The sequence below is a fragment of the Diadema setosum genome, chromosome 16 (genome assembly GCF_964275005.1).
Source record: "Diadema setosum chromosome 16, eeDiaSeto1, whole genome shotgun sequence".
Classification (NCBI taxonomy): Eukaryota; Metazoa; Echinodermata; class Echinoidea; order Diadematoida; family Diadematidae; genus Diadema; species Diadema setosum.
The window spans coordinates 1581125-1725303 of record NC_092700.1 but is presented as its reverse complement, the minus strand read 5'-3'; the positions used below and the strand labels follow the sequence as shown (position 1 = coordinate 1725303).

The window sequence follows — 144179 nt, the reverse complement described above, 5'->3', positions numbered from 1 at the left end:
AAATTGTGTGCAAAATTTTATTGACTTTTACTTCTGTGAAATCAGGAAATAAAAAATAATGGAAAATAATCCATGGTGGCCATTTTGAAAAATGGCTGCAATGGCCATTGAGGGCGCTATTTACAATAATGTAATACATAGGCGCAAGATCTATTTCAAACGAAATTTTTAAATTGAGTGCAAGATCTTACTGACTTTTTCTTCTGGAATTAACAAATTCAGAGAAAAAGGTGATATTTATGGCAGCCAATTTTAAACATGGCCGCCATTTCCGTTGAGGGCGCAATTTGCGATGGCCCAACATCTAAATTTATTTTGAATTTTATTTCTCACTCGTTTGCAAAAATCTTATTAATTTTCCCTTTCAATATTTTTAATTTTTTGCGAAAAATGGCATCTATGGCGACCATTTTGAAAAAATGGCTGCCATGACCGTTAGGGGGCGCAATTTGCGATGGCCCAATATCTAAATTTATTTCTAATGTTATATTTCACTCGTTTGCAAAGTCTTATTGATTTTCCCTTCTGAAATTTGTAAATTTTTACGAAAAATGACATTTTATGGCGGCCATTCTGAAAAAAAAATTGCTGCTATGGCCGTTGAGGGCACTATTTACTATGGCTCAATATCTGAATTTATTTTGAATGTCATTTCCCACTCCGTTTGCAAAATCTTACTGATTTTCCCTTCTGAAATTTTTAATTTTTTGTGAAAAATGCCATTTATGGCGGCCATTTTGAAAAATGGCTGCCATGGCCGTTGAGGGCGCAATTTGCAATGGCCCAATATCTCAATTTATTTTGAATGTTATTTCCCAATAGTTTGCACAATCTTATTAATTTTCCCTTCTGAAATTTGTAAATTTTTACGAAAAATGGCATTTATGGCGGCCATTTTGAAAAATGGCTGCCTTGGCCGTTGAGGGCGCTATTTACGATGGCCCAATATCTGAAATTTTTCCAAATGTAATTGTCAACATGTGTGCGAAATTTGGTGCTTTTATCATAAAATGCACAATTCCTCTCATTTTTCGAGCTATGCCGCTCCACTAAATAGGGTTATTCACGAGGACATCTTGAGCAGTTGGCCCGCGTACAACCGCGGTGGATTTTCTTGGACTCCAGCAGCAACTTCGTTAGAGATGGCAAACATCTTCTTGTAGCCATTGTGTTTCCTTCGAGTGTCCTTCGGGAAAACGTCTTGATAAAGATTCACATCTTCTTGTAGCCTTCGTGCGTGGTTCGGATGCCATCGCGCCATCTTCTCGTGTTTGCTTTGGGGGTTGATTGACTTTTGATCATGTTCGGGGTAAACTTCGCACAAAATTCAATTTTCATATTCGTATTTCCATCTTGTGTCACTGTCGCCACCCTAAGACAGCAAGTTAAACTTCTAAGCCAAGTGTGAGATGGGGTTTTCTATTTCTTTTGTCTTTTAGGGATTTTGTTTTTCAATGAGTGAGAAAATCACGAGTGAAGTTAAAAAAAAAATAAAAAATCTGATTCTCCGTGGCACATAAGAAAAAGGTTATTCCTAAAACGTGGTAGCTATAACAATTCTCGAACGGTGTTTGGTATGAAAGTCCATTATGTCGTCAATTTTGTTTGCGAAATATTAAGGTTTTTTTTTTTTTTTTTTTTTTTTTTGCAAGTGATTACGAATGCCTAAATCTATACAGTGCTTTTATTTTAATTCATAGGAACAGAAGTAGATAATACCCTTGCGGAAGTTTTGATGGCGTGTCTTGGTTCGGTCCGAGCACCACATACATGTTTCGGGCACGGGGCTTCATCTGAGGAGAGAAGAATAAACCTGATTAATTATCAAGTTGTTTCCCACAAGGCAAACACGTTGTAGACATTGAAGACGTCGTTAACCCCCCCCCCCCCCCCCCCGATAAGTTCATGTTAAAACTATTTACACTCAGGAGAGTATTTCCACCACAGATAGACTTCTTTATTCGAACTTTGCATTTAATTTGATGCATTATGTGTAGGTCTCTTTTTTCACAAAACATCTCACATGTAAACTTTTTGCAATAAACCCTAAAACATAAGGAGATATCAGTATTTTTTTTTATATAATTCAGAACTGTAGACGGTTTAGTCTGGAAACATTTTTGATTATAACTACTGTTCACATTTTGTGTATTTAACAATACTTAAAAAATATTATACGGATTCAAATTTTTAAAGTGATTATTTCTATCCTTAACTCGCTAATCAAGTGCTCGAAGCTTTCATTATGCTAGAAAAGTTAATGTTGAAATTTCAATATGATTTCTTTATGTGGAAATAGTAGCCTTCTCATCCAGCGATGACAGCACCATCATGACCATGAAGTTTCAGAATTCATAACTTTTAGCAGATCGTCCGATTTTCCTCAAACTTTTACTGATAATATGTTCTACTAAATCACTGCTGCATTTCTTCCCTTCAGATACATATTTGGTTGTCATTCCCCTTTTTATTCAATACAAGTTTATTTCCATCATCAGCAAAAACATAAGGCATAAGAGTATGCATTTGTCGGTTAATGTGATTGAGTACTTTGAAAGAAAAAGAAATACAGATCAAGGGATACAATGCAACATATATAAGGAAAGCAATGTACACTTTGCAATAGAAACCAAGAAAATTTTGAAGGAATAAAAAAGAGCGATCTACTGAAAAGTGAAGCTCATACATGGTAGATCACTCGAGAGAAAAAAAAAATAATAAAACCGTTCAGATCTCATTAGAGCTTTAGTATTAAGAAAAAGTTAGCGCGGATACAACTTAATGCCAAACTAAGAGAAAAACTACAATGTCGGTATAGCGAATGGTATGATTCCACTGAGCTATTAGTAGCGCATTATTGTTCTATAGTAGATTTATTACAGAACATCTTTCCGATATAATTTCTATGATCGGCAAGTAATCACTATTCGGTAATTCACCAATATTTTTCATGAGAAAACTCTCGGCCATTTCGAAATGTCATGGACAACAGTCGTGAAATATTAGCACTTTTTCCCTAGAGAATTATAGGGCAGTAATGTATGTACAAACAAGTGAGCACTGAGCATCACTTTTGCTTATTTTAAAGTATGCGGGCATTACGAAATTGAGTGCTCAGTTGTGGAAATCCCTTGCTTAACCCGTTCCATATTGAATTCTGAAATCCCCTTAGACTTAATACACAGGCCACCAGGTTCCGGTAGGAAACGGGTTAAAAACGAAATCAAAAGTGCTTGTAGGTGCTGATCGAGCCCTCACTAATTTGAATGCTCAAACTTGGAAATTCATGCCCACACACAAAATCGAATGCTCACATCCAAATTTGAACTTGTGACCACTGATTTGGGTTCCTAAAAGCGAATTTGAAAGCATTGGACATGAAATCGTTTGACCAAAATCACTGCACCTCTTCAAACATGCGAATTTGAATGCACATAAAATGAAAAGTACGTGACATTTACAATATTTATTTATAGTATTTTTTCTATTAACGTTGATTGGTCACAATGATTAGGTTTATACAAGTAGAGAAACTAAGACGAAGAATAAGAATAAGAAGTAGAAGTAGAAGAAGACCTGAGACTGATACTGAAACAGATCCGGTGTCACTGGTTATATATTCAGCAACAGCTCGTGAAGAATTGAAATACTCACCATTATAATAGATAAAACCAAGTACAAAGACTGTCCAAAGTGCACATAGGCCTACCCCGATAGTTACGGGCTGTAATCCGTGACGAGGAGTCATCGTAAATATTACCAGTTCCTCCCGACGTGGTCAACTTGAAAGATATGCCGTATGCTGTGCTGCCCTGTGGTAGAAATCATTTGATATAGACAGATGCATCTAGCAAATGTGACGCAACATTCCATTTATTTTCGAAAATGAAAAAAATAAAAGACATGTACTATATCGTTTTCAGATTAACGAAACTTCAGAATAACAAACCTTATTCAATTTTTCGGGTTAAACAGATTGTACATTCCAGTGGCGGATCCAGAGGGGGGGGGGGGCGCAACCGGTGCACACCCCCCCCCCCTTTTATTTTTCATTAAAAACAAAAGGAATAAAAAAAAATGAAACCCGGAAGTGGCACCAGAAATATTAGTTGCGCCCCCCCCCCCCCCTTTACAGAATTCCTGGATCCGCCCCTGCATACAGAGATATAAAACACGATTAATATTTCACGAAATTGCAAATTCAGTAGGGATGGTACAGTATTGGTGGAGAGGAGAATTGGGCTTTTAACTTTTTGCGAGATACCAAGAAAGCACTTATGATTTAGTACAGAACATACCATTTTAAGAGGAATTCAAAGTTTATTTGATGAAAATCGGGTCTGGAATGACTGAGACATCCAAAAACAAAGTAAAACAAAGCGATCGTAATAAAGTGTGGGTCCCACACTTTATTAGAATCGCTGTTTTTCGGATATCTCATCCATTTCAAAACCAATTTTCATCAAATAAATGTTGAATTCCTCATAGAATTACATGCTCTTTTACATTTTACAAGAGTTTTCTCATTATCTCAGCAAAAAATGTTAGAAACCTGAAATTAGGTCTCAACCAAAACTATACTATCCCTTTTAGCCAGTATCAGTTATTACAATACCCAACCTCACGCAAAAGATTTGTGCAACATTTAGCCAGAAGAATACTTTCTCCTTTCTATTTCAAAAACCTATACCGAAGCTCACTTATTTTAGCATAAATGCAGCATATAATTTGTGGCAAGTTGTAATTTTCTTTCAATTTCCTGCCCAATTTAAAAGACATACGTACCTTCATGATGAAAACTGTATTTACGAAAACACTTCTTTTAAAGAACATACCACTATACAAAACTCAGGAACTACTAACTTTTTTAATCTGAATATAGTTACAAGAAGGTCTATGCCATTTTCAACAATATATGTGATCCTTTGAATCTGCAACAGTCTGCTAAATTATACATGGTACTCAGTAGCGCCCTTCTTCACGTATCTCTGCTGTAAATAAATGTAAATAAGAAATAAATGCCATGTTGATTCGACACTGATTCTGGTAATAAGAAGTTTGGTGCTACCTGAGGCCTCGATTTGATTTCCACACCCTAAAGCTAACAAGGTTGGGCTGGACGCGTGACTATTAAAAAAGCAAGGGTCACGATGACCGAGACTTTTCTTCACAATACAAAGGTGTTTGTGTGTGTGTGTGGGGGGGGGGTGTTTGACTGTGTGTTTGATTTGCTTGTCTGGGAATGTATAACTTTGGAGCTACAACACCTACCATTGTATCTCTGTGTGCATGTGAATGTAGACTGTGTTGTCGTCTTCATAACCCCTCTCGCCATGCTTTAGAGCTGTTTTCCTCCATCAGACTTTTGTTGATGACAATCACATTAATAGACCAGTTCGTAATTCCACTTTGCGCATGAGCAGAAAAAAGGTCATTTGTACCAACAGGCATTTTGGTTTGTAATTTCACTGAGATAAGCATCTGTGATGCGATGATTATTCATGTGATCCTTCTCTAAATGGTGCTTGCCAAGACATCCACCTGACAGCAAAAATGGTATTTCGCAATATAAAAGGAAACAGGCTCTTATTGCATTCAATACAAAACAATAAAATGGATGCCTGCTGCTAAATTGTCAACTGATGGAGTATTCTGATCACCTGATCTAAACGCAAGTTCATTGTTTGAAGATGAATTCCATAAATTGTTACGTCAGGCAAGCTTATGCACTATGCCGCTTTGAAAACGAGAGAAGTGCCTAACCAACTGAGAAAAAAAGAAAGGTCATTAGTACCAATGTGTACATGAGCTAATTACGAGCTGGCTTATTCTTTTAACGTCAGAGTCGGTTTACGTGAGGTTTCGTAGATAGCATACAGCATCTCAACATGTTTTTTTTTTCTGTAATGACACGCTTGTACTTACTTTCTACTGGAACTCTTTTTCTTTTTTTTTAATGGAACATTTTGTAGATTTGAGTGACCCGTTTCATGAAAGGACGTAAGTCCTGATCTTGACTCGTGATTTTTCGCAGCACGGCCATTCTGTATTTCTCAATGAGGTCATCACAGTCACACGACTAAGGTGGTATATTACAACGCCCAGGGGATGCTGTAGATGATCAGCTGAAGCTCTGCCTGTCAAAATATGTTTTGATTTTAATTTAACGTTTCTTTTAGCCATCCCTTGATTTGTCACATTTATGTTGCTTCTTTGTTGTGTGTGTGGGGGGGGGGGGGGTTGTCAGCTGCGGACACTCGCCAAGTCATTATTGTTTCTTTTTAATTCATCACCTATTACTGATAGCTCCTGCCTTAATTTGAGGACAAGAAGTTATCAGTTGTTTTTGTTGTTTCGATAACAATTTTGAAATGTCCGTTCCGAAGACGTTCCATTAATCGTCGCACATATGTAATCTCTTTCAGATACAAGAGTGAGCTCTTTGTAAACAATAAACGTTAATTTCATGTATATTTATATGACTTTCATACTTTGAAATTATCAGTGCATGTTAAATTCTCTAAAACGTGGGAATAACTGGTGTCTTTATTTTTCGCAGGGTTAACATAAAACAGGGAGTTTGGAGGGGAATTGCGTCTGTCACAAACTGCCCTCTAAACTTAGAATGAAGAACTCGACCAGTATTAATGACGTTACAATAATATTAATGTACAGGCCTATCGCAGTCTCCGTGTTACACGAAATAATACTTGCAAGTTCGTGAACATGACTTCTTCACATTCAGATATCACTCACATAACTATAGATCTACCTAGATACTGGTGAAATTCTAAGATAATATAACTGAAATATATAGAACTGATATCATATTGTAAAGTACGATATAGACCTACCTTCTCTCTATATGATATACTCCGAGTAAATTGCGCAAGGAACGGCCAGATTGTTCCGGACACCACCTAAGTTCTTCATAGGGCGTGTATTGGGGGTAGCTACGGCTCAGTGCACAAAACCTACAACGTAATACTAGTACCACACAGACCGCTATTTTTTCATAACATGTAGATCAGGAAACATTATCATGTGACGTCACGAAAGGAACATGCCGTGTTGTGTGGGCGTCTCTATGCGTATACAGTTGACCATGTAGTGTCATCTTATGTACATACACATTTGTCATGCCTCGTTATTTTGTTGGCGATGCATTACGTCAGTCTTTTCAGCTTGTACGATAATGATAGTGCTTAAGAACCATGCAGAAAATGTCGGTAATTCGTTGTGAAGGATTGGTACAAAGGCCAGTAAACCTGAGCTGAAATAGAATACACAAACGTCATCGGCAATAAGAATGAATTGCAATAATATGGATGAATTGGAACTGAGATATTATGTTCAGCTATAAATAGTAGAATACTGAAGGAACAAGTATCGACTCTTCTTGGATACGCATTCTGTTACTATGACTCTGGGATTGCTGGATCTGTGACATACGTTTCCATTAAACAAGTCTATTTTGTTGAGCCACAGTAATGCTGTCACATTACCTGCTGGTAATTTACCTTTTCTTGAAGACCCGAAGGAGCGGGAAGAGAAGGTGAGCCAGAATTAATTGATATTCATTCGCTGCTCACCAGGAAACATTCAAAAACCACGACTTATGCATGCACGCTGGAATCAGTGAGAATAGAATTGCCGTCAGCGAATTTCTGCACAGAAGCGTAGACTCATCGGCAAACGTTTCTTCGGCTGCGTGTGTGTTGCGTATAATCAGGGAGGTGCCGCACGTCCATGGCTATTAACGCAGGTGTCACACTCTCCCAGAATTGAGCAAAGATGGACACAGGACAAAGGCAATGTTTGAATTCGGCTCTGATTGTATAAACATCGCGTCATTCGTATGACCACCCATGGCGTTTCTCAGGCTTCAGCAGCAACTTCGTCACCTTGTTCATGAGTGGCGCCAAAATCTCCATGTATGTTGGGCATTATAATGGACGTATATTTAACAAAGAAGTGTGCATTTGTACAATCAAGGATAGTAATGTTCTACATAAATACGTGCATGTTGTAATGTGACTGATGAACGTAATAGCCGCGTGCTTTGTATTGTATGTTATTATTGTAAAATTATGGAAATGAAATCATGTGAATTGATTTGAATTGTCTTCTTTGGGATCAGTAGTCACATGTGTATTACATGCGGGGCATGTGATTAGGCCTAGATAATAACCAATTTATGATGTTTCAAATTTATGATTTGCTAGTGATTATGGCCGATCTGTTTTGCATCTTATGTGGATGAAAATTGATTTGATTTGACCTTATTTCTAGTTTGTGTTCACAAGAACAAACAAACATAAGTGAATTACAATTACACAATAATATTTTGCCTTTTTGACGTACAAAAAGTAATTGAAAAACATTATTCTAATAAAATAAATTTGAACTCGAACTTGGTTTGATAACATGTAAGTTTGCAACTAATGATACATAAGTGGTACAGTGTGTGTGAACAAACTAGTACTATTACACCGCATATATATGTATATATATATATATATATATAGAGAGAGAGAGAGAGAGCAAGAAACATCCCTTTGAAAATTTAGTTAAATACGGATGAATGGCCATTATACTCAGTGATGATATGTCATCGCAAAACTATAGAAAAAACAGACAAGTCCATTTCACAGGTGCATGTAACTTCCTTATAAGTCGCAAGACATACATTAAAGCAATGTGAAACATACATACATTACTGGAACAAACATGAGAGGGTAGAAGTCATTGAATATATTATTGTCATATCACGCAAACTGGACAGAAGAATTTAACATTGTAGTCATAAGAGAAATAAATAGTTGTAACATGTTGTATTTCAATAAAACGCGACAAGTTTTGGACTAGACTAAGCTGAAATGTAAAAGAACGGCTATAAAATTATTATGAATAAAATGGCTTAATTATTTAGTATAATATTTCAGATGCAAATTCTACAATTAAGATGATCGACAACAGAAAACTCATTCAATTCATCAACTCGTAATGGTAAGTGGGGAAGAACTGGCTAACATCAGAGAAGGAACGGACGAGAAATCTGATATAATTTCTTAAGTGTGCGTATGTGTTAGTGTCTGTTCGTGTCTAGCTGTCTGTCTTTTTTTGTCCCCATAACAAATTCAAACCATAAAATTTACAGAATGTTTCATATCTGCTGCAAAACATGTTTAGTTAATCTCGCTTTTCTTTTCCCTAAACTAAATGAAGATGATTAAAATGGTACAACCACAGATACGACCATGTGACGAACAGGAATTAGAATGTTAGAGGTTGATTTTCATTAGGTTGTTGTGCCAGCAGAGTTACATAGAAAAGTATTTCACAATTCACGAGATTGGTATTCCATTATAGAATTCCCTCCGTATCTTATGATCTTGTTAATCTTAACGAAATAAATATTCAATTACTGACAGTGTTGACTTGGGTCTCTCTTAAATTCTAATTGAGGGAAAAATATCAGAGGAGGAATGGGCGAGAAATCCGATGTATTATGTGTGTGTGTGTGTGTGTGTGTTGTGTGTCTGTCTTTCTATCCCCATTACAAATCCAAGCTGTTAGATTCACAGAATATTTCATATCGGCTGCAAAACATCTTCATCTAATCTTGCTTTTACTTTTCCCCAAGCTAAAAAAAAAAAAAAATCCCAAAACTAAAAATAATACTAATAAAAACAGCTACAACCACACTACGAACAGGAATCAGAATGTTAGAAGTTCATTTTCAGTTAGCTGTTGTGCTACCAGAGTAAGAATAAACATAAAAAAGATGAATAGCATTTTACAATTCACACGATTTTTATTTCGTTGTATAGTGTTCTCTCCGTATCTTATTCTTGTTAATCTTTGTGACAGAGCAAGTGGATCAATCCTGTGTCACACATTCACTACAAATTGATAATATTGAATATCGGCCATTTGAAAGGATGACATTATTGTACAGCATATAGTTACAGGGGCGGATCTAGCTTTTTATAAAGGAGGGGGTTGGGGCGGTATGCGAGGGAGCGTAGCGACCGAGCCCGAGCGAGCGGAGCGAGCGATGGGGGGAGGGTGTGGGAGGGGGTGTCGCCCCTCCCACAGTAGGGAGAATTTTTGAAAATCTGTGTGTGAAAATGGCGTTTTCTTGCATCTAAAACACCACTATTTTTGGTATAAAGGTCATTGCCATAAATAGAAAAAAGAAATAAAATTCCAAGTTTAAAAAAAAAAAGATAAGATTAAAAAAAAAATTGTCCCCGGATTTTTTTTTTTTTTTTTTGGGGGGGGGGGGTTGCAACCCCCCCAACCCCCCCCCTCTAGATCCGCTTCTGAGTTAGTGCATCAATACTGCAGCCGTCATATCGGCTCTATGGTATAAAAGGTGATCATTCCGCAGAAAAACTGTCTTCTCCTTTCCAAACCATAATATGAAGAGATACAAAGGAAAAGTTGAGTTCGCAAACCATAATATAGAGAAATACAAAGAAAATGTTGAGTCTTTGGAAATTTGTGGAAAGATTCGGCTGTTTCCTCAGTACAAACTGTTACAAATAAATATATAAGAAATGTCGAGTTTAGGGACCTTTGGAAAGTTTTGGGAAGGATGCTAGTCCCAGGGAGGAGGGAGAAGCACCACACATACTCATATATAAGATTTTCCATCACGACCAGCCAGGTGGTTGACAGTCGTTACGACAAAGTGGAGTATAGTCTAGTGGTCAGCCTGGTGGTCACTTTTGAACATGCATGATCATGCCCTAAATCCATGTAACCAAAAACTGATTGGATGATGGTTTGCATAAATTATTAAGAGGTGGAGTATGCAAATGCTATAATGCTATCATATTCATCATGTTGTTGCTAGGTGGTGTTAGACAAAATTTTCCATAGCACCATGTGCTACACCCTCAGAATCATTATAAATAGAATGATTTTGTTCTTTAAAGTTAGTTGATTCGAGCATTCACGTATTCATCGGTCACTCATTGAGTGGGAGATACCCACTCTCTTATACCGCACCGGAAGACTTGTAAACTTCATCTATTGACAAGACAATAAATGACCATCTTTGTACATATTGCACATACATCACTGTCTGCTGTTGAGTTCTTCAGAAGTATCATCGTGTGGTAGTTGAGCGTGAAAGGTACAACGCCAGTGTGCTGAGAATGCGGCATTGTTGAAAACCATCCAGTTATAATCTTGGAAAAAAAAGAAAATTATATTACTTATCAGATGTCTCTAAAATTCTGATGATAGAGGAGAAATTGAATTGTCTTGAGGTAAACTGATTTGATATGATAATTTTTACTTTGTAAATTGTGAGAAGACCAAAATATCATTTGAAGATTCACATTAGCTGCATTATGAACATCATATCTTATAAGTATTTTTCTCCATTTTGGATATTTAAGCTGATTTGACATCTAGTGAAATCGCTTTATTTTGCTAGAATATATTTAAATGTCGACAATGCAGCAAAATACGAGAGTATTTGAACGTCGTTACCGCAGTTACGTGTTATCTGATGTGATCTCCCATTCAGCTAAATTTTCATTGAAACGTCATTTCATGCAAGATCAGTTAAAAAAAATGAAATCACATTTCTTTATTTTGTCGTAAATTAATAAAATCTAAACGAAATGTTTCAAACATTTACGCTTCTAAAAGAGTCAGCGTTTCCTCATTGTCAAAAGTGTAACTTAGGCTGGATGAGGAATAGTTATTAATTCATCACATTTATTTTAGAACCTTTTTTTATTCTGGAACGGCAAAAGAAAAAGTCACAGATTTTCATTTAACAAAAAAAAAAGTGAGTCAATCTTTCCTCTTGCATAAGGTGATGGCCACAATTTTCATACTGATTGCTATCACACTTATTAAAACAAAACCTTAGAATAGCTGTTAAATAAGTTTTCCCATATTCAATTCAATTTGGCATAAACTTTATTAACTTGTTTTCAATTGAAAGTACAAAGAAATATGTAAAATTGACATGCATTTTATCGAAAGATATCAAAACATAGCGCATAGAGAATTCATTTCCATCTGTCATTGATTCTGTAGAAGATCATTTCCATTATCTATTTTAATAAATGGTTTGTAGCTACTACATCACCTTTTTTCCCTCGATTTTTTACACAATAATGTATTCTTATTTAACATATTTAGATTATTCCAAATTATTTCATTTTCAAATTTAGATACTTGGAATTTAATAAGATATTGTAAGTCATCTCTTTAAAGCAGCTCCAAACAAAATGTATTTATCATATGTACTAGTATTTTGCGTGGTACCAGCCTATTAACTTGTATACAATGATACTGTAAAGTCAATGATATATCTTCTCATTTACCATTAAAAAAGAAAAAAATTACACTCGCATGGGTTGTTTATCACTGTTCTTCATGTATAGTAACCGAGACCCCCCGGAATAACGACATAAATTTTCTTGACATTTTATGTTTATGACTGAAAGGAAATAAATGAAACATTTTAATAAATTCTTTATTGTACCTTTTTGGGTTTTTTTGCCATGCTCTAGTATTTACCCAGATATAAACCTGTGATAGAAGTAACGTTTGAATAATAACTATTTCCCGGAACATGTCAAATTTCTCATCTCTTATAGAGCTATGATAAGTTTTGATATTCCTGTGTTAACAGGCGAGGAAAGCTTATTATAATCATCATGGGCGATGTTCGTTTTTCCAAACGTTCTTTAATCCGAAAATGAAGGTTCGTTATTTCGATAAGTAGGCCTATAGCTCATTACAATCATAGATGACTTTCGTTATTCCGAATTTTTGTAATTCTGAAAATGAAATAATTATGATACTGTATTTTAATCCGAACGTGCGTTAATCCGAAAATGAAATAAGATCCGTTTATCCGAAATTAAAGAAAAAAGAAGTCTGCTTTTCCGAATATTCTTTAATCCCCAAATGAAAAGAGGGTGCGTACTAACGTACCTTCGGAATCACGAATCTTATTTCTCATTAAGGACATTCGGAATAAAGATCCTTCGGGATAACGAGCCTTCGGAATAACGAACCTTCGGTATAGCGAACCATATTTCATTTTCAGATTAGCGAACCTTGGTATTAGTAAACTTTATTTCATTTTCAAGATAAGAAAGATTCTGAATAATGAACTGCAACCGTCTGTTCACCGGCACCATTATAGACTAGTCTTGAATTCGCCGGATTCTTAGCCGTATTTCATTCTTTGGCTGCAAGTCAATAGATGGCGCGATTCCAAATGTCTGCAAGTCGGTGTGGTAGCTAGCTAACAATAATATGGGCAGGGTGCGGAAGTGAGGGTGCAGACCCTGTTTAGCTGGCATGTTGGCGTTGAATCGGTCTATTCTCAACACCGTATAATGCTGTGAGATGAAATTAGATTAAATCGAATAAAACTAAAGGAGATCTGTCTTTATTTGATAGGTTAGATCTCAAGCATGATCCCTTCGTATGCTCTCAGGCATATTGTAGCCAAAATACGCCATGTCGGTGGAAAGCCTCTCTCTAACTTTTTCAAACTGCTCATCAGAAAGCGTGTCATAATATTTTTTCATAATGGCATCATCGCTGCTATTCGAAGCGTGAAGTTTCTTGTATGGATGGAATCTAGAATCTACGCCCATGAGTTTCAATGCCTCTATGACATCTTCATTATACGTCTCAGTTTTTCCAATGAAATCGTAACCGAGACAAGGATTACAAATCTTGTACACGTCCTGCCAGTGAATATCGTAATTCTCGTCCAAGAAATAGTCGATAAACTCTTTAAACGTCACATTGTACATTTCACTTGTTACCGACTCATTGGGCATTTCGTCTTTAGAGTGATTTCCGTATTCCATGTAGATTTTCTTGTTGTGAGCACGGCGCTGATTAAGATTTATATTGGGAAAAGTCTCCAGCCGCTCCCTAAACGCAGCCAAAAGGCGAGTGAAAGGATTACGCACGAATATAACCTTCTTAAAGTTGGAAGCGTAGAATTTCTTTTTGCTTGTTTTTTTTTATCTCTGACAAAAACTGAAAATGTTTTTTTAGTAATTTGACACATTCCATCGCGCTCATATTGGCGTCGATTGGTTTATAGCCGTTAACGCTGAGGAGAAGTCTAGCCCAGACCACGCCGCCACACTTGGGGACGAAGAGAAGTAGTGTTTGCTGATTCGGGAGGACCTTGAAGAGGTCGCATGTCTGTGCAAGGTGCGGGGAGGTGCTGATGTTTCTCCGCAGACATTCAATCCGCAAGATCTCTTGACGAGCTTCCTGTGTGTCTTCCACTTTCACTGCTGGTGAGGTTTCCTTTAAGATATAATTTTGCAGAACAGAAGTGGAAATTCATTTAACGATTGTGGAGAATAGGAAGTATGAACCAATACAACACCACCAGTAATCCCTTCTCATGAAACTACAGTTCAAGTATATACAACAGGAATGAAATGACGTAACCTCAATGTGATAGTGACTATTGCTGACTTTACATGGACCCCGTTTACAGTGCGAGGCTAGGCCGCGGCCGAGCCCAGCCCCGCTTCAGTGTAAACGCGCAAAAGGCCAAATGCGAGGTCAAAATTGGCCTCGCATTTGGCCTCACATAGACCCCGTTTACAGTGCGGGGCCGGGCTCGGCCGCTGCTCGGCCGCAGCCGAGCCCGACCTCAATGGCCCCGTTTACAGTGCGGGGCTGGGCCGAGCCGCGACCGAGCCCAGCCTCAATTGCGAGGCCGGGCCCCGCAATTTTGTCCGTTTACACTGCCGGGCTCGGCCGCGCTTTTGATTCAAACCTTTCAACATTTTGTCGTAGTGGCGCTCTGCTTGTAAACAAACGCAATTTGGTATTGTCTGGTTTTCAGACCCTTTGCCAATGAATTCCGTGGCGACGAAGTCGCCGTTCGGGTAAAGGCCTTTGCCGAAAGAAAAAAATCCTTTGCAGGACAAAACCACCTTAAACTATACTAGTTTTCGACGTTGAGGGGGTTAATATCCTGAATAGCGAAAGATACAGGCAGAGTGTTTGGAAGCCAGACTAAAATTGGCCGCGCAATTGGCCGCGCATTTGGCCCAGTTTGCGTTTACACCAAGAAGAGGCCGGGCTCGGCCGCGGCTCGGCCGCGGCCGAGACCACCTCCAGAGCGAGGCCAAATGCGAGGCCAATTTTGGCCTCGCATTTGGCCTTTTGCGCGTTTACACTGAAGCGGGGCTGGGCTCGGCCGCGGCTCGGCCGCGGCCGAGCCTCGCACTGTAAACGGGGTCTCTGGAGGAGGTCTCGGCCGCGGCCGAGCCCGGCATCTTCTTGGTGTAAACGCAAACTGGGCCAATTGCGCGGCCAATTTTAGTCTGGCTTCCAGACCCTCTGCCCGTACTATTTCGCTATTCACGATATTAACCCCCTCAACGTGGAAAACTATAGTATAGTTTTGGGTGGTTTTGTCCTGCAAAGGATTTTTCCTTCGGCAAAGGCCTTTGCCCGAATGGCGACTTCGTCGTCACGGAATCCACTTGGCAAAGGGTCTGAAAACCAGGCTATACCAAATTGCGTTTGTCTACAAGCAGAGCGCCACTACGACAAAATATTGAAAGGTTTGAATTAAAAGCCCGGCCCCGCACTGTAAACGGGGTCTTGGTTATAGCTAATAGGCAACACAATATCCCCTGACAGTGGCATATTTGAACTTGAAAATGTTAGATTTCTTTCATGAAAACGCCAGAAGTCCTAGGGGGTACTGCTCTCATAAGTTCGAATGTCAGAATTGTGTCACTATACTTTTATAATGATTTTAAAAAGAGGGATCAGAAAAACACTTGAAGACATTAGTCATTATCCTATAAATGGGGCGAACGAGAAGGTTCTAAGAAACGGAAAGAGATGTACAATGCGACATGAAAATAAATTTCATTTTAACAACCAAAATACAAAAGGCAGAGAAAATGCGTCAAATCTGTGGCATGTATTAATTTTGCACTTGAGTGCCAACAGACTCCCTTGTAGGCAAGTGATTTTCAATATTGAGTGTGAACGTAGCAGGAAACTAGGTTTAATGTAGTTCAAGAGTAACAAAATGTCGATATAGGAGCTTGAATAGGATCTCGAGGTTACTGTAATGGAATATGGCAACACCTAGTATTGTAGCAAGTATTCTGCCATCCTCATCAGAACCAGGTGAGTTGAACCTATCTCCACGACAGCTGATAAATAACACTGTAGTCAATTTGATTCAGTCGGTACACTATCCCAAAGATGGACAGACGGACGATAAAGGAGAACCTAAAGAACTGCAACAGCCTTCCAGAGGAAGTAGCGGTTGCTCCAACCCTTGACACATTTATGCTTTATGTTCTCGTTTGTGCTTGATATGTTCAGACAAATCTATCCACCTGCTTTTTCTACTACAAAGTTATGCCACATGAGAGCTTGTGCATATCTCTTTACTCCGCGTCTTCTTGTGTTTGTGACACAGATTACTCATGACGCTTCTTTGACCCCGTTTACAGTGCGGGGCCGGGCTCGGCCGCGGCTCGGCCGCGGCCGAGCCCGGCCTCAATTGTGCGGCCGAGCCTCGCAATTTTGTCCGTTTACACTGCCGGGCTCGGCCGCGCTTTTGATTCAAACCTTTCAATATTTTGTCGTAGTGGCGCTCTGCTTGTAAACAAACGCAATTTGGTATTGTCTGGTTTTCAGACCCTTTGCCAAATGAATTCCGTGGCGACGAAGTCGCCGTTCGGGCAAAGGCCTTTGCCGAAGGAAAGAATCCTTTGCAGGACAAAACCACCCTAAACTATACTAGTTTTCGACGTTGAGGGGGTTAATATCCTGAATAGCGAAAGATACAGGCAGAGGGTTTGGAAGCCAGACTAAAATTGGCCGCGCAATTGGCCGCGCATTTGGCCCAGTTTGCGTTTACACCAAGAAAAGGCCGGGCTCGGCCGCGGCTCGGCCGCGGCCGAGACCACCTCCAGAGCGAGGCCAAATGCGAGGCCAATTTTGGCCTCGCATTTGGCCTTTTGCGCGTTTACACTGAAGCGGGGCTGGGCACGGCCGCGGCCGAGCCGCGGCCGAGCCTCGCACTGTAAACGGGGTCCTACTCACCTGTGCGTCACACGGAATTTTCCTTTATTTTCCGTTTGTCCGTCGACATTTTGTATTTGTCCATCCCTGGAGAACACGGTCTCATTATTCACTGTGCATTCCAGTTATTACCAACTGCAAGGTCATTACCTCATGTGAACGCTGTGTGTTATGCATACGCTTACCAACTGAATGTTGTTTATGTAACTCGTTTCCAAGAGACATACGGTAATCTAAGTCATGAACATGTATTTCCGGTAAACAACTCATTATTCAACTCGTGTTTGTGCACCACTGATTATGGATGAGTTCATAAACGCTATTTCTTCTTCTGTCATAGATAGCGATGCAAACGATTATCAGCCAGCTGCACTCAATTTCTTCTTACATTCTTATGACAGAGAAGAAGGTGAAGATTCCGATTTTGTTACTTCTTTAAACACATAAACCCAAGATCTGAAGCTTGATTTTGACACTAATGATGCGTCTGCTCGAAATGAAGGCCAACTTTCTCACTACCACTTGGAAAAAGAAATGATTACACTTTCTCATTCACACTCTAATGAGCTTTTTGTCTCACATTTCAATATAAGAAGCCTTAATAAGAATTTTGATCAATTACTCGTATTTCTCAACGAATTACAATTTAAACACAGCATTATCGGTCTCAGTGAAACTTGGCTTCAGGAAACGTCACCTTCTTCTCTATTTACTATTGACGGTTTTAAATTAATTACCAACAACAGGATTATCGAAAGAGGTGGTGTTGTTGGTTTCTACGTCACGCAAAATTTAAACCACAAACTGTTAAATGAATATTGTATTATGTCCCTTCTTGGCCCACTTTTATTCATCCTGTACATCAACGATCTCCAAAATTCGTCACAGATTCTTTCTTTTATTTGTTTCGCTGATGATACAAATTTATTTCTGTCTCACCGCAATCCCACTTCCCTTGTAAGCATAATGAATAATGAATTGAAATCTGTTCAGTGCTGGATTTACGCTAACAATTTACCATTAAATGTTGATAAAACACATTATATGTTATTTAGCAATTCCCTGCAAGTTATTCCTGATGATGTTAAGATTAATGATGTTAATCTAACCCGAGTAGATAGTACTAAGTTTTTAGGACTTCACATCGATAGCGACCGCTCCTGGAAAACTCATTTTAATTTTTTAAGCAAAATTTTGTCACGAAACACAGGAATCCTAAACAAACTGAAACATTTTTTGCCCAACCATATTTTGCAGATTGTATATTCAACCATGATTTCCCCATATCTTAACTATGGAATTCTTGCGTGGGGTAACGCATCCAAATACTTGCTGGATTCGCTTTTTCTTCTTCAAAAGCGAGCGATCAGAACTATTAACCATGCTGGGTATTTATCTCACACAAACGCCTTATTTCTGAAAAATAAGATTTGAAAATTGATAGACTTGTTTGATTATAACTTAGGTATTTTTATGTATAAATTTTCCTCAAAAGATCTTCCTGATTTTTATTTTATTTTTTTTTTTTTTACTGATGTTCATAAGAAACAATTCCGTCCACCACTTTCCAACTCGCCAGAGTTACGCTTATCACCTTCCACGCACTCGAACAATTTTCGCTAAAAACACAATTATGTATACAGGTCCAAAATATTGGAATGACCTCCCAACAGAAGTTAAAAGCTGTTTGTCATTATCATCCTTTAAGCGTAAACTCAGACAGCATGTATTGAATAGCTACAACACACAAGTGCACTAACTGTCCCTTTTATTATGTTCATGGCTGTTCTGTTATACTACTCGGTTGTTGCCATGTGAACAGACTTATGCATATATACATTTAGTTAAATGCTCTCTCAAATTCCTGCCCATCGGTGTTTTTCCTTCCACTTCTAGTAAGACCTTCGGTCGTGTCCCATAGCCAATGATAGCGTCATAGTTTCCCCTTCTTTCTTTCTTTCCTTTTTTTTTTTTTTCATGCGGCAATGCAGCTGGCTGGTATATCACATATAGGAATTGCAATTCATTCATGTTTTCCATTTTTCGAATCTTTCCTCGTGTCTATGACCCCGTTTACAGTGCGAGGCTCGGCCGCGGCTCGGCCGCGGCCGTGCCCAGCCCCGCTTCAGTGTAAACGCGCAAAAGGCCAAATGCGAGGCCAAAATTGGCCTCGCATTTGGCCTCGCTCTGGAGGTGGTCTCGGCCGCGGCCGAGCCGCGGCCGAGCCCGGCCTTTTCTTGGTGTAAACGCAAACTGGGCCAAATGCGCGGCCAATTGCGCGGCCAATTTTAGTCTGGCTTCCAAACCCTCTGCCTGTATCTTTCGCTATTCAGGATATTAACCCCCTCAACGTCGAAAACTAGTATAGTTTAGGGTGGTTTTGTCCTGCAAAGGATTCTTTCCTTCGGCAAAGGCCTTTGCCCGAACGGCGACTTCGTCGCCACGGAATTCATTTGGCAAAGGGTCTGAAAACCAGACAATACCAAATTGCGTTTGTTTACAAGCAGAGCGCCACTACGACAAAATATTGAAAGGTTTGAATCAAAAGCGCGGCCGAGCCCGGCAGTGTAAACGGACAAAATTGCGAGGCTCGGCCGCACAATTGAGGCCGGGCTCGGCCGCGGCCGAGCCGCGGCCGAGCCCGGCCCCGCACTGTAAACGGGGTCTATGGAAGCCGGAATGTTTAAACCAGGGAGGTGTTACAGAGATGGAGTGGCAACTCTTCGTAATTCATGCAAACACATGTTTGGGTACAAGGCGGTAGAATGGGATGTATAGCATTCCACTACGCTTTGAAGGCATGCTCGGCACCGCTCTAGTTGCAAGACGAAGTTCGGAGACGAAGAACGCATTTCACCTTTCGTTGAATTACAAGCTTTATTTCACCGCAAAGTTTTAAATGAAATACTCGAATTGATTAAGAATAGTTTAGGAAAGAATTCGATATTATAAACATGTATTTCTAGTTTCTTCGTAATTCGCAAATCGAAATGAAATGTGAATTAGGCCCTCTTAAAAACCTAATATTTTTCTATAATGCGCACATTTCCGCATGTTAATTTTCTATCTTTTAATAAGGGATATTTTGATCTTTCAAATGAAGTACTCCGCTAAAGCGTGTTCCAGCGTGTTTTTAAACTATCTGCTGTTAAAATTGTGAGTTTAACACTGCATTTTGATTCGCTGCTCCAATTGAAGGTACACAAATTCATTGTTGCCATCACTTTGAAAGAGAGAGCGAATTGCAGTAGGAGCAAGTATTTCTAGATGTGAGAGCGCTAGTCCCGATCATTGATGCTCTCTTTTGTCAAAGCACATGGTTAACATCTGTAGTTGAGCGCATCTCGGCGGTGCCACGCATGACTTCAAAGGAGAGCTTCAAAGGAGAGCAGTAGTTGTCTCTCCTTCTCTAGCACCTCCCTGTTTAAACCCTAAAATTATGTCGTATTCACACTATCACTCCCATGTCAAAATTGCTATTAGAGCAACTGCTATAGTGTGCAGCATGTGGTTACTTGTTCTCATTTTATCACACACATACATAAATTATGAAGAGTTTGTTTGCAAAAACCGATAAGTCCATATTTGTCAAATGGAGATATTTGCGATTAAAGGTCAAGAAAAATAAAGAGAATAATAAGAAAATTTTTGCTTCTTTTGACCATAATTTCAAAAATGTACCTTGATGTGTAGTGACCAATATATCATTTAAAAAGTATTATTTTGTATTTTATGACAGATACTGTACTTCAAAATCTTCAAAAATGGACTTATCGGTTTTTGCAAACAAACTCTTCATATAATTATGTGAGAAGAATCCTCTGTACCCCCGAGTATTATTAGTATTTCTCTTTTGTTTATCCTTACTTTTGGTCTTTAATTGTACCCGTGCTCCTCATCCTGTTCCCCACACTAGGTTTTTGTTGGGACCTACACTCAACAAGCTTTGCTTTTTAGTAGGTTCCATCGTATTTCTCTTTGCATCATTTACTTTGATTGAAAATGACACATCGACCGCTGTGTATTATGTTTGTATTCATATTTCTTTATGTAAGTATCCAAGCTGGACATTCTGTATTATCATATTTTGTTATATATCATGTATTTTCCATCGAGAAATACGAAAATGAAATTGAAATTGAAAATTGAAATTTATGTCAAGGGTCAGCCAGTGACAAACCATAACTGGGCACTTTCTCTATAAAAAAAAAAGAAAAGCAGAATTTGTAAAGTGTAAATATAATAGTAGTTAACAGAAATTCAACGAAGGGCAGGCTTGGTCTACATCCCTAATGCCACGAGTATCAACCTATTGATTGTGGGAATCTTCGGCAATTACAAGACAAGAAAAGACAAGGAAATGTTCATCGGGTCATTCATGAGGGTATCTTTAGTAGCGAGCATCGTATAACTGCCGATAGACATTATCTTGGGGCTCCAGCAGCATCTTCGTGAGCCATGGCAAAGTCTTCGTGTAGCCATTGTGTTTCCATTGTGTATCCTTTGGGAAAACTTCTAGATTAAAGATTCACATCTTCGTGTGACTTTCGCGTGTAGTTCGGGTGCCATCGTGTGATCTTCTGTGCTTGGTCGGGTGTTGATATACTTTTGGCCGTGTTCGGGACAAAATTTGGTCCAAAATTTGAAATTTCGTATTCGTTTCACCATCCTTTGTCAATTTCACCACAGTGTTACGCTACCCGTAAAGTATAGCATGCAGAAGGCTTTACTAAGACAGCATCGCGTGGCACAAGTTCGACTTCTAGGCCAGGTGTGAGATAGGGTTTTTTTTTATTTTGCCTCGTCTTCTAGAATTTTTTTTTCTTATTCAATGTAAAGGAACATCACGAAGGAAGAGATTTTTTCTGTTTTCTGGTTGTCGGTAGCACACTTGAAAGGAAAAACAAAGCAAAGGGGGGGGGGTTCAAAGAGATGCTGGTTATGACAGCATTTAACAAATAACTTATAGTATGAGAGTCCATGATATCGTCTATTGTTCAAGAAATATAAAGGTTTTTTTCTGTTGACAAGAGATTACAAATGCCTAGATCTACTGTTCTTTTATTCCAGTTCATCGAAACGGAAGTGAATAATGATTACCCTTGCCATGCTTGCGGGAGTCTGGATGATATGTTTCGGTTCGGTCTGAGCACCACATATATGTCTAGGGCATGACGCCCCATCTGAGGAGAGAAGAATAACCCTGATTGATAATCAAGTTGTTTCCCAAAAGGCAAACACGTTGTAGACATTGAAGACGTGATTTATTTCCCCCAAAAAAAAATTCATGCTGATATCATATACACTCAGGAAAGTATTTCCATCACAAATAGGTCTCCTTGTTCTAACTTGTTTGATACTTCCAGCAAGTGTTTCTAATTCAGTTGAACTCAGTTATATTCACATTTCTCTTATCAAAAAGTGCATGAAATATTACAAAATGGAATGATATCTGATATCAAGCTTGGGTGTATAATATAACTGATATAGAACATTGTGTCTTTATAAAGTTTGGACAATGCTCGAGATATACGAGTGGGCCTACTTAAAAGCGAGCTTTATGTATAGGGGGAATGAAACCCAACAAAATGCATTTGGATCAAGTCATGAGTTTGTTTGCAAAAACCGATAAGTCCATTTTTGAAGATTTTGAAGTACGATCTCTGTCATAAAGTACAAAATAGTATCTTTTAAATGATATATTGGTCACTATTGTCTAAAGGTACATTCTTGAAGTTATGGTCAAAAGAAGCAACAATTTTCTTATTATTCTCTTTATTTTTCTTGACCTTTAATCGCAAATATCTCCATTTAGCAAATATGGACTTATCGGTTTTTGCGAACAAACTCTAAATGCCGCAATATGAAAGTAGAATACATCTGATCAGTGAAAATGAAAGGAAAATGAAAGGAAAATCGGATCTGATGAAAAGTTATCAATGTTTAAAGTTTCACAGCAGTCATCGCTAGACGAAGACTACTATAGTTCGTGACGTCACGCATAAAAAAAAAAACTATATTATTATCATAATGTGGATTGAGTATTCCGTAGAATGCCGCAATATTCCGTAAAATGCCGCATTATAAGTAAAACATATCAGTGAAAATTAAAAGAAAATCGGACAATCTGTTGAAAAGTTTTGAATGTTAAAAGTTTCTCAGCACCCATCGCCGGATGCGAAGACTACTACAGTTCTAGACGTCACGCAGAGAAAACGATATCGTAAAAAAATAGAAAGAGAATTCCTCAAAATGCATTTCTTCCGGAGAATAAATGCTTCCTCAAATTGGTATTGACTTATCTTTAAGGGTGATATCATCCCCCTCTCCTGCTATATGAAAGAGGCAAATCAAGTGCTCTTTAATCATGGTTGAAAATGAAAATATATTTATAATTTTCTGTACGATTTCTGTATTTCGATTAGTAATACTTTGCATTGAACAGTATCATAATCTTCTCATCCAGCGATGTCAGCACTAAAACCTTTAAAAATTTCGGATATACATTGGGTTTCATTCTCCTTTGAGCGTATAGATCCCATTAGAGATTGAGTGTTAAGAAAAAGTTTTGGATCACAGAATATGATACAACATACAGATTGCGTGTTGAAAAAAAAAAAGTTGATACCGGGAACCGATATAACTTGAAACTAAACTTATAAAGCACTGTTAAACGAAAAACTAGAAATGTTCCTATGGCGACTGGTATGCCTCCGCTATATATAGTGAATTATTCTTCCAATAAATTTACCTGTTTACAGAACATCTTGCCAATGAGAGACAAAGACTTGCCAAATAATCACTGTCTGGTAATTCACCAATTTTTCATGAGGAAACTTTGAGCCAATTCCAGTATATGGACAAATTTAGGGGAAATTTGTATTTTCTCTTTATCTTTGAACCCACGACCAAAGTCCTTCCCTACAGCTTCATAGGGCAGTAATATATGCACCAAGTTTAATTGCGCGCATACATTGATTCATTTACGAGGTACGTACATTAGGAAGTGAAGAGAAAATTTCACCAGTAAGTAGTGTTATGGTAGCATTTTAACCTGACCTGTGACCTCATGACGTAAAACTTCCCAAAACAAGCATTGCCAAGTAATATGTACGGAGGCAAAAAATAAAAAATAAAAAAATAAATAGTAATAATAAAAGCAATTCTTAGGGTAAAGCGAATACTTCTAAAATACAATAAGAGAGCGAAATAAACCAGTGCAAACATGGCTAACAAATTTACGATCGTTACGATATCAATATCGTATGTAGCTACGCATTGTGATTGAGATACTGATGATAGAGGAAATTCATCGGACGTTATCGCAATGTCCGTTAATCCGAAAATGAAATGGTTTCGTTATTCCGAAGGTTCGTTAACTCAAAATAAAATGAGGTTCATATTCCCATTGTTCGTTATATCGAAAATGAAATGACATTCGTTATTTCGGAGGTTCGTCTTTTCCGAAGGTTTGTTAATATCAAAATGAAAAATTGCGTGTACTTTGGAACTGACAGAATGCATACACCTGAACATTTTTTATAAAGTACTCCTCTAAATACTCTTATTCATATTTTGATGTTAACGTTAATTTATTGAAATGATTTAAAGGGGACCTCCGAATGATTTCAGACTTTTACATTTGAACAACTATAAATTAGTTAAACTGAGTACAGGGTTTCAAGTTTATAGTGATTGGGATGAGGAATGAGAAAGTTTTCAAAATTTATAACAAATTGCAATGAACAAGGATGATGACATGGCAGTCTCACCATAAGAATGCACGAGTTGGGGCTCAAGGAAGCAGAACAAAAGCAGACGGCATGCATAGATTCCTCACAGGTGAACTTGTTATGTAAGCGGTATTGTAATGAAATTACACTTCTGCATTTCTGCAATAGATGTGAGGCTTTGACGTAATCAACACTGTTCAGTGTAATTTGTTTAAGATATTCAGTTTGTTGGTTTCTCTGCTCAAGGACAACAATAAATCCACGATTGTATACACGGAGCTGTCGATTTATGTACTACGTGATTTGAAATTATGAAAATCGTCTGGAATTCCCCCTTAATTTGTACAAGTTATGCAAGTATAAGAGAAACTGAAAAAAAAAATGACTGAAACTGAGACAGATCCGGCGTCATTGGTTGTAAATCAGAAACAGCTCGTGAAGAATTGAAATACTCACCAGTATTATAGAGAAAACCAAGCACAAAGATTGTCCAAAGTGCACATAGGCCGACCCCAATAGTTACGGGCTGTAATCCGTGACGAGGAGTCATCCTCGTAAATATTACCTGTTCTTGCCGACGTGATAAGCACAACGTGAAAGAGATGTCGTATAGGTGTGCTGCCCCGTGGTAGAAATGATTTGACAGACAGATGATTGATAAAACACGTGTGATGCAACATACTATTTATTTTCGAATATGAAAAGGGGGTATGTGCTACTAAATCTTTTAAAGTCGTTTTTGGCTTTAAAAAAACACACAAATTTTCGGAATATATAAGTAATTTCTTATAAAGCGCTATGTCCAGTTACAAACTACTCAAAGCGCTTTCTAAAAGGTACAAATAAATAGTACATTACAATACAGTGCAATACCATACAAAACAATACAATACAATGACAACGCCTAACAGAAGAAGAAAAAACACATACACACACACACAAAAAAGAACCCTAATCATATGATTGAGCAAAAAGATATGCCTTGACATGTCGTTGAAAAGTATCTAGGCTGTGTATGTTACGAACATTATCCGGAAGTTTATTCCAAAGTGAAGGAGCCAAATGGAGGAAGGCGCGATCCCCGTAGGTTGTCCGAGTTTTGGGAACATGTAGCACCGTCGAAGACGAAGAACGTAGGCTGTAAGCTGACTGCTTTACTGTGACCAAGTCCTGAAGATACTTCGGAGCCATGCAATGTAATGCCTTGAAAACAAGGGTAAGAATCTTGTACTCAATCCTCTTCTTGACTGGAAGCCAGTGGTATTGTCTTAGTATTGGGGTGATGTGAACATTCTTCCTCACACGAGCTAGAACACGGGCGGCACTGTTCTGTACTCTTTGGAGGCGACAGATAGAAGAGTTAGGCAGACCAGCTAATAATGCATTACAATAGTTAATGCGTGACGATACTAGGGCGTGAATAACCTTGACTGCATCAGATTCAGACAAGAATCTGCGAATTCTTGCAATGTTCCTCAGATGGTAGTTGGCACTCTTATAGGCACTTGTGATGTGGTCATTCATATTCAATCTGTTGTTTAGGATCACTCCAAGGTCACGAACTGATTCCAAGAGCGACAGATTCTGGCCATTCAGGGAAATGTGGTCCATCTCAAACACAGAGTGTTGGTGTCGGGAACCAATCAGGATCACATCAGTTTTGTCATTATTAAGTTTCAGGAAATTGCCACTCATCCAGTCCTGCATTGCCGCCAAGCAATCCTGAATTTGCCGACAACAGACCTGATCGGTTATTCCTGGCTTGAAGGCAACATAGAGCTGCGTGTCATCAGCATAGAGATGATAGCTCAGGCCAAAACGTCTTGCTATGTCACCAAGAGGAGAAGTATACATGGTAAAGAGGATAGGTCCCAGCACGGAGCCCTGCGGGACACCACATTCGATGTAGCACTGCTTTGATGAAGAATCCAACAAAGTAACTACTTGGGATCTCAAAGTCAGGTAGGAGTGGAACCATTTGAGAACGTTTCCAGAGATTCCAAAACGATGCGACATTCTCATCAGCAGCAAATCGTGGTCCACAGTATCGAACGCTGCGGATAGATCTAAGAGGACAAGGAGTACCATCTGTTTCTTGTCGAGGGCTAGGAGGATATCATTTGTCACTTTGACAAGAGCAGTTTCCAAACTGTGCCCTGGTTGATATGCGGACTGCAGGTTCTCGAACAGATCATTTCCCTTGAGGTACTTGCACAAGAAATTTCCAACAACTTTCTCAAGAACTTCGGAGACAAACTGTAGTTGCGAAATCGGTCTATAGTTGTCGAGAGAGTCAGGATCAAGAGTAGCACTGCTTTGATGAATAACAAACCTAATTCCATTTTTCGGATTAACGAACCTTCGGAATAACGAAAAGTAGCTGTCTAAACAAAGAAACATTCAATGTTTACAGATTAATATAGCCTAAAAGCTTGAACGTTCAAAAATTCGTCAGCCTGCAGGTATACATGTATACTAATAGTATGTGACCGTGCATCACAAAACGAACAAAAAGTCGCACACACTGATTTTGTGTGAGGACTGAGAATAGGTGAAATGGGTGAAAGAGCAAGTCTTCTTCTAATGCTAAACTTTGGGATCTTAAAACGGGTAGGAAAGTGTGTTTTTTAGCGGTTTATCTCGAACAGTCTTTTGGTAGAATAGTGTGATTAGGTGTGTCTTTAGAGTCCCATTTTCGTTTCTTCAAAACCTTGTACGCACTCTTCACTTTCAACTCTAATAACTTTTGAAAGGATGTTACTGCTTGGAAAGTTGGCATTAATTGTGGACAGAATGTGTTGATAAGGCAAGCTTAATTTCACTTTAATCTGATAATTCCTTCATTGTTGTTACTCTGGTGGTTTACTTCCTGTTTTTTTTTGTGTGTGTGTGTGTTGTTTTTTTTTGTCCCATTCATCGCACAGCCAGCACGGCTTGGTAAAGATTTAGCGCTTGAATAGACACTGTACTTCAGAGCCTCTTTTCTCACTTAGCACTTTTCCCGACTGTGTGCATTCTTAGGTTAGGAGAGTCCATTTGATTTGAGTTATATATCATTTCAAAGCTTAAAGTCTGCTCTTTCAGAATATGCTCTTAACTAAAATTTCATATCTGGCGACTTTGTGTTCGTTTTCTGATGAAGGGTTACATATAATAGTGAAGTAATGTGAGAGTCTGGTAATTAAGACTAATTGGGTGATCTTGACCCTGACCCGCATCTATCCCATAATGTACTGCTACATGTGGCTATGCAGCACGTCTTAGAACTATAGGGTCACAGCGATGATGCAGTCTTGTCATCAGTTCCTCATCATGCTCTCAGATTGAGGCGGATTCCACCCTCGTAAGAAAGAGATTCGAATCACTTTATATGAGTAAGTGTTCAGGAATATAATAAACTCTAGCTTTTGATGTGTTTCATGATGTTATGAAAGACAATAAAGAAGTTTGGTAGTATTTTTGCGAGCCTCTTTAAACTTATGCACACATGAAAGTTTAACTGTGCCTGCCTTAGAAACTCTTTGCTCTACACACACCTAAGCTTGTGTACATAATGATAGGAGTGTGTGTGTGTGTGTGTGTGTGCCAGGCCTGCACTAATTTTGGATGCACAATCACACCCTGCGTTCAGACGATCCCCCGCTTCGAGGGGAATCTCCCGTTTGCCAGGACAATCCCATCGTGTGGACGCTCGGTGGGACATTCCCCTGTCCCACGCACGGAAAGCTTGTCGAGCCCAGCAACAAATTCTGGTGGGGGACAGAGCGCGCGCAGCTCCTGCAGCTGTTTTCCTCGTAAGTGCGCATGCTCAAAATGCCATTTTGTACGCGCATACGGTGACCTATTCTTGCGATCGGCTACACGTCACTTCCGGTTGACTGGAGTGAAAATAAACAGCTATTGCAAGCGCTAAGCCTGCATAATAGATACTGCATGCTGTGCATGTACGACGCGTACAATTTATGTGCAACTCTACGCAGACAGTACATGGTGACTGTTTTTCATTATTCATTTTGTCATTGTGCCATCATCCATGAGATACATGCATCATATCTTGCCAGCAATATTCTAAAAATCTGGATCCTGTCGATCGATCGGTCCCGGCATTTTGCCAAGGTGAAGGCAGCCGGACTGGACCTGTGCCCGTATGAAATCGCGGCAGGACTCTGGATCAACGACCCGACAAAATGGCCAGATGTGCAGTAGAACCTCTTTGAGTAGGCCCTAACACGATATCTACGCTTATTCAGGTAGGTCTATAGGCCTAACGGTAGTAGGCTTAGGGTAGGGCCTAATTTAGGGTAGGCCTAGGGCCTAATCCTGCCGCCCTCACAGCTACTGTACAGTAGTACGGCTTGCGCTAGCGCTATGCTCGCAGGGCGCCCCGGCACAAAACACGTACAGCGTTTACACTCCAGGCTCGTGTATGGTTTGTTTTCACTCCACCGCTATCCATGACCCCGTGACACGCAAAATACCCGGATGTCCGACCATGAGAATACGACACAACTGAATTTGAAACCACTAGCCGTGATTTGTCCCCCGTTCAGCGGGAGATATCAAGACACGTGTGGACGGTCGATCGTAAAAAAGATACAATCTCTCCCTCTCTCCCCGCGAAGAGGGGGATCGTCTGAACGCCGGGACAGTTGTGTTTTAGAGCACATACCATGTGTAAGACAATGAGAATAATTACTGCAAAGGCAAAGAGTGCAAATTAGGCATGGATTGTGCATCAGGTCAGATTGTTATAATGGTAGATCTATCCTGACTGCTTGGATGTATACTATGTTCTTTTGCTGTAACTAAGTTGGGTAAAAGGTGATGCAATGAAAAATTGATGCTAGTAATAATCAAACACAAAGATGAATGATTCAAAAAGCAGTGGTGTGCTATTTCAGGCATAATTCACTAGAGTTTAGAGTTGTCACTCAGGCAAGAAGATACAGCCTGTGTCAGAAGATGCAGTGTAGACTAGAGCAGAGTCAAGTTAATGTTCTAGGTTGTTATGGTTTGACGTAACTATATTTCTGGCTTTGTCTAGAGTAGATAAATGTATATGTGTTCTATATTGGCATAGAAAGGAAAAGGCTAAAGTTGAACAATATGCACTGACATGTGTGTATACATACACCTCAAGCACTCATTGCATTTGTTATGTTTATTGTCACAGCATAATCAGTGCTAGCTGGGTTAAGAACCTGGAGGTTGTCTCCTACCTGTAAGTACTCTAGCTGGATTGAGTATTTGGATCGGTGAGTTCAAACACAGATAGCAACTAGTGTATATTGTATTCTTCGTGTGCACATTTACACTTTTGTATGCTCAGTTGGCTGTTAATCAGTCAGTAAGAAGTGGAACAGTTTGATAGTTCATATACTGTTTGTGCAAAGTGCAAGGTAAGTGACTACTAAGTTCACATAGCTATCGCTCAGGATCAAACTCTATTAAAGTAGGAGATTTGTATGATATCTAAAATGCTGACATGTTTTGTTCTAGTTACTGAGAACAATGTTACTACTTGGAAATGACTATATGCAGTGACAGGCATTTTTAGCAGTAATTAGCTGCCTATTTGTTATCTACTGCATTCAATAGAAATACAGATGTAGACTGAGTCTATCGATAACATAGAGAAGGTTATTCAGTTACAGGGGAGGATTGAGTGATCTATTCCATTGACTGTTTTGGCATGTTTGTATGTCACTATTTCAAGATCTTTGCAGTTCTTCTTTGATATGATATGTACAGGCACTGCTAAATGTTAGAAGAATTAAGACGATGGAAACCCAGTTGCATTATACACTCCTAAGAGTATATGTTTCACATTAATGCATGATATTTTAGTCATCTACATACACTATGCATATCAGAAACATGTATGTAATTTCATATTCCTATTGTGAAAGACTAAGGCTGTGATATCAGTCTAGCTCTGAGATAGATATTTGACAGGGAAATTCTGTGAGCATTGATATGATACAGTTGTTTGTTAGTTTGCCATCCTGGACAAATTGTCAAAAGAAAAATGTTGGATTGTTGCTATCCATGATGCTAACCGTGTTTTGATGTGTCTGCTCTGTTATACAGGGGCTGTTTTAGCTGTTTGATTGTTTGCTCTGTTTTTGACTTGCTTTGATCGGCTGAGGTACGCCGTGGCAATAAACGTCAAGTCACCTTACAGCACCAGAGTCCACTCGTCATTTGTGTGTGCAGTAGAATCCCTACCCCTCTTCAATAGTAATATACATCGTATATAATTATAATATAGTGTGAGTCGTGTGTCTTCAGCTACTGAACCCCTGGGCCGTCGCATCTTTTAGGAGTGTGTATAACGAGAGTAAGGAGGCGGTAGACGTTGCTTTGAATCCTCACAAGTGATTTTACTTCAAGCTTTTGGGCTTTCTGCCCTTTGTCAAGACTGAGGACAAATCGGACAAAATACAAAACATGGATATCATATACAAAAAATAATGATGATCAAAACAATAGTGAAAATAATAACGACTGTGATAGAGGCAGAGACGGCAGAGAGTAAATACACGGATGGGAGTGTATATCCTACAAGATTGTCCTATGCATCAATCTTACATCACACTTGCATATACAATCACAAACAAGCATACATAATATTATTATAAGCATTAATACGTATGACTAAACATCTGCGCGCACACATGTACATTTAGATACTTACAACTGAACATAGTAACAACACTGAATATTCGGAACATTAAGAGTTGTTCTAAATAAATGGTGAATATGAAAAAAGAGGTGCTGATTGTTACTTACTGTAGTGGTGGTTGGAGTTAGGCCACTGTTGTCAGTTGTCCATTAGCCCACCCCCGTTTTTATTTTTTCTCCAATACCACCAGAATATTTCGGTTCCCCACAACCGGCTGCCAATTGACTGACGGTATGTAACCGGGCCTAATGTGAAGTGTGCATCTCACACCGTACGTATATAGATTCTGTTCTTTCCTTCCTGTAACCTTAAATGCTGTGAAACACATTATTTTACACTTATTTCCGGTTAAGAACGCTACTTATGACTGTGCTCAGTTCTTCCTTTTTTGTGTGTGCCTATGTTCCGTTTATGTATATACACTCTTTAATTTAATTACTATTATGATTTTATTAATTGCCGTTATTGTTTATCATGGTTGCCTGCTTTGACATACGCGAGGAGATCCACACGTGTGTTCGTGCGTACCCATATCCGTTTCTATATGTACATGTGTGTGTGCAGATGTTTAGTCATACGTATACTATTTTGTAAATGCTTATAATATTATGTGTGCTTGTTTGTGATTGTATGTATGCAAGTTATATTATGTAAGATTGATGCATAATCATATACACTCCCATCCATGTATTTACTCTCTGCCATCTCTGCCTCTATCACAGTCGTTATCATTTTCACTATTGTTTTGATCATCATTATTTTTGTATATGATATCCATGTTTTGTATTTTGTCCGATTTGTCCTCAGTCTTGACAAATGGCAGAAAGCCCGAAAGCTTGAAGTAAAATCACTTGTGAGGATTCAAAGCAACGTCTACCGCCTCCTTACTCTCGTTATAGATATTCACATAATTGAATAAATCCGCGATTTGAGTGGATAATTCACAGTTTCTGATAAAAACGAGTTTATTTTCGAAAAGAGGAGACATAATACTTGTCTCTGTGCCAAACACAATATTCCAAGACCGATGAAGATTATTTTCTATAATGAATCTGCATTCATAAAGACGAGGAAATGGCCTTGACTTATTCAAATTTCTGTTTTGTGGCATATGTAAAATGTGCCAAATGTTTTCCATTTCATAACAAGGGAGTGATTAACATTAAAGAGAGTTTCTATGATGCTGCCAATTTTTTTTTGCTCAGTGTAGCACAATTTCAAAGACAAAAAATACCTTCCCGATGAAAATTGTATTTACCGAAACTAAACGCTACTTTTAACCAAAACAATATACGACGAGAAAAAAATCAGGAACTATCCACAATTCTAAATACACCTCTATTACAAGTCTTTAATTTTCAACGATGTGATGCCCTTAGAATCTGCAACAGCTGCGTTACACATGGTGCTCCGCAGCGCCCCTCTTTGTGCCTCTTTGCTGCCTGTAAATACGTGTGAATAAGAAATAAAAGGCCATTTTGATTCGACGTTTATTCTGGTAATTCAAAATTCGGTGCTACCTCGCCAGATGTCGAAAGATGAGGCTGGGCGCGAGATTAAACAAGCCAAGGGTCACGATGACAATATATCTTTATGATACAAACGTGTTTTTTGTGTATGTGTATGTTTGATTTGCTGGTATGGGAATGTATGTTTGTAGCCATGGCTCTACAACACATACCACTATATCTGTGTGTGCATGTGAGTGTAAACTATGTCCATGGTCATAATCATATCCCCTGCTCCCATGCATTATACTTTTTCGTTAGTCTTTTGTCAATGACAGTTTACATTAACTCTTTTAACGTCACCGTCAATATACGTGGACATTCGTTGATGGGATACAGTATATCAACATGTGGTTATTGTTTATTTTTTTAGTATTAAATGTAACTCAACACTTTATTGACTTGAGTGACATGTTTCACGAAAGGACGCAAGACGTGAAGTTTGTGACTCGTGATATTTTTTGCTGCAAGCACGGACATTCTGTAATGAGGTCATCACAATTACACAAACAAGATTGTATCTTACAACGCCAAAGGAATGCTATAGGTAAACTGCCAATGCTCTACCTGTCAAAAATCGTTTTGATTTCCATCTAACGTTCCTTTCAAACATCACTTGATTTGTGAGTTTTTCACGTTGTTCTTTTGCGTTTTTGTCAGCTGCAGATATTCGCCCAGTCATTATTGCTGTTTTTTTAAGTCATCATCTATTAATGATGATGATCTTACCTTGTTTTGAGGACAAAAAGTTATCAAATGTATTCTTTGTTTCGCTAACAATCTTGACATGTCACTTCCGTAGGCGTTTTAAAAATATAATCGATTTTAAGTGCAAGAGTTAAGGGCCGGCGGAACCGGGGGACCGGGGGCATACAAAGGAATACATAAGGTGTCACCACTTTGGGCCCCCATTTTTTTTTTTTTACCCCGGAAGTGCGTAAGTGGCACTAGAAAGAACTAGATAGATTACATATTGTTCTCTTTGGTGATTTATCGGAATGTTTTGGTTAAAACAATTATGTATTATAATTTTTCGTCTTTTTTTTTACGCGATGAGAAAATATCCCAAAATCAAGTGCAGTTTATGGAAAGTGGAACAAGTTACCATCTTGCCATCTTATAACATGTATGACGTCGTCCGTTTGATTAGTTCCCTTATAGTGTACAAAAGCAATAATTGATGACTGAACTCTGACTGGCGACCAAAGGTCGAATTGCACAGATGTACATCTCATTATACAAAAATATACATTGACATAGAAGGAATAATTTCATAACCATAGATATAACAATCATCACATTCAAACATGCATGCAAATAATAGTAATATAACTCTAAAAATTACTTGAATATGGGGTACAGCAATCCAACCAAAGGCAATATCTACAGTAATTTCAACGCTACATTGTATTGTCGTCTTCAGACATGACTCGAATAAACACATTGTTTTGTTCGTGACCACGACTTCTTCAAACTTAGACATCAATCACATTAACTCTATACTGCTAATAGAATTCTAAAATGATATGGCTGTTTATAGAGTTAATATCATTTTGCAAAGTACGATTTAGACCTACCTTCTCTCGTTATTCTCCAGGTAAATGGCGCAAAGGACAGAAGGACATGAGGAACGGGCAGACTGTGCCGGACACCACCCCCAACCCCGTACAATACGTAACCACTTCAGGGCGTATTGCGGGATTACACGTAGCGATAACGGCTCAGTGCACCAGCAAGCATAATACACAACAATATACAGGCAGTCTTGGTGGGTTTTTCACAATACACATTTCAGAAAACATCATTTTTGATGTAGCCAAGTGAATATGGTGTGATGTGTAGGCGTTTTCTTGTTTCCTACAGTTGACCATCTAATGAATACTATCATGTTGCGTATATCTGCGCCCTTTATATCTAGTTTATTGGCAAGAAACGCATTACATAAGGTCTTCGTCAGATTGTATGATGATATAGGGCATCATAATTTCGGTAATTCGTTGTCAAGGATTTATATGAGAGCTTGTAACCTGAGCTGAAATAAAATATACCAACGCTATCAGCAAAAAGATTGATTTATGATAGGCAACAATGGATGAATTGGACATGACGTCTATGTTCACCTAGAATAGTGAAGGGAGCAAATACTGAAATTTTCTGTATGCTCCATTTTATATACAATGATATTGGGATGGATATATTCGTGACGTACGGTTCTATTAAACAAGTAATTTTGTTGAGCCACAGTAATGTCATCATCTTACCTGCTTGAAAGTCACCTTTTCTTGAAGACCCGATTGCGTAGGGAGAGAACGTTAGCCAGAATGAATCAAACTTGATTCGCTGCTCACCAGGATACATTCGAAAACCACGATTTGTGCAGGCATTCTAGAATAGAATTGCCCGTCAGCGAATTTTTGCCCAAACGCGTACACTCATCGGCTCCCTGTTACGGCCAGCAGAATATTACAAAAGATCCTCCCTTTGACCTTTATACTCATATTTTGAATGACGGTCATCAAGTCGATGATCCACAGGAAATGGCCGATGTATTTAAAAGGGCATTTTACCGTTTGTTTTTTTTTTTATATGTTGTTCTTTTAATTCTAAAAGACCCAGCGGTGCAAACAGAATCAAAATTCCATAACGATTAAGTCCGTAATTTAATGTTAAAAATGGAACTTTTTAGGTGAGAATTATGCTAATGAGCTGACGAGCCCGGATGTTATGATGTCACAGGTGCTCTCACTATTACTGATTACAAGTGCTCGCATACGCGTGCGTCAATTCGTATCGAGTAGCAGACGACGCTTAGGTCTAATATAGCTAGCAGGCGGCGCTTGTGTACTGTTCTATCCATGTAGATATCTCAAATTTCACTAAACCAAATCGCACCAAAATTACAGGATATACTTCATAGCATATTTCAAAGTATTCTCTTATATTTGAACGAAATCAGTAATCGAGAAGTATCAATATTGACGTCAGTGGCGTATCTAGGGGGGGGGGGCAAGGGGGCACGTGCCCCGGGCGCCACTCCTTGGGGGCGCAAAAAAAACGAAAAAAAAAAAACGAAGAAGAAGAAGAAAAAAAAAGAAAAAAAACGAAGAAGAAGAAAAAAAAAGAAAAAAAAAAACGAAGAAGAAGAAGAAAAAAAGAAAAGAAGAAGAAAAAGAAGAAGAAGAAGAAGACGAAGAAAAAAAAAAACTCGCCCGGAAGGGGGAGGGAGAATGGTGGGGGGGGGGGGCAAAAAACCAAATCAAACAAGATAAAAACAAAACATGATGATGACGCGGACAAAATGACAATGTTTGTGTTCACACAAAAATTCCGTGTTCTGTGAGCTGAAATACAAAAACTTTCGGCTCGCTCGCTGCGCTCGCTCGCCAAAATTTATACAAAAAAGAAGGTAATAGTAGAGCAGATAAGCCGAAAAATTGTGCAAAATTTGACTAAAGCATGAAACTTTCACCAGTGTTAGTACATGTTATAAGATTCATTTTAAGATCTGGAGGTAAGTCTGAATTGACCTCTGATGACCTCCAAGGTCAATGACCTTAAAATTTGATAAAAAAATAGTTATTTTGCGTCATTGATGAATGTTAAAATGGTAATGATGTACTAAAAACTCATTTTTGTTACAGTGGAATTGTCTTCATGTTCCATAGAACCCTGACATGTTTCTACCTTTGACCTCTGATGACCTCCAGAGGTCAATGACCTCAAAATTTCAGAATATTGATATTTTGTCAATGATTAATGATAAACACGGCAATGATGTACTAATACAATGTGTTTTTTTTTTGTATTTTTTTTCAGTAGAATTGCCTTAATGTTCCACCGATCCTTGACAGGTTTCTACCTTTGACCTCTGATGACCTCAGATTATCAGAATTTTGATATTTGGTGCAACTGGTTGATGATAAACATGATAACGATGTCTTAAAAGTTTATTTGTGTTACAACTGAATCGCTTTCCTATTCCTCAGATCAGGGGAAATTATTTACATGTCTTTGCCTTTGACCTCTGTGGACTGTGACAGGTCAATGACCTCAAAATATCAGAATATTGATATTTGACGTATATTCCATGGTTAACTGTATACCTGGTGTGCAATCATGCATTATGCTATTAGCATTTATGCTACAATAGAAGTGTCTTCTCATTCCACAGAACATTAGTCATTACCCTGTGTATATCCAACTTTGACATCTAAGGACAATGTGAGGTCAGACTTTTAGAATATCAAAATTTGTGTAGGATTGCAAATACTGATGTCTGGCTTCATTGGTTTAATCCTAAAAGTTTAATCATTTACAAATCACGCCTTGACGTTATAATCAAAGCATGTATGCATATTCCACAGAGCATTGGTTCATAGTAAAAGGTTTCAGGAATGTGAGCGGTCAATTACTTCAGAAATGAAGGGTTAGGGTTAGTGATGGCAGTGACCTCAAATACCGTAGAGACTATGTCCACCCCCCCCCCCCAAAAAAAAAATACAACGGGACCCTCCGCAATGATAGCTTTAAAAATATCGAATCACGTCAATCTAAATACAAATTCAGGGTATGAAACTGTAACTCATTGCCCACATTTTACAGGAAACCCCATTCGATTTGCCTCAGTGGTCAAAGAGAAATGAGGAATTTTGTAGAGGATGTCAGGAATCTCTTCCCTCGAAGTTCTATTGTATTCACACACAAGATGTATTTGTATTAATGTTTGAGTTTGTTTATACAACACTTGTATACTTGTTTTGGTGTAGTGGTTGATTTGTAGTATAAGTTATTTCATTGTTTGTACTTTGTTTTGATGTTCATGACATTTTTATCTGTACATAATATGAGCAGGGCCCCTTGGTAGAACAGTGAACCAACTGAAAGGGCTACCCTGCTAAAGGAATACTGAAATAAATAAATAAATAAAATCAAGATCACTGAAGTGCTAAACTTGGAAGAATCAGACTCATGACATGCTTTACAACAATCCACATTTCTCTGTGACCGCTTAACCAAATCGAATGGGGTTTACTGCAAAATAGAGCTAAGACTTTATATTTTAAGACCCTGAAGTAGCATTTAGACAATTTAATCATATTGGGTGTTATCAATGCGAAAATCTGATTGTATTTATTTTTTTTTTTTTTGGGGGGGGGACATACTGTATAATATTTATGTTTGGGTTAGTTATGCAGCCTAGCTTGCATGAAATTATGTGCAACATTATCCAATTTGCACTGGACAAAATTTGTACGCTTAAACATGGAAGGTGGGGAGAGGAGTACCATATTTTGGGTTGATGCTTATATAGTATGTGAACAGGCATATGGCAAAGTCCCTTGAACTGGATGAAAGGGTGAAAGATGCTAACCAGAAAACAACAGGCCCACCTCATCAGGTGTACGTCACAAGTCAAACAACTCAAGAGTCGTACAGCCCATGAGTTACGCAGCCCACGAGTCATACATCCTGTGACCTAAACACTAGATGAACAAGGTCCATGAGCTCGACATCAAATATAATAGGCCCACAAGCAGTGCGGTCCGCGAGCTCGACACTTTGCCCACGGTATGCGATTCATATATATATTTCAGAGAGCTTAATCTATTCAGTGTATAGGTATTGTGGACCCCCCCCCCCCCCCCCATGTGTCGGACTCTTATGGGCCTGGTTTGCCTAAGCCTAGTGTCAAGCTCATGAGCAATGCTACCTAGTTTCGAGCTCGTGGGCTGTATGGTTCCGATGAATGACTCATGGTCTTGGAGCATACAGTGACGTCATGGACCATCTGGAAACCGACATACTGTGAGGCCTAACATGCATTCCACATGAAGTAATCCTGTGTCTTGCCATTGTCATCCAGTTACTAGGTCATTAAGTCACGCAACTTGGGGCATTTTTTTTTATGCCTCCGCCAACGAAGTGGCCGGAGGCATTATGTTTTCGGGTCGTCCGTCCGTCCGTACGTCCGTCCGTCCGTCCGTACGTACGTCCGTCCCGTTTTGTTTTTGTCGATATCTCAAGAACCGTGTGGTGGTTTTACATCAAACTTGGTATGAGGGTATATCCTGGGGGGATAATACTTTGTTTGGATTTTAGGGTCACGGGGTCAAAGGTCAAAGGTCACAGGTTATTTTGTGAAAAAAAGGTTGAAAATTCATGTTTTTCTCCATATCTCGCAAATGGTTCAAGGTATCTTCATGGAACTTAGTATATATGCTTGTTCCAATGGGCAGTGATTATCTAGGGAAGTTGGAAGTCATGGTTCAAAGGTCAGGGGGTCAAAGGTCAAGGTCAACTCCTCAAAATATTACTACTTTCCTTATATTTATGCAATGCCTGAAGGTTGTTTTTTTTTTTAACTTGATGTATACATGTATTACCCAATATAATTTCCCACAGAATATATTATATTCTGTGGGAAGTTTCTTGCAAAAAGGTCAAAAGTCAAAAGGTCAAAGGTCAAGTGAAAGTGCTGAATTGTACTTTTTCCTCCATATCTCAAAAGTAACTCAAGGTATCATCATGAAACTTACATATTTATGCATGTTCAACCTAACAGTGATTCTCTTTGGAACTGTGAGGTCAAAGGTCAAAGGCCAGGTTTAGATAATGCTATTTTCCCATTTGTTACTGAAATTATACTTGTTCTCAATACCTTGAAAATCATTCAATTCATAAACTTATAAAAGGGTCAAAAGTCAAGTAAAAATCATCAGTTCCCCAAATACCTGCACTCTGACATTTTAATCATTCATCCAATTGAACCTAGTTCTAGGAAAGTGAACATTCAGCACATTTGTGTCAAACCTGTCATTTTGATATTTTGCCAATTGTGTGAAACTGTCATCACACATTGTCAAGACATTGTACTATAGACCTATTAGGAGAACCATGCATTATGGCGGAGGCATATCAGTCGCCGTAGCGATATATCTAGTTTTTTGATGATATCTTAAAGGTAGGGAATCCCATTTGCATGCCTTAAATGAAGAGTTGTATAAATACAGAGGTATGTTGAAGAGAGTATCATTTTAGAAACTCCCATAAAGTATTGAAAGTGGAAGGTAACATTTAGTACATTTTTATTGACCGTTAGATTTTGAATTGAATTTTTTTCGGGGCTCACCGTAAATTCCAGTACATTACTAGGCTACCTTTGCAGACCCATGCACTGCATGTGTGTCCATCATGTATATTTTGTGAAGAAAGTTCATCAAAACTTACAAACATTTCTATATACATTCTTGCCACACACTCTATATGTTATTACATCAGCTCTTATACTTTTAGATTTGTGTTTATAGATAAAAGAATACAGAAGACTGCAACAAAAAGGCTTAAGTGTGGCTGACACACAGAACTACTGAGTAGTTGAGTTTTGTGCATTATTCAAATTGTAGATAACTGTTGACTTCCAAATTTCTCAGCAGTGGCCTAAACAAGTCCCCTGAGGTTCATATCTAATGTTTTGCTGCATTTTGAGAGGTCTGTAAAAGGTATCCCCTACCTTTAAGGTACCTCACTTCCAAATAGGAGTGGAACTACTATTTGCTCTGATTATCTTCTTTATACTCGATACTCCTTAACAATTGGGCCTGGCCAAGAGTTGTGCCCCCATGCCCAAATATTGCTTGTTTCCAATATGGCCGCCATCCGGTTTGCATCCAATGTGTGAATCAGGGTAATATGGCAGCGGGTACATCATCCGGTTAAAACTCTCTGCCAGCAAGTGATGATTCAGTGTAACCTCGTGCTGAAATTGGTCTAGATGTATACCCTCGATCTCTGTCAAGACAGGGCAGCATCTGCGTTATCTTCAGAGAAGCACGCGATTGAGCTTACATTGCACGGATCGACACACAGATCTCCACCACGACTAAACTGGACATCCTGAGGTCAGACCAGCGTTCTTCTAGGTGCCCAGCCACTGTATGCGATCATCAGAGTCTTCCATTGGCAATATCTAAACAGTTTGGGTGAAGGCAAGCTTGTCTCTATGATGGGTGCATTACACATAGAGTTCAGGATGCACCAGATGATAAGAAAGTTTCTTATTGACTCGCGGGATAGGCTACAATCCTTTCTCTGGCAAAGTTCTGAATTATCGGATCGTGCTCAGTCTGCACACAGTGAGCTGAACACCATATCAAGTATACGTGTGCAATGATTGTGTGTAATGATATGGGAAAATGCATGGAGAAATCAAAATGCATATGTACATGTTTATGTATTTTACGTGGAATCAGTTCCCGTCTGTTGTCTTCATCAATCTTGCAATGTTGCTGTTTATTATTTTCTGTATTGCTGTATTGCAGGTGGCCTATTGCAGGTGGCCTTCAATTTGTTTTTCACATTATATTGACATGTTTAACAGACTGTAACTCACCAAGATGCCTCTTGAAATGTTTTGAAAGACTTCTGCTTGATTTCACACGAGCGGATGATTATCAGTTGTCTTTCTGCTATTATCGTGTGTGAAACAAAGTATTGTTTCTCTTCAAAAGATAGCGTGCCAATTAATCTGCAATTACTGTTGGTGCTCTATATATGACATTCCAACCCACCTCCAGCCTATTTAGACATCCGTAGGCGTTGTGGTGTAGAGCGGGGTTTTAACATCTCTCACGAAGCGAGACTTCTCTTTTCTTTTCCCCACTAACAATGTGAAACTAAGTGTTGTTTCTCTTCGAAAGATAGAGTGCCAATTGATCTGTACTTACGTTGGTGCTCTAAACAAGACATTCCAACCTACCTCCAGCTTAGATATCTGTAGGCGTTGTGGTGTAGACATGGCAGAGCGAGACTTCTCTTTTCTTTTCTCTTCCCCACTAACAAGTTTAGCAGGAAACATAGAAGCATTCGCACAGACTGTTTACATTTCCCATCACATGCTTTGAACAGCGGAATTTTCATGTACACATTTTCCCTGGAATTTTGCCAAGAACTTTTCAACACAATACATGTTCAAAAGAAACCATTTGGTTCATATAATTTGATTAAAGGGGCCTACTTATCGGTTCGGTGTAATAATGTCAGAGGTAAAAATGTTAGAGGTAAAAATGTCAGAAGTAAAAATGTCAGAAGTAAAAATGTCAGAGGTAAAAATGTCAGAGGTAAAAATGTCAGAAGTAAAAATGTTAGAGGTAAAAATGTCAGAGGTAATAATGCCAGAGGTAAAAATGTCAGAGGTAAAAATGTCAGAGGTAAAAAAAAAAAAAAATGCTGTAAAACCATGTTTATCATTAACTAATAACATCACAGATCAATATTAAGGTATTTTGAGGTCATTGACCTCTAAAGGTCATCAGAGGTCAAAGGTAGAAACCTGTCAATGCCCTGTGGAAACGGAAGATTTGTAGTACAAATGCATATTTAGTGCAGCGTAACCAAGATCTAGGCCTATCATTCACAAATGCCTCCAAACATCAATATTCTGATATTAAAGTTCATTGACCTCTGGAGGTCATCATAGGTCAAATCAGACTTAATTACCTCCCGATCTTAAGATGAATCTTATGGTATGTACTAATACTGGTGAAAGTTTCATGCTTTAGTCAAATTTTGCACAATTCTCATGATTTTGAGGGCTTAACTGCTCTACTATAAGAACAAAACGTGATGATGACAAAATGACAGTGTCTATTGTGTTCACATATGTCATTTAATATTTAGCAGGCAAAATGTTTCACGGAGCAGCGGCTGCAGTTTCATTCGTTCTGAAGCGATCGCCAATTGGATCAAAAGAGGGCGTCAACGGTTTCGAACATGGGGGGGGGGCGCAAAAAAACAACAACAAATCAAACAAGATGAGAACAAAACGTAATCATGACGCGGAAATATACAAATTTCGGCTCACTCGCTCGTACTAATTTAGAGTATTTTTTCAAGTCCTCAGTTTGTTGGTATAAATCGTTATCTACAAGGCCGTCACTATATCTTGATTAGAATTGTAAGATTTAATAAGCAAAAAATGACAAGAGTTTCATGATTTGTAAGCTGAAATACAAAAATTTTCGGCTCGCTCGCTGCGCTCGCTCGCCAAAATTTGTATAAAAAAAGAGAAGAAGATAAAAACAAAACGTGACGATGACGCGGACAAAATGATAATGTCTATTGTGTTCACTCATGTCATTTTATGTTAACAGGAAACTACGGGGGAGGGGGCGCAAAAAAAAAATCAAAAAAGATAAGAAAAAACCGTAATGATGACGCAGAAAATATACAAATTTCGGCTCACTCGCTAGTACTAATTTAGAGTATTTTTTCAAGTCCTCAGTTTGTTGGTATAAATCGTTATCTATAAGGTCGTCACTATAATTGTGAGATTTAATAAGCAAAAAATGACAAGAATTCCATGTTTTGTAAGCTGAAATAAAAAAATTTTCGACTCGCTCGCTGCGCTCGCTCGCCAAAATTTATATAAAAAAAAAGATAAGAACAATACGTGATAATGACGAGGACATTTACAAATTTCGGCTCAGTCGCGCGCACTAATTTAGAGTATTTTTTAAAGTCCTCAGTTTTTTTGGTATAAATCGATATCTATAAGGCTGTCACTATATCTTGATTAGAATTGTAAGATTTGGTAAGCAAAAAATGACAAGAATTCCATGTTTTGTAAGCTGAAATACAAAAATGTTCGGCTCGCTCGCTGCGCTCGCTCGCCAAAATCTATCAAAATTCATTACATTTAAATCACCCTCAAAAGATCCCTTTTAAGTGCTTGAAAAAGCATCATGTGGACTTTGTTTAAAGTCCCTATATCGGGATGGGGTTGGGGTTGAACACTTTTTCAGAAATTAGGGGCGCAATTTTCGTGCTTGCCCCGGGCGCCGTTTTCCCTAGATACGCCACTGATTGACGTCGACTTTCAAGTCGTCACTCAAAAAAATCTCACTCTTCGCGAGAGATCTTGGCGAACGCAAGATGCACAATCTAGAACTGAAGTTAGCCGACTAGTACTGTGCGAACGGGGGATTTACGCGAGAACTAAACTCAGAAGTGTAATGATTTTTGCGACTTGTGTGATATAGGAACTACATTTTTCATTCAACTTACCACAAATAATTTGTAAATTTATTTATTGCCCCCGATTACTTGAAAGATTTGCCTCATGATATTAAATGGCTAACTTCAGTCTGTGCGTGCGCAGCAGGTAGGTAGGGCCTGGCCGCAATCACTCGTGTTAGTCGTAGAGCAGATTATTTTTAGCGACGCCGACAGGAAAGTCGACATCTACACTTACGCTTCCCGACAAGTGATTTGTTTCCAATTAACGTGAGCTGTTGGATATGAATCATAAAGTATTTCCTGTGAGTTTGGTGCCATTTGGCAAGGTGAATTTTGAGATATCTACATGGATACGGAAGTACGCTAGCACTATACCTACACCAGCGCTGGGATCGCGAAGCGGCGACACTGTGTTAAAATCTACGTGGTCACGCCACTCTTCTGAGATATGGGTCCTAGTACGTAGGCCTACTGAAACAAACTGTGAGATCTAACATTAGTCCTTGGTGTAAATAACATCACTATGAGATTTATCTCGACTACAAAACATCGGAAATCCATAAAGCAGATACCTGACCTGAAAAATCCAGCACAGGAACAACAGTGCCTGCAGGACAAGGGTCCAGATCTAGATCTGGAGTCTGGACTTTCGTCTGGACTTTCTTCAAGTTCTGGCAGCAGGGGTATGTAACGTTACGCTGTGCCTTATTAGCGCTGTGCACATAGGGCCTACACTACAGCTGCAATGTCGACGGTGAGTGAGTGTAGGGCCTACTCATCAAAACTTGGACTGCCACGTAGAACCTACTCCTTGACTGCTCAGTAGTTCTAGTCCTAGTTCCAGTATTTCAGAGTCTATGTGTACTGGGTACCGTTTTCATCTCACTAAGTGTAAATCGTGCGTGCCGTTGAAGAGAGTCTATCTACATTTGGATTTAGATTCACTCAGCCCTCATCTATGCTACGTTAGATAGTTTGAACTGGCGAACCATCGCTCGATCATGATCATCAATGCGTAACGTTACTTACACACAGTCTTCTGTGGGCAGCACGTTCGGATAACGATGCCAATTTCATTTTGCATATCTGGAATTTCCCCACAAGTTTTATTTAAATGAAAAGCTGTTGAAGAAATTGCTTTTAAAGATTAATAGATATTGTTTAACATGTTTATTATAGCTCCATATTGCAATTATACTAAAGAACAGCTTTTGCAGTACTTCGTGTGAGATTTCATCAGTAAATTGGCATTATGTAGTTCGTCTTGCTGATGTCGGAGTTGTGCACCAAGAGCACCTGTGACGTAGGCCAAATTGTGTGGATCGTTCCATGGCTTGCTCGTTTTCATTTTTTTCAAAAAATCATTACAGGCTTATCCTGGGTTTTACAATCCTCTCTTTCCAGTAGAAGGCATCAAAAAATGTAGATTAGAATTATCAGACAATTAGAAAATGTCAGTACAGTTTTCTTTTAAGGATTACTTTGTTAACTTAGGACCTGACCTTGCCAGCGAAATACCAAATACCCAGACAACTTTTCATTCTTTTCTAAAAGACAGGAATGCACAAACCATGTTTTTCATTCCTATTGTTGAAGAAGAAATCAAAGGAATTGTTGATAACCTAGATATTAAGAAAAGTGTAGGTAATGATGGTATTTCAGCTTTTCTTTTGAAGAACATGATAAATGAAATAATTTCTCCACTCACTTATTTTTTCAGTCAATCTTTATCTAGTGACAAAGTCCCAGATAAAATGAAAATCGCTCGAGTTGTTCTCATATACAAAAAGGGTCCAAAAGAATTTGTGAATAATTACCGCCCGATATCTCTTTTAACCTCAGTTTCGAAAATTCTGGAAAGGCTTGTTTATAAACGAACTCTTAGATTTCTTGTTAATTGCAATATTCTTTCCATTTTCCCGCAATCTGGATTCAGAAAACAACATAGCACAACTCACGCATTATTAGCCTTCATTGATAAAGTAGCTCATGCTTTAGATGATGCTTCCCACACCATCGGTGTTTTTCTCGATTTTTCGAAGGCTTTTGATACCATTGACCATTATATTTTGCTTTGTAAGTTAAGCCATTACGGTATCCGTGGGAGGGCTTTAGAGTGGTTTAACCCTATTCCCACCGGGGGGGGGGAATTTTGCCCGCCCCCCCCCCCTCGACATTTCGCGTGATTATTCCGCAACGCGTGATGCTCTCGCCGCGACATTTTGTGACTTTTTTCTTTTAAGTATCGCGCAACTTTTGAAACCAAATTTGTTGCTCCCGGGCATACCGTTTTGAAGCCAGGCCCCTTTGAAAAAAAATTTGTCGACCCCAAAATTGCTCAAAAACGTGATTTTGTGTACAAATCCAATGTAAATTGTGTTTTTGCAATTAATTCATGTAAAAACAAATATTTTTACTTTCAACGGCTGATAATGATTTGTTTTAGCCTGATTATGCTTTTAAAAAGTTCTGCGACAAATATTGACGAAGAAACAACAAAAACAAAATTAAAAAAACAAAGAGATACATAAGAAATCCAATAAACAATAAAATACATAAGAAATAATTATGAAGCCGAATTTTTGCTTCAATATTATTGTTGAGGGTGTTGAAAAGAATATTATTATGTTCATCAAAAATTAGAAGTCTTGGAGCTTTATTTTTTGATTTATAGGCAAAAATTTATAGGCATAAATTAGCATAAATTAATTAATATAAAATACATAAATTAAAATTTGAAAAATCTAACTATACAGTCTTGTAGATTACCTTAACCTCTATCTCAGTGCAAATTTTCGCGAGGATCGCGCGATCCACGACCGAGATCTGAAGGGGGGCCAAAAAGTCCCCCCCCCCGTGGTTTCAAGTCCCTCAAAAAAACCCGGTGGGATTTAGGATTAAAGACTATCTCACAAACAGAAAACAATTTGTTTACATAAATGGTTATGAGTCAAGTATGAGTCAAGTATAATGAATAATGAATTGAAATCTGTTCAGTCCTGGATTTACGCTAACAAGTTATCATTCTTGGTTGTCTCTCGAAGTCCGAGGAAGACTAGGTGTTGTGCCCTCGTTGATGTGTTCGCATGTGACTGCGTAGTCCAAAACTGGAGGCACACACGCGGTTACAGGTGGGACATGGAATGCCAGACGGTGGGACACAGGTAGATGCAGCTTGATGCCGTCTCTCCCGAGCAGCTGCAAGGCGTTGGCGGCGGTTAACTTCAAAGGCAGTTACAGCCTTCTTTGTTAAGGCTCGCCATCGATGTCTGTCTACAGCAGCTGTCTCAAGTTCACGGGGTTGTGAATGCGCCCATTTGAGGTTGGCTTTAAGATTGTCTTTATAACGCTTCTTGGGACGGCCTTGATTGCGATTGCCCTGTGACAGCTCGCTATAGAGGAGCTGACGAGGGATTCTTGACTCTTCAATGCGGATGACATGACCGGACCATCGGAGTTGAGCTTGGAGGATTTTGAATTCAATGTTTGATGTCCTGGCTCTGTCCAAGACCTCTTGGTTTGTGATGCGATCTTGCCATCGAATATGCATAATGGACCGCAGAGAGCGCATGTGGAACTGTTCCAGCTTTTTGGTATGCCTGCGGTACAGGGTCCATGTTTCGCGTAGTCTTCCAAGTGCCAAGCTGGCCATCTGTTTTCTTGCTGCTATTTCATTGTCAAGAGTACCGTCACTGGAGAGCGTACTGCCCAGGTATTTGAAGCTTTTGACATTCTTAAGCTGTATGCCATTAACAGTGATGCTTGGCTGGCAGGGTGCACTGTTCGGTGCTGGCTGGAGGAGGACTTCTGTCTTTCTGAGACTGATTGTAAGGCCAAACATCTTCGACGCTTCAGAGAACTTGTTGATGATCAACTGTAGGTGGTTCTCTCCATGTGCCATCAGAGCACAATCATCTGCGAACAGAGCTTCAAGAATGATCCTTTCCAGCACCTTTGTCTTTGCTGCAAGGCGTCGCAGATCAAACAGCGACCCATCTAATCTGTACCCGATGTAGATGCCGAGGTCAAGGTCTCTGACAGCGTGGAACAGGACTTGTGCGAAGTAGAGGTTGAACAACACGGGGGCGAGCACACAACCTTGCTTTACACCATTGGAGATGGCAAATTTTTCGGAAGGTTCACCATTTGACAGAACCTGACCAGTCATATTTTCATGGAACAGTCTAATGAGTGTAGTGAACTTTGCTGGACAGCCAAGTTTTCTAAGAACTGTCCAGAGCGCTTCCCTGTTGACATTGTCGAATGCCTTTGTTAAATCTATGAAGACAGCATAGAGGTTCATGTTCTGCTCGATGCACTTTTCCTGGACCTGTCTCATAACAAAGACCATGTCGACTATACTACGATTGCGTCGAAAACCACACTGAGTCTCAGGGAGGTTTTTCTCTGCAACTGTGGAGATCAGCCTATTCAGAATGACACGGGCAAGAATTTTTTCCAGCAAGAAATATGCAAGGGATATGCCTCTGTAGTTTCCACAGTCTGCTCTTGAGCCTTTGTTTTTGAATAAGGCAACTATAGTGGCATCACGGAAGTCAGCTGGCATTTTTTCTTCATTCCAGATACTGGTAAGAACATCGTAGAATGCCTCAAAGGCCTGGTCACTGAGTGCCTTGTACACCTCTGCAGGAATACCATCCTGGCCAGATGCCTTTCCTGGGTTCATCTGTTTGATGGCTTTCTTGACTTCGGCTATGGATGGGGGAACATCAAGTTCCTCTTTCACTGTTTGCTGTGGGACCTGATCAAGTGCGGCTTGTTCAACTGCAGACGAGTGATTCAGGAGTTGACTGAAGTGTTGCTTCCATCTCTCATTTATGCCAGCCCTGTCCATGATCAAGGTGGTTACATCTGCTAACAGCATGGTTACATCTGCTGACAGCAATGGACAGGAGCCTGATTTTACAGGGCCAAAGACTGCTTTGATGGAGCTGAAGAACTCTTTAGATTGGTTCGAGTCAGCAAAACTCTGGATCTCTTCAGCTTTTTTCTCCCACCATTGATCTTGCATTTTGCGCAGTTTTTGTTGGGCTTTTTTTCTGTAACGACTTGAATCTGTTCTTCTTAGAGATGGAGTCAATGTTGTTCTGCCATTCCATGAAAGCCTTGTTCTTTACTGCAAGCAGCTCATCGATGGCAGCATTGTTCTCATCAAACCATTCCTTGTGGTGTCGCTTCTTGAGACCAAGCTCTAGCTTGGCAACGTCGGTCAGCACTTCTTTCAACTGGTTCCACTTTTGCATTGGGTCTCCAGTCAATGGTCCAGTGGAAGACAGCTTTTCATTCAGCCTAGATTGGAAATTCTGCAGGACGAAAGGATGCTTGAGTCTGGCTGTGTTGAAGGCAGTACGAACAAGCTTTGGTTGTCTATGGTGATGGGGAGCGATGTGCAAGTTCATGGTGGTGCGGACAAGCCTGTGATCTGTCCAGCATTCAGTTCCTCGCATGACCCTGGTAACACAGACGTCCCGGAGATCTCTCTGTCGAACAATGATATAGTCCATAAGGTGCCATTGTTTTGATCTGGGATGCATCCAGGTAGTCTTGTACTTGTTTGCCAATCTGAACACTGTGTTTGTAATGACGAGGTCAAACTCAGCACACTTACTCAACAGCAGGAGGCCGTTGTTGTTCATCTTGCCAACACCATGTCTACCAAGAACCCTGTCCCATCGACCATGGTCGCTGCCAACTCGAGCGTTGAAGTCTCCTAGAAGAATGATTTTGTCAGTGGCCGGGATCGTATTGAGTATGGAGCTGAGGTCGGCATAAAACTCTTCGATTGCTTCCTCTGAACTTGTTAGGGTTGGAGCATATGCACTTATTATTGTTGCATGTCGCTTATGACTGAGGGGTAGGCGTAATGCCATAAGCCGTTCACTGATACCAGTGGGTAGGTCTGAAATTTGTCTCATCAGACTGGTCTTTATAGCCAGGCCAACTCCATGGATCCTGTCTTCCTTTTGGGCTTTGCCTTTCCAGAAAAAGGTGTAGCCAGTGGTAGGTTCTGTGAGTGAGCCTTCCTCTGCAATCCGAGTTTCACTGAGGGCAGCAATATCAATGTTGTAGCGTGACAACTCTTTGGCAACTAGGGCTGTTCTCCATTGCGGCCTTGCTCCCTCATCTCTGTCCATGAGGGTACGGACATTCCATGCTCCCAAAAGCAGTTTTGTTTTACTTTCTGTTTGTTTCCTTATATGATTTCGACCGCTGAGTTGGATGATCCTGTCAGCCGCGGTAAACTGACCAGATGCAGTAGGGCAGGCAATGTTTAGGCCACCTTTTCTAGGCCCCTCACTAGGATGAGCAGTGCTATCCTAAAGAGGGCTGCTCAGTCGCCCTGGATGCTGCCGAACTTCTCTGCTGCCCTGGGTACATAGAAGAGCGACCACTTGTCCAGAACCGCCTACGTGTGGGATTGCGACTACAACTGCCAGTGGTCACCTCCACCTGTTGCTTCACCGCTCCTCCATCGCCGCAGGACTTTTACAGAAGTTGGGTTACGTGGGAGGTAGAGAGCACAACGTAACCTGTGCGTGAATGGGTTTTAAGTGGGAGAACTGTTGCACTGGAGCAAACCCACTCTCTCGGCCTCAGAAGTCAGGTTCCAGTGGCACGAATATACCGTTACGTCTGGGGGCTTCGTTGGCTGCAGTGGATAGCCAGGTCTTCTTTCGTGCTCTGACATGCCCTTCGCACTCCACAGTGCTTTTGCTGAGTCGCCTTCACAGCCGTTGAAACAGAAGATTTCTTCCGCCTGGTCCACCGAAACAGGCTTGATTAGTTGGTTCAGGTGAGCAAAGTCCCTAGGTGAATGGCCTGCCAAGGCTAACGAGTTCCACCTGCCCGGGTTTTGAAGTCAGAGGTTTCCTTCTCCTGAGGTAGATTTTCAACCAAGGTGTTCAGGGTTGAGTGTTCCACCAGCCCATAGTGGCATGTTTTTTATCGGGGTTGTCTCCCCTAGATCCGCCATGTTCAGCCGTGGTAGGGGCGCCTCGTACAGGCACATGGTCGGTCTTCACCATGAGGGAAGCTGGTGTTTTTTGGGGACTAGGTCCCATGTGTTGCGCTACTCATGGTGCTGGATATGGGGAGACCAGTCTAGGACGCCCAGGGGGCAGAGGGGGCCACCTAGTAAAGGTACTACTCCTCCAGTGATCCTAACCCCCTAACAAGTTATCATTAAATGTTGATAAAACACATGTATATATATTTATATGTTATTTAGCAATTCCCTGCAAGTTATTCCTGATTATGTTAAGATTAATGATGTCAATCTAACCCGAGTAGATAGTACCAAGTTTTTAGGATTTTACATCGATAGCGACCTCTCCTGGAAAACTCATTTTAATTTTTTAAGCAAAATTTTGCCACGAAACACGGGAATCCTAAACAAACTGAAACATTTTTTGCCCAACCATATTTTGCAGATTGTATATTCAACCATGATTTCCCCATATCTTAACTATGGAATTCTTGCGTGGGGTAACGCACCCAAATACTTGCTGGATTCGCTTTTTCTTCTTCAAAAGCGAGCGATCAGAACTATTAACCATGCTGGGTATTTATCTCACACAAACGCCTTACTTCTGAACAATAAGATTTTACGATTGATATACTTGTTTGATTATAACTTAGGTATTTTTATGTATAAATTTTCCTCAAAAGATCTTCCTGATTTTTTTTTTTTTTACAGATGTTCATAAGAAACAATTCTGTCCACCACTATCCAACTCGCTAGAGTGACGCTTATCACCTTCCACGCACTCGAACAATTTTCGCTAAAAACACAGGTCCAAAATATTGGACTGATCTCCCAACAGAAGTTAAAAGCTGTTTGTCATAATCATCCTTTAAGCGTAAACTCAGACAGCATGTATTGATTAGCTACAACACACAAGTGCACTAAAATTCCTTTTTATTATGCCTATGGCTGTTCTGTTATACTACTCGGTTGTTACCATGTGAACAGACTTTTGCATATATACATTTAGTTACATGCTCTCTCAAATTCCTGCCTATCGGTGTTTTTCCTTCCACTTCTAGTCAGACCTTCGGTCGTGTCGCGTAGCGTCATAGTTTCCCTTCTTTCTTTCTGTCTTTTTTTTTTCATGCAGCATTGCAGCTGGCTGGTATATCACATATAGGAATATGCAATTGATTCATGTTTTCCATTTTTCGAGTCTTTCCCCATGTCTATGGAAGCCGGAATGTTTAAACCCTAAAATTATGTCGTATTCACACTATCACACATACATATATGTGAGAAGAATCCTCTGTACCCCCGGAGTATTAATAGTCATTCTCTTTTGTTTATCCTTACTTTTGGTCTTTAATTGTACCCGTGCTCCTCATCCTGTTCCCCACACTAGGCTTTTGTTGGGACCTACACTCAACAAGCTTTGCTTTTTAGTAGGTTCCATCGTATTTCTCTTTGCATCCTTTACTTTGAATGGAAATGACACATCGATCGCTATGTATTATGTTTGTTTTCCTATTTCTTTATGTATGAATCGTATCCAAGCTGGACATTCTGTATTATTATATTTTGTTATATATCATGTATTTTCCATCGAGAAATAGGAAAATAAAATTGAAATTGAAATTGAATTATACTTACTTCACAGATTGTTACACATGCACTGGGTTGCTTTGTCTGCCGACTGGCAGTTGTTCGGAAACGAATTTTTTTAATGAATATTTTTTGGGGGGTCTATTTTATTGCACAAATAATCTTAACCTTAGTTAAACATGTTGCAATAGGATAAGATGGTCTAAACCCCGATTGACAATTGGCAAGGATTTTGTCAATATCTAAATATGAACAATTCAGCACCTTCTGCTCTCTCCAATATTTCGGACAACGTAGGTAGCACATCACAAATTGATCTAAATTATTACTATCAGAAGATCCCCTTCATGTATCGGGTGATTCTTAAAGGGACAGTACAGTTTTGGTTTAGATGGGGCTGCAGGTTTCCAACTTTGTGTGTGTGTGTGAGAGAGAGAGAGAGACAGAGATAATGAGATATCTGTCATGAAATATGAAATAACATGTAATTTTTAGAGGAATTCACAGTTTATTTGATGAGAATTGGTCTTTAAATGGCCGAGCTATAAAGAGCCATCCTAATGAAATGCGACAGGCCACGACTTTTATTAGTATCTCTGTGTTTTTTGTTACCTTGTGTCACAGTACACACTAGTAGTTATATATATGTATGATGTACTATATGCATGGTTGTTTTAATATGTGTATGTATACAGGTTGACCAGATTAGTGGGGAACTTTATATTTTGTATAGCTACAGTACATGCATGTGACAGGAAATACGTTATAGCTCACTCAATCTAGAATGATCTCTCACCCAATCTAGAATGTTCTAGGAAGTGCTTACATATTTGGCCGAGTGATGAAAAACATACACTGTACCTGTAGGCCAATGTGATTGGTAGTTATAGACAGGAAATCAGAGTTCCGGAAAGCTCTTAAAGGCACAGCTGGTGTGTGCAAGTAGGTAGAAGTATGTAGTCCCAGGTTGGAGCAAATTACAGAACATTCAAGAAGGTGTGAATGGACCTGTATAGGCCACAGAAATTCTGCAGTAGGCAGATTACACAACACCTTTGCTCAGCTGAGAGTTACGTCACTTCTGGCTCTGAAACGACTTGTTATAGTCAGTCCTGTGTTACCTGCTGACCTGCTATTTATATATTTGTGGAGATAAGGCTTGGGAGACATTTTGCTTGCAGATAATTAATTTGCCTACATTGGAGACTGACTCCATTTTTATGTCGATGGACATTGCTACGTGAAAGCTGTGACGGGCTGGATTCCTAGCTGGATATTATTTGCGGGATTATCATTCAACGCATATCGACTGGACGCGGTCGTCATAACGTCTGGATTCTACACGTATCGCTGTGGATATATACTGTGGATTTTATCTTTGATTAACACAACCTGTGTCAATCGATTTACGTCCGAGGAATCACTCATCGGTGCATCAAGAATCATTCATCTGTGCATCGAACATCGCGTTTTGACAGTGTTGGACATTTCCTGGGGATTACATGGACCTTATGATTTCAGATTTGACTGTAATGCATGTAAGTGATTCTAAACTCCTCAAAAAAGTTTGGAAATCTGACTTCGGCTGTAAGTTTCTGCAGTTTGTAAGCACTATATGAAAAGATTATCAAATTATCTTTAAAATGATATCCTACTCATTATGATTATGCTATCAAGTAAAGGGTTGCACTCAAACGTGTCTGATAAGGTTTGCATTGAAAAGTTGCAAAATGAACAAGAACTGTCCTTATGAATGAGAACTGTCGTGAAGAGTAAATAGAGAACATGTTCTTTTGTGTTATGTCTCTTGTTCTTAACTGGTCAGCCATAAAGGCAAATTTCAATAGACATCTTAATTTCACAGTCAAGTTTTCAGTGGTGCCATGCCAGGCAATTTCGATAGCTCATCAAGTTTTATGGTTGTACATCATGCCACGTGTAAGCAATGTTCAAAAAAAACCCGCGTCATATTATATGGCAAATTGCAAGACCACATAGAGTGAGACTTGTGCGCAGCTTCTCGAGAGGGCATCACAAGAACAAAAGGGCCTACATGCAGCACCGACCTCAACCCCATAGAAGATCTTTTGGATAAACTTGGCCAAGCTGTGGGGAAGATGGTCACAAATGCAACGACATTGGCAGGACTCCGTCTGATACTGCAGGTTGACGAGTGGAACGCCATTCCTCAGCAGCTAATCACGAAGCTAAGCAACAGCATGAGGATACGGTGCCAGGAGGTGGTGCAAGCACTTGGGTCGTCCACCAGATACTGAGCCCCGATCATGTTCATTGACAATATAAAGACAAAGTAAACATAAATTGAAGACAAAACAACGAAAAAATGAAGACAAAATAAAGATGAAACTCCAATAAAGTCAAAGACCATGCCATTTCACTTCTTTATGTCTTTGTTGTGGTTAATGTGGCGAAGTTCGGTGAGATAAAATGGTTTGAGCCATGATCGTTAGTGTTTGTGTGTGTGTGTGTGTGTGTGTGTGTGTATGTGTGTGTGTGTTTGTTTGTTTATCTGTTTGTATGCTGATGTTACAGTAAATGAACACCAAAGAAACAACGGGGAACTCACTCATAACGAGGAAACTCCATTTGGGATGTCAACAATTGGGCCATTTTGCAGCTTTTAAATTTTGACTTTACACCTCATATTTGTAAGCACTGCACCTCCGTGTAAACGACAATCATAACAAGTATGGTATTATTTTAAAGAGAATTAATCAATCTTTGTGTGGTACTATAAGCACAAATAAATTATTTCTAAGGAAAATGAGAAACGATTGATCATACTCAGATTTCCAAACTTTTTTAAGGTGTTTATTACAGATATATGATTGTTTTTATTGATCACTATTGTATTGTAATCATTACGAGTCTGTACCGGCAATATCACTGTTAATAAACTGCCAGAACATTAGTTGATTGGTTCTTTTTTGCGATCATTCTCAGTGTGACTTTGGTCGTAACATTTGTTTTCGGATATGTCATAATAATGATAATAATAATGGAGTCTTGTAATGCGCCATGTTTGTCACACAGTGGCACTCCTGGCGCAGAAAGGTAAGACCTCCTCCCACATTGCTTCATTCAGGAAAAGATCCCAATTGAAAGAAAGCACAGTTACTGAAATAAAATGGTCTTGAGTTCCCTCTTGAACAGAGGGAAAGAGGTCTCCATTCTCAGTTTCAAAGGCAATGAGTTCCAGAGAGAAGAGCCAGACTGGGTGAAAGGGGTGCTGTTCGTTATTCCGAAGGTTCGCTATTCCGAAGGGTCATTATTCCGAAGGGTCGTTAATCCGAAACACGCAATTTCCTATACCTAGAGGTTCGTTAATCCGAAAATGAAAAAGGGTTCGTTAATCCGAAAATTTGTGGCGTTATTCCGAAGGTTCGTTATTCCGAAGATTGGTTAATCCGAAAATGAAATTCGGAACAATGAACCTTCGGAATAACGAATCTTAGGAATAAAGAGCCTTCGGAATAACGAAACTTCGGAATAACGAGCTGTAACCGGTGAAAGCTCTGTTGCCCCATGAATGATGAATGCGGGGAACTCGAAGGGTGTGAGCAGTGGATGAACGAAGAAATCTAGTTGGTGTGTACTTATGGAATAGTTCCTGAAGGTAACTGGGTGCTGTGCCATGTAAAGAGCGGTTAAAACCAGGATCAAGATCTTGTAGACAATTCGCTTGTCAACTGGATACCAGTGTAATTTATGGAGGACGTAAGAGATGTGTGAAGTTTTCTTCGTTGGAGTTACTAGTCTAGCAGCAGAGTTCTGGAGCAGCTGGAGGCGATGTATTTTGTAGCCTGGTAGGTTTATCAGGATCCCATTTGCAAAGTCAAGACGAGAGTTTATAAGAGAGTGAACCAAGCATTCAGTTGTCTTAGGAGAGAGATACGAATGCGCGATAAATTTCGCAACTGAAATCTCACTCCTCTGCAAACAGTGGAAATGTGGTCGTTGAAAGTCATACGTGAATCAATGACAACACCCAGGTTTCGGCATTTTTTCTTGGGTTGGATATAGAAGTCTCCTATTCGGATGGTAAGCAAAGAAGACACCTTCTTCAGGTTAGATTTGGAACCAAGAAGAATGAATTCTGATTTACTGTCATTCAATTTCAGATTATTCTGGGACATCCATTCCTTGACATCTGTTACACATTTTTCCAAGCAATGGATTGAAGAGGAGAGGTTTTCATCAGTTGGGTTAAATGATATATACAACTGAAAGTCATCGGCGTATGAGTGAAAATTGATGCCATGAGAACGGATGATATAGCCAAGAGGCTGTGTGTAAACAACAAACAGAAATGGTCCACCTACAGACCCCTGTGGAACTCCATGTGAAAGAAGAGTTTGAGGAGAACAGACGCCATTAACAGAGACACGCTGATGTCTACCATGAAGGTACGAGCCGAACCACTGAAGTGCCTGTGATGTGACTCCAAGGGATTCTAGCCTCTTGATCAAGATTGAATGATGAACAGTCTCAAAGGCACCTGACACATCGAGTAGAACAAGTGCAGTAACTTTGCCCTTGTCCAGTTATCGCAGAATGTTGTCACAAAGACTCACCAAGACAGTTTCAACACCATGGTTACTCCTGTATGCTGACTGGTGGCTATCAAACAAGTGGTTATCGTCAATATGTGCAGTGAAATAATCAAAAGCAACACATTCCAAAATTTTTGAGATGAAAGGTAAATGTGATATAGGTCTGTAGTTTTGAAGAGCATTGTGGTCCAATCCAGGTCTCTTGAGTGCTGGTCGTACATCTGCAACTGTCAGGGCAGCAGGGACAACACCACTCTCAAAACTTGAATTTATGATATCGGTGATGGTAGGTACAACAAATGACAGAAACTTCTTCAGGAGATCAGTAGGCATTGGGTAAAGATTACACGTTTTTGTTGAAGATTTCTTTATAATAGATTTCACATCATCTGAGGTAACAGGTTTTAACTGATCTAGTGTAGAACAAGGAGCTGAAGAATGTATTGATGCTGAACGGGCTTTGCTTGTGTCTGGCATCAGACTGTCGCAAATTGCTGATATCTTATCCTTAAAACTGTCACTGAACTTGCAGGCCAGCTCATTTAGATCATTGTGGTCAGGGAGCACATATGTTTTCTTTCGATTAAGAAGATCATTAGCAAGGCGATACAATTTTCTTGAGTCCTTTGCACAATCAGCAACCAAGTCCTTGTAGTATGCCTGTTTTGCAGATCGAATCAAAGACTGCACTTTCCCACGGTATGCCAAATACATCTGACGATGAACTTCAAGTCCAGAGGACCTCCACTGCCTTTCCAAGTTTCTCCGGACTCGCTTTTCCCGAGTGATATCCTTGTTGTACCACTGAGTGTCAGTCCTAATGCGAACAACCTTTGATTTTACAGGAGCATGCTTGTTAACAGTTTCAATAACTATGGAGTTGAAATGACCAACTAGCCTATCTGGGCTGTCACAGTTACTTTGGTTGACAATCTCCAACTTACAAAGATCATTAGCAAATTTCAGAAAGTCAACTGAAGTGAAATTGCTGTAAGTAATCGTCCTGGCTCCTGTCTTTGGTTTTTCAAAAGGAAGGTTGCACACAATGGCAGAGTGGTCAGATATTCCGCTAATTACAGAAAGATTGGAAACTGTTGTAGCATCAAAATCTCTCGATATCAGAAGGTCTAGAGTATGTCCATGTGTGTGAGTGGACCCAACTCAAATGCTCCTTCAGGCTGTGAGACTGTCACTGAACGATAATGACTGAGCACAGACTTCATCAACATGAATATTAAAATCACCACAAATGATGAGAGAGCCTGGTAATACGTTGTACTGGTCCAAGAGATTAAAAAAAAAATCTTTGAGGAAAAGGCTGAATGGAGAATCAGAAGAGGGAGGACGATAAATCACAAGCGAATGAGTAGGGCCAAGGTCAGTTTTGATATACGCCTGGAGCAATTCAAAAGACTTAAATTCCGATGAAGCTTTCAACTGAAGACCTAGTTCACTTCTATAAAGGAGACCGACACCTCCCCCACGCCTCGCTAATCTTGGCACATGAGAAAAAGTATACCAATCAGGTATAAGTTCTCTTAAAACTGCAGAGTCTCCTTCAGTAAGCCATGTTTCACATATCCCAAGAATGTCAATCTGATTGTCTTTTACAAATTCTCTAACCTCACATGCTTTGTTTCTTACTGAACGCGCATTCAGACAACCAAAAGACACATTCCCTTCAGCCGTCATACTTTTACTTGCGGTAGAAAGATATTCTTCATTGTCGTTAGAGAGAGAAAGTTTCACCATACCTGCACGAGTCCCTCTCTTGGTAGCAGGTGTCCTATTAATTCCTAGAGATCTGATGTGTTTCATAAGAACAGATGATATCCTTTTGCTCTGCGGAATCTCCTTTCCAAAGGAGAGGAGCAGGAGTTCTTGAACTGAGTAGCAGCACATACTTCCTTGCTTGGTTGAAATCAAAGGAATTTACCTTCAGGTTATGGCCACTCGACTCACACCCTTCATTCACTTTGAATGATGAAGGCAGCATAACAACGGCAACAAAAACAACAACAGATAAGTGCAGATGCCAGTAGACTCCAGTAGAGATGAACACCTTGGGTAATGGTCCATGTGCCATAGCATTGTAGACAGAGGAAAAACCACAGATATGAAATCACCAAAATTACACAGGAATCACTCCATCAAATGTAGTGGCAAAGGTCTAGTAGAAGCCTGAAGTAGTAACAAATCATTCAGGAGAAAAATCTTAAGAAATACAGGGTTGTAAAACAATCAAATGAAGCAAGTAAGAGGAGGTCTAAACACAAGCTGCCACAGGGCGCTAGGCAAGATGGTATATCAGTCATTTCAAAACCGATTTTCATCAAATAAATTTTTTCAATTCCCCTTATATCGTCAATATTTCATGGAGTAGTTTCTTAATATCTTGCAAATCGTTAAAAGCTGAATCCTCACCTCAACCAATACTATAACATCCTTTTAAAGTCTTTTGGGATAATACATGTTTGTCAAGTCGCATTGCATAAATGTCCCTCGATGATAATAGTCAATGCTAGTCCATTCGGCAGTATAAACAGCTTATTTCTTTGTTTGTTCAATAAGTAATGCTCAACTATACATTGTGTTTTAAACGACAAATTATAATGACATGAATGATAGAAAGTAGGCTTTAAGTCGTCACATTGAAAATTTTACTGTTTGCCACAGAGTAAGGGTGGGATTTCACGGAGCACGCGAACGATTTGCGAAGGACGCGAATGGCAAAATCCAGCATTCGTATTTTAGTCTGCAAAAGATCGCCAAACGAACGTGAGGGTTCGGAAGCGTCGTCAATTGTTCGCGAATGTCGTTTTAACTTCGGCGAGAATTTCAAAAAAGTTTGAAATTTTTTGCGAACCTTTTCCGCACACTTGGTCGTGATTTGCTCGTGAATTGTTCTCGAAAGTGTCTTTAAAGCCTCGTCATATGCGCAAGACCTTCGCAAGACACGCGCGATGTTCGCAAAATGTTCGTGAAACCCCAAACAGACTCCGAAACTTTGGAGAATGTCTCGCGTATGTTACGCGAAATCTGCGAGGTTTTTCCGATCATTTTACGACGTAATCGCAAACTGTTCGCGTACCTTTTGAGACATTCTCGCGAACGTTTAGCTCACGTTTGGGGGATGTATGACCTATACGTTTTCTACAAATAAAAATCGTATCATACATCTAAACATCAAACAATTATTAACAACTATAGTAACAAAAGAAATTAAAGACTAGCAAAGAGAAATAAATGTTTGATATACAAAAAAAAAATCGCAGAATACACTTAAAAATAATCTAAAGTATGTAAAATTTCATTTGAACTATAGAGGTTATATGTTGGAGGAATTGCAAAAAAAGAAAAAAAAGATCAAATGCTTTACTAGTGGAGATATGTCCTAGCAAAAAAAAAAATGTAGGCAAGCACACGATAGAGAAATGAGAGAAAAAGAAAGGAGAAATAGAGGAAAGAAAAAAATTCAACTCAAGACAGCTTCCACCTCTCCTTGGGTACATTTTCTCCCATGATTATTGAAAATTTTTCGTTGTTCGCATTTCCGTCGCGTGTTCTTCGTGTACGTAACATGCTGTACTTTAGCAATGATACACACGACATTCGCACATACGTCGTGGAAACTTCGCACAAATTGCGCAAGAATAGTTTTCGGCTTCATTGTCGGAACACATTCGGAGAAAAACTTTTCCGAATGTTGGATTTTGTCATTCGCGTCCTTCGCAAATCGTTCGCCTGCTCCGTGAAATCCCACCCTTAGAGAACATTAATAAAGTAAATATCTTTCAGATTAGAGGCATATGTTGATCTGTGAAAATGCGATCTTCTTTAATTTGTGTATAAATCCTAATCTAAGTACACATATATTACATTCACAAAAACAAGCCAGACGCCAAGCGATGTCTCGCCTGCATGCATTATTGAGAGTGCACCTCAATACTGTAAGTATAATGCTTATCAAGGCAAGTCCATCGACCTCTAGACTTTGTTGGACTTCAACCACTGGCGTAGCCAGGGGGGGGGGGGGCGATGGGGGCGGTCGCCCCCCCCCCCCCTAAGATTTGGACCGAGGAGTTGGGAGGCGGAAAAAAAATGCGTGTATACTGTATGCATGCACATGAACCGGGTCTCCTTTGCAACCTTTCATCAAATAAGATATTTTTTTTGAATATTTCACTCAAAGTGTGCACCAGATCGTTGAATTTCAATTCAAAATATGCAAAATCTCTCGTGCTTGGGAGAGGGTATCCCCCTCCCAAACCCTCCCCCTCTATGCCTCTTTCCCTAGCTAAGTACACTTTTTAGATTTACAAAAAATTCTGAATAATTCTGAGTGCACAAGACTTTTCACTAATATTCCGAAAACTGAAGGTTCCCTCATGTATAAGGGGAATCTCACCTTTTAATCGACCCTTTCCTCCCTCAGCCCCCCCCCCCCATCAGTTTTTTTTTTTTTTTTTTTTGATTACCCAAATGTTGATTCCATCAAATATGCGTATTATGCGTATACGAGATATCTCAATTTCAACCTTAAAAAGATAAAAGCTCCATCGGAAGGGAAGAGTGGAGATAACACTCGCCAACGCCTTCTTCCTGCTCCCCCCCCCCCCCCCCCGCCATGCAAAGAAGTAGACTGTGGCTATACCAAGATCGCTTTATTTCAATTCTAAAAACGCAAAAGCTCCGCGAGCGGGAGGGGAATCCCCCTTCCCCTAAGTTCTACCTCACTAGACTTTATACATGCAACGCACAGATGGTGCACATTCGGAATAAGAGCTAAATTCCGTGATTTTAACACTTCGATGAAAAAGTGTTGCACCAAAAATTTGCACCAGATCGCTGAATTTCAGGTCTGAAAACGCAAAATCACCTTCGTGTGGGAGGGGATATGCCCCTATCTACACCCTCGTGTGCATGCTTTTTCTGTTTGATTGCTGAACAGACAGCGTTCATGATATTCAGTGTAAGAATTAATACAAGAAGACTAGTGTGTTTGAATTATACTGTTTTATAGGCAAATTGTTCAATAATAATCTACACTAAAATATACGGCAACCTTAAACAAGTGGGACTGTTTCAACTCGTTAAAACACGCAAAAACATGCATCAAATTGCACCATTTGCAAAATCAAAATGCAAAAAGTTCTCACCGTAGGAGGGGGGACACCCCCCTCCCACACCCTCCCCTACCCCCTCGCTCGCTCCGCTCGCTCGGGTTCAGTCGAGTTCGTGATATACAGTGAAAAGAATTAATACAAGAAGTGTATCTAAATTATATCATTTTATAGGCAAATTGTTCAATAATAATCTACACTAAAATATACTGCTACCTTAAACAAGTGGGACTGTTTCACGTCGATAAAACGCGCAAAACATGCATGAAATTGCACCATTTGCAAAATCAAAATGCAAAAAGTTCTTACCGTGGGAGGGGGGACACCCCCCTCCCACACCCTCCCCTCCCCCTTCATTCGCTCCGCTCGCTCGGGTTCAGTCGCTTTCATGATATTCAGTGAAAAGAATTAATACAAAAAGTGTATCTAAATTATACCATTTTATAGGCAAATTGTTCAACAATAATCTACACTAAAATATACTGCTACCATAAACAAGTGGGAATGTTTCACGTCGATAAAACGCGCAAAAATATGCATCAAATTGCACCATTTGCAAAATCAAAATGCAAAAAGTTCTTACCGTGGGACACCCCCTCCCACACACTCCCCTCCCCCCTCGCTCGCTCCGCTCGCTCGGGTACAGTCGCGTTCATGATATTCAGTGAAAAGAATTAATACAAGAAGTGTATTGGAATTATACCATTTTATAGGCAAATTGTTCAATAATAATCTACACTAGAATATACTGCAATCTTAAACAAGTGGGACTGTTTCACGTCGTTAAAACACGCAAAAACATGCGTCAAATTGCACCATTTGCAAAATCAAAATGTAAAAACTTCTCACCGTGGGAGGGGGGGAAACCCCCCTCCCACACCCTCCCCTACCCCCTCGCTCGCTCCGCTCGCTCGGGTTCAGTCGCGTTCATTATATTCAGTGAAAAGAATAATAATACAAGAAGTGTATTGGAATTATACCATTTTATATGCAAATTGTTCAATAATAATCTACACTAAAATATACTGCAATCTTAAACAAGTGGGACTGTTTCACGTCGTTAAAACGCGCAAATACATGCATCAAATTGCACCATTTGCAAAATCAAAATGTAAAAACTTCTCACCGTGGGAGGGGGGAAACCCCCCTCCCACACCCTCCCCTACCCCCTCGCTCGCTCCGCTCGCTCCGCTCGCTCCGCTCGCTCGGGTTCAGTCGCGTTCATGATATTCAGTGAAAAGAATATTTGAATTATACCATTTTATAGGCAAATTGTTCAATAATAATCTACACTAAAATATACTGCTACCTTAAACAAGTTGGACTGTTTCACGTCGATAAAACGCGCAAAAACATGCATCAAATTGCACCATTTGCAATATCAAAATGCAAAAAGTTCTTATCGTGGGAGGGGGGGACACCCCTCTCCCACACCCTCCCCTCCCCCCCCCCCCCCCCGCCCCTCGCTCGCTCCGCTCGCTCGGGTTCAGTCGCGTTCATGATATTCAGTGAAAAGAATTAATACAAGAAGTGTATCTAAATTATACCATTTTATAGGCAAATTGTTCAACTATAATCTACACTAAAATATACTGCTACCATAAACAAGTGGGAATGTTTCACGTCGATAAAACGCGCAAAAACATGCATCAAATTGCACTATTTGCAACATCAAAATGCAAAAAGTTCTTACCGTGGGACACCCCCTCCCACACACTCCCCTCCCCCCTCGCTCGCTCCGCTCGCTCGGGTTCAGTCGCGTTCATGATATTCAGTGAACAGAATTATTAATGCAAGAAGTGTATCTAAATTATACCATGTTATAGGCAAATTGTTAAATAATAATCTACACTAAAATATACTGCTACCTTAAACAAGTGGGACTGTTTCACGTCGATAAAACGCGCAAAAACATGCATCATATTGCACCATTTGCAACATCAAAATGCAAAAAGTTCTTACTGTGGGAGGGGGACACCCCCTCCCACACCCTCCCCTATCCCCTCGCTCGCTCCGCTAGCCCGGGTCCAGTCGCGTTCATGATATTCAGTGAAAAGAATTAATACAAGAAGTGTATCTAAATTATACCCTTTTATAGGCAAATTGTTCAATAATAATCTACATCAAAATAAACTGCTACCATAAACAAGTGGGACTGTTTCACGTCGATAAAACGCGCAAAAACATGCATCAAATTGCACCATTTACAACATCCAAATGCAAAAAAGTTCTTACCGAGGGAGGGGGGACACCCCCCTCCCACACCCTCCCCCCCTCGCTCGCTCCGCTCGCTCGGGCTCGCTCGCTTCGCTCCCTCGCAGACTAACCGCCCCCCCTAAGATGAAATCCTGGCTACGCCGTTGACTTCAACCATTATTCAAACTTGTCAAGCATCCGTCAGGTGCAGCTACAGGGGTGCGAGTTTCGTTGTCATAGCTCAAAGCGGTGGAAAGTTTATTATTGAGAGTACAACACAATATTGTGAGTGCAAAGTGCTTATCAAAAAAAGTTCATAAAATTTTAGACCTTTGACCTTGCCAGACTTTACCCATGTTCGAACTTGACCTCATGTTTAGGTCATTTTCCTGCAGTGTGAATTTGGTATTCATAGCTCAAAGCTGCGGAATGTCACAGAGAGTATACACACCAAATTGTTGACGTCGCCGCCGCACCCTGACGACACGGAAAAGTGACGCCCGTGTCTTGCTCCCTCTACGCAGGCGAGACAATCAAGAATCGAAGTTGACCCCCTCTCCCCCCCCCCACATCCTCCCACCCTTAAACAGTAAATAAGAACAAAACGAAACGAAACAACAAAACAAAACGTTCCGCTGCCTTGGGGATGATGGATAATCCAAATGAATTTTTACCTTGCAATAGCCTATGACAGTCATGTGACTTTGTGTTAATATGCAAGTGAATTTGCATTATGAGTGCAAGCCAGGGTTATCTGTTATTTACACATGTATACATACATACATACATACATACATACATACATACATACATATATTATTGCACAATGTGACTGGAGTTTGTAAGAAAATACATTTCTGTGTCATAGCAATAAGGGGGAGACTTTCCATGGCGCGTATTCGTAACGCGGCGTTTTGCAACACCACGCCGGAGCACCGTAAACTGGTAAGGGGATATCTGGTTGAGTGGCAAATGATTGCGAACGCAGCGAATTTAGCGAAGTTTAGGTTTCGTCAGGGTTCGTAAACACATTAACAGTTGCAATTAACATGATTAAATTCGTAAAGTAAATTCGTAAAATTTTACTTAGTGAAACAATTGCCATGAAGTTCGTCGATAGTTGCAATCAGTTTTTGTTGTCGGAAACACTTTTTTTTTAATATGCATGTTTCTTCGCAACAATTTGCAAAAAGAAACTTTGACTGCAACTGTGTACGAACCCTGACGAAGCCTAAAATTCGTTGTACTTTCACAAACATTGACTGCTCAATGGAATACCCCTTTACGCATATGTTCTTTTTTTTCAAAATGTTAATTGACAAATAATCATTGAGCGCAAGACTCGACGAAAAAAAAAAATAACAAAATGTCAGTGAAAGAAGAAAAAGTGACGGTTGAATAATCCCTAAAAATTGTAAGCGTAACACATTAATATACATATGTATACATACTATGTTTTATATAACAGAACTCCCAAAATTGCCATGAATCATGCTGTTAATGCTAAAAGTTTATTTGAAGAAGACAAATAAACTGTTGATATTGACAGCATAAGTTCATGCTCATTTCTGGAGTTCTGTTCCTATTGTTGATAATAGGCCTGTTTGACCAACGTGTGGACCACGAATTAACCACACACACACACACGCGCGCGCGCGCGCAAGATTATATATTATATGACACTTTCATCCCCTTTTTACTTATCAAGAAAAAAAAATCATATCCCACTTTGGGTATAACATTGAAAGGCCTAATGCTTGAAAGTTGGTTAAATACAAATTAACCCAATTGATCATGTTTATCACCAAATTAAAGGGACAGTCCAGACGATTTTCATAATTTCACATCATGTAGTACATAAATCGACAACTCCCTGTATAGGTTTGTGGAATTTATTGTGGTTCTTGAGCAGAGAAACAATACTTTGAAAAACGTTAAACAAATTACACTGAACAAGGATGATGACATAGAAGGCTCACATATTTCAGAAATGATAGCAGTGACCCTTTTAGTGTAATTCCAATAACAATACCGCTTGCTTGCAAGTTCACCTGTCTGTAATCTATGCATGCCTTTTTCTTTTGTTCTGCTTCCTTGAGCCCCAACTCAGTGCATTTTTATGGTGACTCTGCCATGTCATCATCCTTGTTCATTGCAATTTGTTCTATTTTTTGAAAATATTCTTATTCTTCATCCCAATTATCACAAATTCTGAAACTCTGTCCTCAGTATAACTAATTTATAGTTGTACAAATGTAAAAATCTGAGAATCACCCGGAGGTCTCCTTTAATTACTATGTGTGCAAACGCATACCGAAATAATCATTATATCCGTGAAGTCGACTATTAGCCATTCTCTGGGTTATTGTTTGGGAAAAGATTGCTCCTTTTTCCAGTTTTATATAGCAAGTCCATCTGCAGGAAAAACAAAATACTTTCATGGCCCTATTTCATAAATGATGTTACGATAGCAACCTTGCTGGAATGGCAACTACCCGTAGCAACGGCCAATGAGGAAGTGGATTCTTGTCGTCATGACGACACTCATCATTCCAGCAAGAGTTATACTATCATAACAACTTCTTCTTTTTTATGAAATGGGGCCCTGGGTTAATATTGTACTTGAAAATAACACTAATTCTTACAAAATAAGATATTGTACGACCACAAAGTGAGGAACTACCCACAATCTTATCCTACACTAATTATCTTACATGTATTTCCAGCAATATGAGACTCTGAAAAACATTTAGCATCTCCAAGAGATATAAATTACATGGCACTCCGTAGCGCCCCTCTTGTACCCCCTTCCACCTCTGCTGTAGATAAGTACAAATAAGACCCCGTTTACAGTGCGAGGCCGGGCTCGGCCGCGGCTCGGCCGCGGCCGAGTCCGGCCTCAATTGCGCGGCCGAGCCTCGCAATTTTGTCCGTTTACACTGCTGGGCTCGGCCGCGCTTTTGATTCAAACCTTTCAATATTTTGTCGTAGTGGCGCTCTGCTTGTAAACAAATGCAATTTGGTATTGTCTGGTTTTCAGACCCTTTGCCAAATGAATTCCGTGGCGACGAAGTCGCCGTTCGGGCAAAGGCCTTTGCCGAAGGAAAAAAAAAAATCCTTTGCAGGACAAAACCACCTTAAACTATACTAGTTTTCGACGTTGAGGGGGTTAATATCCTGAATAGCGAAAGATTCAGGCAGAGGGTTTGGAAGCCAGACTAAAATTGGCCGCGCAATTGGCCGCGCATTTGGCCCAGTTTGCGTTTACACCAAGAAGAGGCAGGGCTCGGCCGCGGCTCGGCCGCGGCCGAGACCACCTCCAGAGCGAGGCCAAATGCGAGGCCAATTTTGGCCTCGCATTTGGCCTTTTGCGCGTTTACACTGAAGCGGGGCTGGGCTCGGCCGCGGCTCGGCCGCGGCTCGGCCGCGGCCGAGCCTCGCACTGTAAACGGGGTCCAAGAAATAAAAGGCCATATTGATTCGACGCTAATTCTGGTCATTGGAGTGTGGTGCAACATCAGATCTTGATTTGAGTTCCACTCGCTGAACCAACAAGAAAAGGTTGAAAGCGTGAATAAACCGAGGGGCACGATGACCACGACCTTTCTTCATATTTTTGTGCATGCACTCCTGTGTTTCTCGGGTGTATAAGCTTGAAAATGTGTTCCGAGTGTCTATGCGTTCATTTAGCTGTGTCTTACATGTAAAGATAAGTGAACATAGTGTCGTCCCTACCGCCCCCCCCCCCCCACCCTAATGTGGTTTTCCTTGCGATAGTGAATATCGCACAATTAGACCTGACTTTATGATATATTTTATTGTACATTCTGTATTCCCTTTCATAACTGATATCAAAAATAGCGGCAGCACTCTCGGTAATTGTTTTATTCCCCCCCCCCCCCCACACACACACACACACAACTCGGTCATCATGCAGATAAATACTGAGCTACTCTCCTTTTAACCAAGACAAGTTCTCGGGACCGGCGGTCTTCTTTCTTTATCGAAATTTCGTTTAATAGCCGAACTATTGAGCACCTGAAGTTTGAATTCGTTGTAACGAGACTTCCGTTATAATCGTGTCCGTTTCAACGGAGTGCACTGTGTCGTACATTAGGAATACAGTCCGTCTAAGGCAACCTGAGTAAAACAATGATTTGCTGGGGTTTTCGACACCGTTTTGTCTCACCAGCCAAGCTTCTTATCTGCACAAGTTAATCCCTTGTACAAACATTGACCTGTAACAGAAGAAGGTACTCCTTTGAATCCATACACGAGTGGCAAAATCAATCTAATTGGCAAAGGGTCTGGAATTCAGACTACCCTTGTCCAGAAAACGGTGTCCAAATAATCCCCAAACCCGAGTTGGGAAAGATTTTAGACGTGCAACTCTTCTTCTAACTCCGGTTTGAGGATTATTTCAGCATCAGTTTGTAGATGTGTAGTCTACATCAAAGACACTTATACATTTGCGGCAGTGGAAATGCATTGCTGATGACCAAATTACTTCTTGTTGCATAATTGTGATGTGGGCATCGTAAGATCGTGTTTAATTTTCAAACACAGGATTTTTTTTTTATTACGTATTCAAGAAAGTGCAATCTTTATTTGTGCAGAAAGAAATATTTCTCTGCAAGAGTACTTCACAGCTCTTTACCACTCTAGTCTAGGGATTGATTGAACACTGTTTTAGGGGATTGCAAGGTCTAAACCTGAATTGTATAAAGATATCATATTCTGGGAGGTGGGAAGTCTCTTCCCACCACCCTGGCATGTAGAAATGGCAGAGAGAATACTCATGACAACATAGCAACAGCAATGTGCGGCAAAGCACACTGATGTGTGCGTGCACCCATGCATACAGTCATATTACACTTGTCAGACTGAGATAAAAACAAAGGAGGGGGGGGGGGGGTCTCTGTCATGAGAGAGCTAATCCCTTTACCGGCGTTGGTAATGCCTCTTGGGTAGTCAAATCCTAATAGGATTAAGATAGCAGCTTCTCTTGTAGGTCCATGGTTCAATAGACGAGGTGTTCTCGGCATGGTATGCCCCCCCCCCCCCCCAAAAAAAAAAAAAAAAAAAAAAAATATATATATATATATATATATATATATATAATAACGTTACCCTCCGCAACTAAAGCTTTAAAAAAATTGTAGTTAATCAATCCAAATACAATTTCAGGGTATAAAACTATTATATAACTCATTGCCCACATCTTACAGAAAACCCCATTCGATTTGCTTCGGTGGTCAAAGAGAAATGAGGAATTTTGTCTAGCATGTCAGAAATCTCTTCCCACCACCACCCCCCCCCCCCCCAAGTTCTGTCTAATCGTGTTCACATATTAATTTGCATTTCCAAGAGCAACCAAGTGCTAAACTTCGAAGAATCAGACTCATGACATGCTTTACAACAATCCATATTTCTCTGTGACCGCTTAACCAAATTGAATGGGGGTTTCTGCAAATAGAGCTATAAGATGTCATATTTTAAGACTCTGAAGTAGCATTTAGACGGTTTAATCATATCGGGTGTTATCAATGCGGGACATACTGTACGTGCAACATGGTGAAGGCTTGGGACACATTTTGTCACTACTACCAGTTGTCGCAGCTTTCTAGCAACAACTTCTGTATGAAATTGACAGTTTGTCGCTGCGACAAGTGCTTTACGAAACACCCTCCACGATCAATTGAATAAGGTATGGATATGTTTTGGTTGTTGTTGTTGTTGTTTTGTTTTGTTTTTTTGTTATAATCTGAATCAGAAAGCAAATATCAGGCAATAGCGTGATTAATCAATCTACGTATGTTGTAAGAGTGTGTTAAAGATGGGGGAAGGTCTTTCTGAAAATGACATACATGTATAGGCCTATATCTATTTTTTTTCCTGCACAACCAAGACCATAACGTGCAGACTTACAAACAACACCAACTTTCACTCCCCAACATACTTCAAACATCTGAGCTGCACCTGCTTCCATTTAGTCCAGCTGATTCAGTGATTCACACAATAACACTCGTGTACATCATTAGAATAACATCTTGACTGATACTGATATATATTTATTTTAATATATACATGTATTGCAATCAGCAAAAGAAAAAAGTGTCCGGATGCTTCTAACCAAACCTGATGTATGCTTATTAAATTGAACGAATTACATTATAACACCAGGCATGACCCTTGGATGAAACAAAGTCATGACACTGGCATCAAAACAGGTTGCTACGGCTCTATCGAGTGATGTTATTTATTCCAAAGTTTGTTCATCTGAAAGTGAAATATGGTTCTTTATTAGGATGGTTCGTTAGTCCAAAAATAAAATAAGGTTCATTCTACTGAAAGTTCGTTACTCTCAAAATGAAAACAAGACGCGTACTCACGAACCTGCAGAATTACGAACCTTATATCGTTTTCAGATGTCTGAATCTTTGGAATATTGAACCTGTTTTCATTTTTGGATAAATGAACATTTGAAATAATGAACCTCCAGAATAACGAATAATGAACTGGTGAGGCATACGTGTCACAAGGATCTTACATGGTGTTCACAAGACACAGTTCCATCATCTGTGACTACAATTTGCCTGTCAAGATATGTGGACATTCTGAACATTGCAGGTGGCAGTGGAGTAAATGGTCATAATCATCTAGATACATTGTATACATGTATTATTTTGTAGAGTAGTGTAACACATTGCTTCTGGCAGGTACATTTCACGCCAGTAGATTTCAATTCATATGAAAAACACCATTCACGCAGGTGCACTGATACGGCTATTGTACATTCAACCGCCTCTGTAAACACAGATAATATATCATCTATCCAATATTAACTGAAGTACAAATTATCCACCTGTAGCTGCCCACAACCTCTGGCATGATTTTACCTTCACTGGGGCGTTATCTCAATTCAATATTGCAATGTTACATCGAAACAGGCTCTATAACAGTTCGCCATTGGTATTGACACAGTTTTGTTCAGAGGGGAAATGTTTAGTTCAGAGATAAATCACCGAGGAAGAAGTACAAGAAAACTAGAAATGTCACTTTGGCGACTGGTATGCCTCCGCCATAATGCATGATTTTCCCAATAGGTCTAGATAGTACATGTGGACAATGTGTGATTACATTTTCACAAAATTGGCAAAATATTGAAATGACAAGTTTGTCACAAATGTGTTGAATGTTCACCTTCCTTGACCTAGGTTTAATTGGATGAATAGGAGAGCATGTATCTAGGGATTTAAAGACTTTAACTCGACTTTGACCCATTCATACATTTAGGCATTGAGTAATTTTCAAGGTACAGGTGTGGAGAAAAAGTGCAATTTCTGAATTGAATAGTAAATTGTTACCATTTTCATCTGGCCCTTGACCCTAAAATTCATAAGATAATCACTTTCAGGTAGAACATGCATAATATGTACTAAGTTTCAAGATAACTTGAGCCACTTCCGAGATATGGAGGAAAAAGTTAGTTCAGCACTTTCACTTGATCTTTGACCTTTTGACCTTTGAGGCAAAAAAAGAAGAAAAAAAAAACTTTCCAGAGAATTTCTATTAGGTTACACATGTATGCATACACCAAGTGTAAAAAAAAATAACCCTGCCAGCATTGCATGATAGGAGGGAAATAGTAAAATTTTGAAGTGTTGCACTTGACCTTTGACCCCTGACCTTTGACCCCTGACCTTTGACCCCATGAACCCTACATTCTCTAGATAATCACTTCAAGTCAGTATATGTATATACTATGTTCCATGAAGATACCTTGAACAATTTTCCAAGGTATGGAGAAAAAAATAAAGTTTTGATATTTTTACTTGACCTTTTGACCTTTGACCTCATGACCCAAACTTTCACCAGAGAATCTTAATTGAGTAATACATGTATACACTAAGTTTCAAGAAAATATCTTCAGGCATTCAATAGATATGGTGGAAATAGTGAAATTTTATGTATTTGACCCTGACCTTTTGACCTTTGACCTTTGACCTCATGACCGAAACTTTCATCAGAGAACCTTAATTGGGTAATACATGTATACACTAAGCTTCAAGAAAATATCTTCAGGCATTCAATAGATATGGTGGAAATAATGAAATTTTATGTATTTGACCTTGACCTTTTGACCTTTGACCTTGAGCATGTGCACCCAAAAGTTGATAGGCACAACTTCACCCCCTAATACACATACATGCCAAGTTTCATTAGGATACCTCAACGGGTTTTGATAGTTACCTTGTCCACAAAATTCATTATGGACGGACGGACGGACGGACGGACGGACGGACAACCCGAAAACATAATGCCTCCGGCACCACTTCGTGGCGGAGGCATAAAAACTAGAAATATCGCTAAGTGACTGTTATGACGTCGCTAAATGCATGGTTCTCTCAGTAGGTCTATAGTATGTCTTGACAATGTGTGGCTACAGTTTCACAATAAATATGCAAAATTATAATGACATGTTTGTCACAAATATGCCGAGTGTTCACTTTTCTTTTTTGAGCTAGGTTTAATTGGATGAATGGCTATATTGTTTAATAGAGCATGTATTAGGGGATTTCAGGAATTTTAAATGACCTTTGACCATTTAATAAGTTTAAATACAGCGAGTAATCCTCAAGGTACAGTGAAGAAGTGTAATTTCAGCATTAAATAATAAATTCTTTCGCATTTTAGTCTGGCCTTTGACCCTTGACCTTTGATCCTATGACCTCAAAATTCTCAAGAGAATCAATGTCAGGCAGTACATGTAATTATGTACGTGTACAGTAATAGTTCCATGAGGATACCTCGAACCATTTCCAAGATAAGGAGAAAAAATTCGAAATTTTAGCATTTTCACTTTACCTCTAACCTCATGACTTAAAACTTTCTCTGCAGAATTTGTATTGGATATCAAATGTATACACTAACGTAGATATGGGGGAATATATTGAACATTTGACCATGACCTTCTGACCTTTGACCCTGAGCATGTATGCCCAAAAGTTGATAGGCACAACTTCAGCCACTCATACATACAGTGTATATATGCCAAGTTTCATTAGGATACCTAAAATTATTTTTTAGTTACGCTGTCCACAAAATTGATTACGGACGGACGGAGGGACGGAAAGAGAGATGGACAGACGGACAACCCGAAAACATAATGCCTCCGGTAACACTTTGTGTGCGGAGGCATAAAAAACAAACGCTGAAACCAATGCAATGTGGTCAGACATCATATGACTGGGGGGGGGGGGGGACTTTACAAAACTTTGATTTAGTTTATCATATCAATCACCCAATCAGCATGGAGTAATAACTTAGATTAATTCATATTACATTCCTAGTTTTGGAAAAGATTACATGACCATGTGATTAAGTGACCATGTGATTAAGTGACCATGTGACGGCTGGTTGAGTCAATCAAGCATGTAATACACTGGAAAACACAGAGTGCTTGTAATATCAAGCAGCCCATATCAAGCAAGTATTACCAGATCATAATCTGTACGTCTGCTCTCCATTCATACACCAACGTCAGGGAGAGTTCAAGAACCAATCAGAGAAGTTCTTGTGTGTTAAATGCTTCTCAGCAGGCAAAACTGATTCCAAAAATAGCTGACTGATTGAATGATTAACTGATTGAATCATAATGTCCACAATAATTTACTGATATAAATTCAACACAATAAAATCACACAAGCAAAACGTTATGAATGCAAGTTAAACTGGATATTAACTGAGGAAAAATAGGCCCCATTCTGTTTCTTTCTTATTTTGTGCAGAGCTGATCCAATTTTATGTCCAAGTAGTGACTTTTACTTCTAAACCTAGGCTTGTACACTTACATGTATATTTACACCAATTCTGCAAACTTTTGTATTCTACGGCTCTAACATCTCTATTAAATGGTATTTGTATGCACATTGCATAAGTCTCCTTAAAGGCATGCTACTGGCATTCATACATTCAGTCATTGAAACACTGTGAGCCTTACACTTTACTTTGTTATCAAACTTGTGATTGCTCAAGTTCATGAAATTCTTCCGTCGAGGTGTTTTTGTTACAAATGATTGACAAATTGCCCTACATCGACGTAAATAAGCACTGAATTGATCAGTGTTTTAGTAGTAGCCATGATAAACTAGATATATCGCTACATCGACTGATATGCCTCCGCCATAATGCATGGTTCTCCTAATAGGTCTATAGTACAATGTCTTGACAATGTGTGATGACAGTTTCACACAATTGGCAAAATATTAAAATGACAGGTTTGCCACAAATGTGCTGAATGTTCACTTTCCTAGAACTAGGTTCAATTGGATGAATTATTCAAATGTCAGAGTGCAGGTATTTGGGGAACTGATGATTTTTACTTGACTTTTGACCCTTTTATAAGTTTATGCATTGAGTAATTTTCAAGGTATTGAGAAAAAGTATAATTTCAGTATCAAATGGGAAAATAGCATTATCTAAACCTGGTCTTTGACCTTTGACCTTACAGTTCCACAGAGAATCACTGTTAGGTAGAACATGCATAAATATGTAAGTTTCATGATGATATCTTGAGTTACTTTCGAGATATGGAGGAAAAAGTGCAATTTAGCACTTTCACTTGACCTTTTACCTTTTGACCTTTGACCTTTTGGCAAGAAACTTCCCCAAAAATATAAATTGGGTAATACATGCCATACATCAAGTTTCAAAAAAAAAACCTTCAGGCATATTGCATTTTAAGGAAAGTAGTGATATTTTGAGGAGTTGACCTTGACCTTTGAACCCTGACCTCTGACCATGACCCCCAAATTCCCTAGATAATCGGTACAAGCATACTAAGTTCCATGAAGATACCTTGAACCATTTGTGAGATATGGAGAAAAATATGAAATTTCAATTTTTTTTCACAAAATAACCTGTGACCTTTGACCTTTGACCCTGTGACCCTAAAACCCACACAAAGTATTATCCCCCAAGGATATACCCTCATACCAAGTTTGATGTAAAACCACCAAACGGTTCTTGAGATATCGACAAAAACAAAACGGGACGGACGGACGGACGGACGGATGACCCGAAAACATAATGCCTCCGGCCACTTCGTTGCGGAGGTATAAAAATCATGGGCGTACGTACTCGAGCAGGATTCGAACCTACATGTACGACCTCTGATCTCCGGACAGACGTATAGGGCAATTTGTCAATCATTTGCAACTTGTGATTGCCTTTATATATTTGTTTTCCTTACATCATACAGCATCAAACATGACCTTGTTACTATTAATAACTCAGCTTCAGGTATTTTCAATACAATCAAATATTTGCATAAATAAAATCCATTTTTTTTTTTGTGATGTCTAGGCAGTACAATGAACAAAATAAAATCACAACATTTTGACAAAGCTTTTGATAGTACATGTACATCAATTGAACAATTCTCTAATCTAACAAAATAGCTAAGGCAATAAGGTCCCCTTACACATAGTATATGACATTTACACTCCAAGTACTAATTTTACCAGTAATTCATTTATTGTCTTGTGACTTGAGTTAGTACAATCAGCAGAATTAAAAAAAAAAGTAATTAAGTCAGTACTACAAGCAAAATAAAAACAGATGATTATTGGTAGTGATTTAAAGAGAGAGAGAGAGTGAGAGGGAGAGAAATCATTGTAGTCTCAACAATCAAATCCACAGTCCAATGACAATATGATGGACAATATGATGTAAAACATAAAAACTATATGAATCAATGACATTTTGTTCTTTTGGGCATGAGTGCAATGTTAACATCCACAATCAGTCAGGAGCCTTAATGATAATATTGGCCCCTTTTTTCAAAGAACCAATAAACATTAGCTGAAAGATAACCTGTTTCTTTCGAAAAAGTAAAAAGGAATGTAATTTCCTGAATAATATTGCGACAAGTGCACTGGAATTTTATATTTTTTCAGTCATTTGATATTCTATATTTACTAAAAAGAGGATGACACACAATGACAATGCGAATGCTGTAATCGAGATTCAGCATATTACTGTACGAGCTGAAATTTTCACGGTGGTTTTATTTTCTCAAATTTTGCAAATCACCTTTGAACCGCGTAAAAATAGCAACGCTTAAACAAGTAAGTACAGTTAGACCCTCGCAACCGTGAAATTAACAACACGTGAAAATGTCCTCCAAGTCGCAATTATATCTGTACGCGAAAATTTCAGCTCGTACAGTATGACGAAAATGCAATTTTTGACATATATCACAGATTTTTAAAAAGATGATATCTTGGCTCTGTCCCATCCAAGATTCAAATATTGCATAGCAACATAACACTAAAAAATTATTTGCATGATAACATAAACAATTTCACACAAATTGCATCATCAAATGAGACTTATCTGATACGACACCTTTGCTTTCTTTATAAAAAGTTATATCATACAGCATTTATGGGGAGAAGAATAGAACATATAACTGTATTACTGAAACTGTCACAAGGTTATGTAATACTGCCTTGAAGAAACAGATAAGGTGTGAATTGTTTGGCAATGATTGACACATGATAAGGAGACTGCTTTGACTGCAGGACGGCTTCAAAATGCATGTTTTATATTAATGGTTCCATTCAAACTATTGAATCAGATACTCAAAGGATATAACGATTACCTTGGGAAAGATTATGGTCATTAGATTTCAAGGATTGGAAAAAGAAATCCCTGTAAGCAGAAGCCCACTTCCTAGGAGAGCTAATTAAAGGGATGGTACAGTATTGGTGGAGATGAGAATTGGGCTTTTAGCTTTTTGCGAGATACTAAGAAAACACTTATGATATAGTACAGAGCATACCATTTTAAGAGGAATTCACAGTTTATTTGATAAAAATCGGGTTTGGAATGACTGAGACATCCAAAAACAAAGTAAAACAAAGCGATCGTAATAAAGTGTGGGTCCCACACTTTATCACTATAGTATCGCTCTTTTTTGGATATCTCAGCCATTTCTAAACCAATTTTCATCAAATAAATGTTGAATTCATCATAGAATTACATGCTCTTTCATATCTCATAAGAGGTTTCTCATTATCTCACCAAAAAATGTTAGAAACCTGAAAGTAGGTCTCAACCAAAACTGTACGATCCCTTTAAAGTGCAGTAAATTTACAGACATGTTGCCTTATGGCCCGTTTCACGGTTAGGCGCCACTTTTCATTTTTTTCAGTTTTCAGTCTACTACACAGAATAAGAGCAGATTCATGAAATGTTTTGCTATGCATATGTTAGACCCCCATGGGGTCTACCTCCCATAGCATAACGAAAATGTAACTCCAAAGCATTTGCTCACAGTGAAGCAAGATGTGCCCAAATCTGACCTACTGGGTGTCAACCTGGCCAACATCCCTTTTTTGCAAACTTTGCCATTCTTTAACATATCTGGCTTTGAGTTAACTAAACATATTTATGTGTAGTGAATGAGTGGCCACAATGAATCATATCAGAGTCAAAAAGTTTCAACTCCTTTTTGATTATTTTTTTCCACCCCAAAATTCTCTTGGTGGATGTGACATTGTCCGTTCACATTTAAGCATCTGCTTATATGGGTTGTGTAAGTAAGAAAACAAAGGCAAGTCTCAGGAAAATAATGTAAAAGTGAAGTATAGCTTTGTATGAGTAACTGTAGAAAGTTTGTTTGTGCTTCAGTTCCATCTGATGAAATGACAGTAATATGAAAACAAAATTTAAATGTCCGTTCACATTTTTGTCACATCCACCAAAATTTTATATAACTATAACTTGTTAATGGTTTAGCTTATTTCTAAAATTTTTACATAAATCAATGATACACAGTTGGGTGTCCATCCCTCCAAAACAATCCAGCATTTGAAATTCAAATGCTTTTTTTATGTCAAATAACATGGTGTCCGTTCACACATGTCACATCCACCAGCCTTTCTTGTCAGAAACACATTTTGGTGTGCATCTCATTAAATACTGGCCTGATTGACTGTGAATCTTCAGACATTTTAGACTCTGTACTAAGCTTACAAATGCCATTGATATGGACATTGCTATGAAACTAACAAGTTTAAAAACTTTGAGAATGCTTGAAATGCCCTGGTGGATGTGACATTTCCGGATGTGAACGGACATTTCAATGAATATTAAGTAAAATCTAGGGACAACTTATTTTTTGGGGACAAAGTATGTTTAGATCTTTAAAAGTATGTCATTACCAAGATATCTAGATATTAGACACCCACTTTAACATCATATTCACCTTAATTTTACATTGAAATACTTATTCACAGTGAGGATGTAGCATGATCTTGTCACTGTACCTGTGAAAGCTGATGTTCTACATATTTTAATCAATTTTCCAGATGATTAATCTCATAAAGGCAAAAGAATGTAAATGTTATTTAATTACATTAATTGAACCTTTGCTGCACCATGTATTTGATATGTTTAATAATGATTAAATATATGGTGGATGTGACATTTTGGGGTGTGAACGGACACAGAGTGTATCTCCCAAATGGATAGCATTTTTCAGCATTAGTTCCCTAATGCGCTACCTTGCAACAAGACTTGAACACAGTGTGAAATGATCCACAACCATTGGCATGGTTAACTAAGATTGAGGGGTGAAAAAAATAAATTGGTTTGTAAATTATTTTACTGCAACTGATCGAACAATTAGCCTCCAACATATCATAAACACTGGTTATGCAGTGTTTTAGTAGTCGCCATGACAAAATCATGGGCATTCAACTTGGGTTAGATTCCAACCAACTATCTCCTAATTTACTGGTCTTGGTTACTAGACAGGCTAAGTCCATAGGGGCTAAGTATCCACCAGACTACCAAGCTTCTGCCCGACAGTACAGGTTCTTATCCTATATAGCAACAGGTAGGGAAAAGTGGGTTAAAACTGATCTCCTAACCTTGGCTAATCCCATCTCTGCAATAAGTATACAAGTATGTCCCAAGATTTTTCTGTAGTAACACAGGATAGGATCTGGTTGAAGCTAAAGAGGCCCCCAGTGGTTTTCTTCAGAATCCCTTACTTTTCCTGAAAAATGTTAATGATTTTTTTTTTTTTTTTTTTTGGGGGGGGAGGTCCATTTCTTTTGCTAGTCAGGTAAAACGAATGCAGGTGCATGGGCAAACTGGACCACTGTGGCATATCAATAACCCTTATTGCAGATCAGATTAATTTTGTGTTCAACGTCCATACTGTCGGTTTTTAATAATGAAACAATCAGATTTTGGTAACAGAAGTGATAATTTAGTTAAATGCCTTTGAATATATATATATATATATATATATATATATATATTTTTTTTTTTTTTTTTTTTTTTTTTTTTTTGGGGGGGGGGGGGGGGAGATATAATTGGTATTTGCACACACAACCCTATAAAGACATGACCAAGAAGGAAACAACCTTTGGTAAATACTGCATGCCCAGTGCCCCCTGCTGAAACAGCCTCATAAAGCCAAAAAAGTGAAATAAGACTTGTTATTAAAAACATGAAAAAAAATGAACAGTCATTAGCAAACAATGGCTCATATTGGTGATGACATACAAGTAGAAGAGGTGGAAGGGTGGCATACTACAAAGGAGGAGATAATGTGTTTTGTTTTTTTCAGAACACAATTGTATTTCAGTTTGTCAATAAGTATGAAAGTTTATCCTGTGAGTTCACATGTTCACAAACTAAGGCAAATTAGAAATGTGATTTTTACCTGACATGACAAAGTTTCTTGGGGGAATCCTGGTAGGTGACGTATCGGAGCGTTAGTGTAGCTTTTGCCTGTACTATAGATTTCCAATGCATGTACTGAAAACAGGGCCATGACCGCATAATCTGCATTTTATCTATTATAATTAGGATTATAGATAGGATTGGTCCTTATACTACATGTAGGTTTTCACTTCTAGGTTCATCACAGGCAGAAACTAACTTAAAGTACGGTAAGACTAAGACTCACAGTACTTGTATGCCTACCTTTTCCTTTTAATTCTATGGGAAACACTTACAGCAAGATTTTGCATATATTTGGGATTCTGATCACAACAAAATGTCACATCCACCACATCGGATATCATTAACTGTGAAAAAAAAAAAAAAAAAAAAACTTGAATGCATAGTTGCTCTAATGAAAACACTATGATTTGGCTGGTTAATGAATAAGGATGCCACAATTGCACATCAATTGCAGGTAAAAAAAAAATGTCTGTTTACATCTGATTTTGTCACATCCACAAGGAGCTTCTTGCATTCATACATTGTAACTTGAAAATATGTGGACCCTTGTGTGCAGTGATTTGTGTTAAAAAAATATGACTGTTCTACACTGTACGTGGTTCTTGCAAACAGAGTAGGCCCTACTGCTTAGCAATTACCAGTTGATGATAAAGATGAATATTTGGAATTCTGTTCTAAATTTCAGCATCACGTCCACCATGTTGGATCCAATTTACTCTGAAAAACATTCAGAGTCCAATGAACATAGTGTTCATGTTGTCAGCTAAAAAAAAAAAAACCTTATACATGTACTTTGATCGTACAGTGTATGTAAGCTGATAAAAATTTCAATATTGGTTTGAACTATAACTATCAAGTATAAATTTGAGAAGATTGAAAATGGCCGTTCACATCTTCAATCCGTCACATCCGCCACATGGGATTTCAGGCATCCATAACTTTTACAGCACATGAGGCCTTATCAGCAGTGAGTTGTGAATTTATAGAATATAGTATTCTCAGTGGTTTTGCATGCAAAATCATTTGTTTTATGCAAGGTGTGTACAAAACAAAATACCAAGGAAATTGGTGTTCCGTTCACATGTCACATCCACCACTATTGGCTATTACTGATGTCATTTATTCTGGAAACAAAACTTTCTTGTGAAACATAATTTGTTTCTTAGTGTGAACTGACTTGTGCTGACTATTCTTTGGGTAATCATTTGCCTTATTTCTGTTGTTTATTGGTCAAGGTGTAAAATGTCCGTTCACATCTGTTTCTTGTCACATCCACCATATCTTCCAGCTGAAATTTTAAATGTAAAAAGATGGACACTCACAATGTTAGTATTAAGTGTGTGTATGTGCCCCAACATAAGTATTATCTCCATGAAATATTACACATCCTGAATGAGGAAGTGTAAAACAAGAGAAACTTTTTGAAGTCATATACTCTATTTTACACTATATTTTTCCTTCAAAGTGGTACAATTTTCCAATAAATCCAAATAAGAACACAAAATTTAGCACCAAGTTTGCTTAAATATCACTTAATCATGTTACAGTTTCAAATTACCTGTTGGACACATAGTGCTTCAGCTCTGTCCATGACATTGTAGCACTATCTTTCAGCAAAATTACCTTCATCTCCAATAGAATCATTCATGGTATCAAATATTGCAATAATAATTAAGCTCAGGCATTACATTTTCCATTAAATTCACATTCTTAGGAATAAGAAATCATGACATTCCATCTCTGAAAGACAACTTGAAATTTTGACACCTAGGTTGACAAAAAGTGGCGCCTAACTGTGAAACGGGCCTTATATCAACCCTTTGAAGACTAGTCCTGAGTATACTTGGCAAGTTGTCTTGAATGGTAGATGTGTGTTTATAGCTAAACCAGTTTGTCCTCAATGAGTTAACACCACACTAGGATGTGTTTGCTGCGAGAGAATGGGGGTCTTAAATATAGTGTTCTCCAAAAATAACAAAACCCTCATTACAACAAAGTAAAAATTCAAGTCCCAGAGTATCATCTACAAATGTGACCTGCTACAACAAAAGGATCCTAAAGTCGCTGACAGGTGAGCCGAGAAAATCGAGTTTGAAGTCAGATCACCAAAATCTGTCAAAACGTTCGGATTTCTGTTTTTACATAATTTTGTAGTCTAATGTATCTTCTATCATCTGCTAAAATTTCGAAGCTAAATGATCAAAGGTAAGGCCTGAAAATAGCATTTTTCTGGGCCATGGTTGGCTCGCCTGTCTGCGACTTTAGGATCCTTTTGTTGTAGCAGGTCACATATGTTTACATATCTATTGTAGTACATGATAGGTTCCATTCCCACTGGTTCCTTTTTTCACCACACTCGTTATAATTCAGATCAGCAGTTGTGATCTTACAAATACATTTGTGCAGAGGTGACAATTCATAAAAAGATCTGTCATAGCATAATTATGTTTATACACTTTCTTTTTGCAGCTATAACAAAATTTAAACATAACAAAAGAAATCTGTTTGTCAAGAGGACTTTGTTAACATGGGAGCCACCTGTACACGTTACACACAAAAAACAAACAAACACAACAAACAAAGAGAAAGTCAAGTAACGTCTAACCCTGCTAATAGCTTTGGTTTGATTTTACATATCTACTCAACTAAAATCAACTTCTCATTATTCACAGGTAAGAAAAAGAAGTTGAAATATTGTCGCTGGGATGACAAGACCTAGTATCTGCAATTTTGGTAAAAATGACTTTTTTGGATTAATGGTCAAATAATGGGTTAAGTGATGTCCTGTCCAAATCCCAACTGTCTTACTCCAAAAATGAAGCCACCACAGCATGTCAAAGGAAAGGTTATCCCATTCACCACAGTGATTTGGCCGCCATGTTTTTTTGGCTCTCCTGAACATTCAACATTTTGTAGATACGAGGTCTTGTCGCCATAGCGACGATATACTACTCTGAAAATAGTTTTGGGAAACAAACTGGAAACTGCTGAAATCTACAGCCAATTAAAGCCTTACTAATAAAGACTTCCTACACAGCCATGTCAGATTTAGATAGTCTTTCATGCCTCATCAATCCTACTTCTATACCACATCCTTTGTGGCTCTGTCTAATCATGTGTGGCATCAAAGTAATATCTGATAATCCTCCTAGTCTACCAATAGGCCTTGACTTGTTAACCATAATGCAAAACACTTCTTTTTACATTGTACTTGTGCATTTTTCTTCATCACAAGTCAAAATATTTCATTTAACCTGTTCCACACTCAATTTTGAAATCCCCATAGACTTAATACACAGACCACCAAGTTCCCATACGGAATGGGTTAATTGATGCATTTACACAAATCAAGACAGTCCACATGACGGCTAGGGGCACTTAGATACATCATGACAGAGAAGCCACTCTGGAGCACATGGCATTGACTTTTCTTACATGTGAAAACCACGAACTCCTTAGCTGACATTCGACATACTTTTACAAGAAAATAAAATGGTGCAGTGCATGGGTAAAACATGTAATATGAAAGGGAAATTACATGTGGTCTGCAGAATGGAACCTTGCAACAAAAGAACTCACAAGACATTGAGCCTGACTAAACTGTTCAGCCATGCAGATTTAATCCCTGGTATATAATAAACATGTCAATCTGACAGAACAGCTACTTTAATACTCAACCAAATTTGCATGGATACATCCAATGACCTTTGAACTTTGACCCACACCATTTGACATCAGATTGAGCCAGCTAGGAGAGTTCACCAATGGGTGCATTGGCCAGCCACAGGTCATGGAGGAAGTGATACAAGGCATTGCTGACTGACACCTGTCCAATGGTGTGACAGGAAAGAAAACAATTCATGTGTCACAAAAATGATAGAAAACTTCATCTTTTCTTCAATTATAGTATTCTGTACAATGCTTTTTTTACCCTCACAAGATTCATCCGGACCAAAACTCTAGTAACACTTAAAATATGTCTGGAAATTAATGTGAAAACTACTGGTTTGCTGGACAATCCAATACAAGTTTTGGAATACTTATGTTACGAACAGAATCATAAATCAGAGATGATCAGAGAGTCATGAATGATTATGGTGGCGGTGTTAAGTCTGGTATCAAAGTTCCATGCAGAAAATTTGATGATTCTAATTGTTAACTTGTATAAAACAAAAAGGGTATCGTCCATTACGGATAAATTTTGTTCGCAATACTGCACTGAACTGAAATGAAATCAACAAGATGTCCTGATGTACATCACATGGTGTTATGCCTTGGTTAAGAGCTAAAAGTATGTGTCTGGCTCAATCCAGTGTGCTTTGCTTGCTGATCAGGACTGCTAATCTGAAAGAAGCTGTTAATGTATAAAGGATAAATTAATCTTCCTTAATCCCTGTGGAATCATGGTAGGCTTAAGGTATGTCTATGACTGTCTGCTAAATCACAGTGGGTTTTCCTTATTATCATGATGGCCAGGTCTGGATATTACTAAATTAGCCACATGCAAAACAAGAACCGGAAGTGTGGAAAATCGAGGCTGAGAGAAGGGAGGATTTTATTTACAACAAAAACTGAATTTTCAACAGACAGTGAGGGTCATGAAATCACCCTCAAATTTCCACTTTTCACAAATAAATATCACAATGTTGTATCACTATTTTGCACAGGTTGAATGAGCTAACATGATTAACTGAAACTTTTGTCAAATTTCCTGTCAGGCATTTCAAGCCATAATGAATACTCACCTTGTATGGAGTTGGATTCAGCGCCCTCTTGTGGTCATGACGCAGAGATTCTAGTGAGTCTTGCACTCTCTTCTTGGCCTCCTCCAAGGTAGGCAATGTTTGGCAGATCTGAGTTGAGTTGGTGGAGAGGATTGATTCATGTCGAAATAATGTATTCATCATACCATGTTAGCATTGGACATAGACAGTCCAGTTCTAATGATAACAGAAATCATTTTTTCTGGTACTTAACTTTGGAGTAAACAAACTTTTTATCTGCAAACTTCCCTTGGCTTGTCTGAGTACAAACTCAAAGTAGTCACTTTTCTTTACCTGTTTGAAATTGCCACAAATACATGTAATGCAAATTAATGAATATTTCATTTCCAACATATACAGGACAGTAAAAGTATAGAGTTGTTCCAAGGAAGAAGAAAAATATTTCTTGTAATTTCAAATGACTTTTCACATATATTACATGTCACTTGCTTTTCATTTCCAATACAACCATACACAATCATAAACACAATAATATGATTATATGAATAGCAAGAGATGTAAAGATTCTTTACCTCTCCATTCTTCATGAAAAGTTTGTGAAGTAGTTCCACTCGTCCTGCTTTCACATAGGCTCTCTTTGATTCCTGGGGTGATTGTTGATTTTCATTCAAAGAACATAACAGAACAAAACAAAGAACACATTGGACTTTGATGAACAATGCAAAAACAACAACAACAACAAAACAAGAAAAGAAAGCACATAAGAATCCCTTAGAGCACTGAGTGTTTCAAAATGGCATATGACTGGTAAGAAGATCTTGGGAAAGTTTTAGGCCTTGTAATTCAGTCATCACTTAAAATCACTTTAAATGCCTAGTCTACTTTTGCACACATCTTGTTATCATGGCAACACATCAAATGTAAGTGGCGCTGGAAAAGAAGATATCAGGCCCAGATCCATCAGTGTAGCAAAAGTTGGAGCTTGTCAAGAGGTTTGTGTGCAGCAAAGTATAAGTGTGACATACAAACTGAGGCAGGATTTGAACTCACAACATGTGAATTGCCATAAAGGCATCATATCCACTCAGAGTTCCCAGCATTTCAAGAAAGCAAAATTCCCTGATATTTCCCTGATTTTCTCTGATGAAGTATCAAATTTCCATGATAACTATTTCCAGTTTCACATCCAATTTTCATCCAGTTTGATCCAGTGGATGTTGTTTTGATATGCAATAAAATATATTATAAAATGGGTTCAAGAATGTAGCCAATAGGAAGCGCTGAAATGAGTCACATGTGCTTCCTTTATTCTAGTCCCATTGCACTGCGTGTTAAATCCTATTGCCGATCGTCTGTGCGCGCGGCGGCTCCTTTGATGTCAATCCTGTAAACAACTTCTAGTTCGGCCGGCCTTTCTTCCCTTGTGCATGACATGTGTGGCGCACGCGCAGCGTACGTATACTCTACACTTTGTACAGTACAGTAGACCAAGCGTTGTGGGACCGGACGCGTACATGGAGTCACTTTGAAGGGCAAATCCAACGATTTAGCAGGTTAATTCTCACGCCGTTTTCAGAGTATGTTGTCTAGTAGGCCTATATGAGGAGTCTATATTAAGTCTTTAAGGTAAAGGGTGCATATTCTATGTAAAATAAGTAAGTTTTCATGCGGGAACCCAACCCCCCATTATACTTAGACGTCTATACTGTATGTGCGGGATTTCCGAGTGCGACGTGCGTAAATGTTTGGGACGAACATCTTCGGACGTCTTGACCCACAAAGGTACGTGAAAAACGCTGAAAAATGCTGTTAGTTTTCGAATTTTCGACCCATTTTATAAAACAAATGATGCACAGGATTATTTCGTGGCGTTAGTGGAGGCATAGCTCACTCTCGGGTATTTACAATATAGTGCAACATGCACTCGGCTTCGCCTCGTGCATGTTTCACAATTGACTATACGCCTACACTAACGCACTCTATCCTGTGCATCATTTGTATAACAGAGTCCCACTGACTACTTCAGGTTTTCGGGCAAATCAACATTCCCTGACTTTTCCCTGATTTGAGGCATTTTTATCAAATTCCCTGAGTTTTCCCTGACTGAAAAAAAGTAAAATAATTTTCCCTGATGTTCCTGATAGGCTGGGAACCCTGCCACTAGGGAACCCGCTGCTATAAGGGATCAGAACCATAGCTGGCTGTCAGGCAAAATTCTTATCATATGTTATACAGTGCTGTGGTGAAAAGGTCCACTGTATAAATAGCTGTTGCTCTTGTTAACCAAGAAGAATTCAAAGAACTGAAATTGAGGGTCAGTCTGAGGTCAAAGGTAAATGGTCTCACCTCAAAGGGGTGTCTGCAGAGAACTCTCTCCAAGGGCTTCGGGGGCTCCTCCTCTGACTGCTGCATGAGGTCAATGAGGGCGTGGCCTGTGGGGGTCAAAGAGCTCTTGTTACTGATTGGTCAAAAACCATGGTCATGTGACTTATATTTTCAGAAACACATGTGATATTGAAAATAGCACAAGGTCTGTATCATACATTTTAGCACACTTTTACTTTCAGTGATTCACAATGCCCACAGAGTAACATTATACAAAAGGTCACTGACCCCATGAGAAGATAAAATTTCTGAATTTACCAATAGACAGAGTGACATAACATGGTCCTTTGAGATTAAGAAAGTAACATGAAATTCTTTGTACTTTACATTATTAAAGTACTTCATATCACCTTTAACAACTCTTACTTACCTCAGTGGGAAAACAAAATGTGTCAAATTTATCACTGGCTTGACAAGAAATAGGAAAATATTTTCATTTATCTATTAAACATGTCAAGTACTGGTGGCATAAATAAGAAATACACTCTTTTGTTGCTGACAACAGCTGATAAGATTGCATATTTCCAACAGTATCTAATGACTGAAACAATATTTGTCTATATTGACAGGGACAAAGGGATTAATAAATTGTCATCAATTCACTACAATAGATTGTTGAATCCAAAACCATGAATTATATGTTTTTCCCCACCATAACTGGTGACAATGGAACCAACCACCCATTCTTACACTGTACATTGTCATTCTTGGAATCCAGTTTGCATGCATGAATAAGTCAAGTTTGGTCAACCTTCAGGAACAACATTCATTATATGAAAATGGAAAAAAGCAGTTCCAAAATTTGCTTTATTCAAACTTTCCAGTGATGATGTGCTAGCAGTCACAGAAAGTCGTAAGTCATATTGAAATGAAGCCAGGAAAGTGCATGCAAGAAAGACGGCTTTAGGTGCACTTACCATCACTGTTGAACAAGCGATAAACGACCTTGCGACCTGGAATGGTAACCTTTGACACATCTTGGCTCAGCTTGATTCTGGAAACACCGTTGATCTGTACAAGCTGAGAGAATCAGAATCCAGGGGTTTAAGTGTTTTGTTTTGGGTTTGTATGGATATTTGTTATTATTTGGTGTTGTTTGCTTGTTGTAGTGTTTTCTTTGTTTCAAGGGGGGTGGGGGTTATACTCACATGCAAACACTACTTGTGAACATGTTTATCCAATACTGTATGTGATCCATAGTTACCTATCTTCCTTCCAAACTGATATCCAACTGGAGAAAATAACAATGATCAGGGGTTTGGACTACTATATTTTCATATTCAGATGTTTGCTTGATTCATACAATGTAGAAATAGGAAATATGGATCATATTCTACAAGTGTGATTTATGGAAATTTTGGATTTTGAATATAATACCTGACAGTACTTCATATATAAATGTGATCGAGATTTGCAATGCAATATTTTAAGAATGTTTTTCAAAGGATGATTTCTAATACTTCCCTGCGATCAAATGATCTTCAAAAAGTTACAGGAGTGATAATTTGAAGAATGTGGTTTAGCATATCAAGCTAAAGCTTTAATGCACAAATGTAGTCATTCCCACTCAGAAACCTTTATTGACTGCCCCCTTCCAATCTTAATATGATTTACACATCATTGAATCTCTTTTGGCTCCTTCTCAAGAAACAAAAATAATGTAACACTTAATATCTTGGAGATATTGATGCACAGCTCTCGACCAATGAAACTGCAGAATTTTCTCGACTCGGTTTTATACTATAAGCTACCTTACAGACACCTCCAAGATTGGGTTGTCGCTGACAGGTGACAAGATGTGTTCCTATGCCATATGCATCGATACCATGACCCTGTTGAGGATTGGATGAGAAATATTGACTGGTAAGACAGAACATACACTTTGTTTGATTTATGTATGCAACCATGCAATAAAGAGCTGTGACTGGATTGAAGATCACGTGTACAGCACAAACGTCAATTTGTAGAGCTATTCATTTCACTGTACTTATTACGTTTTTAGAACCTTTGTATCAGACAGGTTTCGGATTTGATTAGCATTCATGCTATTTCTGGTACCTTTTATCCTGTATTCATGCATGTGTCTTTTGTTATGTATTATGCCATGTAAACATGTGAATATACAGCTTTAGATAGGAAATAAACATTCTATGTGGAATCTACAAATACATGATTACATACACATGTATACTGGGAAAAGGGCCTTAGCTCAAGACATACCAAAATACTTCATAAGTGAATGTAGCACTGATCTTGGACTCAAGTGAACCAGCTAATTAATCAATATTGTACATTCTTCTTTCTACAGATTTGTTTGTCATTTTGTAATCATTTCTTTCTTTCTTTTTTTCATTCCTCTGGTGACCTCCATCAATAACTGTAACAAAAGTCATCTCAAGTGGACTGTAACAGTCTGGTAAACAAGTCTAGCATGCTTTTTTGAGCAGAAAATTTGGTTGCTCTCACAAAACAGTGATGTAGATACAGCTGAGTGAACATTACATATCACTAGTTAAAGATGTGCATGAAGGTTCTTTGTGATTTACACTGTAGCATGAGACAGATATTTGGTGTCAACATGTTATAAAGTGGAACCTCACTATAAAGATATCAGATATGAGAATATCCTCTTTTAACAAGGCGATTTTGCAGGTCCTAACTCTTAATATTTCTTTGTTTTTGCAGCCTGATATAATGAGAAACCTTGTGTAACATGGTAATTATCATGATTTGTATATTCTTGTTATAATAAGGTTCTCCTATGAACCATTTTCACAGTTTCTTGATACCAGAAATAGGCCAGTTTACTCAATGCAATCAAATGATGCCTTCCCTGTATGGGATATGAATATTGATGGTATTGAACTATTCTATCTATCTGTACTCACTCAATAAATTCAAATACTTAAAATCTGGCTTATATGCATTAGTTGTTGCAATGTCAGGCAAGCTTTGGTCAAGGTCTCTAGTTGTCAAGAGCAAATTTTGTTATAATGGTATCCCTCTAAATTGAATATGATGGCAAACCAGTCTACTGAACAGATGATCAGAAAGGGATGAGGTTTGATGAATACATGCGATGTACCACAGAATTAGGAGACGTCAATCTGATGATTGTTGTGCATACTCTGACATTATGTCAACAGATTACACAAATGTCAACCTTAGTCTTCTACCACCACAACTAATACTAAAACCAGGGGCAGATCCAGGAATTCTGTAAAGGGGGGGGGGGCGCAACTAATATTTCTGGTGCAACTTCTGGGTTTCATTTCATTTTGTTTTTCTTTTTATTTCTTTTGTTTTTAATGAAAAATAAAGGGGGTGTGCACTGGTTGCACCTCCCTCTGGATCCACCACTGCTAAAATTACTGCCTCAACAACAACTAATATTTCTATCAAGAATTATTACCACTTCTGCTAACACTACTGGTGTTTCCCTACTACCACTCCTACTTTAACCAAGTACTACTACTACAGTCTTCTACTACTACTACTACTACTACTACTACTACTACTAATACTAATACTAATACTAAATACTAATACTAATACTAATACTAATACTAAATACTAATACTAATACTAATACTAATACTAATACTAATACTAATACTTATACTTATACTAATACTAATACTAAATACTAATACTAAATACTAATACTAATACTAATACTTATACTAATACTAATACTAATACTAATACTAATACTAATACTAATACTAATACTAATACTAATACTAATACTAAAACTAATACTAATACTAATACTAGTAAACCTCTATAAAGTACTACTTTTACATCTACTAACCAGGTACCTCTACTACCTCTACTACATTGTATTATTCATCCTATTACTATTACTACTACTACAGTATTCATCGCCTAATCGGGCATCTGATAATCGGGAACCTCGCTTAAATGACATACGCTTCCCAGAAACATTTCCAATGCACGTTATTTTCACTGGATAATCGGGCGGGGACCTCTGATAAACGGGACAATTTTTCTTCAAGCGATCTTTGATTTTGTTGATATTTTACACAAAAAATCTACCAAAATACCACAACAATATTTCAAAGATTCCCTATCAGTTGTCGTTTACATCAAACTTACAAAGCAAGCTTCGGACTGGTGTGTTTTGACCTCCGTCCATCCAGTAAACGTACATTTCACCTCGCTGCCCGCCTTCGCTTTTCTGTACATGTGTATATATGGCGAGCTAGATCGCTAGAACACATGTACAGTGCAGTGATCGCGGCAAGTAAAAAATCAAGCCGTGATGATTGAATGATTGAAGGACTTTTCATTGACGTTCCCACATCAGTTCTGGGTAATCATTTCCCATGGTTGTGGATATGTATTTATACAGAACGCCCTACGTGTCCAAGAATTCTACGAATGTTTAAGAAAGTGCTAGCTTTTAATCCACATATTTTGCGTTCGAAGAGAGGTGACAAAAGAAGAATCCGGTTGCGATTACACTACATCATTGCGAGAATGCAGGGACAGCTAGAGGGTCGCGCCGAGGGGTAGCGTGGTTGTGTTTTCATGTACATGTACAGTACGTCAGTATGCATGTGTGTGTGTGTGTGTGTGTGTGCACTACATAATGTACATGTCGCATGCCGTTAGTGTATGGTGAGTGCTCATCGCGAAATCGGGCACCCCGCTTAAAGGGGCCGTGTTTGCTACTCCCAACCTCTCCCGATTATGCGATGAATACTGTACTACTACTACTGCTATTATTACTGCTACTGCTACTACTACTACTATCTACTACTACTGCTATTACTACTAGTACTACTACCAATATTGCCCTTCTAATTTCTTGTTATCCTTCCCCCTCTCATAAGCTAAAAGTACCAACTTACATTATTTTCACTGTTGATGATTTATCTAACACTTTGACAGGAAGATAGCTAACATTCAGGAACAGGTATGATGAGAGCGAACATTGCTAGATCCCTTTACTATTTCTCACTTGGTAAGTTTACCATGGAACCATGTTTTTCCCCATACACTGCTATTTTGTATATGCAGACATGCTTAATTTTTAGTTTATAATGTTCGTTTTCACTCACTTTTGAAGGGACTTCAAAAATATGATTTTTTTTTCAGCTTATATGTATGTTCAACAAAAAGCTGATTTCCTTATTTTATTGTCAAAATAAGCATATCACAAATTGGGTACCATACATGTATTTATGGAACTAAACGTACATGTATGTAATGCACTGATGATGATAGCATTTAAAAAATTAGAAATAAAAGTAAGAAATCAAAGAAGATACACAATATTTGAGACAAGTTTACCCAGTCATTTCAACTACTGTAACAATATGATATGACAACACACACAGTTTACAATGATACTATTCTAATGGATTGCAATGGGAATTCAAAGAATAATGCAGTAATAAAATGATTCAAATAAAAGAATTATACATTGGAAGGACTAGGAAAAATAGGTGTAGACTCAGACACAAGATCACAGACACACACAGTATGAAAGTGTGATTGGTATTCATATCCAATTAGATTGATATGAATATGCAAAGAGTTGGTATGAAAATGCAATGAGATTGATATGAATATGGGATGAGATTGGTATGATGTATAGAAATAATCTCCCATTTACCACATGTTTGAATTAATGGCTGCCCAAAATACAAATCCCTTACATATGACATGAAGTGCATGGCATGCTATGGTTAGAAAATGCTAGAAAAACAATCTCCTCATATATCACACGTTTGATTCGACAGCTGCTTAAAATACAATTTGTCTACACTCCCTGATAGATAACATGAAAACCCTGGCATGCTATTGTAGCTATGATAGATGGCAACATGACATTTGCTTCTGCAACAGTTGCTCCAGTCTTATTTTCTCCAAGGACTTAGGGTTAGGGTTAGGGTTGTGCGGAAAAGGATTAGGGTTAGGGTAAAGTTTAAAGGTAGAATTTATGTTTGGCTTTAAAAAGTGTGCAAATATTCCAAGGAAGCAATAATTGTTGCAGGAGCAAATGTCATGGAATCATGATAGGTGGGGCATTCTTACTGTCATGCTCTTAACTATCTTGTTATATGTTCTTATCATCAATGACAACATTTTAGTTATGAAATCAGACCTTTGCACATTTCTTAAAGTTTAAAAGGTTATAAAAAATTATATATCCTGTGAAGGGTTGGATCAGTATTGAGAGTGTGCACGGATTGAGAGTGTGCACGGATTAATCAAAACGTGATATAGCTGATGAGTAGTGTGGGAAGAAACATAGACAAATAATTCATCTGAACTTCTGAAAAAAGTCTAAAATGCTATTCATAGGCCCATTCCCGTCTCAAAATAGCATTTAATAGCCTGAGATTAAAACATTCTGAGTGATCCAAGTACCAAAATACATTGTCTGTTTGTAGGACATGGGTTAGTTGAAAGGTACTTTGCATTTAATGTATGCCTTTAACTTGAAAATTTTCACGAGAGCCACTTTTGCAGCATCGCCACTGAGCCCAAAGCTAGCTAGCGATGCTAACCTACAAATAGTGTGTATGCAGCTTCAGTGTGTGTGTGTGCCACATATGTGTAGTGTATTAATACATTATATCACCATCATGCCTCTTTCCCCATTTGTCATTTGCTGACATGAGTTATGTTCCCCCATGAAAAAACATTCCTAAGAATGCTTTATGCATAAGGGGGAACATAATGAATGGTCTGCTATCATGTGATCATGTTTACCTCGTTACTGAGTGGTAATGAATAACCCATAATTCATTGTGAAATGGATAAATGTGAAAAAAACAAACAAAATATTCAGCCACAAATGAAATGGATTACAACTTAAGTATTCAATGTTTACAATGATGCTTACACTTATAAATCATGATGAACTATGTAGAGCAATCATATATTGAATGTGAATTAATTTGTTGAAGAAATCTGACATGTCCAGTGCTAGTCTTTGCCTGATTCTATTAGTGGCTATTAGGCTAGAGTTAGTTCTCTTATTTGAGATTCTGATGTCAGAACTCACTTCTGTCAGGTGCTAGTAAATCTATTGTCTAGAAAATCAAACAGAATGAATTTAGTAACTAGTCATTATTTGTTAGCTTTTACTGTTTTGCTTTTATTGACAACGATGAGATGTTACTGGGTAGTTTCAGAACAGCTATAGAATGGAAAAGTTCTGAAGAAAACATTCCATGTCACAATTTTAGAATAATGAAAAGAAAGGAAAAGGAGGATTTTGAACAAAAACATCTCATGGACAAAGACAATATTAAGTAATCTGGAGAGCTAATACTTAGGTAATCTTTTTGGGGAAAGCAATTTTCAAAGGTTTAAAGTCAGAATCTAATTTCCATATCTATCAAAACAACTATTTCATCTTTAGTTGAAAGAAAGAAAGAAACAAACAAACCAAAATAAACTCAAAACTAGAAAACATTGACTTTGACATGAACCCTAAAATGTGAAGTGAAATCTTATGCTTTCCTCCCTCCTGGTACCAGTATGCAAGCTAATTTGAAAAACATGCCTTCCCCCAAGTTTTGATGAATTTTTGGATAGAAACTTTTGCGATGTCATTTGGAGTGTTCTTGTCCTGACTGTCACAACTTGATTTTGCTTGTTTGTTTGTTCGTTTGTTTTTTTGAGGGGGTTAAAGGACAAGTCCACCTTCATATACATGTGGATTGAGTGAAGGCAACAATATTTAAATAGTAGAACACATCAGTGAAAGTTTGGGGAAAATCAGACAATCCGTTCAAAAGTTATGAATTTTTTAAGCATCTGCGCAGTCACTGAGAAGACTACTACAGTGTATGATGTCACATGCGTACAACAACATAAGGAAAATAAAAAGAGAATTTCACAAAACTTTACTTTTTGAATAAAGTGCACATTTCTTCACCTTGTTACTGACGTATGTAAAGGGTAATATTATTCCCCCTGCTTTCTGAAAGAGAAAAGTTGAGTATTCTTTTGCTATGCGAGAAAAGTGAAAATTTGTTGAATTTTCTTTATTCTTTCTTTATATTGTTGTACACATGTGACATCACAAGCTATAGTAGTCTTCTCATCCAGCCGTGACTGAGCAGAAACTTCAAAAATTCATAACTTTTGAACGGATTGTCCGATTTTCCTCAAACTCTCACTGATGTGTTCTACTAATATTGCTGCATTCACAAAACCCACATGGCTATGAAGGTGAACTTGTCCTTTAAGTTACTATCCAAATGTTTGCTATGAAACTTCACAATTATCAGATATTATAAGAACATTTAAAAAAAAACTGCAATGTTCTGAATCAGATGGATTCAAAATCTAAATATTAATTTTAGAAAATGTTGTGTGTGATTTGTATCAATTGCTGGTGGACATGATCTGGGGGGCATTTCATGAAGGAACTTGTCGGGTAAAATATCTGACAAGTCAATTATATCCGACAAGTTCAGAGAAATCAGCCAATCAGACTAAAGAATTTCTCAAAACTTGTCGGATATAATTGACTTGTCGGACATTTTATCCGACAAGTTCTTTCATGAAATGCCCCCCTGATAGCACATCCTTTGCTGTAGCTTCAATGATTTGACTTCTTTTGATGATGTTGCTTGCATGTGACTCTGCCAATACAAGAACACTCTCTTCATCGGAATGAATGGACAAAGAAAATATATTTGCCCCACATTAGAAAGCACCTATAACAAGACAATAACAAAGTCAGCCCTGTTAAAGATTTCAACTTCATGTTTAGAATGAAAATACTAATAATCTTATAGTCTAGGTCTGAAAGCAAAAAAAAATAATAATAATAATAATGACAATGATAAATAAGAGAATATATAAGAGATGGATGTAGAGTGCAATTCATAGAAATTTTAAGCTGGAGAATGTCAGAGTGCGCTCAAGAGAAACAAAAGTTTTTAGACTTGGTTGAGATCTCCTTGCAACAGGTATTACCAATGGAGTGTAGGAGTGGAGTGTCTGACAAGTGGAATATAGAGAGAAAATGTCTTGAGGTAAGACTAACTCACCTTAGGGCCATGGTCAAAGAGTGTTTGTGTGATCATCTGGGGAGGATTGTAGGTGATATTGGTGTGCTTACTATCATGTGAGTGGGTTAGTATCAATTCACATACTACACAGCCTATGACAGTCACACATGAGAACACACAACATCATAATGAAGCTGTGGGACTACAATTAAACCTTGCCAATGCGGCTAAATCAAAATCAGTCCTATTCTGCAGTGGATGTTGTCAATGAATAAAATGACAAAGTGAAACTTGAAGAGACCTTGTTGTGGTGGATCATTTCATCACACACTAAACACAAATGCACAACGAATGTTCTTGCATTAATAACAATTTTCTACAGAGTTGAAACATAAGGGCAGACGGCACTTCAATGTCTGAACAAGTGCAAGAAAGAAAATAAACAGGTGCAAACGCACAAAAACTTGCCATGTGATATCAAATGAGCATTCTTTGTCTTACATTAATACAAACATCAAACACATAATGCAATGTCGACATTGTTTAAAAGTGAATATGAATTAGCATGCGAATTTTGATTTTAAATATGCCATTTCTTTTGTTTTCTTTAATTCTGTGATGCTTAAAAATGTTTGTTTGCAATTGTTGATGCTGAAAATAAAAATGATTACTTAGTTTGATTCCACCATACTTGTGTAATACAAGATTTTAGGTGCATGTTAAACAAGTATAATTGTAGCATTTTATAACCTTCAATGTTTAATTTGCAAGCAGCTCTTAGGCAAGATTTTACCAAAAACAAAAGTTGTGTCACATTTTGGTGGTGAAACAAGTGCACAAAGTACAAAAAATAAGATTGAGTAAAATAAACAAAATGAATATATAAAAACAAGAAAGGTCTTATCAAAGCCAGTGTATCATGTCATGTATTAATATTCTACCAACCTGTAAAAATGCCATCTTTGTTTTGTGATGTTGTTGCTACTTGATTACATTCCCTTGTATGTCTATGGAATTCTATCAATTCCCCATCATTCATGGGGGGAAAAAATCCTCACAATAACTCATGGCAGTATGCTCTTGCAAATACTGCAAAGAAAAGATATTCATTTCACATCCTTAAACTTCCATACAAGTCTAAATGATCAATGTGAGAAGTCATGTGACAAGCCATGTGACAAGTCATGTGACCAACATAGTCATTATTCAAAGGTGACCATACCATTCTGCATGACTGATTTACATGTACTGACAGTCTACCAATCAGTAACAGTAGCTTCTCTTTTGCTTTAAAAATCACTATTACAGTGTATTCAAATGTTTACTGGTCACTTATTTTCATGTCACCACCTCTGCCTAAAAAATTTCATGCTCTGAATTTTTCTCTGTTATATTTTGAGGATTCATGAAATTTGAAGGGAATTACAGGGTTAAAAGTCATCCTGCGAGTAACATTTGTCATATAAACATTGGGCTACTTAACACAATATCACTGTTTCTTCCATCTACTTCACTTTAAATTTTGTTTCCAATTTGAAGAGACTTTTAAGTGGAAAAGAGCATGCAGTATCGTACTAAATAATTGCTGCACTTTGCATAATATATGAATGCAAGAATCTAGGTTCACTGCCTGAGACCTGTATAGGATTTTAAGGGATCTTTATATGGGATTGAAATGCCAATTTGATGGAAAATCTAATGATTCATGGCAAAATTTAGTCATCTGAGAAACATAAGGAACATATCTCAAATGCATGAATTCTCTGACAATAGTTTTCTTCTTAAATACAATGTTATTGTAATCAACGAACTATGGTGTAAAAACAAACAGCATCCGATGGTGAGTTCAAAGGTCAGCTCATCCTAAACATGCTGGGGCAATGGAATTATGTCCAGCATTTTTGTGTAATTCAGACAAAATGGTGAGGTGACCCACTGGCAAACTGGGGGATGATCAGAAACCAGGCACCACGGTGTACTATCAGCTCCCATTAAAAGGAATCTAATTACAAGGAAATCAGATCTGCTTGCATGAAGGAGAGATCCTCTACTTTAAATGTGATAAAAAGACACCTGATGCCCTGAAAGCAGAATAAAGAAATTTTAGGTAACAGTTTCCCATTTCTTGGCCAAATCCGCAGGAAGTCTAAGAGTAGGAAAAAAAATCAGATTTCACTGAGAGAACAAATCCATGACTTACCTGCTGGTTGAGAGAGAGAAGTGTTTCTTCATTGATATCATTACTGGCAACTATCATTAGCTTCTCAAACCATGGTATGCTAAACCTGTGGGTAAAACAACAAGGAATAGATCAGTGCAGCATGGTACCATAAGCAGGACATAGCACAGTATAGTATAGTATAGTATACTACAATATGTATAGCATTAGTATAGTTCAGTACAGTACAGTATAGTACAGCATTGTATAGTATAGTGGAGCATAGCAATGTCATGTAATTCAGCACAGAGGGATTATATTATTCATCTATGGTAGCTTTTTCAGTTTTGGCACTATCCTCTTAATAGACCCTGCCATAACCCTCTGTTACCAGGTGGTCAAGCATATGGGACTAAGGATTACCAGGGCAGTATTATGTTTGGTTGGATTTGAACTCAGAGTCTCTTGTTAAAGTGCAGAGCTTTCTTAAACCACATCCCTCACTGCAACAAACACAGCTATAGATAAAAGGCTATTAAATGGAATATTCACTCAATCAATCAAACACTGGTTTGTCATGGAAGATGGTCTCACATTTTTATCTCAACATGTGAAATCTGTAAAGCCAGTTACGACCAGTTGCTTTTGTACTACACTGCTTCACTGTTCTTTGGATAAGATTCAGGTACCTTGTCTCATAGCTAGAGCATTCATTCTCAGCTTTAAAAATGTAATTATCTGTCACTTTAATGGTTTTCTATGTCAATGAGGAAATCACATGACACCTTGAAGTTCAGCTCTTAATTGTATCTTGTAAATATCTTTTAGTTTCTTTCCTGCTGATCTAGGAAATGGCTCATGCAATGTACACAATACTCCAACAAAGTAATTATGGTACATAATACCATACATCCTCTTCTACTTTGTAATATTATCACATGTCTGCAAAATCACTCCAAGGACATAAATATAAAAACAAAAACTATCAAAAATGAAGCAATGTGCAGCCTTGAAGAAGACTAATCTATGGATCAATGCCAGACAAACTCACTCATCTGCGACCTTCTTGAAGATTTGGCGTACATAGAGGGAGAGATAGGCCAAGTCTCCGCTGTCAATACGGACTCCCTTAGCTCTGTAGCCTAACTCATTGAGTGCCAGCGAGACTGCACAGAAATTGGCAACTCCACTCCTGGATTAGAAGATAAAAAGATAAAATTGCACTTTCATGACAACCTTTTTCATCTACAGCAAAAAATAAGTAAATTACTTAATTAATGAATAAGTAAATAAATGAATGAATAAATAATCAAATATATGAATTAATTAATCAATTAATTGATTAATTAATTAAAATATTAATACATATATAAAACAAATAAGCAAAGAAACAAACAACAACAACAAAAATGCACATGGGGAAGAAACTAAACCTTTCATTACTTGGATTTGATAGCATCATATCTATTTAAGATTTTCATATAAAATCCTGAAATAGCATTAATTCTAATACAGGTTGTTTCATTTCTAAACTGAAAAAAGGTGTTTTGATTGATGCAACAGCAAGAATTGATGCAACCATTGGCATAATGGATGATGAACTAGTGCGTGCCTTTGGTCTTGTACATAATTTTTATGTGTAAGTTCAGTGAGACCTCCATCTAACACGGCACTTGCTTTCATGCGTTTCATCTCTTGTCAATAACATTGTATCCTTTTACACTTTGGGGGATTTTAGCAAATAAAGACAGAATATGAGATCCTATCAAATAATTCATACTCACTTGTAATAGCATGCTATGAAATGCAGGGTAAGAACAAGTTTATTATATGTGACCCGCTGCAACAAAAGGATCCAAAAGTCGGGGGAGGACAATTTTCTGAAAATGACATGACATTATTTCCTTACTCTTCCACTTTAATGTCATATATAACATGACTGATAAAAGTACTCAGTTGCGGAGATATCGATAATTTTATTAGCACACGATGTACAAAGGTATGTCAAGTGGTTGAGGAAATCAGCGTTTCGAGAAAACCGCTTTCAAAGTTTTCCTTCCAACGCTATCATGATCAAGGGGAAGCAAGGCAGTTTTCACCGTTTGACAATAGAAGGTATGCTCCCAGCAACCTCCGTGATGTTCATGCAAGCTTAGCGCCAGCCGTCTACGCACGACCAATAAGTAACAAGGATGCCACACACTGACCAATGAGATCACTCCCTCGTTGCTAGGGGCGGAGTCTAGCTGCGGCGCTAAATCCAAATCTTCGGACACATTTCTGTTCCGTTGAAAGTCGGAAAATCATGGCCCAGAAAAACGCTATTTTCTTGCCTTTCCTATGATCATTTAGCTTCGAAATTTCGGCAGATGATAGAAGATACATTAGACTACAAAATTATGTCAAAAACAGAAATCTGAATGTTTTGACCGATTTTAATTATCTAACTTCAAACTCGATTTTCTTGGCTCACCCGCCAGCGACTTTAGGATCCTTTTGTTGTAGTGGGTAACATATATGTACAATTATATGTCAAGGACATAAAGAGAGATGTGAAGTGTTCAATATGACAGAACTGTGTGACTTCTATGACTGAAGTCTCACTTTAATACACTGTATGCATCCATCTTTGTCTAGAAATGTGATCTTTTGCTCAGAGCTTGGCACAAGCATTGCAACAGTCACAACTTAGAATCATAATAGGAGATTGAGAGTTTCAATCTAAATTTAGATACAGAGTCATCTGACCAAAAGACACAGACACTACAAGCAGCATCAAATGATGACACAAGAGTGTAGTTTGCTTGAAGTGCAGGGAAGCTAGCCTTGTAAACAGCATTGTGGTATTCTGAGGTGTAAAAAGATTTTTTTTTTTTTTCTGTGAAAAAGCAATATCTAATACTTCCCCTGCAATACATGTAGATATGTGTACTATCAAATTTGGCAGAAACCATATTTTCCATGAAACCTGCCATAATTTTGGCCAAAAAATGGTACTAAATATATTGCAAAAAAAAAAAAGTAACAGCTGGAATCTGTGGTGCTGACTTCAAGTGAAATCTGTCCATTGCCAGCATGGTGTTGACTCCTGAGATTTTGTAGAGGAATCACAATCTCTCTGCTATCAAACTTCAGAGTCCACCATATTGATGCCCAAAGTCATGAATTTTCTTCAGAATTTTATGATACTCCTTAGAGTTTAGAGACATAAAAAAAAAATGGGACACAATGAACTTGAACAAAATGAATCTTACAAAATTGTCACCCAAAAAAATAAAACCACCTGTGTCTGCAAAGTGTGAAGTCATGACAAACAGCCATCATCCCTTCATTCACAACTGGTCCTACATCACAAAGTCCCATGTAGCAGGGCTTCATCCTCCCAAACCATAGTGTGGGCACTCACTGGGACTTCTCTTGGTGTCCCCGCGAAGCCATTAATGTCCGGGGAGAAAATTTGGAGGGAATAGGGACCCAGGACCCATAATTGATAGTGCCCAGCTGTGTTCATCTCATATGCACATGCATGAACCCTAGTGTCAAATGGTAGGGGCCGCCCAAACCCCGATTGCCCAGCTTGCAGCGTGGGGACAGTCCAGATAGTAGTATGGACGATCAGTCATAAAAAATTAAAAAAAGATAAGATCTCTGGTGACTGACCCCTTGACGCGGGACTTAGTGCGAACACGGGGTGTTTTTCTTTTCCCAATCAAGGGACTCACTTTAGTACTTCATATGTGTCCAGCAGGGCCAGAAATCCCGTAGGAAATGAGGAGGCGTAAGCGATGAACGCTGCCAGCTCGCCTTCATTCGTCTGCTCCTGTAAGACGTTGATGACACGACAGATCTTCTCTCGGCAGCGGAGACAGATCTCAACGAAGTCCACAGGTGGCTTGCTGGCATCCGCTGGTTGGAGCATCTGACACGACAATGGTATAGGATTGAATATTTGGTAGAGTTTGACCAGATTTTCTTGGGAAAAAAAAATATTAGCTCTTCCCTTTTCTTCCTTTCCTATAACTAGGCAAATTGTACAGTGGAGCTTGTCTTTGACTTGTTAGCTAAATTTAAGTAACTTACATTACTAGTCTGACAAGTTTCGACAGCAAAGGGACAGAGGATTGATGTTGTACATGTAGCTTCACTCTTGCAAGCAACACACCCATATCAACTGAAATTAACACTATTTCATTTTTTTTTTTACTGAAGTGATGAAAGTCGTGCAGCAAATACCAGTAACTAAAACACAGATCCAATCATTAAATTGCACTGTGATTAGTACAAATTATTTACTGGCTTGCCTAGTGCTGTGGAAAAAAAAAGAGTGGATTCATGTGAACTCAGATGATGCATATAAACTACATTTGGCTTTTTTATCTTATTTTTTGTATTTCACAATTTTAATTCTTTTATACCTTTTAGTTTGGCGATTGGTCACATCATAAAGTGTCCTTGGAAGACAAAACAGTAGTAAACATAGTAGGCCTATCTTGAAAATTCTTGCTGATATTTCAGGTTTGCTTGATTGCAATAATCTTCAATAAAATTTAAATACCAATTTCCAGAAGTGTCTCAAGAAGAGAGAGTAAATCTTTACTACCCTTTATTGCCATCAAATCATTCCTAAAATATTACCCAAACTTGGAAGAGATAATTATGCACTGATAATTTTTGAGTGACAAGAAAAAAACGGCATAAAATTTCCACAAGTATGTTAGCAATACAGGAGATATCTGGATGAAAACACACATGACCTATAACAAAGAAATCCTACCAACCCAGAATAAAATGTTTTAATCACATCCTGGCATTTTCATATTCTCAAGAATCTAGGCTTTTGTGACAATCCTGGTGTTTAGCCAATCCCACTTACTCTCATAGAAACAGCAAGAAAACTGGCAAAGAAGATAAAAACAGTTTTGGGAAGTTGACTCACAAAACTGCAGAAAAAGTGAAGCATGCAGGAGGTACACCTTATTATGAAAGGCATCTAAAGACATTACATGTAAATCAAATCAAAGCACCATAATGCTAATGAAAACCAAAAGCTTTGAATTTCAAAACATCCTTAGACTTTGAAACTTGGTCAGGAAGTACAAATCTAGTTAAAATATAGAGCTTTTTGTAAGCGAAAGTCAGATTGCTCTTTTTTCTGCCAAATCACCTCATATTTTCAGTTTCCTGTTAAGACTGTGTGCAATGGCACCACTACATATTATGTTGTATCATATTTATATGCACCATACATTTCCTTCCTGCTGGGTGGTTATATTCACAATTGAGCAGCACTGCAAAGGCATGAGAAATTACGTTCATTATCCCTTTCCAAGAAACACAGCTAGTGATTTCAGGCTTTGGAGACAATATACATGTACATGGTGTTTGTGTTAAGTGAGGCAAAATCTTTATATTGTAAATCTCAGTAGACTTGTAAAGTTCAAAAACGAGATAAAGATCATATCTAAAGCCCGTTTTAACAGAGACTTGTTACTGTGACAACGTCCGGGTAGCGTCCGGGTAACTTTTTGACACTGTGTGTTAAAACAGTCCCAGTAAAATGTTGCTCAGACGTTTTCGAGGTATCTTTTGCCAAATTCTTACTGTGACACTGCGGTATTAACAGTCCTTTGATACACTCAACATGCATGTGCAACATTGCAGACAGAGACTGATTGACACGTTACATGCCGATCACGTGTATGGATTGTAATCAGTGATTGTAACCATGTTTTGTTTACAGACACAGCCCTTTCATAGAAACCCTCCCAGAGAAGGTTTTCAGTGTGTGTCTGTTAAAACGGTACACCTCCGTCTTTCTCTCCTGCCGTTTTGTTGCCCAAGATAAGGAATTTTGTTCTTCTGACACTGTTGTGACAATGTAAGGTCTATTAAAACGGTGATTTAGGCAACTGGGTATTAGCCAATAAGCTCTTCCAGGTAAAATATTGCACATTCCTAGAATAATTCTTTTTTTTCCCTACTCACCCTGACTTTGAGATCCTCCAGCCCACCAAAGGACATGACAAAGGAATGTGCATGTGTTCCAGTGATTGGTATACCAAAGAGCTTCCCAGCCAACACATTACTAGTTCCATTGAATCCTGGTATAAAAGAAATCAAAGAAATCAATGGCACAAATCTACACTATGTTGTTGTAACTTGGTAAATTTCACAATGCGTATGCATGTCATATAAACTCCAAAGGAAAGTCAATTCAAATTGGACTACAATATCAATTTTCAATTCCTCTATCCTTCTTTTTCTTCCATCTCCTTTCCCTTCTTTTCTTCCTTCTCATTTTCTTCCTCTGCCAAAAAAAACTCACCTGGTAGGTCACATTAACCCGTTGAGGACGAGTCCAGAGTATACTCGGGCAAGAGTCTATGGGAAATATGTATTGTAGCAAAATCAATCCGTCTTCAACGGGTTGAAGAGTCACAATATTCTCTAATCAACTCTTTGTATGCTTAAAGTGCCTTTTGACACAGAAACCTCACAGCATTGTACACACTGCCCAAAGTTGCTGGTACACAAATGGTAGATAAAAAAGATACATGTACAATAAGAACTCTCGATTCATCATGCCAATTTTGACAAGAGTGTTTAAATCTGTAAGTTCATATACATGCAATCATACAAAAGTACAAAATGTAACTTTAGATACACCTACACAGGCCTCGAAATAGGATTTTGGAGGGGCAAGGCCATTTAGAAAAGGGCACTTTTTTCCAAAAGGCCAGGGCACTTAGGTCAGTCAGAGGGGCACCAAGGCCACATTGGAAAGGGCATATTGGGTGTTTATACGTGATGTGAATGCCCCATAGAGCTGTATGCTATTGACCATGCTGCTACACTCCAGCAGCCCTTGCACGCATAAGATCTCTCCGCAGCAGACGACGTTAGGCAGTGGGCCATACGCAATAGATGTAGGTTCTGTAATACAGTACCTTCTCAACACGTACGCCGCGCTCGCTTTGGAGCGCTTCCGGCGCCATTTTGCTTTGAGCGTATATGCAGGCATGAATGCAGAGCGAGAGAGATGGCAATGCTCGCAGCCGTCTGACAGGCCTGGCATTTTTTAGCATGGCTTGCGACCACTTGGTCCGGCCCACTGCTGCCTAGCTAGTAACTCTATGGCCGCTGCGCTGCGGAGGCAGTCGGGACGGTAAAAGCCGGTCGGGCGTACATGTACGTAGACTTCTACACGTCGTCTCGTATCTCGGAAAGATACTTTTAGTTTGAATAAGATATATTGGGATGCGAGTGAACTGAAGGTATGATATTTGAGATCAGGAAAGTTGTTCAAGCTAATTAAAGTGTAGACTTTGAGAAAGGGCATATTATACGTCATAAATGATAACTTTCATTCTAAAAGGTCACCACGGCCACAAGAAAAAGGGCACATTTTTTTTGGCCGTAAGTTTGATCAAGGAAAAAAAGGCATTGCGGCCAACGAGAGGGGCACCGACGGCCATGGCCGTCGGTGGCCGTCGGTTAATTCAAGGCCTGCCTACAATATGGCAACAGCTAAACAGTTACATTTAAACTCTGTCTGTCACAGCAATTGTGATGATAATTCTGTGAACCATTCATAAAACATGACTGCAATGTAACCCTTAATGTAATATTCTATTTGCTGAATAACTACTTATGCTTTATAGTTATGGTATGGGGTGAAGACCACGTCACATTTACATACACTGTATGAAATGCCTCCTAGTTGTTAACAAAGCTCAGATTTTGATTGTTTTATTTTGTCTTGTTTTAGATCTGTTTGTGTGTTTTGTTTTTAGGGGGTTGTTTTGCTTTGAATCTAAATAAGCTGTTCCTTAAGGAGCGGAGTTGCTTACCTCCCATGTAGCAGTACCTAGAGGCTGAGAGTCCCCCGTCAGGGCCCTGGGCTCGTCTCAGACCAAACTCAAGAAGAACTTTGTCTTTGCCGGCAGCCAGTCTGAAGCGAGCTGCATTGGTTGTCACCAAGCTGAGGGGAAAATACAACGGTGTGTGACATTATTAAATGCTATAATTATGATGATGATGATGACACCGATCTCTCATGGTTTGCCCCAGGTGGCTGGCAATAGTTAGCAAACAGTATAAACCAGACACACTGTGTCATACGCTTGAATGAATGAATGAATGAATGATGATAATGATGATGATGATGATGATGATGATGATGATGATGATGACAATGGTGATGATGATGACGTTGATGATGATGATGATATTGATGATGATGATAATGGCACAGATGATAATAATGATTAAGGTAGTCATAATAATAATGATAATCACCATCATCTAGATAGAATACAATGTCATAACTTATCAAGTGAAGCATGTTGAGTGTAACAATGCACTCCTGTAAGCCCTACCATTATCATCTACCCAGCATTATTGCCAGATATTAGTACTCAATTATACCCTTACATATAAGGTTGGTCAGTTGAATGGACCAGGCAGGATCCATACCCAAGATGTTCTGTTGACAAATCTACAGTCTTGCCCACATTTCCACAGCACTATAAGAGTTAATGATTCAACAACTTTTTTTTTCAACAGTTCTCTTGATCTCATTTTACAACCCGAAACTCATTGGATGATTGGTTTGCAGTGACTTGTAGAGTGTTGTGTCATTTACAGTTCTAAGGCTTGAAGGACATGGCACTGAGCAAACAGGATATGAATCCCCATCAATTAGATTTGGTGTTTTATGCCAAGTTTTAAGAGCAGAGTAATGAACTGGATATCAATTATCAATTTGAACATCCCTTCTGAATATGAATTAGCAAGACAATGTGTGATGATTCCATCTTTTCTGAATATATGATGAGAGAAAATTCAAGGATTCTCAAGGACTTGTGCTCACTTACACATTTTAACACTTCAGAGTTCCCACTGAATTGAGTCATTCTTATTCATTGAATTTCTACTGATGCAACATTCAATGCACAGAGATGTAGAGTTAACCAGCAGTCTACACCTAGAGCAATGCATGATGTTGTCTTTACCTGATACTGAAATAACCAATACCTCCAGGCAAACTGTCTAGACAATTTCTTTGCATAATCGTTTAATTCCCTTTTGTGCATGACAACTCAAATCAACTTGACTGATCACAATTATCATACTTCCATGGTACTGTAAGAGCAGAAAGGAATATCTGCAGTGATATGATCTCAAAAAGTAAAACCTTTCTGGCTGTAAAATATGACAATGTTGGAGAGAAGGCAGAGCTCTTTCACAAGGTGTTTGAAGATAAATTTCATTCATAACCACAGCGGTTACCACGCTGACTACCATGGCCACACCCTGGCAACAAATACTGGTGAGTGTTAAGTTGTTGCTGTGATAGTTTCAATGACTAATATTATTTTTTAGAGACAAATAATTTTATATGTAAATACTCTGTTTATTGTCAAATTTGTATTGTATTATTTATGGGGTGAACAAATGTGGCAATTCAGCCGTTTAGTTGTGAGAACATTTTACCTAATAAATCATTCCATACCATAACAATATTTCCAAAATAAAAAAATGATATCTGGCACTCATAAGACGTTAATCTATGGTGATTCTGTATGAGTGCCACTTTATGAGTTAAAAACTGATCTGGAATTTAAATTGAAAGAGAAAGAGTTGTAAAAAAAAAAAAAAAAAATGAAAGGCTGACATAATAACGATGCGAATTTGATACTCTCTGCTAGACAGACTGTAAAAAATTGTGAGGTCTCGCAGAGTTTGTTACAAGAAACTGAAAAAGCAATTTCTTTATGCTTCAAATACTCTTGATGTGCAACTAATAGCTAGCGTATAATGTGAAGGCAATATAATTACTCCAGAATGCAGGACTGCCTTCTGGAAGAGCTTCATCACACTTCATTAATGTCCTGGGAATATGCAGAGTACCCATCAACAGAGGGCAACACTGAATAAAATAAACTTTAATTTCAGAAATTCATGCCTTTTAGACAGATATCCTGCTCTTCCTAAAACTTTCACTGAGTGTTTCATTAATTTTGCAGCATGCATTGAATCACATTCTTTGTTTTGGTTTTTTACTGTTCCATATTCCACATACAGTTGAACCTCTCTTATCCGGCCTCCCTTTATCCGGATCTCTCTATTATACGGACGCAATGAAAAGGTTGCAGTATACACATTACTACATGTGGTACCACGTACTACAATGGGCTACATCAGTACATGTGTATGATAAAGCATTGAGTCTCCCGTATCCGGCCAAATCCCTTATCCGGACGAGCCCCGGTCCCGACTTGTCCGGATACGAGAGGTTCAACTGTATTACAAGTATCACATATGTACATATCAATAAATTAAATGTGTGAAATTGTCAAATACAACAGATAAGAAATTTAGTATGAAATGAGACTCTACATACTATTGTAGAAGCACTGCTTGTACTACAGAACCATTGCTTGCTTGTATCCATTATGTACAATAGTGTATATTTCAGGTATCAAACTGCTCCCTTTATTGTGGCTAATAGTATTATCATACATGTACACGTGTACCTTGCATAGTTGATGAGAGTGAGTATGGGCGTCTCCACAAGTTGAAGCATCGGCAGCGGACCCTCCAGGCGAATCAGGGGAATTCTGGGAAACACAACGCTGCCCTCTGGGATGGCGTAAACCTCCATCTGTGAGCAGTCCAGTGACCTCAGGTATTCAAAAAATCCTTCCTCTGTGGATGCAGGCAGTGTTGATTTCAGGTACTCAATGTCTGTCACAGAGAAAAGGGCGTGTATAGCGGATTAAGACAAACACAATATACATGTAGCATCATGAAGATGGTACAATCGCATTTCAGTGTTTTGGTGTATTGCCAATTAAAAGCTGGACATTAGTTTTGTGAAGTTCTTTATCAAATCTCATCCCCTCCCCCCAATAAAAAAGAAACAATGAAGGTGCCCATTCAAAAAAAAAAGAAGAAAATAAATGAAGTGCGATTAAAATGTACTCAGCAGTTGTGCTACTGATGATATGATGTATTAAAAGCACTGTGAAATAACTACAGTTGCAAATAGTTCTTAAAAGCACTATACAAATGTAACTATCATTTGCAAAATACACCATTTCCTGAGTTTAGTGAAAAACTCATCTCAAGTTCTCATTGTCATTTCTTCCATAAGGATGATTAATTTACAGTGTACATTTAATATGTAAAATTGCAATCCTGTGTCTGTGTCGTTGTGTAATGCGTTATAAGTGTGCGTTTGTTTACATGTTTGTGTGTGATGGTGTCTGTATGTCTGTGTGTATAACATGTGCGCTTTGAGTTTGGAGTTTGTCTTTCAGAGGGGATGTGAGTGCGCATCGCTTTCAGCAACAAGAGTCACTCTCAATGCAGACAGAGTGAGTCTTAGCCTACATGTATGTAAATAGTCTGTCCCTTACACTGAAATAGATATGTGGTACAACTGCTGTGTTGTCAAAAATTATTACTACAGCAGCTCTAAAGAGTAGCATGCCTGCAGAATTCAAGTGCAACGACACACAAGGTCAAACCAAGAGAGTAAAACAATCACCCTAGATAAATGAAATTGCCTGGTCGTGTGAGAGATTGCAAATATTATATGAGCACATCTCTCAAACAGTTAGTATGTTACATCAAGGGAATCAGGCTAGTTGTACATAACAATTAACATATGAAACAAAGATGGGACCGTAAGTCACACTCAAGATGGTACTGATGATGATAGTACCATAGTAGAAGTTGAAAAGTATAGAAAACAGTATAATGAAAATGATGATTATAACACTAGTAATCAGCATCATCGTGACCAGTGCATCACAAAACCAACAAAAAGTCACCATACTCAGATTTTTAGTTGAAGGCAGATTCTGAAAGAGCAGACTCTAAGCTTTAAAATATTATATTTAACTTAATTCACACGGACTCCCCTATTAAACCTACATGTAGATCTAAATACTGGAATGAAAGCATACACTCTGGAAAAGTGTGAACTGAAAAAAAGAGGCTCTGAAGTACAGGGTCTATTCAAGCGCTTAACTATCTTTACCAAGCCGTGCGAGCTATGTGATGAAAGGGATAAAACACAGGATGTAAACCACTGGAGCAAAAACAATGATGGGATTATCAGATTAACCTGAAACTGACCATGTTCTATTCTAAAGGACATTCTGTCCATAACTAATGCTAACTTTCAAAGCAGTCGCATTATCCTTTCAAAAGTTATTAGACTTGAAAGTGAAGAGTATGCAAAGGATTTCAAGAAATGAAAAGGGGCCTCTGAGACATACAGTATGGTACCTGATCATTCTACTCTCCCCAAAAAAAGGGTTGTAGAAAAACTGCTGAAACACACACTTTCCCATTTTTTAATGTTATGATCCCAAACTTAAGAATAATGTAGAAGAAGGATCTTAGCTCTTTCAGATAATATAAAAAAATTCAAGATTGACTCAGTTGACCCATTTCACCTTTTTTGAGTCCTCACGTAAGATCAAGGGGTGCGACTTTTTGTTTGTTTTGTGAAGCACGGTCACATATTATCTTTATCATTTTCAATATTACTGTGATTATCAACATTGCCACTCATTAAATTACTACTAGTATTTACTATTCATCATTATAACTAACTGCCAATATTGTCTGCTTACAGTAAAGTGTCTCAAAAAGCAAGTACACTGTATCTGGCCCTGAAGCTCTGTGCAATAGTTTGCACTGTCATTAATCTACAGTTTCTGAGGTACAGTACACTCTGTATAATCTTGAAGGTTCCAAAGCAGGGAATAATCCTCCACTTCAAATTTGATTTTAAAGCAAGTTTAGCTATCAATGAATAATATTTAAAATGGTATCCTGTCCACTTCTACGGAAAAAAACTGCTACACAGAAGACAGTTTGTGTTGCAGTAGTATAAAAAATGCATAGCAAATTGCAATGCAATATAATGAAAATTATTTCCTGCAAGAGTTATTGTGAGAGAGATCTAAGATTTGCAACATTCACAGGACCATTTCAAAATGTAGTATATCTGGCTATCTGTTCCTACAGCATAGATCTATACGTACAACAAAACAAAAACACCCTCCCACCCTGTGCATTAACAATGATACTGGTCTACTCCGAGAGAGAGCATTCAATATTCATGATGATTAAAACTGTCACTCCGCACCGAGTCCTCCTTGCCTAGCTGCCTGTAACATCGCCATGGTTACCTAGCAAACATCATCCGCAGACAAGAAGCCTGGCTGCTCTCTACTACACCATCTCATTATACCTGACTGATGATAGCTGAGAGAGAGTCATTCATTAACCCTAGCAATATAATCTCACATTATGATGCCACTGAAATCTAATGAGGTGTAGTTGTCAGCAGTAATGAAAGACATCTTCAAAGACTGAGCATTCAGCCGTGCACTGGAAGCAGCCAGTGCAGTTGAAAACACTGTGAGGAGAATGGCAATCATGGGAACAATGGCTGGACATGGAGCCAGTCAATAGCCCAGCTCATAAAATGTATTGACTCAAATATCATGGGGGAAAAACAAAATGTATGCTGAATAGTCTTCCCCATCCAGCCCCCAATTGATAAAAATCCTCACATGCATCATCAATTCAAATCAATATCATTCATGTCAATGAATTAGCCATTCACAACCATCTTTCACAAAAACAATAATAGTGAATATAACAACATGATAATTCCATCATGGTCAATCTGAACTTTCTTTTCCTTTTAATTATTTTTTATTTTATCATTATTATTTTTAGGGGGGGCAACTTTCAAAGTTATATTTGTACTCTTCATCATCTCCTATAAACATCATTTGCAGTGATGCATACTGTACCCAAAGCAGGGCAAATCAAAACTGGACCTGCAGTTTACAGATGGTGTCACCATGCTTGGTATTCATGCATTAACAAAGGCAAAGGCCTGGAACTAAGACTAGATACATTGACTAACTTGACACGTTAGACCCAGTCAGGCACCACAGATCCAGTGGTGCCCTTAGACAAATATAGTTTGTATTGTTTAGCACCCCCTATAATGACAAAATTCTACAAGGGCTCTCTTTTATGTTTCTAACAATATCCTCAGATTTTATTATCAGCATTTGGAATTTACAAGAGGTAAAGAGAGTAGGGGCAAATCTTTGTAAAGGACACAACAAGGCATTGCTATAAAAAAAAAAAAAAATCATTTGAAAGTGCACATTAGACAATCATGAAGCGTGCCATTTCAAAATCAGATGCTCGACCCTTGACCAATAATTCATGGCAAGCTAAAACTGCACAGTCAAGGTCTTAGTTCAATGCTGGTATCATTTACATGTACTGTCAGCAGCAGAGATACTGCACTGAATTCTTGTACATTGTGTTGTTCAGAGAAGGAGTTTGTTTTAAATACAGGAAAGGTGAATAATCAACATCTCAGTCTTATTTGCACAACCAGATTAAAATGTCAGTTGAGAACAAGACAGTGTTAACTCTGTGACACTCTGTATGGCATTAAAGCCCTTCTGTTTCTCAAACATGCCCATAAAAAGTGTGTATCTTTCTCAGAGTAATCATTTGGCAAAAAGACTTTTAATAGTGTGGGCTTTATTTGCAAATTTTTAAGCTACACTTCACTTTTACCCTACCCTTGCTTAACTATCATGTCCTTATATCATGAAGTTGGTGTACACCAAGTTGTATGGCTGTATGTGGGTAAAATTATAGCAGAGTGTACCGGTAATGAGTTGTAATTGCTGAATGTAAGGCAATGGACTGCTGTAAATTATTTTTGTTAGTCTATGAGATACGTCTCTCTCTTTTTTTTTTTCTCTCTTTTTTTTTCTACAAATACCATTTTTCCCACGGTGTATCACATCTATGATTGAGAGATAAGAGGAAGATGAACATAAAACTTACGCTATAAAATTCATGGTTAGCCCGAAGATTACTTTGTATGCAAACATATTGTCAGACTTAGACAATCCCTACCCAGACATGAAGGCTGTGCACATTGTTCATCTGTTTCTAAAACAAGATTTTGAGATATGACAATCTGTGTTTGAAACCAACCTCTGAGATACTAACCAATTTCTGAAACAAGATTCTGAGCTACTGATCTGTTTCTAACACCAGATTCTGGGATCAACCTGTTTCCAAGACCCCAATATGAGATAGAGAGCTTTGTAACCTTGCAACTGATTGAAAAAAAAAAAAGCCCTACAAATTGTACATAGACAGAAGAATTTCATGAATTTGAATACAACTATAGCTGTAACCTATTTCAGCAGTAAAACAAGATTATGAGATATACACTTGTGTTTGAACCCGGATTCTGAGATTGTCACAAACTTGTGCAAGTCCCACTAGGTTCCTGTTGCTAAGTTGTTTAAACCAAGGTTACAACAACAATAACATGTAAATAAAAAGTCAACTGCACTTTTCATTTAAATGTCATGGTGTTGACAGCTCTAAAAAAAACAAAAAAAAAACAAAAAACCAACAATGAATATCAAGCCCTACATATTTATGCCTACTTTATTTGTATGGTATAAACGATTACACTGTACATGCCATATATTTTAGTAGCGAATCTGGACTTCCAGACAATTTCACATGTGGTTAAATTAGCAATCGTGGAGCCTAGTACTGAACGTAGAAACGTATCCGTGCACGTCACATACATGTCGGGATCCGAGTCAATATTTTTGCATCTTTAAATTTGCAAACAGCACCAGACTGTTCGCGAAGTTCACAAAAATAAAAACCTCAAGAAATACAATGTATATGGCGTATATACCTATTTGTATTCTCAAACAATAACAACAAAAAATAAATATGGAAAATACTGAAAAATAATGAAATGATTATGGACACAGCTGCATGGCTCCAATCGGCTGTCCTTTCAAGACACTGCTGTTTGAGAAGGATCCAATATACTAATAAATATTGATATTTAAAAAGAGGAATGCTTTCACGAAACAGTTTCATTGCATCATAAATAAAGGAAAAGCATTGTGGATAAAGCATCCGGCTTGAGAACATACACGGTAGGTGCCATGGCCCAACATCGATACTGGACCTTCTTAATAAAAGAAGCAAAAATGTAGAGGTACAACTGTACCACGATACCACAACACCTTCACTGTGACAAATTCCGTATACAGGATGATACACTGTAGACCCTATATCCTGTAGAATCATTGCTACTGTACTAACTCAAATTTGACCCACTAACCTTTCTTTATCAATGCTCTGGCTTTATTGTACTGGTAAATGCAATCATTATCTATAGATACACAGCAGTGACGCAGCAAAAAGCTGTTTAGACCAGACCCTGGATTTTGATATGTTCCATGTCTATTTAATGCACATTAACCATCTTCACTTTTAAATGGGGATGATTTCTTCCCAGCTACCAGTTCATGATACACGATTGCTTTTGAGACTAATTACTTAGCTTTTAATAATATTATGAAGTGAAGTTTTGGCTTTATGTAAGGTTTATGTTATATGTGTTTGAAGAAATTACTGCATGTTTTCAAATAAGGTTCATGCATGCTATGGTGATAAACTTAAAGGGGAGGGCTAGTAACTGATTAGTGGGAATCAGTGGGAATGCTGGAGGTTGATTGTTCCAATCCTTGTGGGATTCATTTAAGAGCACATTATATATCTCCTGTTGTGTGAAAATTATTTGCTTCAGAATGGTCTCATATTCAAGTAATGTGCAGTTTAATGTTTCCAGGTTAGCGTGCCTGGTCAGTGACGGGGCATTAAACTGCACATTACTTGAATATGAGACTGTTCTGAAGCAAATAATTTTCACACAACATATATATATATAATGTACTCTTAAATGAATCCCACAAGGATTGGAACAATCATCCCTCAGCATTCCCACTGATTCCCACTGATTGGTTACTAGCCATCCGTTAAGATTGGTGCTCAGAAACCTTGTATTAAGTACCGGGTAGAGCAATGATGCAAATCTTTATCATCATTATCATTTATTGTAAGACTAAAACAGTCAGTATACAAGCCAACAGACATACACGCATGATACACAGCAATGGTGACAGAAACAGAAGCAGCAAGAAATGTTGGATTCATTTTCTTTTTTCTTTCTCACTTTTTTTCCACTAAGCAATAGATCAATTTGAAAGTGAGTCAAGGTTATAGCACAAACAGCCATGCTGTATTTACTTCAAATACTTTGAATTGAAGTAATGGTATTAAAATGATATAGTGTATGAGAGAACACACACAGGCAATGAGCTTGGATCGAGAAGGCAGAAGCTCTAGCTAAGTTACTAGTCGAGTTTGTTTGTTTTTGTGTGTGTGTGTGTGTGTGTGTGTTTAGCTTTTGGGGGTGTTTTGTTTGTTTTTCATGAGTGATGTCTTTATTGCTCTTCTTCCAAACTATACTAGCTGATTTATCTGACACAGAGGGAGTTGACCATTACCATATATTACCAGGCATTTTTTTTTCCCTCAAAGAGAGTTTCTCTTTTCTGGTTGCTAAGCTCCCAGGAAGTCCTGGCTCAAAACTTCCTGTTCACAATGTCCAGGAAGTCCGGTGTAGTTTCCTTGTGGTAATTATATTCAAGATGATAAAAATATCGTGAAAACACTCGCTTTTACTTAACACATCATAACATTTTGGTTTTGTAAAAACCTAAGAGCACAGGGGTCAGACGAAACAGCTACATCAGTGATTTTACAAAAATATGTGTCTCCAAATGCCTTGTATACCATGTAAGTGTGTTGTATATACACTGGTGGTTTTGTTGTTGTTGTTCTTTGTCATATTGACTATACATCAAATCACAAAGGATTTCACACATATTCACACTATGAATCCCATACAACTACAAGTCATCCAGCATCAGGATTGCACCTGATTGACAAATTGTCTTTTATCATGTAAATAAGCACTCATTTGTCAGTACTTTTGGGGGATGTGGGGGGCAGGATGTCAGGTTGAAGCAATTCTGATAACAGAATAAGAAAACGGAACTGAGACTTATACAGGCTTAAAAAAAAAAAAAAAACAGGAAAATGTTTCATTGTTCAACCTACATCACAGAGAGCCTTGATATTGTCACGGAGGGAAGACATAGATCACATTCAACTCAAGGAGAACTGTTGAATAGACCACCTCAACTCTTTTGTATTCTGAAACTTTTGTAAAGACTCATGGTACTTACATTCATTTGCTAAGATATACGCACAGATCTATGCCTCTTTTCACATTTTTCACACATATTTTTGTGCTCCCTCTTTATCCTGTATGGATGTCATTTCAAAATCATGAGAGTCAATTGAAACTGAGCACTAGTGCATCTCCGTACAGTCAAACCCGCTTTTGTGGCAACCTGTCTATAGTGGCCACCTGCAATATATACATCCACTAAAGAAAAAAAAAAAATCCCCCCCCCCCAGAGAAAAACCATGTTAAAGACCATGTCTACAGCAGTCAACTACACATAATGCAACCAGCAGCCACCAATTTTATCTCCATCGGTTGATTTTATCCTGTCTGTAGCACAAAATGTTGGATAACCTGTCTACAGCAGCCACCTGTCAATAATGGCCACTCTTTTCATCTCCAATGGGTGGCTGCTATAGACAGGTTTGACTGTACATGTACTGCATTTGCCTGAAAGAGAGAGTAGTTCGCATACTCGGGATGCATTTCCCAAATGGGGCTAATTGTACTTTATCTCTCAATGCATTTCAAAAGGGATGATATCATTCAAACTGTGGTGAAAGAATTTCAAGAACAGATCTTCAAACAAAATTCTTATAAGATAAGGGAAGGGGCATTTATGGCATCAGGTACCAAGTCTTCTGCAGTGTACAGCTGAAAATTGCAAAGCTGTAGGATAAAAAGGAGAGCAGCTAAATGTAAAACACCTCTTGCATGAAGTATTTTCAACATTTTCAACATTATTTAGTAAATATCATTCATCATGCATCTACAGTATAGGCTTCACAACTGACTGTGTGTAATATTTCATTATGTAGAATATATTGCTCCTTTTTTTTTTTTGCACGTTTTGTACATTTGTATTCTTTGTTGTTGAAAATGAAATGAAATGAAGTGAAAATATCTGAACTCCTCTCACCTGAATCACTGAACTGAAAGTTCTGCAAAAACTTGAGGCATTCACTCAACCCAGCAAAGATGGTGAACTCGCCGTCGAACGGATTCTTGCGGAAGAAGAAGTCAAAGACGGCATTTGCCCTCCAGCGGTCACTCTTCCAGTACGCATACGCCATGGTCACCTGGTACTGGTCAGTCAGCAGGGGCTGGACAAGGCCATAAGGGTAGCCAGAGGCCTGGCGGGTACAGGGTTTGGCAGGAATGGGGCCATTCTGGACAGCATTACTGCTGTTGTTGTTCAGTGATAGGTTTGGCTCAATGTCCCCCGACATGGTGAGCCAGTAGAAATCTCACAGGTTATGCCTCTTTGAACACTGTACATGGAGAAGTAAAGAGAGATAGTATTACCATCCAGTGCCTTATTACAAAGTAGATTAAATCTATACAGGATAGAATGCTAGACCTTTACCTGGTCGAATAAATAATAATAATAAAAATAATAATAATAGACGGTATCTATCAGAGTATCTCAAGAATCTGTGTGGACCACATCTAGCACCAAGCCGATTGATGTCCGAGGTGTTGTTATAAAACGTACAGCGACAGGGCTGTGTGTGTATAGTTATAAAACACCAACACTCACTGAATGGAACACTGAATGGAACACTTAATGGAACAAGATTTCGCACTCGACGAATGATGAGCAATAATATTGACGAGCACTATATTCAATTCGGGTTCGCTTCATTGAATAAAGTGCCTCTACGCTCTATCTTTCACCTCGAGCGAATGACATCACGTCGATCCCTCTGAATGGGACTATAACTCTGACACGCCTGTTTACTTTCACTTTTTAGATGATCTACATGATAATAACATTCCACACAGACAGGTACCGGTATCTTTGTACTCTTAGCTCCAGGGTAACGGCTAATTCAGCGTGAGCAAACGCACTCCTCTACCACTGACTCTCTGCTGACAACACGCCACTAATTACAAATAACTAGAATCTTGTCTCTATTTTCCACAATCTCACAGCTATTCTCACGATATTCTTCGATAAGGTAATCAGAATCCAGGATCAGGTATTTTATGTCACCTTACCGCTTCACGGATGGAGTATTGTACCGACAAAATGATAGGACTTAATGCAGCCTCAGCTCAGGGAAAGGGTGAGCACTACCACACACGACCTTCTATCTTGCGGAGTCCGATCCGCCACTGATCGATCTATCCCTAGTCAACAATTCACTGCACCGATCCGAGTGAGTCGAGCAGCTGCAGCTCGTTCAGCGTGGTTTAGAGCAGAGTCCAGTCGACGGTCTTCAGCATGCTATTAGACCGATTCAAGCGACTGTTCATGGAAGTGCGCCCTCTTAAGGCGACGCCATAACTGGGGGCCAAACAGGCCGGGTCGGCAAGCGCCCTGCGTGCGTGGCAAGGGCCAGGGTGCCAACGGCAGCCAATTCTTTTACCACCCGGCGCCAGCCGGCCAGCTAGCTATCTCTGGCGCTGGCAGCGATCGACGCAACTGGCTTTGTGACAACTAGAGTCTACATTTTTTTTTTTCGCCAGCTAATTAAAAACAAATAAAATTAAACAGCTTTTACCGACTATGAGCGAATGGGTAGAGGACTTACGGCTGTAGCCAAAACTTGAATTTCAAGGTAAATATCGGTACGATCCGTGAATGTTTGTGGACTCTATTTCTTTGGCGATGACTTGGGTACTCGCGTGTAAGCTCCGTATATTTACATTATTTTGTGTAAGAGAATAAAAACCGCTGGGGAGAATTAGTGCTAGGCACGGGCAGACGTCTTGCTAATAAGCCTAGGCTGTTGACAAGTTAACTGATATAGTTAAGTACAAATAATGAATAAGAATCTTGAGCTAGATATGGCGCAATAAATTGCAAGCTATCAGTAAACTTAACCTTTTTAGGGCAGGCTTTTTTGCCTTTGCTCGGGAGTGTCGGGCTAGCAGGGTAGAATCTGTCTAACGTTAGATCTTGTCTAGAAATCTAGGCAAGAGTCCAGACTAGATCTAGACCTATTGACTTCTAGAACCCTACATCCTATATCATTTTCGGTTGTCGATAACTTCAGGCAAGCCTAACTAAGTAAACCAGACGGAATATATTATAGGCGTTTCTAGGCCGGATATATGCCTAAACTTAAGTCACGACTACGTCGCCTGATGTCTACAACCAAAACTTCTACTGTTTTAGGTCGAAGTAACCTTGCATAACATCACGCTAACGCCTAATTAATATTACAAAAGTGGTTTGCCACCATCCATGGTTTAAAATTTATAAGTATCACTTTATCAAAAGTCAAATTCAGAGTTCCAGGTCAAAATTGAATACTGAATAGGCCTATGGTCAATTCAGTGCCGAACATTGAAGAAAGTGAAAACAATATAAGAATTTAACGCATCTTGAAACATTTATTTAGCCGTAGTGTAGTCTGTAAAATGTTTGTCATAATAACAAAGTCTAGCCAGGAAGTGTATTCTAACTTTGGCAAGTAGGACACCAAGGATTAAAAAAAGAAATAAAAAAGATAGTGAATTATCAAATTCTTTGACCTATAAACTTGTCTTCTAAGATGAACAACATATTTTAATTAAATAGAGAATCTAGTAGACATAGTTTGTTTCGAAATCTGTGCATTTTTATACCGTTGTATTTCACTTAATTGTCTTTAATTTTGCCTTAATTGTCCCCGCCGAACGAGTTCGAGCAGGGGACTATGAAACGGGCTCCGTACGTGTGTGTGTCCGTGTGTCCGTCCGTCCGTCCGTCCGTGTGTCCGTCCGTGTGTCCGTCCGTGTGTCCGTGTGTGCGTCCGTGTGATCAAAATCTTCAATTTGCTACTTCTCTGTCATTTATGAGCCAATTTTGATTCTGTTTGCTTTATATGATAGCACTACATGGGAGCTTTGAAACTTCTACACAGAATTTCAGTCGTGACCTTTGACCTTGACCTTTGACCTATATTGTACATTTTGCTACAAAATGCTACTCCTTCGCCATTTCTAACCCGATTTCGATTCCGTTTGCTTTATATGATGGCACTAGGTGAGGGCTTCAAAACTTCTACACAGAATTTTGACCTTTGACTTCTTTGACCTTTGACCTTGACCTTTGACCTATATTGTACATTTTGCTACAAAATGCTACTCCTTCGCAATTTCTAACCCGATTTCGATTCCGTTTGCTTTATATGATGGCACTAGGTGAGGGCTTCAAAACTTCTACACAGAATTTTGACCTTTGACTTCTTTGACCTTTGACCTTGATTTTTGACCTATATTGTACATTTTGCTACAAAATGCTACTCCTTCGCCATTTCTAACCCGATTTCGATTCCGTTTGCTTTATATGATGGCACTAGGTGAGGGCTTCAAAATTTCTACACAGAATTTTGACCTTTGCCTTCTTTGACCTTTGACCTTGATTTTTGACCTATATTGTACATTTTGCTACAAAATGCTACTCCTTCGCCATTTCTAACCTGATTTCGATTCCGTTTACTTTATGTGATGGCACTAGGTGAGGGCTTCAAAACTTCTGCACAGAATTTTGACCTTTGCCTTCTTTGACCTTTGACCTTGATTTTTGACCTATATTGTAAATTTTGCTACAAAATGCTACTCCTTCGCCATTTCTAACCCGATTTCGATTCCGTTTGCTTTATGTGATGGCACTAGGTGAGGGCTTCAAAACTTCAACACAGAATTTTGACCTTTGCCTTCTTTGACCTTTGACCTTGATTTTTGACCTGTATTGTACATTGGCTAAAAAATGCTACTCCTTCGCCATTTCTAACCCGATTTCGATTCCGTTTGCTTTATGTGATGGCACTAGGTGAGGGCTTCAAAACTTTACACAGAATTTTGACCTTTGCCTTCTTTGACCTTTGACCTTGATTTTTGACCTGTATTGTACATTGGCTATAAAATGCTACTCCTTCGCCATTTCTAACCCGATTTCGATTCCGTTTACTTTATGTGATGGCACTAGGTGAGGGCTTCAAAACTTTTACACAGAATTTTGACCTTTGACTTCTTTGACATTTGACCTTGATTTTTTACCTATATTGCACATTTTGCTACAAAATGCTACTTCCTGCGGGGACATATATTACGCACCGCGTAATTTCTACTTTTCCTTGTTTATCATGCGTCAGCGGTGTCTGAATTTTACACACTGCCGTGCAGCTTCCATTTCCATTTTTTCTGTTATTATTTTGTGCACCCAACAACTGCAAAATGTGTTTTCCTGATCCTTCCTTTGAAGCTTTCAAAGTAGATCAATATGTCTGAATCACTCAATTTGTCCAAAAGAAAGGCATTAAAAGCCGCTGAATGACTTTTCCACAGTGAGTAAACAATCACAATATTAGCGCGGCGCCGGCGGTCGGCGGCCGCGGCGCAGCGGCCGCGCCCGGCTAACTATGTGCCATGGGCCTGGGTACGCTAGGCTGCTGAGCTGTAAGTGCAACTCGCTGGGTAACTATACACAGCCCAGTCGCCGCTGTACATACGTAGCGCCACAGGGCTGTACCAACGAAGCTCCAAACACGAAGAGGGTCCAACGATAGCATGCGATCGGATTGAATTTTGATACTTTAGATCATTTTTTTGTCACTTCAAACTCATCTGACGAACAAAATGATAATGAGACTTCATATCTATGCTATGAATATTGAAATTTAGATTTGATAACTTACCTAAAATGATGGTTATATGCAGCATGTGTGAACGGTTCACGAACGGTACATCGTCTTTCACGCCAGGCCATTTCCAATATCCGGGAGGTCACATGATCTGAATGCCCTTTCAAAAGGTCGCGCTGTCGACCGTGCTGCTACACCAACACTCAAGCATCGCATCGCACGCACGCAAAAGATTTCCGCAGAGATCAAGGCGCCATTTTGAATTCTGCAACGATGAACCCTGACGGTGTTAGGGAATCCGCCAGAAAGTATCATTTTTTGGTTCCACGGACTTATCACGAGGGCTCTCAATGGACTTACGAACCTTCTGTAATACAAGCATGCACTTAAGGTGAGTAACGTTTGGTAACGTGTACATTGTTTATAAAGAACGTATAAATTTTCATAAGTTTTGTAGTTGTGTTGTGGTTCCCCACTTTGTAGGTGCCCGCTCGTTGGTCAGACGCTGTATTCGCGTAGCGTATTAACAGCGTCTGGTCGGGCTACTCGCTGGGTAGCTCGCTCGCTGGAAGCCCCCGTGTTGGCCCCCAGTTATGGCGACCGTTATAGCGCCGCTAGCGGCGGTAGGTGAATATGTCATCGAAATTGAATCGGTCTATAACCCTGCCGTCAGCGCCTCGTCGCGTGGTTTATGCTGCGTAGGCAGTATCGGGCCTACCGTCACATGCATGCATGCATACCACTGATGATGCATACAATGTGAACTCTGCTCACAGAACTCTTCTGTGACGTGCGACTCCGCTCGGTTGGCAGCCTGTGTGTGCAGTAAACGATAGAGGGAGCCAAACACGTAGCGACCACACCGTTTCATGCACGACGCGATGCGATGCGACCACATGCGACGTACGTTTTTATGTGTGTAAACGTGACTGTGTGATCAATGAAAGAGAGAAATTGCGCAACGTGGACAGACTTAGCGTAATACATTTTCACTTTGACACACCGCACGGCCTCTATAAAAACGAACAAAATCATCGCCCTTTTTTTGCAATAATATTCAGACATGGAGTACATCGAAACACAAGCATCAACAGAATCTACCATGTAAGTATTCCTGTGATATGTAGTGAAATTGGCTTGTTAGCATGGAGATTTGTCGGCCACATGTTTCGTAACTGTGCGTGTGCAGTGTGCTGTGAACACGGGCCCAGCTAGTCCCGTGTATCGACTTCTGTGTCAGTGAAGAAAATATTTGTATGTCGGCAACATGCTAAAGTAAGAGTAGGCCTAAGACTGCAAATAGACCATTTATTGTATGTGAAAATACCAGTCTTTTTCTCAGATTCTGTGTGTGAATTATACTTCATTGTTGGTAGCTTTTGTAAAGTATGTCATGAGTTTAAGTTGTTTACAACTTTACAAGGGAAGCGTACTAGAATCTAGTATTGAAGAGGGAGAGAATCGGTGAATTCCTTGTTTGTCCTTGACCTTCTTGGTCCTTGGATTAGATTGGAAACAATCTTATTGCTGATACGACACTGATACTGTCGAGTGAGCGTGCGAGGGAGGCATTGTTGTTGTTGTTAATTTTTTTTTGGGCGTATGGTTCATTTGCTGAATATTGACGCCACCTATGTTCAGGTTTCTGTATCTTTTGCCATTTTGGCCTGCCTACATGTATCTTTTTGGTTTGTTGATATGCTTGCTTCACTTTTTATGAGGGGTCCCAGGTCCGGCGTCGATGAAACGTTCCTCCCATACCACCTGATTTTTCATTCTGTTTTGTTCTTGGGTTGCATCTGGACAATCCGGCTCTGTAGGTTGAGCAGATTTTTCTCAGCCTCAAGAGGCCTAGTCCACTCCGATGCGTGAGATGGGAAACAGAAGTACAAATAAGTTCTATCCAGATTGCATATTTTGATCACCAGGCCACCCCTTCGGATACATCATGCATCACGTTGAACTCTCCAGGCTCGGGATTGGATCTGTTGAATGGCCCTGGCCCTTACTTGGCATCATCCAATTCAACCTTCCTCAGTCCTGAGGACTTTCTTTGGATTTGTTATCATCAAAAATTTTTTGCTGAGCCTGAGTCACCTCACTCCAGATATGTTATTGAGTTGGTTAAGGCGACATTCATATCCAGACAACATATTTGTCTCACATAAAGATATTAAAATGAAAACATGATATAGACTTTGCTTCAGTGCAGTGTTACTGAAACAAAACCTTTCATAATATGCTGTTCAATTAAAACTATCCAATATTATACTTTATACATGTAGTGTAGATTCTGCAAAATATATTTTATGAAAGGTTTGGAGTAAAATACATGTGCTCCATCAAGAAAGAAAGTACGGTGAATAATGCTTGAAGTGTATTCCGTTAGGATTTGGTGTAAGATTTGATAGTGCTTGATAAAGAGCCCAGCCTCTTTGTTTGATTTCTTTCCAGATTGTGTTGTCAATGTGGAACACCAATACAACCCAACCCAGCCAACACGTGTGTGGCGTGTTTGAGAACACAGGTGGACATCACTGAAGGGATCCCAAAGCAAGCCTCCATCTACTTCTGTAAAGGCTGTGAGAGGTAACATTGACAAGAGGCTTAAAATGATTTTCAAATTTTTGACACGCTCTTCCTTTCAATTAAAGTGCTTTCAATGTCATGAGGGAGCACTAAATAGTTTATCTTCTTCATTGATGTTGAGGTGGGAAACAGAAAGAAACAGTTTCCAGTGCACTGTACTGTACGAGCTGAAATTTTTGCGTACAGGTATTTTCGCGAATTGCTACTTGGAGGACATTTTTGCGTGTTGTTAATTTCGTGGTTGCGAGGGTCTTGCGCGGTTTTTTTTTTTCGCACGTTGTTATTTTCGCGTGTTGTTATTTTCGCGGTTCAAAGGCGATTCGTGAAATTCGCGAAAATGAAACCACCGCGAAAATTCCAGCTCGTACAGTATTTTCTCCTTATACTGATTAAGGAATTTCTGTGTATAGTTTAGTTGAACCTTTCCAGATAATATCTAATAGTGATCCAACATGTAGCTTTGTCCTGTAAAGAACTTTGCAGTACCTAGTCACAAATTAGAGAGCAAATTGTTTAAACTGTCTGTTCAATTGATAATCATTACCGCATGCACATATGTGTCTGGTTGTCATTGATGTCTCATTCCCTTTGTTTTTCTTGATATATGCCATCCCTTATCAGCTGTTGGGGGGGGGGGGGGGTGGTAGTATCGTAAAAGCTTTTATCAGTGTAATCAGTGCTCTGTAAAAGTTAGGGCTTTAGCGGTGTGGAAATTTTCACACATTTTGCATGACATGTAAATTAACACAAAAATAAAAGGTTATAATTGTTTTGCTTATTATGTACACTAATATATGTGTAATATTATCTAATATCTTTAATCTCAAGGCAGGTATTATATTGAAAGGGTATAGCTTATGTTATTTGTAGTTTTCCTCGTGTTCACTAGTCCTGTATTGCAAGTGAATTTGCTGTCGTAATGCTGACCAGTTACCCTTTATACCCTGTACAGTGTAGTACATGTACAAAATATATGTATGTGCTGCCAAAGACATTAACTGCTGTGCTAGCAGTGAGCTATTTGAAGTGCTTGCTCCGTGAAATGAGAAACATAAGAAATTGTTCTTACTTGACCTAGCACAAAAAAAAAAAGAATACTTGCATGAAAATTCTTTCTTGTATACTACTACTGTACCAAATGGCAAATAATCTTCAAAAGAGTAACATTTTGTGAAAGGAATTGTGTGCTGAAGAGCTGGCTTTTCTTTTTTGGTGTAGATACCTCCAGCCTCCAGCCCAGTGGGTCCCATGTGCCTTGGAATCCAGGGAACTTCTGGGTCTGTGCCTCAAGAAACTCAAAGGTCTCTCCAAGGTAGGATAGAATTCTCATTCATCCTTTGTGTGGCTTTCCTTTTCTTGAATATCACTGTGTCATCATCTTCCATCATTTAACACTCTCTTAGTGAATCATTGTGCATCAAAAAAAAAAAAATGAAATAATAAGTTCTTACAGAATCTAAGTGTATGGAAGTTTAAAGCTTTGTAATAAATCAGAATTATTTCATGCCTATGTATGTTTTGCAATATAAAATGATCTACAGTTCACATTATGTGAGTATTATTTTGTCCAACTTATGAAAGGACAACTCAAAAAGGTCAATTTTACACATTTTGCCAAGTTTTACCTATGGTTTTGGGGGCATTGGAGTGTTTTGTTTTGTTATTGCGTGAATGCTTGCAGCCTCTGTTTTCCTTCCATTATTACAATAATTAGCCATTTCCTTCCTTCATCAAAACTTTTAAGGATTGTCTATTTGATTTGTTGTGTACCTTCTTTGTGTAGGTTCGCTTAATTGATGCAGGCTTTGTATGGACTGAGCCCCACTCCAAGAGGTTAAAGGTCAAGCTGACGATCCAGAAGGAAGTTCAGAGTGGTGCTATCCTACAGCAGGTCTTCGTGGTGGAGTATGTGGTCCAGGGACAGATGTGCTCAGACTGTCACCGTGTGGAGGCAAAGGATTTCTGGCGAGCTGTGGTGCAGGTCAGGCAGAAGGTGAGACCCGCTCCTTCCCATTCACATTTTGTCCGATCAGTAGCAGTGGTCTGTGTCTTGATAGCAAGGTATTCATGGTATGGTATGGAATGGTTTATTGATCAAACTTCGCAGCCGAACGGCTGAATTGTGTCTGATTTACATCGATAAAAATACAGTGAGACAAAATAACTTGCATACATTTGTATACAACACACGAACAAAATACAACCATTACGACAACAACAAAACAAATCATCGGTACATCAGTAGTGGAAGTAGATTCAGTATATAAATTACTTGTATATTGGAACAAAAACAGAGTTGAGTGAAAAAAAAAAAAAGTTTTACATACATGTATCTTATTTCCTCCATTAGTGACGTATCACAACCCTTTAAGCTAATAAAAAGGGTATAGAAGGATAGGGAGGAGGCGTGGAATGAGGAATGTTGAGAGATAGAAGATGCTACATATAGTGTGAGGCTGAGACAGGAACAGGGTGAGGGGGAGACAGGAGAACAAAGAAAACAAAGGCTGGGGGAGAAGAAAAGGAAGGCACAAAGAGAGAGCAGGGGGAATGTAAGGATAAGGGGGAAGAGGAGTGAGTAGAGGGGGAAAGGAAGGAAAGAAAGGGAAAGAAGCTGTATGCGTCTGGATAAATATAAAAACAAGACAATTCAAACAAAATGGACATACAGATGTAAGCACATACAGTGTATATTGCACTTCAGTTGAAGGACAAATACTAACAAACATATTTCTATATAAACTTCTGCATTTAAATACTTCAAATTATTCAATCTTCGTACCAGTTCTTTGATTGTCAAAATATATACAAAAATAAATACACTAAGCGAGTCTGAACATTATTATGCAATAACAGTAGTGATGATATGATTCCAACATTAAATAGTTGAGCCTTGACCTTTCACCAAATCTTTACACCATACATGCGTGTATTGAAAATTTCAGAAACATAACTTGCTTCCTTCCTATTCTCTTAACCGTTAACCTTTAGACTCTGGCCCAATGACACAAGCCCCCACCCCAAAAAAGTCTGATATCTAATACAAGTTTGTAAACGCATTGTGTTTCATGAAAATCATGCGCTATACCATCAGACGGGAGTAAACCTGACATGAGTTGTGTAGTAAAATCACAAAACGTTACTAATTTCAAATATACAAAAACAAAATGACATGTAAATAATATATACACAAGAAACTGCAACTTTAAAACTCAGCATACAATGTGCATCAATGCACATACCTGTACATTACCATTTGTTCATTAGGTCCACTAGGAATGGTATGGGGCTTTTCTTGTACCTGTTAGTTCTGCATCTGATACCAGTGAATGGGACGGCTCTCCTCAGGGAGCTAGTGTATGGGTTTTGTCTAGGAGCGGGCAGCCATTCTCGAAAATAGGGTGATTTTAACAATGATTTTGCGAACTGACTGCATAAATCCGTTCTTCTTTCATAGAGGGGTTGGAGATTGGTTATTTGCAGGGCATTATCATATGTCTCATATAAATGTCCAAGCACGACTCTGATGGCTCTTTTTTGAATCCTTTCTAGCTGGTTTCGTTGTTTGGTAGTGAGGCCGGGATGCCAAACTGGACAGGCATACTCAACCACTGGTCTAACGTACCCCTTGTAAACTGTGAGGAGGTCTTTCCATCTAAGTTTGAATTGTTTGAGTGACCTGAGCATGTACAATCTTCTGTTGGCCTGGGCAAGCATATTATTCACCTGGTCATCCCATTTTAGATCTGACCGCAATAGTATACCAAGAACCTTCACTGCTTGAACCTCATGAAGAGTTTCTACGCCTAGTTGTATCGTACACAAAGGCAGCTGAGTTCGGCCAAAATCAATCCTCATCACGTTGCATTTACTTACATTTAACTTCATATTGTTAGCCATACACCATATGTGGAGATCGTCTAGTGAACCTTGGATTGTGCACTGTGCACCTCTTAAAGTTGTTTCTGCTATACTCATATCATCTACATACTTCCAGTGTTGCAGATCGGAAGAAGTCAGGGCATCATTTATCAAGACCAAAAACAGAACGAGACCCAACCGTGTTCCCTGCGGCACACCTGCCGTAACAGGTTGCCACTCAGAGCTGACACCCTGATAACGAACACACTGAACGGTCTGTCAAGAAGCTAGCAATCCAGGGTACAAAGGACCGATTTGAAATGAGATTGATCAGTTTGGTAATGACAACCCCATGGTCCACTTGATCGAATGCTTTGGAAAAGTCTGTTGTTACCAAGGTTGAAGTTGTTCCTAGTTTGTCAGCGCCCTTAGCAAAAAAATTTACCATGTCAACAAGGCAATGTGTGGTGGACCTTCCGGATCTACAACCAAATTGTTTAGGGTCTAATTTCGTTGATATATCTGACATCAGCCATTTGGTGATGAATAACTCGGCTACCTTAACAAAGTGGTCTGTGAGGGCAATCGGCCGTAATTTGTCTATTCTCGCTGGCTTTTCCTTAGGGATAGGGACCACTATTGCCTTTTTCCACCTTTCATCTACAAATAACAGTAACAAAGCGGTCTAAACAGCCTCAGGAGGAAGTATTTCCTCACAGCATATGCAAGTGACACTCATGTATACAAGGTAGAAATTTTAAAGTTATCTCTTAAAGAGGGACGAGGTGGCTCAGTTGGTAGCATATCTGCTTTGCAGCAATGGAATGGGTCAGGCTCATGTGCAGATTTGAATCCCAGTGAGTCGAGCTGAGCAATGCTATGTGTGTTATCATGCCGTGGTCTGCACTCTGTCCTTCAGAAAGGACAGAGGTCCTGTGTGTGAGGGAGTCACAACCCATGCATGTAAAAGATCCTGCTTCATTCATTCATCGCAAGTGGCAGGATGTATGACCCAATGAAGTGGTTTGCCCCAAGTATATGCAACAGCACCTCATTAGGGACCAGTTAGCGCAGCTGAATGTAGGCTATCTAGCTGCCTTGTCAGATGGAAAATTAAAACAAACAAACAACAAACTCTTTTTTCCTGATTGATCAATTGAGATTTTGAATGCAATGAATTTACATCTTAACAGAAATCACATACAATAGAAAACAGAGGCGTCAATGACCCAGACAAACAAAGAATGGTAGATTTGATGTGGCTCTCATCCCATTCCTTCTCCCAGACAAGTCACAAGAGGACATTTTACTACCTGGAGCAGCTGATCCTAAAGCACAACCTCCATGTGAACTGTCTGAATGTTAAACAGCATGATGAAGGCATTGACTTCTACTACGCCAGCAAAGACCAGTCCAATGGCGCTCGCAAAATGGTGGACTTTCTTCTCGCAGCTGTACCATGCAAGTAAGAAAAGAACAGCTGACGTCTGAGTGATCCTTGCACTTTTTAGTATTGAATGCAAAAAGGGGTATCATGCAGTATCAAATATAACTTGCTCCCTTTCAGAGGAAATTACTTTGTGTTATATGCTGTACTCAGCCCTTAATTTCGTGAAGATTTGATTTATCTGTAACGCTTAATCTCTTTTTCTTGTGAAACAAAGAGCTTTTGGAGCTAAAACTTATGATGAGTACTTTCTTTTTTTTTTCTCATTTCAATATTAGTGATGGCATGCTGCTAAATATTTCTCTTCAAGTCAACATAAAGATGTGTCTGTATGAGAAATAAAATTGAATCTACAAAAAGAGTTTTGATCTTTACATCAAAACGTGAAGGAAGTTGTTGTTTTTAGTTTTCGTTGTACATGTAGCATGTGTACATTTGGCATGCTGTATATCATCTCATGAATTTAAGAAAGTCAGTGAGATTGATGCCAGAAAACTCCTTTCTCCAGTGAGTGATGATGACAATGATCGCTATGTTTATTTTCAGAAGTTAAAAAAAAAAAAAGAAGTTGCAATTCATATTAAAACAAAAAATGACAGTATGTTAAGGTGATGTTTACTGAGGTTAGTGAAGCATCCTGGCTCATTCCTACAGAGATAAAATTCGAGTGAGGATAACAATATTGTATAACCAAATTAGACCAGTGCACCCATACATGCACGCAAGCACATATAAAGAGGCCAACCACTTTCCCTCATGAGCTAATTCGAACTAACAACTCTCAAAACAACAACTCCTTATTAGGGAAAAAAAAAGAAATGAAACATAGGTAAATTATCATGTATCATTTTAAATAGGTGGATATTGTCTATATTTACACTTGTAGAACATTGCCATTCAATTCATTGATTGATTATAGCATTCAACAAAGTTCTATGGAATGACGGTATCTCTGTTTTTTCAAGTAATGTAAAAGTGGAACTTTTCACGGTTTTGAAGTTTTCACGCAACAAAAAAAACTAGCGCGAAAATAAAAGCTTGCAAATATTTTTGCTTGCCATTTGTCCCAGTAGTTGATGTCTCGTGAATCAATTCATCCCCCAAATGATCAGGGTCTTTTCTGTTTATGACTGGGATAAAGGTATAAGAGAGATATATTTGATGCAAACATTTCACACGTTAACAAAGTTTTCAGAGAGAAATTTGACATTGCGAATTGATATCTAAACAATGAGTTTTCATCTTCAGGAATGTTTATCTTAACCTAACAATCATCATGATGGAAAAATCATTTGCCTAACAGTGTTATTGGATTGTGAGAAAGTTGAATCACAGTGCAGAAGGTAAAAACACAAAAACAGAAGAAATGTTTGTATCTTGACGTGTGTGTGTGATACGTCCTGTGTATTTAATAGTAGAATCATAAACTCTTTCTTTCTCTTCTCTCTCAAGGTACAAGCTATCTCAACAACTGATATCCCATGATGTCCACAACAACACGTACAACTACAAGTATACCTTCTCTGTGGAGATCGTTCCAATTTGCAAGGTAGGTTAATGCATCTATGAACAAATCTACCGTAATGTGTATACACAAGTATACAATGTATCTGTCTGTATATTTGTCTGAAACACTCTGGCCCAAATTCACAAAGGTGATTTAAATCTGAACCATGGTTTATGCAAGTTTCTTCTGCGTAAATACAATTGACAGATTCATTGCGTACGCCTAGAGACATCTAGTAACATCAAAGGTACAGTTTGTAAGCCTATCTTCATGCTTATTGTAGACCATGGTCTAAATTTGTACCATGGTGTATTAGTTTGAACCACCTTTGTGAATTTAGGCCTCTGTGTTTCAAAACTGCATTAAGATTTCATGAATTTTAAAGCTTGAAGTATGTTTCATAAGTATGTTGATCTATGCCATTCCATGGCCACTAGGATTTTTTTTTCCAACTGCCTACATGTATGCCAAGAACTGTTTAAATGGTTAATATAATCTGATTGGACACATGTTATGTTTGGAAAATATTTCTTTATGAATCTTCCTTAGTGCAATGTTCAGGTGGCTTCTTTGTCATTGAATCAGTCATACCTTTGTCTCACTTTTATATGTGCGTAAAAATGATAAATGTATGTATATATTAAAGTTATGTACAGTGTGTGTAAGTTTGTATGTATCAATATGTTTGAATGGATGTCAGGTATGTGTGTGTGCACATGTATTTGTATACAAAAAGGGGTTCATATCTTGAATGTGAGTGTGTCAATGTTTGTATGTGTGGATTCTGAAAATGAATTCAGTTGTATGGAGATTAATCCCCCTCCTCCTTGTTTGATTTCTATACCAGGATAACGTGGTATGTCTACCTAAGAAGCTAGCTGCATCCCTGGGTAACATAGGTCAGCTGTGTGTTTGCTACCGTGTGTGTAGCACTGTACAGCTTATTGACCCAAACACTCTACAAGGTAAGAGTTTCCTCTCACCATCACTGAAGGGGGAAAACCCAAGTAAGTTCTAGATACTGCCAGATCACTTTGTGGTGGTCTAGTGGATTGAGTAATCTGTTTTCAACGAGAAGGTCTGTGATTCAAGCTTTACTATGGAACCTAATGGGTTTGTAGCTCACATAATGAACTATTGCGATCATTGTCCATTATGCACCATGCTTTTATCGTCCTACTTTTTGACATTTTCAACTTATTTTAGAAAACCGTGGGGGGGTGGGGGTTGGGGAGAGGGGAACAACCGGGTAGTGAAAGGACAAGTTCACCTTCATTAACATAAGGATTGAGAGAATGTAGCAATATTAATAGAACACATCACTGAAAGTTTGAGGGAAATCGCACATTCCGTTCAAAAGTTATGAATTTTTGAAGTTTTTGTGCAGTCACCGCCGGATGAGAAGACTACTGCAGTGTATGATGTCACATGTGTACAACAATATAAGGAAAATATAAAGAGAATTTCACAAAATTTCATCTTTTGAAAAAAGTACACATTCCCTAGACTCGTTACTGACATATGTTATGGGTATTATTATTCCCATTGCCTTTAGAAAGAGGCAAGTCAAGTGCTCTTTTATTATGCGAAAAAAGTGAAAATATGTTGAATTTTCTTTACATTTTCTTTATACTGTTGTACTCATATGACATCACGAGCCTTAGAAGTCTCCTCATCCAGCGGTTCCAACACAAAAATTTTAAAAATTCATAACTTTTGCATCGATTGTCCAATTTCCCTCAAACTTTCACTGATGTGTTCTACTAATATTGCTGCATTCCTTATCCTTATGTTAATGAAGGTGAACTTTTTGAACTTGAACTTGAACTTTTTGATACCATCAGAAGAACACACTGAGATACAAAGTTATGTGGAGTTAGTAAGAGAGAAAGAAAGAGAAAAAACAGGGAGAAAACACCAGTCGGATCGTGATAGGAGTGCCATAGTTCGTACGTGTCCCGCACAGATCATCTGATAACATGGAATAAATGAGATATATTACACCACATCAATCACATCCAACACAAAGACACATACCATTGCATTGATATGTGTTGTTACATGGACGAAAAGCAAAATTTGCTACTTGACACAAACTCCATGCATTCCGTTACAAAGTCCTACACTCCTACCAGCTTGGGAAAAAAAAAATGAAATGAAATAACAGCAAAAAATATTTAATATGATGTGTGTTGCCATGTTGTCCAACACAGTTGCTGAGTTGAATGCGACGACATACTGGAGGAATCCGTTCAGCTCACTGTGTGACCCTCATCAGCTGACTGAATACACAGTGTTACAGGTGGAGAGAATTCCTGATGCAGAAATGAGACATGTGAAAGGGGGCGGGGCCAAGTCAAAGAAGGTGAGGACTAGAGGTCGCATATCCCTTTTGCACATGTGACAAAATTTTGCATGGTTGAAGAATAATGTCTCCCAATATCATATATGAAAGCTTACCGCAATACACCTCAGAGTTTCTGAAAAAAGAAATGAAAATGTAATTGTACCAAGAATAGTGGGAGGAATTTTTTCGGGGTCTTAATGAATTCACAGGAAATCTATAGTAATGTTTCTCCCTCCAGCATAAAGGAGTTTCTAGTTTTATTATTCTGAGGAAAAGTCTGCATTACCTACCTCTACAATATACAAGCTTATGAAAGGAATCTAATTTCAGGGTTGCAAAAGGGACACACAAACTTTCAGGCTGTAACAGTCTTGGGCTTATTGTCAAATCTGTTACAGTGGCCACCTGTGTGTGCAACCAGCTCCTATTGTATGATATTTTAGACCAATGATTGTAGCTTATACTGGCAAGTATATTGAATACTTGTACAGCAGATTTTGTAGTACAGTCTCCTGCTGCATACCCCAGAACAGATACAAAATGCTTGGTCACCTTTTATTATTACTACTCCGAGTTGCCCGAGTATACAGCTGTAGTGTAGTTTGATTATGGCTGATTGTGAGATTCCAAGATATTTAGATGTTCAGAAGTTGTGTGTGATTAAGGCTTAGGATTTGATACTGTAAGCACAACATTGTTTTTGATTTGCCAGCTTTGGTCTTTTTCTTATGAGCTCACCTGAGCCAAAGGCTCAAGTGAGATATTGCGATCGCCCTTCATCCGGCGTCCGTTGTCCATCGTGCGTCATGCGTAAACTTTTTACATTTTAATCTTCTTCTTGAAAACCCCAAGACCGATTTTCATCAAACTTGGCAGGTAGCATCCCTACGGGGTTAGGAACTCAATTTGTTAAAATGGGCACCATGCCCCATCCAGGGGGCCCCCAGGGGGGCCAAACCCCCCAAAATTAAGGAATCTGTAAAAATCTTCTTCTCTAGAACCAGAAGTGATAGAGCTATTACAAAGTTAATACTATGAGTTAGTACATTGATGACTGTAGTTTCAAGTTTGTTCATGGCAGAATCAGGGATGCCCCCCCCCCCCCCCCTTGGGACCCAGGGAGGGGGTTGGGGAAGGGTCCTAATGGGGCCTACATTGTACATTTTCATCTTCTTCTTGAGAACCCCTTGACCCATTTTCACCAAACTTGGCAGGTAGCATCCCTAGGGGGTTAAGATCTCAATTTATTAAAATGGGCACCATGCCCCACCCAGGGGGCCCCCAGGGGGGCCTAAACCCCCCAAAATTAAGGAATCTTTAAAAATCTTCTCTAGAATCAGAAGTTATAGAGCTAAGATAATACTAGTACTATGAGTGAGTACATTAATGACTGTAGTTTCAAGTTTGTTAATAGCAGATCCAGGGGTGCCCCTCTTGGGGGTTGGGGGGGGGGGGGTTGGGAAGGTCCAAATGGGGGCCTGAATTGTACATTTTCATCTTCTTCCTGAAAACCTCATGATGGATTTTCGTCAAATTTGGCAGGTAGCATCCCTAGGGGGTCAGGATCTCATTTTATCAAAATGGGCACCATGCCCCACCCAGAGGGTGCCAGGGGGCCCCAATCCCCCCAAATTAACCCTAAAGGGGCCGGGCTTTTTTGGCTATGCTCAGACCGGGGGGAGGCGGATTCCGCCCCCCCCTGAGATCTCGGCCATCGGTGGTGCGATCGTGATGAAATTTTGCATGCGTGAGACCCGCGTCATAATCTACAAGATTGTGTCATAAGATTTTTTGAAACAATCAATTTCTAATTTTAATTAATTAATTATGCAAATTAAGCTCAAGGTGATATTTTAGCTTAATTAAAAGCATTGAGAGTCTAATTTTTGATCTGTAAATCTGTTTTAGCATATTCAACAATTGTACATCACAAAAACTTCCAAAACTCATTTCAATTCTTATGTATTTTATTGTTTTCAGAATTTCTTATGTATTTCTTTGTTTTTCAACTTTTGTTTTTTCTTTGTTTTTTCATTGGAAATTGTCACTGACCACTTTTCTACCGTAATTAGCACAAACTTAATCAATGAAAGTGATTAATTGTAAAAATAATCAGGTTTTTATGCCTTTCATGACAGAGCACTGTTTTCCATAGGAAATGTACACAAAATCACAAAATTGTGCCCGTTTTGGAGCAACTTTCCGTTACAAAAATGGGCGTGGCTTCGCAAAAGTATGCGCGGACATTGCAAATTTGGTCTCAAAAGTTGCGCGAGACTTGAACGAAGAAAGTCAAGAAGCCTCGCAATGAGGCCTTCTCGCGTTACAGAATTATAGCGCGAAACGTCGAGGGGGGGGCGGATTCCGCCCCCCCCCCCCCCCCCCCCCCCGGCCCTTTTAGGGTTAAGGAGTCTTAAAAAATTTGGGCCCTTGTTGTACATTTTCATCTTCTACTTGAGAATGCCTGGTCAAATTTTAGTAGAGCTGTGAATAATTTAGATTAGTGACTGCATGAAAGGTGAACTGGCAATACTCAGGTGAGCACTAGACCTGCGGGTCTCTTGTTTGTACAGCTGTGGAAAATAGAATGGCACAATGAATTGACGTTGCTGGCAGATGACAGAACTCTGGGTTTTAACCTATTGAGGATGAATTGATTTTTGTATAACATGCATTTCCCATAGACAATTGCCGAGTATACTTGGGACTAGTCTTCAACGGGTTAAAACCTGTAATCCAAACTTTTAAGCACAGGAGACTTTGGCTAAAGGCAAAAGTCATTTTCTATGCAAGCTGTGACACCAAACAACTGCTAAATGTTTAAAGTTTTAGCAAAATTAGACAAATGACAAAAAAGTTATGATGTATTTAAAAGATTGTGAGTCCATGACTACCATGTCCCTTCAGACTCTTCAGGTCAAGTCACTTCAGTGCTCCATGTGAAGCACTTCCATATTAGACATCTGTGTTCACATTTACCCTAAAAGAAGGGTTCTGTCCATAATAGTGCTCAAGATATAACTTGCGCATTAGGCAAGACAGAGGGATACAATGATTTCATCCCAATTCAAAATAAATCACATTATTTTTTGACATTTTCATAGCTCTTGAATAGAAAATATGGTGCTTCCTGTATTAAACAAAAGCCACAGACATGGGACCAAATCACATGTATTTGTTATCCCAGTCAGTGTTACGTTTCAAGAAGTGTCAAAGGTCATGCCTACAGTACCTTAGCACTTGTGCCAATTTGACAAGACGTGTTCTTGGTTGCTGCTTTTATATTACTCTTTTCTTTTCACCGCAATGTCTGTATTTGTTTCACTAAATTTGTGTTTGATGTGTGAGATGGTTCAGTAGTTTGAGACTCTCATTGTTTCCAATGTTGTTTGACCCGTCAGCACCTGTTAGCAGACGTCTGGGTGATGAGGAGTCAAGATATGGGCGTGGTCGACACCCAGTACCACTGCCGTACCCATCTGGGTCATCTTCTCTCAGCGGGAGACTCTGTCATGGGATTGGATCTTGCCAACTCAAACATCAACAACAAACATCTTGAGCAGGTAGGCTCACTGTCTTACCTTGGAACAGCTCAGATAAGATCCATCTGTAAGAGCATTTTGCACCCCCCCTCTCGACATTTCGCGTGATTATTCCGCAATGCGTGATGCTCTCACCGCTACATTTTATGACTTTTTTCTTTCAAGTATCGTGCAACTTTTGAGGCCAAATTTGTAGCTCCCAGGCATACCATTTCGAAGCCACGCCCCTTTGAAAAAAATTCGGCAACCCCAAAATTGCTCACAAACATGATTTTGTGTACAAATCCAATGTAAATTGTTTGCAATTAATTCATATAAAAATAAATATTTTTACTTTCAGTAGCTGATAATGATTTATTTTAGCCTTATTATGCTTTAAAAAGTTTCTGGGACAAATTTTGATGAAGAAAACAACAAAAACAAAAAGTAAAAAAACAAGGAAATACATCAGAAATTCAATAAACAATAAAATACATAGAAATGATTATGAAGCCGAATTTTTGCTACAATATTATTGTTGAGGATATTGATAAAAATATGTTTACCAAAAATTAGAAGTCTTGGAGCTCTATCTTTTGATTTATTGGCAAAAAAATATTTTTGCATAAATTAGCATAAATCAATTAATATAAAATACATAAATTAAAATGTGAAAAATCTAACTATACAGTCTTGTAGATTACATTGGCCTCTACCTTAGTGCGAATTTTCGCGAGGATCGCGCGATCCACGACCGAGATCTGAAGGGGGGCCAAAAAGGCCTCCCGGTGGTTTCAAGTCCCTCAAAAAACCCAGTGGGATTAGGGTTAATAACAGATTTAGACAAACTTAATGGAGATAGCAAACGATTGATGTGAATATTGTTACATACTACATTTCAATATTCTATTTAGGTATGATACTTGAACTGAATCTATTTTTACTGTTATTTCCGGTTTTTCCATGAAACTTGTATAGAAACCCTATTATATTACTAATTTGATAACCATTTTATTTGTCCAGATCTCATAGATTTGTAAGTCAAAGTGAATATATTTAGTTTTTAAAATATTAATTAAAAAGTTGGGATATAAAGTTTCAAAGAAGGACATAGATACAGGTATAAAATATCTGTACGTTGGTAAATATTCACGAAATATATACAGTGAAACCCCGTTATAACGAGTTCGGTTATAACGAGGAACCGCTTATAACGAGGTGATAGCGTCGGTCCCGTTTTCGTTTGCGTGTAAACCTGTGGCAGAACGAATCGGTTACAACGAGTTCGGTTATAACGAGATTCCGGTTATAACGAGGACAATTTCGGTGCATCATGATAAAGAAAAACATAAGCAATTTGATAGGATATAACGAGGTTCCATTTCTTGACTTGCCGCTTTCAAACACGCGACAAACGAAACATTGAAAATCGAATTCACGCTATCTGTCTTTTTCCCGTTCTGCAGAGAACCGTTCCTTCCACGTTTTCTTCTAAACCACGCAATGATGACACAGGAATACCTTCCGATGTTCCTACTAAGTTATTGAACATAATCATTCGATACGCGTGCGTGATAGTACATGTAGGTCCAACCACAGCGCAACGAGAAAAAAAAATGATAACGCATTCAAAAACTTTTCATGTATCTACACTCGTGGCGAGAATGCGTGTGCAACTCATCATATCCTTTCTATTTTTAGTTCCGACTTCCAATTCTTTTGCTGGTTAGCAATTATGAGTGTGTATGATTAAAGCCGAAATAATTAATGAAATCATCGTGATCCCACCGGGTGACAGTACCGTAAAAATAGTTGAATAACGCATGTTAATCTACTTAATTGCGTCAGTGTTCAGAAAAAAGAAACAAACGCATTTAACAGTTTAGCTCTGGGTTTATTCAATATCATTTAACAAAATACTTATGTAAATATGAGTGTACATGATTAAAGCCGAAATAATTAACGAAATCATCGCAATCTCGCCGGGTGACAGTAGCGTAAAAATAGTTAAATAACGGCATGTTAACCTACTTTTAAACGGTGTTCAGAAAAAGAAACAAACGCATTTAACAGTTTGAATAGATCTGGGTTTGTTCATTATCACAATTTTAACACTGCATTTCGCAATGAAGATTTGTCTTTCTTTCAGAATGTTCTACGAGGTACAGATTTGCGTAAAAAAGGATCACTATACCTTCCAAATTCAATCCTGTCGCATATTTTTCAAGAACAGATGTACAAAACGCAAAAAGATTTTCGGAAGAAAATAAAGAACGCATTTTTAATCCCTTCTGTCGCAACGACCATTGTATAAGATTACAGCCGAAATAATATTATTCATGAAATCATCGCGTTCCCGCTTGACACCAACAGCGTAAAATACCTCGCAAGTTACGGTAAACAACGCATGTATGAAATCATCCCGATCTCGCCGGGAGACAGTAGCATAAAGATAGTTGAATCACGCATGTTAACCTACTTAATCGGTGTTCAGAAAAAGAAACAAAAGCATTAACAGTTTAAGAGATCTGAGTTTGTTCATTATCACAATTTTAATCCTGCATTTCACAATGAAGATTTGTCTTTCTGTCAGAATGGTCTATACACGAGGTACAGATTTGCGTAAAAAGGATCACTACCTTTCATATTCAATCCTGTCGCATATTTTTTAAGAACGGATGTACAAAACGCGAAGAGATTTTCAGAAGAAAACAAAGAACGCATTTTTAATCCCTTTGGTCGCAACGATCATACATTGTATAAGATTATGAAATGATTCATGAAATCATCGCATTCCCGCTGGGCACCAACGGCGTAAAAATACCTCGCAAACGTGGTAAACAACGCATGTATGGTACTCTATTTTCGCTGGTGTGTAGAAAAACTTACGCATTTTATACAATCTGATTTTAATTGTTCATTGTCATTTTACTCTGTATTTCACAAACAAAAACGTATCATTCTTTCAGAATGGTTCAACACAAGAGGAAGAGATAGGTTTATACCGTGTAGAAAGAATCCCGAATATAATATAGGCCTACTTCTCAAGAACATAATGTGCAACTGTGGGTATATGACGTCGTGCTTATGTTTTTCTTTGTTTTTGATGCGTACGGTTATAACGAGGTACCGGTTATAACGAGGTAATATCGCCGGTCCCACGGACTTCGTTATAACGGGGTTTCACTGTATCACTGGAAAGCAGTAATCATGCACGCCAACTTTTCTTGAGAACATATCTGTGGGAGAACAAAGACAGAAAGTTACGCGGATTGCCCACTAACCATGCTATTGCTGATCGCTCAAATTCAGAGACCACAAGCAGTTTAGGGCATTGGTGTACGATTTTCAGTGAGTTTAGTACATGAGAAAACTGTGACTGTTGAGTTTCCTCACAACAAGAATCGAGTGTTCTACAATCTGGCAGCCTTTTTGTCAGGGAACATGTCAGAAAGATGCTCCACCGAATTGCATGAGTCACTGTCTACGTCTAGTCTATGAAAGTTAACATGAAAATGACATCAACACATGGTATGCTTATCACTGGTTTGAAGGATAGACCCATAGTGACACATGATACCCAATTAAAAGCACCTGTCGGCGTAGAGTAGCCAAAGCAGAACTCTTCTAGCACACACTGTGTTATATGTATGGATGGTAGAACACAGAACTCTTCCACAGGTGCTGAAATTTGTGTGTGGAGTGGGCAAGGAGTGTGAAATTTTGTGCATTGAAACAGGGAGAAAATAGAATATTTGTAAAACACAATATTTTCACGGCATGAAATTTTCGTGAATTGTACATTGTAGCCTACGGCCTTTTTTGCTGCATTAAATTTTTGCAAGTTGCCTTTAACATTCAATGCATATGGTGTAGACAAGAACTTTCGCATGCATTTTAATTTCATTCCTCTTTTCATAACAAGAATACTTAACTTGTTGACAGGAATATGAGATTATGACACCAGCTGTAGGTTGTGACAGTTGGATTTTGTTTTTGATTTCCTGTTCTACAGCTGCTAGAAATGTTTCATGGTTATTAATAAGTAGTGGAAAATGTTTGAATTTGTCTCTGTAACTGAGGTGAACGAAAGCAAAAGTAGCATGTGTCACACAAGTGGCAAACAAGTGTGTTAGATAGCTGTGTGTGAGGCTGTGCTTAACTTCACTTGACTGCTATCATGTGTATGTAATATCTGTAAAGTAAACCCTACCAGCAACTGTTTGCACTTCTGTGCTGGGAATATGAGTAACAAATTCCTGCTCTCTGCTAGAAAGCATTTTACATTTAATTTGTGGTAATAAATCAATATTGCAATGGACTGACAAATTTGCTCTGAATGTTTAAATATTTGAAGTATCACATATTCACGGACATATTAGGTAGCAGGCTTGAAACAGTCAATAAATTTAATGCAGATCGTACACACTATGAAATACCTACATGTTAGATGTGTAGGATTGGCTTTCATTTTTTCTTAATGATTGTCAATGGTTTCATTGTTATGATCTTTACTTTTAGGCACATATCCTGTCAATTTTCTCCATCTCACAACTTGGTTTTCTTTAACACTTTACTATCACATACATGTATAACTTTCCTGGGTTTTACCATATTTTTCTTGGTATACAAATACACTGGCATTTCTCTCTCTTGTCATAATGACACTTCTCTCTCTTGTCATAATGACACTAAGGCATTCTCTACTCAAGGGATACACTAGATGAGCTGAAATGTTTGTGGTGGTTTTTATTTTTGCAAAATATCTCGAATCACCTTTGAACTGCAAAGTATCATTTCTGAGATCAAGAATTCAAAAATCATTGCACCATGATCTAATCTTGCCTATCATGTGCATTGACTTTTGGATATTGAGAATTTTATCATCAGTACTAGCAATTCAAATCTTTCTAATTAAAGATGAAAGCCGATCGACTCCCAGACGTCGTGTTGGTCAGGAAGCACTTCGGCGACCGACATCGTCGACATCGAAGGCGCAACTGGCGGCTGAAGACGATGACCAAAGAGAGAGCGATGCTGAATCAAGACGAAGCGGACAGAGACTTCATAGGCTTCCTGGAAGACCTGGAGGAGGATGAAGACTACCGGAGGAATGTCAACATCTATCGTGGTATGCTGCCCTCGTGCTTCCAGCAGGAGAAAGTTTTTGATAGTTTAGTTGTAGAAAAGGTCATCTGGATCACTATGGTTCAATCATTTTTCTTCAAGCAATGTCATACGGTGTTAATGATGCCATTGATACTGCTTGCTCCCACTCAAGTATATCTCCACTCAAACCAGACTTTAAAGGAGGATAATGTTGTTGGGGGGGGGGGGGGGGGATAGGTAGTTATAATCGATCCCTGTATTAAGATTTCAGAACATGAACAATTTTGTTGTGACATATTGGCAGAGCAACATTGTGAATGAATACTTAGTAGGTAAAAATATGTTGAATTATTGTTTACCAGGTATGTCGCACACTTGAAGTTTGGAATTGATGTGGGGAAAGGTTGTGAAATCATTAATAACTCTCCACTTTGAAGTTTTATGTAGATAATTGCATATACCTACTAGTACACTGCCTAAAATTAATTTAGTCAAGTTTTAGAGCTGGATATCATTTATGTATTGCCAATAATGTAGCAAGTCTTTGAAGAGACTAAAACACTTTAACGAGGATTCCTCCCTGTCTTCCTCCTTCACCCCACAGATTCCAACAAGAATGTAGCAGTGGAGAGTAGTGACGACGAGGCCGCACCCCGCATCAGTCTTCAGGAGATGCTGGAAGACTTCCACATTGCTGACGAGGCGGAAATGGAGGATGCAGAAGCCTCGGGTGTGGCTTAGGGACAGAGTGTGTTGCTGAGGGAGAAGGCGTGGCTTAGGGAGAAGGCGTGGCTAGGGAGTGGGCATGGAATGGGCATGTCTTGGGGGGAGGGCATGGCTTAGGGAGTAGGAGTGGCTTATTGAGTGGGTCAGGGAGAGGGTGTGACATAGGAGAAGGCATAACTTAGGAGTGGGCATGGCCTGGGGAGAGGGAGTGGCTTAGGGAGAGAGGAGTTGTTTGTTTGTTTGTTTGTTTGTTTGTTGTTTTTTTTTTGCAACTGAGCACATATCAGAGATCTAAATATTACCTCTGTGCTGTGCAGTTACCGTCTTTTTGACATGAACTCACATACCGGTATATTCTCTTTCACTACCATAAAGAAATTGTTAGTCCATATTTTCTGTGAACAAGACATATTAATGTATCATTTTGAGATATTATGCATTTTAAAATTATGATAACAAGATGAGCATATGTTCTACAGTTCTTATTTGACAACTTGAAATGATTGTACAGTGTATAACTTTTGCAATAAGCATACTAAACTTCCTGTACAGATGAAGTATTTATATTATTGGTCTGCTCAACGTTTGCAAAGCTTACTCGAGGGCAGATACATAATAATGATACAATGTAGATGCCTAAATGAGAAGGACTTTTCATTGGCTTAGTCACTAGTTTAATTTTTTCCCTTTTCTTTGTCCAATATCTGTGTCTTCTGTTATCCTTCTTTGTTTCAGCGATTCAAAGAC

General features: G+C 38.7%; 3 protein-coding genes across 3 annotated transcripts; 1 reads left to right on the top strand and 2 right to left on the bottom strand.

The window, feature by feature from the left end:
• Positions 1–49021: 49021 nt before the first annotated feature.
• On the bottom strand, positions 49022–50176 carry LOC140240191 (craniofacial development protein 2-like). The gene has a single exon (XM_072319988.1). The coding sequence runs from the start codon at positions 50174–50176 to the stop codon at positions 49022–49024; it is 1155 nt and encodes a 384-aa protein (XP_072176089.1).
• A 33695-nt stretch (positions 50177–83871) lies between these two features.
• On the bottom strand, positions 83872–118877 carry LOC140239457 (nicotinate phosphoribosyltransferase-like). The gene is made up of 14 exons (XM_072319293.1): positions 118751–118877; positions 117669–118020; positions 109086–109296; positions 106398–106528; positions 104533–104648; positions 102270–102466; positions 99599–99739; positions 98590–98674; positions 89136–89216; positions 88302–88404; positions 87346–87431; positions 85572–85643; positions 85021–85128; positions 83872–84101 (listed from the first exon to the last, which is right to left on the bottom strand). Exons 2-14 carry the CDS (start codon positions 117976–117978, stop codon positions 84024–84026), a joined length of 1719 nt encoding a protein of 572 aa, XP_072175394.1. The 5' UTR covers positions 117979–118020; positions 118751–118877; the 3' UTR covers positions 83872–84023.
• A 4419-nt stretch (positions 118878–123296) lies between these two features.
• LOC140239901 (60S ribosomal export protein NMD3-like) lies at positions 123297–143480 on the top strand. The gene is made up of 11 exons (XM_072319713.1): positions 123297–123429; positions 124780–124914; positions 126133–126226; positions 126698–126907; positions 130062–130240; positions 131675–131771; positions 132577–132694; positions 133943–134094; positions 137478–137639; positions 142518–142728; positions 143311–143480. The coding sequence occupies exons 1-11, from the start codon at positions 123389–123391 to the stop codon at positions 143445–143447; spliced, it is 1536 nt and encodes a 511-aa protein (XP_072175814.1). The 5' UTR covers positions 123297–123388; the 3' UTR covers positions 143448–143480.
• Positions 143481–144179: the final 699 nt, after the last annotated feature.

Excerpts from the sequence above, each read along its gene's own strand:
- LOC140239457 (XM_072319293.1), bottom strand. The coding sequence starts at position 117,978 with ATGTCGGGGGACATTGAGCCAAACCTATCACTGAACAACAACAGCAGT. Across the intron at positions 106,529-109,085 it reads ACTCTCATCAACTATGCAAG|CTTGGTGACAACCAATGCAG; the intron begins GTACACGTGTAC and ends TTTTCCCCTCAG. Across the intron at positions 89,217-98,589 it reads TTCTCTCTCTCAACCAGCAG|GGTCATGGTATCGATGCATA; the intron begins GTAAGTCATGGA and ends AATCCTCAACAG.
- LOC140239901 (XM_072319713.1), top strand. The coding sequence starts at position 123,389 with ATGGAGTACATCGAAACACAAGCATCAACAGAATCTACCAT. Across the intron at positions 137,640-142,517 it reads ACAACAAACATCTTGAGCAG|ATGAAAGCCGATCGACTCCC; the intron begins GTAGGCTCACTG and ends TTCTAATTAAAG. Across the intron at positions 142,729-143,310 it reads GAATGTCAACATCTATCGTG|ATTCCAACAAGAATGTAGCA; the intron begins GTATGCTGCCCT and ends TTCACCCCACAG.
- LOC140240191 (XM_072319988.1), bottom strand. The coding sequence starts at position 50,176 with ATGGACAGAGATGAGGGAGCAAGGCCGCAATGGAGAACAGCCCTAGTT.